The 144,179-nt window shown below is 38.5% G+C and overlaps 2 protein-coding genes across 4 annotated transcripts; both read left to right on the top strand.

Annotated features, from left to right (window-relative positions):
• The first annotated feature begins 91,719 nt into the window (after positions 1 to 91,719).
• On the top strand, positions 91,720 to 116,634 carry DAB2 (DAB adaptor protein 2). 3 transcript variants are annotated; one of them, XM_068176863.1, is made up of 14 exons: positions 91,720 to 91,888; positions 103,847 to 103,966; positions 105,172 to 105,311; positions 105,911 to 106,009; positions 106,321 to 106,452; positions 108,425 to 108,508; positions 109,044 to 109,091; positions 109,296 to 109,358; positions 110,162 to 110,791; positions 111,620 to 111,761; positions 112,376 to 112,903; positions 113,358 to 113,449; positions 114,376 to 114,443; positions 115,189 to 116,634. In XM_068176863.1, exons 2-13 carry the CDS (start codon positions 103,873 to 103,875, stop codon positions 114,436 to 114,438), a joined length of 2,115 nt encoding a protein of 704 aa, XP_068032964.1. In that variant the 5' UTR covers positions 91,720 to 91,888; positions 103,847 to 103,872; the 3' UTR covers positions 114,439 to 114,443; positions 115,189 to 116,634. The 3 variants fall into 3 exon arrangements, with proteins under 3 accessions (XP_068032964.1, XP_068032963.1, XP_068032962.1); XM_068176862.1 differs by having other exon boundaries at positions 103,840 to 103,966; XM_068176861.1 differs by lacking the exons at positions 91,720 to 91,888; positions 115,189 to 116,634 and having other exon boundaries at positions 103,840 to 103,966; positions 114,376 to 114,447.
• Positions 116,635 to 118,562: 1,928 nt separating this feature from the next.
• On the top strand, positions 118,563 to 139,105 carry C9 (complement C9). Its single transcript, XM_068175625.1, has 11 exons — positions 118,563 to 118,707; positions 123,722 to 123,839; positions 124,534 to 124,681; positions 125,967 to 126,114; positions 127,921 to 128,059; positions 129,524 to 129,742; positions 132,733 to 132,973; positions 134,318 to 134,446; positions 137,593 to 137,771; positions 137,980 to 138,208; positions 138,926 to 139,105. Exons 1-11 carry the CDS (start codon positions 118,631 to 118,633, stop codon positions 139,084 to 139,086), a joined length of 1,788 nt encoding a protein of 595 aa, XP_068031726.1. The 5' UTR covers positions 118,563 to 118,630; the 3' UTR covers positions 139,087 to 139,105.
• The last annotated feature ends 5,074 nt before the right edge of the window (positions 139,106 to 144,179 follow it).

The raw sequence follows: 144,179 nt of genomic DNA, 5'->3' as shown, positions 1-144,179 counted from the left end.
TAATTATTTGTAACACCAAAGTTCCTAATTGACAGATCTTTTAAAAATGCAATACTTTACATCAGCTAATGAGAATGATAGCTTTGGTTTATCAAGCATATCCAATTGCTCTCTGTGTCTTATAGTTTGTAAAAAACAGACTTGTGTGTGGATCTCTTTTTACCTCAAATGTTACAAACTGAAATGCAATTTCAATAGGTGAAATTGGCATTTCTTTACTTCCTTCAAGTTAATCACCACATCATAGTCTGAATACAGATGAATTGTATTTTACAATACAAGGTAATTATCCATTTGTTTTAACTTCTATTCTGCGTCATTCAGATTAATGGATGCTATGGCAGGACTGTGCAGCTGCATTTGAAACTATTGCCTCAGGAGTCTACTGCTCCTTTTAAATGAAATAAAGTTAGCAGGGAATAAAACTGAAAATGGAGGCAAAGTAAATCATGCCTTCATGATAGGAAATGCTTGCCAGAACTCTTAGTCAGTGCCTAATTGTTTTTCTTTATACACAATGCCCTAAGACTTCCACAGTCTTTAAAAATTAATTTCTGCTAATCCTCCTAGCATTAAATAATAGATCTTTTAAATCCATTTTTAAAAGACAAATAGCACAGTACACTTCAATCAGCAAGTAGTCATATCAATCATAAAAAAGAAATTTCAAGTATTATAGATTTTATGTAATCTGTTTCTTTTCCAGGAAGAAAATTGGATCTAAAAATTGACTTAACTGTCTTCCAAGAAGTACAGGAATAGCATTTTGAAGAAGAGAGAGAAAATACCTCTTCTGCACTTCACCCACTCTACTTTCCATGCTGTAGTCTAAAGGCTTGTTAACTGGATACATTCACAGGTTTTAAAATTAAAATTAACATTCAAGTCATGTGGGAGCAAATGGAAGAAAATGCAATTTTTCCTACTTCAAGTTACCTACCACTTTTTTTGATTTTTCAAACTTTACGAGAAAAATTCTACATAAAGTACGGGGGTTTTAGGGAATGTATCTTACTATCGTGCTGCAAAGCAAGTTGTAGTCATCATAGGGAAGAAATTCTCTTGGTAGCCACCTTGCTGCTATCACTTTTCATGGAAGATATTAGCATGAAATATTAGAACAGTCTACCCTGTTCTGCATGAAAGCAACACCCATTGATAGAGTGATTAATCTATGATGCAACTCCCAATATTGCATCCACTTTATGATAATCACACTGTCTTATGGTAACATACATGCTCATTGAAATATATAGCAAAGCTTTGATCACAATGGTTTGCCTACAGAATCAAGTTATCACCTCCTGGTTACCAGCCTTTTGCTTCATGTATGAGATTTTTCTAACCCTCACAAAGGTAGGCAAGGATCCTGGAGAAGCGTGAGTAACAAATATTGTAACGTAAGATTCACAATGCTGATTACAGCAGGCTCTGTGTGTGTTTGTGGTCACGTGTGGGCTAGCTGGCAGGGAAAACAGTTTTGTATTTTGGACAAGATTTTCTAGATATAGCAAGGACGTTACAGGCAACACAGTCCAGCACAGAACCCACATGAAATGTAAGAAACTATTCTCTTACAATGTTAAAGAGAATTTTGTTGGGACTTGTACAATTTTACACCATTGGAGCACTAAACACACTGTTGCTGGTAATGAAAGAGAAACTTTCTTCTTGCTGAAGAATATTTTCTTGTCCGTCTCCTACTGTTCTCATTCACTTTTCTTCACAATTACTTGGTTTAAAAAATGAAAATTTTGTGCCTGCAAAAAAGTACTAAGTTACAAAGAGGAGGAAGGCTCTGCTGAAGAGAAACATGTTAGAACAGAGCATGTGAGAGGAAAAAAGCTCAGCTGAGGGTAAAAACAACTGATTTTAAAGACTTTAAAATAAATCATTTTATGTGCCTGAATTTCAAGTTGTCACTGTAGACTGCATGAGACAGAATATGTTATGGACAAGAAAGTAGTGTTAATATTTCATAGTACAGCTCTTTTTTCTGAAAGACCTAAGTGTTGCAGTTATAATCAAATATAATGAACATATGTAATATGTAATTAACATAATGAGAAGTATAAGCATGGAAACTTCTTACTGAAAACAAAACTCAGAGTCAAACTGAGGATAAATATACTGGACTTTGCAATTAAATGTAGCGTGCTAATTTTCATAGTAATTAAGAACTCTAACAGCTTCCTGGGGAGGTAAAAGATTTCACTTCATTGGAAGTTTCAAAACAAAATAAAGGAACTTATTTTTCAGAGTTGTAAGTTATTGATCATTATCAAATCAAAACGGAAAAGAAAAAAAGACACCTGAACATCAGTGTCTCACAATATACACATCCAATTATAGGAAAAGGTATTTAATAGATTAGCATGGACAAGTAAAGTGCAAAACAATTAAGAGCAAATAAATCTTCCTGAAGAATCTTCTCAAAAACCTTTCCAAGTTCCTATCTTCACATTATCAGATCAACAGATTGACAGACCAACAGCTGCAATAAATTTATTTTTAACATTGGGATGTAAAGATAAATCTTAAAAGTGTTTATTATTGGGGATTTTCAATGTATCTGCAACTTATAGAAATATTCACGTGACTATTAGCATACAAGTGCACACATGAGGCATATCTGCATATCAAAGATATTAGTCACAAGCAGGGTCTCCCAGTGATCAGTAGTGGGATACACTGTCCAGCATCTCCATTTGTGAGCTAATTTCTTGATAGCACCAAACTGGTTGGTGAGATGAACATGTTAGAAGGGAGAGCCATCTTAAAAGTAGAGATTTGGGCAGGCTGGAAGAGTGGGTGAGATAGAACTTTACCAAGTTTAACAAAAATGTGTGCAAAATCCTGCTCCTGGGATGGCATGATCAAAGATCCCAGAGTAGCATTGGGTCTGTGTGGCTCGGCAGCACTTTGCTGAAAGGGATCTGGGCTCCTGGTGAACAGCAAGATGATAAGGTGTCAGTGCAAAGGCAAATCAAACCCTGGGCTGCATCAACGGAGGCCTCACTGTGTGGCAGAGTCTGGAGCAGGACTGGACACACTTCCAGTGGCCATGCTTGGATGAATATGAATTATGAGGAGCAATAGTTGATAAGTATAATATATCAGCACCTGCCATGTGAAACACATAACCTACTACTTCATTCTGGCTTTACTGTGCAACAGGTCTTTCACACCTCTTAAGATCAGTTCTCATTCCTAACATTCCCTGCATTTGACCATATATCTATTATGTCTGTACAATGTGTTAAAAGCAATTCCTTGCTTGAGGAACCTAAGAGATATAACCAGGAAACCATACAAAACACAATGTATGGCATCAACACTTGACCTTTTTAAAAACTTCCAAAGTGGGAAAAAATTTCCATAAGTATGCAAATTATTGGAGACCTCAGACCTAGAATGTGGTTATTTAGGTTATTTTTCAGAGAACAGCTTCTGACTGTCTTGGTGGAAAAAATGACATGGGGAGCTTGATTAATTTTTTTTTTCAATTTTATGTGAAAATACTTTTGACTTTTCACAACCATTTCCTGCCTTGACCATTAAACAAAAGTCATTTAAACTGTTCACCAGCAGATGAAACTACCAAAAAAACTTGATATCTTCCCTGATTTTGTACTGAAGGATTACATGTATGCATATGGGAAATAGCAAACTAAGTCTTGGTTATGTCTTTGATTTTGTAAATTAATCATCCTGATTTATGAAGGAAAAGCACATCACTAAGAAGCAAAAAAATAAAGAGATATATCTTTATTAAGTGTCTTGATGCTTGACATTGCATCATTCCCATACTCCTGGATCATTTACTACTAAATTTACTTCCTTTTGAAATCTGCTATATTTGCAGTTAAAATCTAGTGGATGTAAAAGTTCCTGATATTCCAAGCTAGGGGAGAATACACTCACTTTCTGGCAAATGGAAATATACATACTTTAAATCATATTCTTCCAGATGCAATACTCTAAGGAATACACAACCTACCTACACTGTTTTCCTGTAAAAAGCAGAGGAAGAGGGATGAACCCAGCACAGCATTATCAAGCCATTTGTTGATGCAGCAGTGACCCATCTGGTCATGCTATGCAACTCTTCTTTAAGCAATGGTTCTTCCTTTGAATTAGATGGTGTCAACAGGGTGTGTAGTGCTCTAGAAACCTTTTATTAAAGGGTTGAGGACAGTGTGAAAATATATTGCAACATTTAAATTACTACATTATTTCCTCTTCTTTTATTGTGGTCTTGCAGCAATATTTTCTTTAATAGATTAGTGGCTTGAGTGAAACATGCTAAAATGTTGTGGTGTCCCATTCTCAAGGGGGAGAGCCCCAAGAATCATTGGTGTTTTTGGTAGAAAGGAATGACAGAAGTCAGAGTTTCTGCAAAAGCTTGCAGAGCTTTATTAGTAAATTACACACTGGGCATGGGCATTGGTATAAATCAGTCCCTGATCTTGTCCAAGCACACAGAGGCGGGTTTTGAACAAAAGGGTGGGGTGAAAGGAAAGAGAGAGAGAGAAATGGATTAAAGAGGGGAAGAAAGACAGATGGATTAAAGAGAAGGCAGAATGGGAGAAGGAGAGAGATTGCCAATCCTGGCTCCAGAGCTGATGCAGCTGATGAGGTGTCCTGTGACCCAGATTGGTGGGGTACTTTTTTACAGAGAAGTTTTTCCCACCATGGAGATACATTTCTCTCTTCCTATCCAAATCAGTTCTCATGTGCTGTTCATTCTTTCAGACCTTTCTGGAAATGGGTCAGAGGCTTTGGAGAACTTGGGTGGTTTTGATCCCCCCTACAGTCCATACCCACTTCCTGCTGTGCTGGGTTGTGCTGCATATCTCCAGGAGCCAGGACAAGGACTTTTGTCCCAAAAAATGCTGCCCTACCTCCTGCAGAATTCTACAGAGACCTACATTGTCTCTTCTGATTCCTGTTCTTTTTCACAGTGTGTCCTTAACAACCATCCTTGGTTGGGTCCACAGCCATCAAGCTATCAGTGACATACACATTACTTCCTAATCTTCTGGGCTTCTACAGATGTTCCTCAAATATTTTTACTGCTACAAATATTTTTACTACTACTTCTTCAATAAAGAATCATTTGGTTCTGTCACTTGATAACCTTTTGCTAAATTTATCTCTTTGCTACTTTATCGGGAAAATATCAACTCTAACGCTAGAAAAGTAGAGATAAGTTGGCTAAATAAGTCTTATTAACAGGCTTTATTCTTTTTACATTTTTACAATTTCCTGTGTACCATACCATCAGTGTTTCCATTTGATAAGAATGTGGCACCTGGTGATTCTCAGCTATAGACATGTACCCTTTCAGATAATTAGCAAATACCACAGCCAAAAAAGTCTCAGTCAACATCTAAATATTGTTCTAAATAAACCTAGTAAAGATCTTAGGAGGTCAGTGTGACCTTTCCATTTACATGAAATATCAGATTTCTCTTCTGCCACACAATTATCTTCCCATTCTATGCATTTCTCACCAATTTTCCATACCTTTTAGTACTCAGACCACAGTAATAGCATTCTGGGGGGACATTTTGGGAAGCACAGATGGAATATCACTTCTTGCATTCTTACTGCTACAGAACAAAGCTAGGAGGCCAGTCTTGCATTTCTGTTTAGGAAACCCTGTACTGATGTTTGAATAAAAGAAGGAAATATTCAGACACATTCAAGAACCTGGTGAGATCAAGGCTGCATTTATGACAATAATACAATCTGCTGAAAGCAGCAAGTTCTGATGCCTGTTCTGCTGAACTGTCAGTGGGTTAACAAATAAGAAAGAGAGAAGGAAATACAGGTGAGATTTGTCAAGATTTCTATAAGGCTCTTTTGAGGTCTTATTTTTCCTGGAAGTGTAAATACTGTTAACACAGAAAACATCCCAGGAGTAAAATCCTGATTCTGTTATCAAATACATGGGTTTTGTCATTAAATTCAGTGTCTTGAGGCAGGTTATTCATTTGACAAAAAGAGAAAAGTGTGTGAGGTCATGAGGGAAGAAGTAGCAAAAGAACATCTTTAACCACTCTTCAAACACTATTTTCAAGCTCATCTATTGCTCCACTCTCTCTTTGGGCACAATTCAATAAACTACATATGGTTTATGGTTTTTCCCTAAATACCCGAAGATTCACAAGGATTTACTTTCTTTTAGCTGTTATCCCTCACCCAAGCTAATTTTCTGTGCCCCCACGTCCCTTACCTGCATTATGGCTTTCACATCAGGTGCCCTGCCCTGCCCAACAACTCCATTTCCTGTTGAAAATCCACAGGAAAGCTTTCCAGAAATGCTTTGCTCACTTTGGGCCACTAAACTGGCCTGGACGAGGTTGCAGTGTTGCAGATCTTTGGCACTGGTGGAATAAGGTAGTTTCACTGTGTATCATTTTATTCTCATTTATAATCTCCTGTAGAATTTATAGATCTTTCATCAGACATTGCACACTTGGCAGCTCTCCATGCTCCAGACCACTCTTGAGAATCTTTTCTTTCCACTAAGAAACCACTAAGTATCCTGATGAGTGGGATTTCTGTGAACATCTGTAATATTTTATCCAGTCATTACTTCTAATAGCTTAATCACACTGATTGTGAATTTATCTCCACATACAACCACGTTTAAAATCATTGATCATCAATCATCTATACAATCACTTTGATTGTATAAAAACCTGCTATAAGAATTGAAGTCAAAGAATATTTTTTCTTATACAAATTTTATTGAGGTGTATGTAAAACCATGTCCAGACAATGTATCTGTCCGTAGCAGTGCTGAGTTTTCATGGGTTTACTTCAGTCCTCTGCAAAGTTATACACAAGCACTATATAAATGGCATGAGGCATGCACACAGGACGCACAGGTAAGAATGCCAGCTCCGATCAGTAGGCAGGATACTTGCTTGTTCCAGGAACAGCCACAAAGGCTAATGTTACTATCGCTGCACTCCTAGGTGCATAGACATGACAGCAAATGCTGAGAAAAAAGAAGTTTAAAGCTTAAGAGTGAGGCACTACCAGGTACTTCCTGGAATTCTTAGTGCTGACTTTGTGTTTTGCCCATGACACCACTGACTTCACAAAAGCAGAACTGGGCCACTGAACTTTCCTGTGACTTCCAAATTAACTTATGCCCATTTAGTTGTAAAATAAACCACAGAAGCCAGGTTGACTGCTTTAGAAATCTGTTGAATAAACCCAGAAATTGGAAGGGTTGTAATGCACTGAAAAGCAGGAAATTATGGATTAGCTCAAGCTACTTTGCTGTTTCTTTTACTGCTTGTCTTATTTTATTGTCACTAATATTTTTCAGTTTATTAAATTTATTACTTCTTTCCATTTCATATGGATTTCTAAAGCAGAATGGATAGAATATGACTCCTTGAAGACAAAATTCTCAATACTAAATAGAACACTATATAGAGCAGGGGTCCCTCTACACCTGCCAGGTGTTTGACCCGAACTGACTTTTTTTCACTCCTGCACAGTTCCGTTCCTTGGAAATCTGGCATCTCTCTCTGCATCAGTTTTCTGATGTATTTTAGACAATTATGCAAATTGGCTAATAGTCTACAAAGACAAAAGAGCAATTTTCTCAAGGATAACTACAATAATTAGAATTTTATACAGCTGCAAATTTATTATGTATATCAGAATGATGTTTCAAGATGGGCTAAGTATTTAAAATTTCCCAGAGCCTGGCCATACTTGCACACTGGCAAATACCAAAAAAGGGTAATTTCAAGCACTAGAAAGAGGCCAAAGAATAATTATTAATTCCCTCAGCACTTGAACTAAATGTTATGGACCTTGCACGCCATAAAGAGAATGTGATTACTTTCATATCTTTCATCTTTGGGGGAAAAATCATTAGTCTAAATGCACTTCTTACCACTTTTGCTGAAGAGCTCTAGCTGTATGTGGTTTTTGAATTATGTGTTCCACAATTCACTGCAGTAAAAACTCATCACACTTCTCTTAATTTTTCACATTACAGAGCAGTGGAAGGGAAGTCCCAGCTTTGAAATATTTAAAATTAGAATTCTAGCTATGCATTCCAGGTTTCCAATACTTATGTATATCAAACATATTTTAAGTTATTTAATATCTTATTAAAGAGATTTAAACAATATTTTTTGTTGTTGTTGCTATTATTATTACTATTAGGCAGCAGCTTTCACTGAATATTTTTCTTTCTAAAGACATAATATCACCCTTATGGTATCTTGGTTTCTGAAATTCACTTCTTACATAATTCTACTAGAAGTAGAATTCATAAATCTTGTGGGTATGCTACAAATTCTCACTTTTAAAAGATGCAAAGGGCATAAGCAGCCAAGTCAGATGGTTTGAATGCTAAATGTGTATAGCATTCATTATTGTTAATTTAGAGTTATTATTATGTTTAAGAAGATATTTATGGTGAAGCAGCTATTTCATTTGGTGGTTTTGGACTTTTCTACATCTGTATTTTAATCTACTTGGGAAAAGTGGTAATACTTAATAAAAGAGATAATGAAGGGGAACAGGCCAGGCCAGCATATAAAATATATACTAAATGGGGAAAATAGATTTGTAGCAAACCAAATTTTTCATCATCTGTGTGATCTTTCATAGCCTGTCTAAATCCAGTTGGCTTTCTCTGTGTTGTGCACATCCCAGAACCACAGAACCACAGCTGGCACCAAATCGTAATGTTTTTGTTGGAGAAAAACAGGTCTGAACACTGAGTAATCAGAAGTGCAGCATATGTAGCAATCCTGGGAAGACTGTGCTAAGCATGTCTCTGCAAGGTTTTCCTTTCAGCTTCATATTGTCCTGCTTTTTTTTTTTTTTAAATTACCCCTATCATATCTGTCCTACTTAAGATAAGTTGTTAGAAGCAAGAGCTACTAGAAACTAGAAACTAGAACTAGAAACTAGAAACTGGCTAGAAACCAGATCCACTTCTGGTTATAGAGCACAAAGCACTCTATAAACTCTAAGGTGTACTATGAAAAGTAACTACACTGGTCACTAGTTAAATTTTCTGTTTAGTTCAAAGGGAAATAAAAAGACAGGAGACTCCCAACAGATTATCTGAAATAAATGTGTTTTGTTCTTACTCCTGGATTGCTCCATGTTAGCTTAAGGAAAATAACCACAATTCTTTTGCAAATGGGCTGGATGGAAAAACAGGGCACATATTTCTGACAGCAATCTGCATCACATGGTCTGGAAGCTGTGTGCATATAGCAAAGAAGTGAAGATTAGGGACAGGTGAGCCATTACAACACAGTTGCTAATTCTTCTGAAACAGGCATCTGCCTTGAGCTTCCCTGCTAACTGTGGAATAACTCCAGTACTATCCTACATACTCTATGAAAATGTCCTCTAACCCCCATGAAATTGCACTTTTGGGGGTTGTGGGTTAAGTGTGAAAGGAAATTATCCAACAATGCTGAAGCAGGCATGCTAAATCAAGTGCACCCTGTGGAAAATTGCGGCAGCTAAAGTGAAAGGAAGTTTAACTTTTCCTGCTTTCTTCAATGAACATATTTTAAATGCTGTACAATAGACTGTAAGATTGATGCTATAACATTACAAAATGTACAAAATAACTGAAAGATGAGCTAGAGATATTATAGAAAAATAATCAAAATAGAAATTTCCAAGTACCCATAATAATTTTTGTGTTCAAGTAAAACAATATTCTTCATGTCAAAACAAATCCCTGTTGGTATCTCAGTCTGTCTGAAAGATAACATGGGCACAGAGGTACATAAAATTAATGTTAGCTAGAGACAAAATTATGAGAAATAAATCCCAATACTAGAAAATTTCTTCAGACTTTATACTACAAGGCTCTATGACAATCTTTAGTTAATACTACACACGCTATATTTATGGCCCAACACCTTCACGCCACAGAGTTGCGTCTACATCAGAAACTAAACTAAGTACAGCTGTTCCCTTCCAAGGCATGCCAAGGCTGTTTGTACCCTAGTATCACTTGTCCTGCTCATTCTGCCAAGCTGTACTTGCTGCTGACTCTTTGTGCTCATTCTCTTCTTTCTGATGTCATCACAGGTGTATCTTCACAGTCTTGATTTTTCATTGCAACTTATTTATCTCAACAGCTACCAACAGAATCCTTTGTACTGGCAGCTGCATCTTGGAGGCAGTTATAGTCATTCAGGGGCTCAGCCTGCTGTCTTCTGTGCTGAGAAAAAATACTATTCCTGGTGCTTGAACAGTCTAAACAATAGTTAGAGAGACACTGTGCCCCAAAGGGTGGCAGAGGCAGGGAAAAGTTGAATAAAAGGGGGCTTACCTGTTAATGCCAGAGGCATTGGCTTTTAATGTGCATAGTCCACAGGTGTTTTGTTCTGACAAGGCTACAGGTGGGAAAACTTTAGCTGGGACCCACAGGGAAACATCAGCCGGTGTTAGGAGCACCTAATGATAACCAAGGTGAGGAGACAACTGGAGAGCAGTATGGTGATAAGGCTGACACTACACAACATACATTTATCAGCAAGGAAAAAGAAAAGCAGGTAGGAAAACTGATTTTCTCATCGAGAACTCAGGAAAGCTGTAAGAGAAATTACACAGCAGTTTTAAATTTTTAATGGCTGTCTTATATAGTGAAGAATTATTCTAGTAGTAGTTGTGGAAGGAACCCTTTGAAAACAAAATCCTCTGGGGATGTCCATCTCTATTTCTCCAAGTTTTTAATAGTTCTTCCACCAGAACAATTAGGTTAGTGCTAAGGATTCTTTTACTATAGTGTAAAGACCCGATCCTGGTCCTATACTTCGGGGGCAGGAAAGAACTCATATCAGCAACAAGTAGTAAGTGCACCATACTAGTTAGAAGGCAGAAGAAAGCCCAAAATTAAGTTTCAGTGATATGACTCCTACAGATTATAAGATTTTCAAAGGAGCTAGAAGAATGGCCTGTAGTCTTAGTCTGAGTCCAGGGCAAGAGTTTTAGGAAAAACAAGGTTTTTCCTGTCCATCTCTTGTCAGATACAAGGTGCTGGGTCTCTACCATGACCCACAGGAAGCAAACCAAGGCCTTGGATTGCACTCTGGAAGCAAAGACTTGCAGGAGCTGCTATCCTTCTTAGAAATCAAGTGCTAAATATCAGCTGACACATCCAAACCCCCCAATAATAAAAGTGATTATGAGTATAATAAATGCTACTCTCCAGTCTTTCTCTAACCTAAAGTTGCTTTTCCCCCTTCCCATTTGACAAAACAAATCGTCTATAGTTAAGATCTCTGGTTCACTGAAAGGAAACAGAATGAGGGTTGGATTTGGCTACCTATTAAACATAAGATAATAATATTTTGCTGTAGATTTGATTAGGACTCTAAGGAAACTGGCAATCTGAGTGGTTTAATGTGATTTCCCAGTATGGAAATGTAAGGTGCTCCTAGGATTAGGGCCAGCATTTCTGATGTATTGATTTGCTCTTTTTGCCTTTTAGGCAGATGGATAAGAAGAAAACCATAAACACTAACGCTCAGTTAAATTCCATGTCTTTTCTATCATTGAACTTAAATTAAGAAATAAGAGATAAGTATGGAAAACATTCTTAAGGGTAAAAGTTTATCCTCTCCATGGGCAAACTCTGTTGAGTCATTATCATTATGGCACAACAGAACATTACTTCAGACCCAAAACAATTAGTGCTATGAGTCAGTTCATCAATTGTTTTAGACCTTAAACCCATGTTCCAGCATTGTCATGTAATGCAGTAGGCTTAACTAGCAGAGAAATCAGGCAGAATGGTAGGACCAGGAAATAAATACAGTTGTCATGGGTATTTCTTCTGAAAAAGAACAAATACCAGAGGCATATGTTTCCCAGTTCTGTCTCATATCCAAGAATCACAGCTTAATTAAATACCTCTGTCTCCTTCATGAAACAGGGCCTAAAGCAGAAGTTAAGATCTAGAAAGAAAAGCACATAATATGTGGTGTTATATTTTAGTTAAATGGTATGCTCCGTCTCACCCCTGGAAAATGTACGGTTTATTCCAAGCCTGTGATCCCCCCGTGCAGTATCCTGTGTCTGTAATCCCATTGGCCCGATCTGTTCCGCACCCACTCTGAATCTCCCTGTTCAGTGTGCCGGGGGGACGGTTCTCTCTCTCTGTTTGCCGGCTCTCCTGGCTGTGCTCCCTCAGCCCCTCTCTCCCCCTCCCCTTTCCCCCTCACTCCCCTTTCCCCCGGCTAGGACCCCCAATAACCCCTCATCTAATGAGCACCCTCAGAAGCCGTGTGGAGTCTCCTTGCCTGCCTGCTGCCACCAGCCAACTCACAGCCTAGGGGGGACCCCGGGGACACCCCCAGGGGATCCCACCCCGAAACACACCGCGACAGTAATATACACACTCCCATTAGCTGTCTCAAATAAAACCTGAGCCAAAATTCAAAATAAGTCTTGGGAAATAGCAGCTTCTAAGGAGAAAACCAGTACACAGCAGCTTGTCACTGGCACATACCTGAGTCCAGCAAACTTTAGCAGGTACAGTATTTGAGGGTTACAACCTCATGATTGATAACAGCTAATTTTGAAGTACAGATTAGACTCTTCAAGTATTAAGCCCAAAACAAAGCCATATTTCCAAGACTGTTTCAAGGCAGGAAAAGAGCTCTTATTCTTACTGTCTTTCAAAATTAGGCCTTTTCATTTTAAAGAACACATATGGGATTTTAACCATTGTTCGGTTGTATTGAGAAAAAGTCAATACATTTGACTTTTAATATTTTTTAATATTTTGGAAAACACCATGAATTTGCCAAGAACTCTGCTTGAAGAAGGGAACAAAGAAATGAGCCTTTCCTAAAGACATCACTACTCCAGATCTGAGGCAGAAACAGCTGCAAATTAAAAAAGGCATGTGAGGAAGAGTATAACATGAACAAAAGTATTTAAAGGCTCTGAGTTCACAGACAATTCACACACAATTCTTGATAGACAAAAGTCAAGTAATCTTGTGATTAAATATTTCAATTTTTACCTTTAAACCAGTGCATTTCTTCTAGCTGGACTACACGGTTCTCTGAATTGCATCCATTTGTGATTTCCATTACAGATGGCTAAATAAGGGCAATTTTATATACAATAGTATACACTTTTAGTATATATCTCAAGCCTCTTAAGATAATATTCAGCAAAAGCAGGAGTAGCTCAGTGCTCATTCATAACTATACTTCCACTCTTACTAAACCAGTAAGATTATTTTTGCAACATATTTTCAGTCATCTGATACTTCGCTGTGATAGTAAGGTAGATTCCATTCTCCTTGGCCTCTTTTACATTCACTTTAAAACAGGATATTTCAAGTTGTTTCCTCATGAGTAAATTCCACTCCTTGCCTGCAAATCTCCACATACTGGGGTGTGTCTCCAGGTGAGGCTGAAGATTAAGACAGGAATTTGCCAGAGCCTCAAGGCAGCAGGGTTGTACAAACAAGAATACATTTCATTAGCTGAGATCAGAGCACCACTCTCTGGACAAATATTTACAGCATTTTCTTGCCACCACATGGCAGTTATTCTTCTGCAATTGTTCTTTAATGACTGCATCATTTCCAGAGTTACTGATGAGGGGATGTCATCTCTTCAGCACTGGTTACTTTTCTCCCAAATCTGCTTTCTTTGTGTAGCAATAATCTTGAGGCAGAGATCAGCAGGACTACTAGAAACCACTGACTTCAATTAGTCAAAGCTTTTACGGAAGACAATTGTACCATCTGAAAGGTCCAGCAGTTGGAGCACAAATTTGAGAAGAATGCTTTTTCCTCTCTCTCTTGGAGAATGACAAGCTGTCCTTAGTAGAATCAAAACATTTTTCTTTCTCAGCCTGATCCAAGGATGTATTAAAAGCAGATTGGTCTGCAGCCATGAGTGCTGAACGGTATACTTCTGATGTTTTCCTATACATATATACATATATTTGCTGCTAAAAGGTCTGAAAAAAATAAAGAATGACTCCTCCAATGAGAAAAAATTAGAAGATAATAATGGGGGAATAGCACAAAGTAGAGTGGAAATCAGTTCAAAGCCAGGGCTGTCTGTGGACTGATTTCTGCTGCACTGGGTACAGCCTCTCAATGACTTGCGCATGAAGGGCTGTGGTGCTGCAAACATTTCATCAGTACCACAGCAGGGTTTTGGAACACAAACTGCCCTTTCAGAAATGAAACACTTGGAAGTGAGATAATGTGTTATGGTTGTAATGCATTACAGCACCATGAAGAACACACAACATGAAGAACACACAAAGGAAGACATGAAAACAGGAAAGTCAGTGAGAACATGGTTGAGTTCATAGACAATACAGGATGGTTTAGGAGCAAAAGATAACAGACCTGTTCTTTAGTCACTGAAAAAATATACAATCACATTACAGTCAAGGGAAGTACAAGAGTTCTCATCCTCCTTTAGTGATGTCACCCAGGATGTAAACCAGATTTAGATACAAAGCCTTGAACACAAAACAAAGAGCTTAAAATTGAGGTCAGTGAACGGGTAGCCAACAAGCCTGCTGGAAGCAGGGAGGTGGCACGTGCAAGCACCAGAGGAAGCCCGTCTCTCCCTCAAGGGACAGCACCCTTACAGCTCCATTCTAGCACATTCCTTTGTTACACAAGCTGTAGAAAAACAGTGCTGCAAGTACTGTGCATCAATAGCAGCAGAGCAACTTCCATAGAGCATGGCAGGCAGCGATACTGTACAGCTGTAATTTCATTTTCTCTTGAGCACAAGGATGCTGAAAAAAACATCTTGTAAACCAAAAAGCACTAACACATGTTCAGTAGGAACTAGCTGTTTATTCCAGCTGTTTATGACTAACACCCCTAAACCCTGGTTTCACCTCATCACGCAACTACTATAAAATTTATACACTAGTTTCATGTGGAAACTTTTGAAGTCTGACTCAGAAAAAAAGCAAACATCTGCTGCCAAACCATGACTGAGCATATAGGTAAAAAATGAAGGAAAAGCAATCTCTGAAGACTATAAATGTGGATATGAACAAGGGAGTTAAAATCATAATAAATTGGAGGGGAGGGGTGTTAGAAGTTTGGTATGGGTTGTTTATTGGTTTTGTTTGTCTGTTTGTTTCAGTAAAATTAAAGCTTATTCAAATTTATTTGACAGTGTTTTATTCAACTCAAAATGAATGAAAAAAAAAATTTAAATGTGTACCAACTGGTACATTTCTTTTAAACATAACAAAAACATTTATTCAATCCTTCTGTCTCTATAATGAGTTTAGAGGTGCTTGTTGTGTATTTTTTTTTTCTTTTGTATCTACATAAGTCTATGTTTTACTGTTGTCTCAGACCTAATCTAATGTTCTGGAGCAGTATGTGAGAGGTGATGAAACCTCTTCTAATGTGAGGCTACCCTGAAGTGGCTACCCTTAGCCAGATCTTCTTCAGAAGGAGGTAAATTCATTTATTACAGGTCATATAGGTAAATAGGTATCACATCCATCTCTTTCTCTGTGTTGAATCTGAGGTACTCTCAGTGCTCAGCTCAGAACTAATGAATACTCCGCCTCTACTTCCTTGCATAACTAGCTGCATTTCAGACTTATGTGCTTCTTTATAAGCACTGACAGAACAACTAAGAAACCTTCTTGGAAACAAGATAGCTTCATCAGCAACTTAAACCTGAGGCCTGGGAGAAATATGTTCACAGATAAAGTGAATTGGGTTTCTGCACATCATCATAGTTCATGTTTTTTCCTTGCATCCAAAGTAGCCAGGAACATGCATGATAGAGAAGATGAATTTTTGATGAAAGGAGATGGGAGACTGAGTGGGATGTTGGTATGGGATATTGCCAGTGCCAACCTTCTATGTATTCAGTTTGTGAGATTTAAAATTATTCATAAGCATCCGTAGCTGGTGTGGACTCACAGAGATACTGTGGTTGCTGTAAGCAGCTCAACAACTCCCAGGTTCATTTAATTTGCTAGGTCTTGTGGCAGGTAATTTTTCCTAAAACAAAGAATTTTTAAAGCTGTTTTTAGTGAGGCAATACTCAGAATTATAATTGTTACAATTTCTCTTCTTTGGGGGGGTTATTCAGCATTATGACATTGATATGTCAGTTTACCACAGATAAGGAAAAAGGGGATGTGTGATGGATTACATGCTCGGCCATGAATATCTGTCTTTCTTACATGGGAGGGGCAGGGGTGAGGGGCAGCAACTTCCACACAAAGAAACCAAATCTAAGGAGGCTTATAGGACCACAGGACTATTCAGCTCCTATCAAGGAGAGTCATGACAGCATGGGATAAAAAGCCCAAAGAGATACACTCAGTCTTACTTGAAATACTGGCTGAAAAAAAATTATAGAAACTTACCTGGTTGACATGCATGAACTGTATTTTGAGGCAAGTGTTTGAGTGGAAGTACTTCCTTGAGTTTTTATGGTATTTTATGCCCTAATGTCTCTAGGATGACAAATGGTTGTTAGAAACATAAAGTACCTTGTACCTTTTTATGAAATATTTACTGCATGGCTGTACTTCTCCTCAAATATCTTCAAAAAAATGTAACTCTTCAGCACATGTAATAGAAACTCAGTGTAAAATTAAAAGCATAAAAAAAGACAAGACACAATAATAGCAGGTCAGATATTGAAAGTGCTTCAGCCTAATTCAATATCAGAACAACACCAAATTCAGAGATTTACTGGTCATTAAGGCATTCTGCTTACCAGTGATTAGAAAGGATGTCCTCACCAATATTTCAGGAGATATATTCCCAGGCAATAAATTGCCTCTGTTTTACAGAGTTTCTTCCACACAAAGTATAAATCTGGAATCACTCATATTTTTAACTCTGAAAAAAAGCAGGCCCTGGCAAGGTAGCCATTCATCATTTTTACAGAGTGTTAAACTGACATTAAAGATCAGTTTTAAACTGGTTGCCTTCAAAGAAAAATAAGGAACAGGAATGATGTGGTGTTATGTCTCAGGGGAAGGAAGTAGTGCTCAAGTAAAAAGTACAGTCCTGGTCTTCTAACTGGGATGAGGTACGAAATACAGACTGCCTTGTATAAGTCCCACAGAACAAAGCATTGGCTCCAACAATGGAATATTCCTTTTTGGATACTTACTTTGGATACTCCAGTATCCTTGGAGATATTAAAAACCTGTCAGGACACAGACCTGAGCAATGTCATCTAGTTGATCCTGCTTTGAGTAAGAGGAGGTTGGACAAGCCAGTCTTTCAAAGACTTCTTATATTTCAATAATGTTGTCATTCTGTTAAAATACTGTTTTAATTGGCAGTTTTCTTAAATTATACAAAACTCACTTTTTTGTCCAGTATGGTTCTCATATCCTGAATATTACAGAACAGTTTGAGAAAGAGATTAATTTTCATGAGTCAAGAACCTGAACAAAAATAGTATATTATGATGCAAGATGGCAAGGTTTTAGACTCAAGATCTCTAAAAGTCTTCTGGTTTACTACGTTAGTACCAAGCTGAATTCTTCTGTAACTAGTATAGACAAAAGTCAGACATTTTACTTGTGACTGAATAGGGGAAACAATTACATTAAAAAGTGTGTAAAATGTGTGTAGGATGCTCCAAAGCCTAAATGGGAGCAGCTGTTTTAAACAATGCCTGATTGTATGACATTTGTTGTCTCTTCCCTGAGAATATCGTCTGTCCTTGGACAATCTGTAAGCACTAGCCTTCTTTAATACTAACTTTTAGGGGAAAAAAAAAAGGATACATGTACCAATTATTATGACCCAAACAATGGGAACACTTGCTTTGGGAACTTTGGGGACGGGAATTCTACATCTGTTTGACAGCTGTCCTGCTCTGCTGTTTACTTGGAAAGCATATAGGTTTGACAATCTGTTGCCTAAGGAGGAGTATTCTAGGGAACTTCAAACTGTGTCTTTATTCTGACACAAGGCTTTGCAATACTCTACAAGCAGGATACTTCAGCTTATAAATTGTGTTGTAAAAAAGGCTTTGTGAGAAAATTTTTCAATGAGTTATAAAAAGCATCAAAATTCACCCTTTCTCCTTTCCTTCACTCTCAGCATTGAATCTGGGCTGCCCAAGGAACAGAACCCTTAGAAAATTCATCAAGACTGAAGGTAAGACTGTAGTGGGATAGATTCCATGTATTTCCAACTTCTCAAGTCATCAGCCTCCTTTTTAGCCATAAGCAATCAAATACGTGGTAGTCATTTTGCCCAAGGCAGGACATCAGCCTCCTTTTTAGCCATAAGCAATCAAATATGTGGTAGTCATTTTGCCCAAGGCGGGACAATGTCTTTTCTCCTAAAGGCCACAAATTAGATTGAGTGCAGTTGCCTCAACAATAATATTTACAAATACGTTAACAATAGCTACATTAAAAAGTTTCTCTTACTCTTTTCTCCCTAAACATTACTCCTTCCCTCAGTTTCCTTCCTAGCAGTACTTCAACTACTTAGATTCCTCTGTTTTTCATTTCCTTTCTAGAAAGCAAGATGTGTTTAAATTAAGAGGTGCACTATATTCTTCTTAGCTACTAGCATCACAGGTATGGCATGAAGCATAATTGATTAAATTATGCTCAGTACCAGAACTGTTGTATCAGGAGTCTAAAAAAGAATTATTCAGGTGTCATGAGGACCACAACTAAAAAACAGTGGTTATTGAAGTTTCTTATTACTGTGAATGAAACATTTCTCCATTCTTCCCAGAGTCCCCACTCCTGGATCCAACAGACGGCATCTGCTTATACAAGACCTCTCCCTGTGGTGTTGCTTCTCTCTATGAGAAACAGGATCTTCCAAATCAGTGTAGACCTGTGAGGAAGTGTGAATCAGTTATGCTCCAGGGACATACTTAGTACTGTATGCTTCTACCAGATTTGGGGAGAATAAACCAATCATATCTTTTTTTTTTTTTTTTTTCAGCTTTAGCAACACTGAAGCTATGTCTTTGAAAACAGAAATACCAGATGAGCCACCCAGGTAACCAGTATCCTAATGAGAGCACACTATGTAGAAGATAAAAGACACCTAGTAATCCAGATTTTTCACTTACCATCCCACTGAACATTCTGATGAATCAGATTAGTTTTAGAACTCTGATGCATTCAAATAGCTTCAGTATGTGTGAATTTTGATTAAAGTAAAAAACTTGAGATAAAATGCAGGTCTACATCACACAAGTTTGTATGAATTGGTCATAAAGTAAACAAAGTAATCATTTGAGCTGCTAATATCTACTGCTCTGATGTCATCTCATTACTTAAAACACTTAAAGCAGTTGCAAAACATTTCTTGTAACATTAATCAATTAATTGTTATATTCCTTTACAAATGACAATGCTAGAAAGTTAAATAAAACATTAAAGTTAGCTTCTTCATTCATTTCCAGAGAATGAATAATGAATAAAGGGCTTTCAAGAGTTAATATAGAAATCAGAAGGGGAGCTGTAGCTTTGCAGACTATTTCACCATTTCCCCTCCCCTCCCTTCATCTGGATTGGGTCATGTTAGTGTATGAGTCAGCTAATTATGAAAGACTTCTCTGAAATGAATTAGATGAACACAGCATCTTTAACAGAAACAGATCTTGTGACCTGGCAGAGTTCCCATCACAGTCCAAATAAAGCCCACCCAGATGTGACCACTTCCTTTACTGTAACTCAAAGAACAGAGTGAAACATCAATATGAACTTCCTCATCTAAGCATCTTCTCTGTATTCCTGATGGATAGGAATAATGACCATTTGCTATTCTGATGAATCAAATCATACGTGGCACTAGACCCAGGGATAAACTAGTTCAATATTATTGAGAATCAAGCTACAGTTTTCAATAAAATATGTCTGTTTACTATTGTCTGAAAAAAAAAAAAAAAAGATTGCGCTATGGACTAAGAAGGTATTTTAAAATGGCAGTTCTGATAAATTTAAGGGGTGCAAGTTCATCCAAAGGCACTATTATCCCAAATGTGCTTTCCAGATTGTTTTTTGGAAACTAAATGCAGTTGGTGCACTTCACCACCTGGAGAAAAGATTCTGCACTTTGGTTACTGGTCTGATACCTGATTCTTTCATGCTAGTGTCCAGTTTCAGTTCAGTGGTGGCTTCAGTAAACATCACACTGGAATTGTGCTATAGTTCACTGTCTTGAAAGAACAACTGAAAAATTATGAAGATTTAGTTGGGTTTGTATCTGTGATGACATGAGTAAGCCAAGAGATTAGCTTCACAATGAATACAAGCTATAGCTCAGACACAGATTTGCAAGCCTAAACTCCTGCAGAGAAGGAGAAAAGGCAGTATAAGTTTTAACCTGCACACTAAATGAACACTTAATTCATTTAGCAAGTCAGATGTGTCAGTAGAAGTGGCCACTTACCTGTTTAAACAAGTGATATCATTCACACCTGGTTAACATCAACTAAAAGAGCTGGGGGAAGAAAGAAAATCAGAAGTAAAGGCAGAAATAAATTCCAAGCATCAATACCCAAATCAGATCACCTTGACATTAGACACTCCAGAAGTATTAGAGCAAAACCAGATACACATCTCTATACTGCTTGCACTGACTTAGCTATATACCTTAATGTAAATCTAGTGATGGTTGGTCCACGAAAATTCAAAGCAGACAAGGCTACATTGGTCACATGAATCTCTGAAAGTCTTGCTGTGAAGTTCAATTTTTCATTTCCTCTTCTTTTTAAAGAAAATGTTTTTTTTTAATGTACCGGGTTTTTTTCAGTGGGACACGAGAGTGTGAGAATACCAAATTAATCTGACATTGCAAACTGAGTTTCAAAGACTGAATCATTAGCTTTACTTATAGTACAAAACACAATGCCAAAACCTCTTCTTTCTTACGATAGTTAAAAATCAACAAATACTATCAAGGAGTTCAACCCTATTGGTATTGTTAATCAGGATATCAGGATTTCTCTGTTTTTTAACCATGACCATTTAATTTTTATTTTTTTTTTTTTTTTTTTTTACTTTTTCCTCCACCTAGTGACTCAAACTACTCTAAACTTTCCAGCAGATTTCACACATATTTACTGATCTCTTTGGTTACATTTGACATAGTGTGTCTGTCTTTCTGTTGTTTTAAGTGATGCCCAGTGAGATCTGCTGATGTGATAAGAACCTATTTCCTTGGTCTTGAAGCTACCCAGGGGAATATTACATATTTATTTTTAGTAGCAAAGACACTGAATGATATCCATCACCGCTTCATTTAATTAACTTTTTACTACTAAGTCCAAACCAATGCTTGTTAGTGCTCTCCAACGAAAGTTAGAATCAAGCAATGCTTTCTGACTAAATGTTTAGACTTCACTATGTGCAACGAATTCCCTGCTGCACACTTTTTTAAATTTGAAATGTCCTACTTATTCTCTCTGACTGTATTAGAGCAAGTTCTTGTGAGGGAACATTCTCTAGTAAACCAAACTAGAGACAGCTGGAACTAAAACTGGTTCAAAATCTGATTATATCTCCCACTTTCACTATTAAGCATCATGAGCCTTGTAAACCATTTATTGCTTATTCATTTTCTTTCATTACTAAAATATTCTTATTAGGTCTAAAACTGTTTTCTAAAAAAAAATTATGAGAGGGAAAAAAGAGGTTTACTGGATAAAATCTATGTGAAATAAGTAGTCCCACTTCAGGATTTTTCTGTGTGAAATTTCACTTTCCAGTAGGACCCTGGAGGATATATTGGCTGTACTCAGGTCATGCCACATAGCCTAGGGGTTACAGCACTCTCTTAGCAGTGGGATATATAATTTTAAAGACTTCTCTGATTCAGAAGCTTTGAATGAGGTCACTTGGACACCAAACTGAGGACAGTGTTAGTCACAAGCATTCTAGAGTTCAAGGTTGGTTGGAGAAACCTCTTCTTTTTGCTTCTTCTTTGGCAGCAGTCATGAATCTTCTTAACAGCCAAGCACCAAGAATCTAAAGGGAAGAAAAATATTTCAGGAATGCTGAAACTTCAGGGTGGTTGTTATCATAAATTTGCTACCAAATATCAATTCAAGTACATATATACTTTTAGTGAAGTAAAACTGGATTTTTCTATAAATAAATTGGAAAAATTCTCAGAAATAAATCAGAAAAATGCTTAGAAAAATCCTGCTGATCATGAAAAACATCTGTGTCTGCACCATGTTATCCATCCAGATAAACACCATTCTTCATTTCAGTATCTTTTTTGCTTGAATTATAATGTTTTTGTACAGAAGGGATATGGTACAAGAATCAATGCATTATGCTATTTAGAAAAAGAAGGGTTTCCCTTTTCAACTAATTAATATTATAGAAATTAAGTTACTCTGTGCTAGCAATAAAAAAGCAAAGCCTTTTTAGGATTTTGACAATGGAATTTTTTTCAGTTTAATGCAGTTCCTATTTGTTTCGTGCAATATTTCTTCCTCTTACATGATATATTTTTTATGACAAATCCCTTTTCTTGTTTAAGAAGAATCTTCCCAAATCCTCTGTAATTCTGCTGCTTAAACTATATCATGAAGTGGCTAGGTCTTTTCCCAGAAAGAATTCCTCTTACACTGCCCTAGAGTTTTTAAAATTAACATTATTCCAAAGCCAACTTCTCTGGCTAAATCATATTGTCAAACAATCATGACTTCAATCTGGTAGTATTTATGTGTGCTGATTTGTCCCAGTATCCCACTACAGTTTCATTATCAGGGCACAATGAACTGAAGACTTCTTTGCACAGCAAACTGCAGTGTGCAACACAACTCTGTGTGCTTGGGTGTCTAGCCTGACCAGCTGCCCACACGCATAGCCGCTGTTCTTGCTCTCTTTGCCAGACAGCAGAACTTGCAGCATTTTTCAGCTCCCAGAAGAGAGAGCAACTGTCTTCCGCAAGGCAAGGGTAGGATAAGGATGATTGGTTCTCTAGGATTTCCCTCCAGCTGTGTCCCAGACCAGTCCGCTCTCCTGTTCCACAAAAACAGTAGGAAGACCTGCTGGAAAAAGAAGGGGGAAAATGTAGGCATCTATGAATTAATTGTCAATGCCAAATATAGGGAGAAGGTGGACCTGGGCAGTGAAGAAGCAGGAGCAAATGATTCACTGAAAAGAGAGAATACACACCCCTATTCTTCCTCTCAGGGGCCTCTGAGATCACTCAGTACATTCCAAATCTCTAATGTCTGTCTTTGTAGTCATTTTGCCCAGGCTCCTCAATCTCTTCAACAAAATACACCATGGCAAAAGCATAGGATTCACAGACACACAGGACCACAGAATCCTTAAGGCTGGAAAAGACTTCTAAGATCATCAAGCCAAATTATCAGGCTATCATGTTCACCATCAAAGTATGTTCTTATGTGCTATATCCACTATTTTTTTAACAGTTCCAGGGATGCTGACTCCATCACTTCCCTGGGCAGCCTGTTTCAACGCCTAAAAAAATTTCTGTGAAGAAATGTTTCTGATATCCAACCTAAGCATCCACTGTTACAACTTGAGACCATTTCCTTTTGTTTTGTCATGTGTTACCTGGGAGGAGGGGCCAACCTTCACCTCACTATACCCTCCATTGAGGAAGCTGTAGAGAGCAATATGGTGCCCCTGGAGCATCACTTTCTTCAGGCTAAACACCCCCAACTTCCTCAACTCCTCCTCATCAGAGTTGTGCTCCAGACCCTTCTCCAGCTCTGTTGGTCTTCTCTGGACATGCTCCAGCACCTCAATGTCATTCCTGAAGGCGGTGCTGGACAGAGCACTCGAGGAGCCACTGGTCACACACTGCAGGTGCAGCCACTGTCAATTAGTATGCCCAGGTCCTTTCCTGAGGTCCCAGAGCCACTTTCCAGCCACTCTTCCTGAAGTCTGCAGTGCTGTCTGGAGCTGTGACCCAAATGCAAAAACAAGCACTTGGATTTGCTGAACCTCACACAACAGGCCTTGGCTCATCAATCCAGGCTGTCCAGATTCCTCTCTAGAGACTTCCTGTCCTCCACTCAACAACAACCAACACTCTGTTTCGATTGATTTTACCTGCTGAGAAGTTTTGAGCCAATTTCTAGCGTGAAAAAGGAGAACATGTCTTGGTACAACTAATACTGGCCATAGCTAGTCCAGGATCTAGAGACCTCATTGGTAAAGGAAATCACCCAGTCTTCAGAAGAAGCAACAATGGCATTGGTCCCAAAGAAGATTGGCACTAAGAATCTGTTCTAAATATAAAATTATGGTAGAAGAAAAAGCTCCAGTTATTTCTATTCACTTCTATTCTACTGCTCTCCCACAAAGCATTATTTATCTGTAGAATGCTTGCAAAACTCAATCCATACTGTGAATATGAATGTGGATGTTAATAACTTTCTCAGGTGAAACAGATCAGTGCTTTTTCAGAGCTGTCTACAGACGCAGGCATGAAGTGTTTGCTCACACTTGACTTGCTTGTTCTCACAGTAAAACCATAACAACTTTAGATTTGCATTTTCTTAAATGCAAAATAGGGTTCTGATGCAATTCAGGTACAAAACTCCAAACACACAGCTAATATTTATGCATGAATCCAAAGTCAATTCTGTACTTGTTTCTGGAAAAGAGCTTCTCCTTAAGCTTACTTGATACAAAATAAAATGTTATGGCACTAACTACTTTTTGGCACGAGAACATTTAACTATGCACCTATCACCTGTTCTGTACTAGTCATTTCTTGTCCAGTTTTTCATGGATAAGACATTAAAAATCCACACCACTATCTATTGGTGTTTATAGCTTTGCTGTCATATCCACCTTCAAAACAAAAAACTGTGCCAGCCACCATCACATAGATCACAATTAAGACACTGATGTTTGCCATAATGGAACATACTGAGCAATCTGTTCATCTGTGGCCTCCAGGCTCCCTTCTCATAAACAGCAAATGCTTGTGCTGTGAAATGAAGATCAAATTTGGGCATGTGCATAAAGGCAAGTTCAACCTCATTTTTAGAACCCATGTCTAAATTTTCAATCCTTGGACTTACCATGCAGTTGACATTCAGTATGGGAAGAACCTAAATTACCTGAACATTTATTCACTTGATCCAAAAGCACCCTAATTTAAATCTAAAGGCTCAGGCAGCAGTGATGTCAAATCCTGAGATCAACAATCTACTCAGGGTGCAATAATACATTGACTTATGTTTCTTGCAAATATTGACTTGTCAGTGGAAAAATTAATAGGTATAATCTACCTTTTACTCAACAGCAGAGTAACTCCTGTAATCATCTCCATATGAAAGAAATATATTCAAATTATCCTTTCCTAAGTAGGACAATAATTTAACCTTAATTTTCCCCACAAACAGGAAAAGTGAGGCAGCTTTTTATGGTATCTAGTATTCAGATGTGGTCAGTCTCTCCCTAGTCATGTGCTTACATTTTATATTACGCTTGTAGGTATCTACAGAGGAAATTATGACTGTGCAGAATATTGATTAGTGCATAAATCTACTGTTAACTGGAAGATCTGGCAGTTATTGAAGAGATTTTATGTTGCACTGTCATCTCCAACACAGGATATAAAGAAACCGGCCCCGTAAAGGACTAAGATAGTCAAAGGCTGAAGCACAGAAAATATGAGAAGTGGAGAGAACAGTGTTTGTTCAGCCTTAATAAATGAAGGCAAAGGAGAAACAACATCACTATCTGTAAATTCCTGATTGAAACAAATGAAGACAGAACCAGATTCCTCTCAGACCTGCACAGTGGATAAAAGGATAAGAGACCACAAACCCAGGTAGGAACCCAGCTTGCCACCCCAGGGGGGCTCTGCAATCCTCAGGGACAACCCAGTCTCTGCAATACCACAACAAATTGCAAAGAATGTATTTACCAGTTAAAATAAAGACTAATATTACAAACCCTATAAAATATTTGAATCGTGTTCATAAGCAGACATAAACCCCAAGCATATTTTCTCCATGTTTTGCCTGCCAATACATACAGTCCAAAATGAAACACATGACTCAAAAATTTTGTTACTATTTTGTGCATTAAAAGATTTCAATATTACTCCATTAATTAGCTCTGGATGCTTCTTTCTCTCATTGACCATGACATTTGGGTCCTGGGCTTTTCTCCTACAGCCAGCAGCAAGTTTAACAGGATATACATTACAGACTTTGCTTCCCTAGAAATGTTTGCTCCCTTAAAATTTGTATAAAAAAAAAAAAATTTCTCCCTCTTAAGACTCATTGAGGCAGAATTTACTTGAAATTAATTTCTTCATCAGATTTCACAGAAAAAAAAAATAACCAGATTATATAAAACTGTTTAAAAAAGCTAAAACATAAAGCTAGTGAAAAGAGAGCACTGGGCTCTCTTTTTTGTTGGATTATTAATGCTTATCACACCATTTTTCATATTATTCTGGACATTTTGCCTAGTACTCTGAATTGTACCTCAAGAAAATGGTTTTGACTTTGCATTTTCACCTGATTCTTATTGTCTTAAAAATAAATTACCTCAAATAGAAAGCTTAGGCTGACATTTAGAAAATCAGAGAACTGAGTTTTTCCCATAAAATAAATAATTACTGTAAAGCCCAACTTGAAGCCAGAGCAAAGGGCAAACATCTTTGACCAGCATTCCCTGAGACAAAGCAATATGCATAATGCAATGTTCCAAAACAAAACTACCATAAATAAGCCTTATCTCCAGAGGATGGAAGAAAGAAAATACCATATATAACACTTTTCTCAGGTCAATTAAAGCACAACACGTTGGGGATTAAAAATCCAAGGAGAGTGCCTGAAAAACCACAAGAGAATGGACCCTGTGGTCCAGGGTCCATTCCACACTGAGGCTTCAGTGTGACCTTCCAATTGCTGTTTTCTGCTTTCCTCTCTGCTGAATTTCTGTTCTCACAGCAGAGAGCCAGGAATCCAAAGCCCCAGGTTCAACATGCCTTGACTAGCTCCCATTTCACACATTAAGCAAGAGGCAATTCTCACATTCTGCCACTTTTAAAGCTGGGATAAAGCCCACTAAGAGTATTTCTCAACCGTCATTTTGATTTGCGGCCCTTACTTTTTGTAAGTGCATATGTCCAGCATTGTGTTGTTAAGTAAATTAAGGATTTTTAGATGTCCAGCAATAGTATTTTCCCACATGCATGTTCAGTGAGGTTGAAAGCATGGTTCAAACCAAACCACTGTCACCTAAAACAAATTATTACTTCACTGAGTGTTATCCAGGGTGTGAACAACCAGACATGATTCCAAAAATAAATTACAGACTAGCATGATCATCTGCCATTCATATAAAATCTTCCCTCTTACTTCTAGTTAACCTCAATAATCCAATATTGGATTACAGGACCCTTTTGTAAAAGCCTTCAAATATAAATTGACTGACACAGGACCAAGGAGAAAAAACTAAATGGTTGTCCTTCCTTCACTCAAGCAAAGTAAGGGTTCAGGGCAGGAACAAGTGGAAAGCTTTCCACCAACTGTCAAAATAAAGCCAGAATAAAACAGAGACCAGACATGGAAAAAGCTTCTGTCAACATAGTTAAATTTGGGCAATGTGAAGGCACCTAAAATAAAGGCTTCCTACTGACTCTAACTGTAACTGTAATGGCTTGTATTACAAACAAACATCCACTACAAGAAACCTGACAGGAATATCTTATGATTAGGCATGTATAAGCTAATAATATTCCCTTTGCCATGATAATAAAAGAGTCAATTCTGGATGGAAAATGATGAGACTAAAGAGACTTGACCTTGAAGAGGAAAATTGACTAAATTTAAATATTTTTCCTTATTCACAATGGAAAATAATATGAAGTGGTGGGAAAAGTATTCAATTCTCAGAGTCCATTTGAAGGTCTACTGAGAAATAAATCACTGGGACTCATTAGAATGTCTCTCAAGCCATTTCTTTTGGGAAAACACAAGGAGAAATAGTATGCTAGAGCAAAGACATCTGTAAATGTCAAAGATATTCAGACAAGTCAAGCTGATTAAACATAAGGCAATACAGTGAATCACACCATCATCATTCAACTCAACCAAGGAATTGAACACAGGACATTTAGTGTCATATTAGATAAATTAGTTAATGTTAAAACAATCTAAACATCTCAGCCATCGTACTTCATGTCTGATTAAATTTGAGTGATTTAAGCTTTCATTGTTGAGCACCTAATTACACTAAGATGTCATTAGCCTCTCTGAAAAGCATATAAAGAGCTAACTGCCATAATAAAAATCACTGTAAAAGATTCCCCTGATTAGTAATTTAAGGCAATGAGCCTCTGGTGTTTCTGATTTGATAAACTTCAGCAGTCACTGTAAAAACTGCTTTAAATCAAAAAAGGAGCTATATTTATGGTCTTCATGAACACTTTTAATTTCTTCATCCATGCCTAACTGTTGATGTAAAATCTTTTCTTATCTACACTACATAAATAAAGAAATAAAATGCCATTTGTATGTAATGATAAAAGACTTTATCACAGCTTTATAACCAGATCACAAGTAGTCAAATAAATTATGTTCATCTGTATTTCTTGTTCAATTTTGAGATGAGAGGGTATTTTTAATTTTTATCTTAATTTCTATGTGGCTGAATGACAGTATTTAGCCAAATTGCTACTCTACAACTGCAGGAATCCCTAAGCACTAAAAATCACTCAGGTGGACAGAAATTAATAATTATTTAGTAAAAACAGTTTTTAAAACTAATTCTCAAAGGCTAGACAGCTAATTATCAGCAGAGGTTCATTTGCAGTTGTGAAAGGGGACCAGATAGTGGAGAATAAAGGATCCAGCTATTTCCTAGAGTGCAGAAAATGTGTCCATACTAGAGAAAAAAAATTCACAACAGCTGTATTAAGAAGCTTGAAAAGAAACCTTGGATTTGAGTTTGGTTGATTGACAGTAAAAAGTCATTCTTACACAGAGATGGGGTAGAATTTATGGTGCAGGATGAAGTTACTAAACAGTCTAGAAAGATTACTTTGCCTAAACCATTGTAATGCTGTGAGAGGTATTCCAGCTTATTTTAAATCCTTGTTTACCATCACTTGTTGATGAGCAGCACTTACTGTAGATACAATTGCTAAGCAGATAACCATGTTTCAGTGTGATGCACTGGCAGAAGAAAAGTCACTCTAAGGCTTGCTGTTTGTCTGTGCCCTGCAGAAGACTATGCAAGTCTGAAGAAATGCAATCATCAATTGCAGCACTTAAAAAAAAGTCCTGTGGATTACAAAATACATTCAGAAATTGTAAGACATAATAAAACATTATTGAAAATAAATTAATGTAAGTAAGACTTAACTGCATTTTACTAGTGTCTTTTTTGATCTACTGGCCTAAAAATGTCAGTTATCTGAAAGCTTTGTAATAGTGCAGAGAGGTCCAAATATGAGACAAGAGCAGAGTGGGGTAGGGGGAAAAGGATAAATAGAATTATTAAAATCATCACAGAGCAACCTCAGAAGCCTACAGAACATCCTGAAGGTGACTGTGATGCCACTGAATGCCACCTAATGTAGCTTTGAGCTGAGATGTGCCAGACCAAGCATCTTCCCCTTCAAACCTTCCCTTTTCAGTGACAAATGACCAGATTGGCCAAGGTGAGGAAGAGATCCCATTTTTAGCAGGGTACAAGGTGTAAGGTGAAGTCAAAAGGTGTGAGAAAAAGTTTGGCAAGAATCTCAATACGAAGTTTTGGAATCTGGTACACTTGTACCTGTGTTACATCAACTCAGTGGAGACAGAAAGGACATATTTTACATAATATTTGTTAGTATTGCTAGCTTCCAAAAGTGATTTTTGGCAGGTTAGTGGGTTGTTTTTTTAACTAGCCTTATGCATAAATAGAGGATCTCTTCAGGCACTTTGTTGTTCATTGTCAGTGTTTCAGAATTCCACTGACAGACTGACGGGTAAGTATCACAGAACTAAAACTCTTTTGACACACATACATAATCACAGGTAGTAAAGAAAGGGAGCGCAGACTATATTTGAAGGAAATGTTGACATAAACTACTGTTACTGATTTAAGGTATACTTCATCTCTGTATAAGGATGATACTTCTTCTAAAACTACCCAAATCCAGAATCAAATCTATTTGCTCATGTATCTATGCCATATCTCTTATGCAAATTAAAGTGCAAGGCACATGTTTGTTGTTTTGCTTTAGTTCTCTGGTTTTTTTAATCAAGAAAAGGACTGCTCTTATGTGTTTTCCGAATAAATCTGTATCTGCAAATTATCAATTAAATCAAATGTGCACAATCCTAGGACTTCAGAGTGCATTTATGCACCTCTATGTACTTACAGGCATTGCAAACAATGCCTTTTATACTTTTTTTCTTTTTTGGCTTGGTGATTGTGGGCTATATTTCCTTAGTAGGAAAGATAAAAATCTATGGGGTTTAATATCAGCTAGTGGCCCAAGTTCAAAATAATGGAGTACATTTGGGTCAATCTAAGCTTGGCTGTTTTTGGCTGAGTACAAGTCCTACTCAGCTTAAAATGAGAACTCCTTGCTTCATTTTGTAGCTCTGACATTCCTAACTATATCAGTACCCTCAATCTTACACACACAACTGATTCCACTGGATTTAGTTGTACAGCCTCCTCAGTTTTCCCAACAGCTCTCACTCTGTATGACTGAAAGGAAAATGCTAAAATTATGAGATGAGCGAACTGTTCTCAAATTACAGAACAAAAAATGCAGATCCCAGTCTCTGCAATGAGTGTGGCACCATCTAGTGGAATAACTATTTTTACAATGACTGCAACCTAAAGGTCAAAGGATAGAAGGAGAGTGTAATTCTCCAACCGTGCCAATGTATCCATCCAGCAAGGAAAAGTACACAGCATAAAAATATTTTGGAAACTCCACGGGATCTCTAACAGCAGTCAGGTTACAGCAGTAAATTGGTAGTACCTGAGAGAAGGATGGTTTCCATACCAAAGTGGTGTTAAGTACCGATACAGCTTCAAGGAAGGGAGGGGAGAAAAAATTATCCTCCTTGGACCCTAAAAATATTTGTTTAAAAATGCTGCTGAAAACATCAAAGAGCTGATGAATGCCAAGCAATGTATTATGAAAGGATAACTTGCTCTGCTGGCTCAGTATCAGAAGTTTTAGGACCTGTTAGTCAGTGTTTGAAACAGATAACTGAAAACTGAATTGAATACAGTTAGATGTGGAGTGCTTGTGCTTGGAAGAGGATTGTGCCAAGCTGATCTGGTAACTGGACTTCTGGGAGGGGGAAAAAACAACTATCAAAAAAAAAGCAAAATAAAACCAAACCAACCAAAAAACCTCACCAAATCCACAAAAAAAAAAAAAAACCAAAACAAAAACACAAACAAAACACACAAACCAAACAACAACAAAAACCAAATGAAACAAACAAACATATTAAATCAAAGACTGAAGTACAATTATGGCAAGTAACCAAATAGGAATAACCCACTCAAGAGCATGTTATGAGCTTTATGGGTGTCTAACCTTCCAAGGCCTGGGACTGAGGACAGCCTGTGCATAGGGTGGAATGAGAAACAAGCTAACTAGCTCTAAAGTGCTCACGTAATATATCGGCCCATGACTGATGGGGGTTGGAGATGCTGATCCAGGAAGTCTCTTCTCTTCATGTCATGTTTCCATATCTTTCATTCTGCTTCTAGATTTGCCATGAGTTGCAAAGCAACACCTTGGATGACATAATTTCAATTGCAGAACCTGTGTCTGATCCTACAGTGAACATATAAATTCCTGCTTCTGCTTATTAACTTTCAAGCAACTAGTTGTTTTTATAATGCACTTAATTTTCTTTCTGCTGAAATTGTTTTTCAATGAGGTGATGCGCTGTCTCTTCACACGTTTAATTTCCCAGTCTTGAGGGAACATCCCAGTCTGACCATCCAGGAGGCACTTTGGGGGTCGCACTCACACCACCAGAGACTTTACTGGGACTGAGGTACCTTCACTGCTGGTGACTCCAGTGACCTGACAAGTGCTCCTTTCACTCCCTCTCACAGTCAGACCAGGTTTCCTTACTGGCTAAAGGGTTCCTGTAGCAGAGAAGCAGAAGTACTTAAAATAATTTAATTATGGTACAAAAAAATAATAACTTGAGTTGGTGCCTTGAACAAAGGACTGCTTGGGCTTTCACCCCCTCACAGTCTGTGGGCTGCATCGTCTGGGCTCTTTCTTCTTACTCCTCAGTTTCTGCCATGTTTTTTGTGTGTCTGGTGTTCTGGCTCGGCCACAGTCCCAGGTATCTCTGTTGTGCAATGTTTTAGTTGTTCCATCTGAACAGCTGAACATCCTCTTGCCTCTGGCTCCTGCTATGCAGAGCTCAACCTGCAGCTCTGCTGCAGCTGCGCCCAGAGCTACCTTCACTCATTTTGCTCTCATATGGAGCTTCATGCCTCATGCTCGTGTGATACAGAAGTGAGTTGTATTCAAATGATAGGTTACCACTAATCTGTCCTAGTGATTTTCCTGTCCATGTTGGCAATAAAATTCTTCTTACAGACTGTGATCAAAACAGGGAGGCAATAATCTCAGATTACACAAGTATCATCATTATAGAATGTTCTGAAGGACAGCAACTAAATAACATCTGGAGCCCTGGCAAGATAGATTTGTACAAAGGAGGCAGAAAAAACTTCTTTTCTGATCTCCTACAAAGATTAGCTAAGCAACCTGAAAAGAAATATTTGCATTTCTCATTACATTTGGTTGACCTATAAAACAATGAAATAAAAGTGTTTTCTTTTGTATACATTAATTACTACTATGGGAACATCAGGTTCAGAGTTTCCCTGGTTTTTGCACAGCAGTGGGAGCTGTCTGCAGGAGCACATAGAGAGAAGTGAGACTTGACAGCCCCTCCTGAAGGTATAAAAGGTCAAAACGTGGCTCCCAGCTCTTCTCTGGGGAGCATTGTTTGAATCTGAGGGATACAATGAGTTCCGTCAGGCTGCAGGAACGCACTCCTTTGTAACGCGTTTCCACGTGTGCGCTGGCTGTGCCTGGTTTTGCAGTTCCGTGCCGACACCCACAGAGGGTACTCACGGATCACCCAGGGGGCAGCGGCGCCAGGTTTGCGGCGCAGCTTCTCTTCTGTCCTGGAGAAGCCGCAGGAATTTTACTGCAGTTTACAGTCCGTAAATTTGCTTTGAGAAGGATCAAATAGATTTATCAGTACTCGTCAAGGTTTTTAATTCCGGACTTACAGTAGTGTCCCCTAATCAAAAAATAATTAGATTGGAAATGTTGTTGCTGTGTCTTACTTACACACAACTAGACAGATTGAGGCTTCCTCATGCTTCTTTTACCCTCTCCAGCTCTTTGCATCACCTTCTCCAAATGAGCCAAGTGCTGAATCTTTTCAGTTCAGATGCTGAGCCACTTATAGCTCAAAATGTTAAACTGAAAAGAAACTTAATGGGCTGTTGTGCCAAGCCCAATATCTGTATTTAACCTCTGACTTTCCCCAGAATCTCCACAGCACAAACTGATTTTTGAATCTCTGAACCTGTTAGTAACCATTATAGCATAACCAGGGGGAATGTATTTCAAAGGCTCTGCCAGGTACTTTTTGAACATATATTTGTGTTTATTTATTTTAATGTGGTTCTGTGAAAAGCAACAAAACCTCCCTAGTCCCAGTCCTCTGGTTCCTGGTTGATTCAGCTAGGAACCTCTTCTCTGTGTTTTTGCACAGCCTGTAGGTTGTCCTTCTCTGTTTCAGCAAGAAAAGATTGCTAAAGCTTGCTCCAAACAGCTTCTAAAGCAATTTCTGCTACTCTGAAACAAATTAATGGAGATGATATGAAACAGTAAGTTGTTTCAGGTCAAATATTCTATCCAGAATAGATAGTCTTTTTACTACAGCTGTTCCTTATTTCTTCTAGGAATCGATGAAATCTTATGTGACAGAGTCCACATTAAAAAAAATAAATAAATATATAAAATAAATAAATAAAAGCTGACTGAATTCACTACAAGCATTATATATAGTTCATTGTTGCAGACCTGAACCTCACTGCATCTGCATCAAGAAATTTGTTCACAATGGCTACTACTGTACACAGCTTTGACAGGGTCACTGCCCTATACATTCCCGCTGAACCTGCTGAGGCTAACTTCCCACCAGACAGCTTTACACACATGGGAAAAGAGTGAATCAAACGCGCTTGCCTTTCCTCAGGCATTCCCTTTGATTGGAACAGATGGGACTTCAGCATCTGAGTGACACATCCCATACTTTCATTTGCTGCAAATGAATGAATATCAAAATGAAATAGAAAAAAGATATTTACATAAATATTCAAAATCCAACTTCTTGAATATGTAACACCCTACCTTCAGTGTAATATAATTTAGTTATTTCTCAGACACTAACAACCTTGACCACAAACCTTTCTATCCTTAAAAAAAATAATAATTTAAATTATGCTCTTGAATTTAACCACCTGGGAAAACAGCAAGATTAGTGGAGCCTTTGTGTTTTCATTATAGGACAAAAACAATCCCTATCTGCAGGAGCTGGAATCTTTAATTATTTCAGAGGTGTTACTGGGCCAGACTTGTAAAAATATTTAGGGACTGTGAGAAAACCTCCAAAATAACAGAAACTATTGTATTTACCTAAAGGTAAACTCTCAAATACCTTCAGATAACTGAGCATCCCCCTACACCATTCTCACAGGCCGTTTACGGGCTGCAAATGTGAGGGAGTAAGAAGAGAGGTAGTATATCTCAGCTTTCCCAGTAAACAGACAGAAAAGGACATTGCAGAGAATCTTTAGCCTGCAAACACTAATGTTTGGTCTGGGAAGGACTGGTAGATGCAGCACCCATGATGTTTCCCACACACTGCTTTAGACAAGGCTGGAGGAACACCAAGAGCTGGGTCAGTCTGGTGATTACTGGTTTGAAGGCATCACAGAAAGAAGTGCAGAGGTTAAGGTCGACATGGAGGCCACAGACACACCATGCAGGGCAGCTTGTCTGCCACAGAACTATGAAGCTATCAGATGTTACCAGGTTTTTTGTCTACTCTCCACCAGCACTTTTGTGGTCAGCATCTTTTCACTGCAAAGACAAGGACAGGGAGTGATGCTAAACTCTCCCCCTGAGCACCAGCATTCAGACAATTTAGGCTCACCCCTTTGTTAGCACAATGGACAAAAAACTGAAATATCCCATTTGGTGATAAGTTCCTGCTGCTGAGAAACTGGATAACACCTAAATTATTTTGAAGTGTTTACCAAATATACAGAGGAGGCAGCTGGATTTTGTGGACAGATGGGTGATGTGGGTATACATACAGGTGCTTGTCGTTAAAGGTCAGCTGCAAGCAGATAAGCTCAGCAACCACACTTTTGGTTGAAAATAAAACAGTAGAACAAAGAAAGCTATTTTTGTAAGGTCAGCACTGATTTCCAGTGGAATAGTCAAATACTTTGATTTTATAATCAGGTTACTTCACTTTTGAAGCTCTCAGGAGAGCCCACATCTTGCAGATGGCTATGTCTAGATAAATGCATTATTATCCTTTTGGTAAAGCACCTTAGTGACTCCTGAATCAACACAGGACATAATAGCCTGAGCTCAACTTGCACATATTTTGTAGTTCCTTTGCTGTTTAAGCACCTGAGTTAACAGGATAAGGGTTAGTTAATAAAGAAATGTCTGCTTTTTTTCAAGTCTAGACACCTTAAAATTAAAGGAAATACACTGTTCCTGCAAGAAGTTGAGAGCTCTTGCAAGTCAGCCACAAAGATAATATTGAGGATGGCTTTGCAATCTTAAGCAAAGACTGGAAATGCAGAGCTCAGGCAGACCAGGTCCTCAGTGATATCTCTTTTCAGGACAGAATTAGCATTTGTTAGACTCAAATCTGACCTTCAAATCTGTGCCATCTCACAGGCCCTATACATCACTGAAAATTTTGACTCCTGCCCTAACTATGTATTAGGTGAGCAGCCAACAGCAAAGTCTGACTGCAGTCATTGACTGAAAAATTTGGGAATAAGCACTTAACCAAACCTTTCCCTACCAATCTGATAAAACCAGAGAAAAACATAGTCTTGTTCTCTGCCACAATTCATGCAAAAAGCAAATGATCAAGTTGAGAAAATTCTCATGAGACCCACAAATCTAAAATGTGTACAGAAACAGAGTGGCAGGGATTTTAAATATGCTGGTGCTGCATATTTTCATATAATATTACATAAACTATTGAGGTACAGTTTGAATAAGTGGATAGTACAGTGAGTTAATAACTGGCTGCACTGCTGGGGCCAAAGGTTTTTGGGGTGATCAGTAGTACAAACTGGTGTCCAGTCAGGAGTCAAGTTCCTCAGCATTTGATGCTGTTTAGCATTTTTCTAATGAGCTGGACAGTGAGATAAAGAGCAGTCTCAGACATACTCATAGTGTGTTTGGGAGAGCTGTTTACATACTGGATGAAATTATTTCTACTCAGAGGGATCCAGACAGATAGAAGAGGACAGCTGATGAGAACCTCATTAAGTTCAACGAAGTGAAATGCAAAGTCCTGCAGCTAGGATGCAACAGCCCACACAGTGGCATGGGAGGGGATCTGACTGGATGGAAAAGAGGTTCTCAGGGAGGACAGGGTCAGTGGTGTGCCCTCACGGTGAAGAAGGCTGACTGTAGGCTGGGCTGTCTCATCAAGCACACAGTCACTTGGATGAGGAGCAGATTGTTCTCCTTATTCAGGCCACGCTGCAGTACTGACAGGCCCAAAACTGGAGGAAGCACAAGACTGAAATTGACAGCTTGGGGCCTAGAACATATGACATAAAAAGAGAGGCTGAAGAAGGTGTGTGAAGGATGTCCATCCTTGAGAAAGCTTAGACTGGCTCTTCATGCTTCCTACAGGTCCTACTGCCAAGCCACAGAGAAAGTGGGGTTTGACTGTTCTCAGGGATGGAATAAAAAGCAAAGGACACAAATTAATGGGAATTCTGTATTTATATTTTATATAAGGTACTGGCATTTTTGGTCTCATTGGGACCTTCCTAGATTGAAGAATGATATTTATTGTAACTACAGTTAGCTTATATTTTTATGAAGCATGAAATCAAGAAAGAAAAGTTTAATGCAAGCTCATAATAACATTCACATACAAAGGACAACTTAGTCCAGTTGGATTTATGAAGTTATCACAGTGTAATTAATCTCTTTTAACTATTACTCAACCAAATTAAAGGGTAAATCCAAAATAATTTTTTTTCCTAAAAATTATGGATTCCTTCTGCAAGAAAGAGGCCTTGTTAAACAATAATGGGCTTTTAATGGGTGTATAGCAATTACATCTGTATTACAAGGATGCCATTACTTTGTGAAACAAAGCAGAAAAGCCTGCTTTTAAAGCCACAGCACTTATGAGAGAACAAAGAAGTGATGACCTTTAATATATCTCTGTTCAAAAATAACCTCTAAGACCAAGAAAACACTGCTGAGCTGTCTTACTAGGGGCTCCCATTAACTCCTCCTCCATTAACAGAAGGAACCAGGAAACATATCTACAACACTTTGGGTCTCTTGACAACCCTAGATGTCTGGGGTACCCCTGGGACACAATGAAATGAGGTTTTGATCCTCAGCATTAGCTCTGATCATGGGTTTACTCTAACATCCTGTCTATATGATGCATTAGAGTTACATTTCTCTTCCTCACAGCTAATACTTGCCCCAAAGAGCTTTCTCCTGAAAATAACAGATCTTTCCATTCAGCAACATATACATAGAGTGTTGTACTTCTGTATTGTATAAATATCTTCCTAAAATGCTGTTATGTGCACAAGGTGTTTCACATCCATTTCCTTCCCCTTTTCATTTATGCAGGAGCAGCAAACAATACACCATGAATGTGGTCTGTACTGCTGACCAGAAAGACATTTTTCTTTTGCTGTTACTGGATGCTGCTGTTACAGTACTTCAGAACTGCTCTGTAAGGTGTTCCATAGAAGACAAAACATGTTGTAGTCATCCCTCCACGCACACAAACACACATTCTGCCTCCCTGGGCTTGCAGAGAGTCTGCAAAAAACCACAGGAGCATCTCTTCCTTCTGTTCACCACCAGCTTCAGAATCCCTGCTGCAGGGCAGTAAAAGTTCCATCTTTGCATGCATTTAATTTTTAAGATATACATGATTTACCATGTATCAAAACAATTTCCTTCATGAGTAGGTTTGGTTGAAGAATTTAAGTTCTGTTGCAGCAGTGCTTGTACCTGAACTCTTAACACATCTAGAAAGAGTTCTGAATTCAGTATTAGCCCCTATGAAATGAGCCTATGGAGGAAATCAAGTAGCCCAGGAGCTTTGACTGACCACTCTTACAAGTAGGAGGAGAGAAAGTCCTCTTCACCAAAGTGTGAAACCTCCTCAGTACATAGCATATCCTATATGCAATGTTCTGTGCTTAGTAAAATAATGTAAAACTCTGTAAAAGCACAGCCTTTTAATACATCAGTAAGAAATGTAAAGCATATCTAGATTTTCTGTTGAAGCAAAAGTACTAATGTTACCACTTTTAAGAAACTTGCTCACTGGTTTTGCAAAGCAAATGCAATTATTGGTGCCCTCCACCAGCTCCCTATGACAAAGTTAGTTTCTCACACTCCGGTTTATTCAAAAATAGTAATTTCTGAGTTCTCATTTGGAGCAACATTTGAAAATATCCATTTAACATCAAGAGGTTTGAAACATGACCAGACACACATTTGAACTCCATTTCACTGAAATTCAAGAGGGAAAATACGATCACTGATCACAAGTCATCATTCTGGCTATTTTAAGACATGTTTTGTCTCCTTGTTACTATAATAAAATTTTGTTTTCACAAGGAGTTTCTGTTTCATCTACTCTAGGCATAAATTGCAAGTTTTACTTACCATATATCCAGGTGGAAAGCTTCACCTTTATACCAGCTGAATACTACCTACCATGAATGAAATAATACAGAGGTCAGGCACAGGAATGTGTATCTTCCCCATCTGTTTTCAATCCTCTCCTGGACTCACTCATGCAAAAGGGTTATTTCTACTGTAGCATAAATGAGGAGAAGTATCTTTATTTCAGGGAAACTACTCCAGAAAAGGATATATACCAGGAATGCTTTTTCTAGGAAGTTAGAAAGGGTGGCTTTTGGGCTATTTCTACCTTTGTAATAAGGAATATGTAGTTTACGCAGAAGAGCTTGCAAGTACATATGAACAAACATAAAAGGACTGAAATATAAAGGACAAGAATAAGAAAAACAATCTGTTCCTAAAACCATTCTGAGAATCTAGGAAGTTCAAAATACAACTTTAGGAAAAGAAATTTAAGCTACTTGGTATTACTCAGCTGCAGTGGTATGACTCACATGACTGGATATTAAACTCTGGTTACAGACTATTTAGAAAAGACAGTGGGGATATTACATGGTTTAGAGCTGCAAAGAGTTCAGAAAAACAGAACCTTGATTGTATACTTATTCACAGACTAAAGTACAAATCACAAAATGGGAAAATGCTAAGACAATATAATAGACTATTGAAAAGCCTAAGGAAAAAAAATAGCAATCCCCTTCCTTGTTATAATAGTGGGGGAAATTATATTCAGCTACAGACTTTCAATTTAGGAGGTTTTGGTGCTCTAAAAGTACACATACAAGTAAATCAAGTAGATGTAATTACAGTGATGCCTTCCCCATATGGAAATAGAATACAGTTATGATGACTATACATACTGGGCTCTTTAAAAGATCCAGTATCTCAAAGCTGAAGATAAAAATTGAACAGAAATAGATATTTAAGTACAAATAAGAGTTAGGAATTACTTACGCTGCTGCATAGTCCTTCCAGCAACCAAGTTCTTGACTTAGCTGGGCACATTTCACACAAATGTCTGCTCCACCTACTCTACATATTACAGGGCAGTGCAGTTTCTGCCAGTCTGATTTGTATGGAAATTCTTTCTTAACTGGCCACCTGGAGGACAAAATAATTAATTTTGAGAAGACATTAAACTTCTATAGGGTCTATAATAAAAACTGCACCTTGCCATGTATAACTTGTGTAGTCGTAGCCATTTTGTATGTACTTAGATGATGGCATTCTTTGCTCTTTTTGCAGCTCACAAATGATGAAGAAAGAAAAAATGTCTCCTACATCCCAGGGTGATCAGTAGAAGTCCTGTAGAAATCCTGGGATTGATACAATTTGGTTTAATAACCAGAACAAATGCTGATCAGGAATCCTTGGGATCACAGAAGAAAAGAAGTACTTGAAATTGGCCAAACAAAAGGCTTTCCTAAATGCTCCAAACTGATAATGATTTCTGAAGGTGGCTGTAATTATAAAAAAAATCAACATCAAGAGGAATGAATTCATTTGTAATTGTTGAATATGAATGTGGTGGAATTAATATGATGGAAAACACTTGGCCACTAGAAAGGATAATATTGGCTAAAAACACTTACAAAAGTAGAAGGAAGTTAGAGAAGTCAGTGAAATTCCCTGGCCATTAAAATTAAAGGATAGAATTACTTAAACTTGCCACAGAAAAAAAGTTTTTAGCCAATAGTTATTAATGTGGTAAAACTATTGAGCAAGATGACTGCTGATAGTCAGCAACAGATTAATTTATACATCAATGTATAAATTCAGCATCTTTTGCTTTGAGCTTGGAGTGAAGTTGAGTCTGAAATAAGTCCCTATTCCAGTGAAAATTGTGTCATTTTTTGTTCAAAAAATGATCTTTTACACACTGCAAATTGCATTTCTGTGAACTTCCAAAATGTCAAGCTAACAGCAACCATAGGTAAATCAAGGAAAGTCTGTTCCATCAGAAAAGTATTGCAATGTTATAACACAATAAATGCAAAAAGATCTTTGCTTATGAGAGACTTGAGTAGCTGATGTACCAGAAAAAGTATCAGAGAAAAGGAGATGGATGTTTCTAAATGCAATTAGTCCTTATTGAGGAAAATATAAAAAATCCTAGCAATATCCAGCATTTATCAGTATAATTCATTGGAGGTGTAAATGAGATGTGAACTGATCAGTTATATAGGCTGGCTGTGTGACTTCCTAAGGTACATTTGTTTCAGCAGCATCACTTTAACACAGCTAAATTATATGCTAGATACCAAGAAACACAGCTGCCAGGCACAGTGTTAGGGTAGGAGATGGTATCCTGGAAAGCAGCAACACTGGAAAGCGCATGGGAACTTCGATGCCTGTGCAAGAAGCTAAATGCAATTCACAGATGCATTAGCAGGAAACCCGAAAGTGGGAGTAGGGAAGTAATTTAATACATAAATCGCAGAGAGTCTGACTGCAATAATTTTCCAGATCTGGTGTCAACACTTTCTTTTAGTAAGGAAGCTGACAACTTTGAAAATTTACATAGAGGTCTGCAGTAGTGATTCAGTGAATTACAATAAGAGACAGAGGAAGCTCAATTTATTTTGCTTGTTCAAAAGATGTTGCAAAATAGGCAGGGCAGAAAACTTTCCAGTAAGATCAGAGCATATGAGGGCATGGTACATCATGAAAGATACAGTCTGTCCAGGCTTATGGCACACGGAAAAATTACTTGAACTCCAGACTTGTCAAAACACGACTTTTGAACCATTTATTGCTTTCTAAATTTCTGTTGGAAATTCAAAATCCATTATGAATTTTTGGCTGGAACTAATCAGGAGGCAAATTCTTCAATTCCATGTAAGTATCAAAGGAAGATCTTTCTGACAGACAGTGACTATGCTGTTCAGGAAATAAATTTAAAAAAAAAGTATTCTTTGATGTAGAAGGAAAGAGTATTTTTTCTTTTGGCCTAGATTTTAAAATACACAAAATTCTACCAACCCTCTACCTTTTGAAAAGTTCCCTGTCACATGTCTTGAGAAATGGAAGAAAATTTTAGTGAACAGTTGGGGTATAACAAATCAATTTATACTCTGATAGAATATTATCTTTATATTAAATTCAGAACTTTAATTTCTAAATACAAAGCCCAATATTACCTGAACTAAAGAGAAGAAGTTGCAATAGCTTATCTTCTGATCCTCCAGAACATGTCATTAGTAGATGAAAAAAGCACATTTGTTTACCAAGTGAGACCTGTTACCTTTCCTGTAATGATGAAATTCTCCCACCTGACCTGTATCATTACTTCATTGAGTTTTGGTGAGCTAAATTTGCTTCCATTGCTAAAAATGTCTGAATTGTCCCTGGAGTGGAATTAAAATGCCTGTAGCAAAAGAATTGCAAAGGCATGCAGGAAGAATATGAAGTCACTCATTTTAGAACTTTTAAAGGAGCCCTAGGATCTTGGATTTGCAGTCAGGTGCCTGGAAACATAAGTAATCATAATCCACAGGGGGAAAACTGGAGCAAGTAGTCTTTTGTGGATACCACAAAGGAAAATCTTGTAAGACATACTTTCTTTCATGATTTTTCCACTCTCAGAATGTGAAAGCTAAGTCAGGAATTAATGGTTTGAATTTGCTCATGTATGTCAGTAGCTGCTCATTTAATAATCATTTCACAAGCAACAAAAGACTAGTGAGTACATATTCTCAGAACAACAAATTAGCTTAAACCAGAATTTTTGTTTATTGGAGGCCTTTGTTTTTCACTACAGAAATATTTGACTCATACAGTTGATTTTTTTTTCAATACAGGGAAGTTGCACTTTATAAAAACATGTCATGTTATTCAAGAGTACATATTATGTATGACAAATGGACTGTCTCTCTCTATACAAAACATACAAGGTTTTTTCAGACTGAATTGACATTGCACTGATTTTCTTTCTACAATAAGGCATCCTACTTTGTATGGCACAACAATTTTGAGTGATGGTGAGTCAAAATCTTTTGCCAGGTACAGCAGCCTAAATTCTGGATTGCTTTAGGGACAAGTCAGAGTAACTGACAGCATTGTTCAGTTTATTGTGCTTCTTTTTCTGAGACCTTCCTGTATCTCATGAGCCTTTGAAAACGTGCTTGAATTGTTTCCTGAAGAAAATGTTACTGTAGAAATGTAAGAGTTTATGAAGGTATATTAGCTGTGTCTTTGTGAGGGATTGCACAAACAAAATATATTCAAGGAACAACAGAACATAAATTCCTCCTGAAAATTGTATCCTGTTGGAATCAATTGTCTGATACCACAGAACCTTTTCTGTAATGACTTAAAACTGTAACTTACTTCTTTGTTGATGGAAAGTCACAAATTTTCTGTTGAACTACTTTTCATTCTATATTACAGTGAAGCTTCTTGATTAACAGCTTGTTATCATATTTATCACAGTTTATCTTTTGTCCTGTGGGGGGAAAAATACATCTGTGATCCTTTCTTGCTTCTTCTGGGTAAAGCATATGGTTTTGGGTAAGCTGAAAGGGAAGAAGACATATATTAAAAAAGAAAAAAAAATAAAAGAACATGAAAATGCTCATTAGTAATCTTTTAAAGTGAGATAACAGGATGGTTTTCCTCTGTAGGAAATACCATAAAAGAATCCGTAAAAATTATCCGCTGAGAGTGCAATCACATGATTCCCATGGGGAAGGAAAAGGCCTGGTTGTTTAAGGTCACAGTTCAAGGGACAGAGCAGTTGATTTCTGTATCCCATCAAATCTGAGAGCTTGCATTGTACTTATAAGACACTCTAAACTTATACCACAATGATAAGTTGTGGCTGCATGGTCGGATCACAAGACTAAGGAAAAATACCAAGCATTTTGTATGTCAAATTGCTTCTGGGGAAAGCAAATTATTAATAATATAGCAATTATTTTTTCCCCAAATTTCAGCTGAAATATATTATTGTAAGGAGTAATATTTGTGCAGTTGGCTGTGACAGCACTCTCAGAGACAATTATCTCCACTTTTCCAAATGAATCATGTTGAGAAAATAGCTTTAAGTGTCAGCATTACAATAACCTGAAAAACCTTTTTAAATAGTAGCAGTCTGTAAAAGAATTGGGAAAAAATGTGGACGGTATTTCACAAAATTTCCTCCAAATGGATTTTAGATTACACAGAATCTTCATATATTATAAAAATAAAACTGAGGACAATGTGGTGTTATCATCAGTTGTTTAATAGTATAGAACATCTACTTGAATAATAAAGTAAAATCATGACAGTATGTTCCCTATGAAATTTAATGAACAAAATTAATATTTCCACTGAAAATAAACCAACATGTTCAGCGTATCCATGGCTGATGGGCTGGAGTTCATTTATTTGGATGTCTCTGGCACACATTTTCATGGACCAAAGACTCATGACGCCTATTTCTGGAACTCTGCAAAGAAAAGGCAAAGGCCTGCGAGGACTTCATTATTTCAGAGCACTGAAACCTCTGAAAGATGAAGTTCAATTCATGCTTATTCTCCTAACCCAGTACAAATTTGTACCTAACACAAAATAATTTTAATTTTTTTTTTTTTTTTTTTTTTTTTTTTTTTTTTTTTTTTTTTTTTTGGTATTTAAAACTTATTTATTTGTTTACTAACAGTTGCATTCTTGGCAATGTAAAATATTTATCAAGGCCTCTAAGAGTAAACAGTGAAGCGAGATGGTCCATGCAGGAGCAGTTTGAGTCTAGCCAATAAATGCCTATCTACAGAGACTCAAATCTGCAGTGAGCAGTGTCCTTTGCCATGCACTCTCACCTTGCTCCCATTTCCTCTGAGTGGCTGTAAGGGATTAACGAAGGGAGGAAAGAAAAAACCCCACAACTACAACACTAACACCTGGAATGAAGGATGTTGAGGGGTCAGTTTGTGATAGAAAGAAAAAGGTGGAGTTCTTGCCCATGTAACTAGTGGGTCTGTCTGACAACAGGTACATTAATTTGCTTGTTTCAATTTTGTTTTGTGCATAATTTCTAAAACATTTTCTTTCAATATCTTCTGCCCATTCTCTCTCTTCCACCCTGCATAAATCCAGTGGTTAAAGTAGCATGCAGGGTGTAGAACAAATTCACAACTTCTTCGTCCAGCTTGGAGGAAAGTTTTGATATCTTATTTGTTAGGCAAGCATCCTAAATTTTCTTCCCTACTGAAGGAACAGCAAAATAGTAAGTTGAAGAAGCACAAGTGAAATTCAGAAGGGGTATGAGAGAAGAAAATGGAAATACCAGACGGAAAAGCTCAAATTCCCCCATTCTGTGGAAGACTTGACTCTTAATACTGCAAGGTGACAACTAATACCACAGTGACATTGATGCTCATGCACTTAAGCATGTTACTGATGGGCTGACCCAGTGAGCATAGGGGAAAGGCATTAATATAGGGAAAGAATGGTCTGTAGAAGATGGTCAGTGAGGACCATCTTCATTCCTTCTGTCCAGCCTCTGGATCTGGTCTTTAAGTTCTGTCTTTGCCTCTGACCTTTGAGACTCAAATCACAACTGCTTAACTGCAGGAAAAATAGAATCATTAAGAGGAAATATTTTTAACAGTGATGTAAGGAACACAACACCACCAATGAGGAAGGACTTATCTAAAAATAAAATAATCAAATATCCTAGAATAACTTCCAGATTGTTCAATTTTATAAATGAGGACTACTGGCAGAATGTCTGCATCTCAAGGCATACTGTTTACTAAATTAAATATCAATAATTGCTACCCTGACATAATATGAATAGAAAAGCCCATGCTGGAACACTTATTTGATATATTGTTCTACTTTTTTTTTTTTTTACTCTTTTTTTTATTATTATTATTTTCTGTGGGTGATATTGGCAGCTTTGCTTATTCTGAAAGGAAAATTTCCAAAAGTCACTCTTGCCCTGCCAGCACAATGTTTATATTCATGTTACAACTTGCTGGCACATAAGACCGAGTACTCGGAATGATTATGCAGTGTTGCATTTCTTCTTAATGAATGAGGCCCATTCACAGAGGATTAATACTAACCTTTAATTTGTCTCCCAAAGTTATTTTTAATTTTATTTCTGCAAAATATAGAACATTTAGTTTTCACAGCAGGATTCTGCTTACCCTACAATAGCCATCTCAAATTAGAAATTTAGTATGAGGCATTTGTATAGTTTCCCTTTATAATCAGTGATCTATCCATCTAAAAAGGTATATGAGCTGAATTTTATTCCAACAGGTCCCATACATCTCCAGTTCTGAACTGCCAAAGTTAGGTGAGACAGATCCCTGCCAATGGCTGGGTAATCTGTACCAAGAGAAAGTTGCAACTTACAAATTATATTCATTACCACAGGAGTGGATGACTGATTTTCTTTCTTGAGGGTCATCAGTCTTTGTTGGGTAAATTCCTACCAAGTGTTAGAATTTAGTGGGAAAAATTCTTTTTTGAGTTCATGGAGCAGTTCCTCCTGAATTCAGCTACTTTTTCAGCTGACTGAAGAAGCAAAGGCTGGTAGAATCACTTTTCCAGAATTACAACCGCTGAAGTATTAGCATTATATAGAGTGACATTGCCTATGGAGTCTTTTTGGCACTTCACAATAAAAACGGTGTTTCCATCACTGAGTTTAGAGAATACTAATATATTATTTTAGAAAACACATGCCTAGTATAGATTTTTGCTCCATAAATTACATGAGAGCAATGGCAAATGCTGATTGTCAGATTCATGGCAGTTCCACAAAAGAAGTGATACTACATGGGAAATTAGAATATTTGGGGAATAATTGATATCTAGATGCACAGAGGCAAAGCAAGTAGTCAGTTGTGTCCACCCTGTGCTGTCTCCCCTTCAGCTACCTGAGTTGAAGTGGGCATTTGGATGTGAAAACATAAATACGTAGAACCAATAAATAGTAGCCATCGTGTATTTTCCTGGTAGCCAGAACCCATTCCCCTGTTTCTTTACAACTCAACAGAAGCTGATGACATAAACATATCCTTTTCCTAAACACTAGGATTGTGTGTGATTTAACCTTTAATTCCCACTTGTTGTAAAAGGTTAGATGTCAAATATTTCTTGCAAGCCTTTGGCAAGGGTTTGAATATGTTTTTGTTACTCTTCCCCTAAGTAATGTAGGCTGCAGTTGCAGAAGCATCATAGGAAGGTTTCCCTTCCCCCTATCCTTCTGGCCACTTCCTCCAAGCTCAAACAGGAAAGCAGGGACAATGCAGAGGGACCAGCCACGGGCTCACATCAAATCTGCAATTGCTTGAAATGTTACTTCCTGTTTTTGAAGCCCACAGAAGAATAAATACCCTTCTGAGCTGTGCTGTGAAGCCAAGGGGCCCTGGTGTGTGGGCTGCTGGCACTGCTGGGGCTGGGGGCAGCAGGAACACAGGGACTTGCTGCTCGGCCAAACACTCCAACGCTTCCAGAGGTGACAATCTATCTTCCTCTAGGGACTTATAAATGCTATTTGACCTGTGTAAATGGGATTTTTTTCCCACTAAGGCTGCTACTTTTCCCATAGGAAAGAGCATTTTGATTTGGAAGGAGTTTTATATATATTAGAGGCCAATTTTCACTGCCAGTCTTTATGAAGTTTAATTTCTCAGAAGTCCCTGCCGCTTTGTCCCTCAGAAACATCTGTGTAACACTTTTTAGTAGATCCTGCTGAAAAATAACCCACTACACAGTTCTGCCCCTGATGTTTGGGGTGATTTTTTCCAGCTATATGCAGTATTTTGGTCAGGTTTACCAAAATGACAGCCCAAAGTGGGCTTGAACGTAGGCCGCAGAAAGGGGAAGAATGGGTTAAGTCAACAGTAGCTTAAGAGAAAGCTACTTATAGAAAGAACTCTGGTGTTAGAGTAAAGGATATTTCAACTCTGTAAGCAGTATTTAAGATGTTGAATAAGAATTTGCAGTAAGTTCTGGCATCACATGAATTCTTTCCCAATCCTATGTGTAGATCAATTTCAGTTCTTTTGTAAAGTGCAGAAGAGAGCTCTGTGAAATACCTCACCCCTCTCAAAAACACAGCAAGGTGCACTTCCGTGTCTAGCTGATCATGCTTGGACAGACTGAAATATACTTAATTCACAAAGAAATACATTTGCATGTTTAATTGTACCTTATGACTTAAGAACACCAGATCAGGCATAAAAGGGAAGCCAGCATTGCTGGTTTTGAAAGGCTGACAATGGAAAACACGTTGCCAAAGTGATCAAATGTTGTGTAAAGTTAGAAACTGTTCTGTGAAGTAAGTACTGCCTAAACTGTTTTCAGAGAAACACTACTTCAAGAAAATTGCATAAAGTTCTTCAGAACTATTTAAAAATGCTTTCTTTGTGTTTTTCCTGGAGGACCCTACTGAACCCAGAAATTTACCAGAGTTTTTAATTTCTTGCTTTTTTCTACATTTATTTTTATCACATTTTCTTTCTGCAGATGTTTACCACATCTTTCCATCAGAAAGATGTTTACCACATCTTTCTTTCTACTGCTTTTTTTTTTCTAAATAGTCAATAAAGAAGGAGAACAAGCACAAGAATCAGATAAAAAATCTCAATTATTATGTTTTGTTTAGTGTTTGGTGATGGTGTTAAAATGTGATTGTTTTTCTGATATCAAATTGCACAAGGAAGAGGGGCTGGAAAGCTGTCTGATGGAAATGGACTGTGAGAGACTGAAAAGTTAATGGTTAATGACACAAAAGACTTGCCTATTTGTGGACGTGGCAGGGTGCTTTGCTGAGGCCAGATTTGCAGCCCCTGAGGAGAATGTGAGATTTTGGGCACGTAGAGGCAAGTCTCTGGTCCACACAAGGGAGAGAGAAGGTTCCAAGCCAGAAAAGAGGCAGGCCCTGCAGAGAAGGAATAGTGTCTTTTATCATGCCAGCTGCCTTCCCTCACAAAAAATCAGGCTCAGTTGTAAGACTCCCACCCCACCCCCAGGGAAGGCCAGCCACATTCACGGAGATATTCACAATCACAGGTTGGCCTGAGAAAATTCATCCTTCTGATAGGGCATAGTTGACTTAACTACATCAACTTGAGAGGTGGCTTTCATGTCCTAGAAGGAGTTGTACGCCACCAAAACTCTCCAAAGTGCCCCCAAATTCATCCTTCAGGACTTCCACCAGAGAATAGAAAGGTCCCCTCACTAGGGGAAGTACATGGACATTCCCACCTGAACCTGAGTATATATTAACCCATTTGTGCTTCATGGGGTTCCCCCACCCCTGGATTAAGACAGTGACCATCACTTTGGCCAATGAAATTGCTACAACTGAGTCTTATCACTGGACCCACGGGTGGTGACTGTACACCTTTCTACTCTTACCCATTCTTTCCTTCTTTCTCTTCTTCAATATATTTCCTTAAGTGCTGTTTTTATGCTTTTGTATTACTATATCACTATAGATAACAACCAGAAAGGTTACATACCTGCTTTTCATTGCAACCAAATTGTTCCAAAATAAACCCTACATATATGTGTGTGTGTGTATATATGCATATGTGTATATATATTTGTAAACAGCAATCATTCAATGTCATTTCACACTAATACACCTCAAGGAATTTATTAACAAGAACCTGGGTTACTTTTGCCTTCTGGGGCAAAAGTCATCCTGAACATGAGCCAGGATGGCCAAGAAGGCCAATGGCATCCTGGCCTGGATCATCAATAGTGTGGCCAGCAGGACCAGGGCAGGGATTTTTCCCCATTGTACACTAGTTAGGTTGCACTTTCCATACTGTGTTCATTTCTGAGCCACTCAATTCAAGAAAGACATTGGGGTGCTGGAGTAAGTCCAGAGAAGGGCAATGGAGCTGATGAAGTGTCTGGGTCACATGTTTGATAAGAAGCAGCTGAGGGAGATGTTGAGCCTGGAGAAGAGAAGGTTCAGGAGAGACCTTATCACTCTCTATCACTGTCTGAAAGGAGACTGTAGTGAGGAGGGAAACAGCATCAATTTTCTCCAGGGTGGGTTTACATTGGATATTATGAACAATTTCTTCATGGAAAGGTTGTCAAGCATGGGAACAGGATGCTCAGGGAAGTGGTGGAGGTGCCATCCCTGGAAATATTTAAAAGACCTGTAGATGTGGTGCTAAGGGACATGGCTTAAGGGTGAACTTGGCAGTGCTGTGTTAACAGATGGATTTGATGATCTTTCCCCACCTAAATGACTTTATGGTTTCATAAAGCTTGCTACAAACCCAGTTTTGTTCCTGTTCCAAGGGAATCCAAATAAGAACACAAGCGATTCATTCCCTTAGAGCAAGACATTGAGAATTTCACCCAACTCCTTGCAGATCACCTGCCTGCTCCAGAAAAACCCGGCAAAAGCACTTTCCAGAGCCTCAGAGCCGCCAAATTTCCAAAGACATTCCCTGATTCTCCAGGAACAGTTTGGACAGGCTGGTGACTTTGTGCTAAGGGGTGAGTTGAGAGGATGGTGAGGCAGGCACGACCATGGCTTTGCAACAACTGTCCCATCCCACAGCAAACAAACTAAACAGGCAGGGAAGGGACCTGTTCATTTAGGAAACTGAGGCCTTCAAACACAAGCATCCTCCCATAACAATGTTTTCTCCAGCTGGATGGTTTTACAGGTGACCAAGGTAAAAAGTGAGACTTCCATGTCCTCACAACCGGATCTGTCATGTAGGACTGACACTGGCACTGGAAGTCCAGGACACTTTCTTCTTCACTGACAGTTTTGGCATTTAGGGGTTTCATCCCATGCTTAAATCAAACTTAAAAATACTAAGTCCTCCACACCACAAATGTTCTTACAGAAAACTCTAAATTATTTAGCACTGTAGAAATGCAGTTTATGCTGCTTGGAAATACACCCCACACCATGTTAGGCATTCATACTTTCATTTAATATTTTCTACCCTACTGTCATATTTTATTCCCCATTTTCAGATATACAGTTAATTCATTCTACCAGTATTCCTCTGATACTATTAAGAATAAGGCTTTTTCCCATAGAATAGATTTTCATGTCTTGAACGTATCCATGCTGAGAATTTAGAGTGAATAAATCCTTACTTAAATGCCTGGTTAGCTTGTGACCATAACCATAATAATGAGAGCAGAGGTGAATCTATCAGAAAATCCTCAATATTGTGTACTTTTGCAATTAAAACCAGTAATTTAGAAATAAAAACAGAAGTCTTGAAGATATACTAATGGTGCACCTTTTTTTTTTACATTATTTTTGTTTTTTGTTTACTTTTTTTAAATGGTATAATTTTCATGAACAACTATTCCTGCCAAATATATTGGAAAGGCTTTTTTAAAAGTCTGCATTGTTTCCTGCCAGCTTATCTGCTGGCTCTGGAGACTCTCTGTTCTTAGACAAACTTTTAAGAAAGATCATATCAACATTTTTGATATTATTAGGGAGCCAAGTTTTTGATATTATTAGGGAGCTGGAGCCATGTGCTACTGAGGGCTCTCCAGGCACACACCAAGCTGCAGAAGCCCTGTGGCAGAGTTAAACTAGGCATCCTAGGGTTTGGACACTTCCTACGCATTAGCTGACAACTTACTAAGCTCTAAGATTCATAAATTAAATTTGAACCCGCATCATCAAAATCCTTCCTCTGTGGCCTTTCAGTTTTAAGGTCACTTATTAGCCAGGACTCCAATGCAGCGGGAGATCTGAGGGACACCAATTCTTCCTGGATTCTTTTGGGAAAAAAGTTTAAAAGCCAAAAATGTTTTACATTTTTCTATAAGCTCAGGCATTCCCCCTCTGAAGAGACTATAACAATTTCAAGAAAATTATATGTTTATATTTCTAATTACAAAAACTTCCTAGGGTCAAGAAATGCTAATTGACTTCTTCATAGTTTATATGTTTTTAGACTTCAGGGAAGTCTTCAGATTTTTGGGCTTTGTTTGCTTGGTTGGTTGTGGGGTTTTTTGTGTTTATTTGGTTTGGTTCAAATTTTTTGTGAGTGTGTTTTTTTATTTGGTTTGTTTCTTTTGTTTCATTCTGTTTTGCTTCATTTTTCTGTTTCTGTTATTGAGTAAAAATTTAAAATTAGCCAAGCCTACAAAAGCAGATGCATTGATACCCTTAGATACCCAATATGAATGTGCTGAGTCCCAGTGGATTACATAATTTAATGTTGTAATCATTCATGTTGTTCCACAACAAAAACAGGTACTTGGAGAAGTTAAAAATCAGACACATAACTACAATTAACAACTGGGAAACTCAAAGGAGATATCTTTTGACTAAGCACAAATTATTTCCACTAGAAAGAGAAATGGAACTTTAAGAAATTATAATTAGCAAAAAAAGTGTAAATATTAGGTGGAAGAGCAAAGTTTTCACTCTAAATCTCACTACTTTAAATAAAAGTCTACATGTCTACAGATTACACTCATTTGCACAAGTGTCTTTGAAGAACTTTTTAGATCTTATTTCATTGATCCTATCTGGCTTTTTCAGACTCAGTAGGCCAACCTACATATATTTATAACCCGGAGTAAGTGCCGAGATTTATATTTAGCCAGCCATTCAGTTCTGGGGGTTTGGTCAAACCAGCGTTCATACTTTCAGACATTCCCTTAAGACTAGAATATGACCACCTTTCAGAACCAAAGGATTTAGGAGAATTGGTGATTTAACAGGCTTACTGCTAGTTTATAGGAATACAATTGACATCTGCAAGGAATGCTAATTTTACTGAGTACTTCCAAGCTAGGAATCTGTAATACCAAATTCACCGCAACAATCACTGTATTTTCACATTGGTTCTAACTAATGGATTTCAAACTGTTCTTTTCTAATACACTGCCCTAAATACTATCTAAATGAATAGCAAGTTTCAGTATAATCTCACAGTAATGTTCAGTTATCCTTTGATTTAGGTAAATATCGGCATTCAGGAAGTCATTGACAAAATTAACTTTATTTGTGAATACTCACCAAGACAGAGGTCTCAGCTCCTACAGTAAGCTAATCTATTAAAAGAAAAAAAAAAAAAAATCATTGAATTCAGCATTTAATTTCAGATTGGATTGATTCAGCCTGGAAAATCTGTACAAATAATCAGGTGGAAATAAAGTTCTTTGTTCCTCACATTACTAGCTACATTAGATTTTCCTATTACTATTATAATATCATGCCATAGTTTTTTAAACAATATCCCCAGTTAAAATGTATCCCTACCTTGATATTAAGGATATTTAATTTCCTTGTGTAGGCACAAAGATTAGTAATATTTTCGTTTTCAAGTGGATAGGAGGGGCTTCTCAGATTTCAATATATTCTGGGGAATATTCAAGGCCAGTCATAAACTAGAAGATTATATCAAGTCCATAAATTATTAAGGGTCATCATTGGTCAACCTTTCTTCTCATTTCCTTTTGAGAGGAATAATGACTCAGTTATGAAAAACTTTCAAAAGTATAGGAATGTGAAGAATAGGCAGCCCAAATCTGTTTAATAAAGACAAATTAAAGTCCAGCTGCACTGTAATTTATGGGACACTCTGAATAGTATTGAATAAGCATTTATATAAATAACAGTCAAGCATAGAAAATAACACAATTTCTGAAAATTTCAATTTGTTTGCCATTAGTTTATACTTGTGTTAAACATGAAGTACCTTAAAAAATATAAAGGTGATATGAAACTTCTGCCAGTCAAAGTTGGCCTTCTAGGAATACGACTTGTCTATTTTGCAATATCCATCACACAAAGAAATTAAAAAGCAAACTCTAGCCAAAATTCTCTTTAAGAAGTAACAGACCTTTTTATTTTATTTGGACTGCTAGCTAGGTGATCCAGTAGTCCTTAATTCACTTGATAACTTACTGTAGAAAAAGCAGACAGCAAAACAGGAATTATCAGCTAGGACAAATTTTTAAAAGTTCCTGGCACAACAGAGTAGGATGAAGCCCTCGTGTGATGTAACTCAACGTGGCTCAGTTGAAATTACCAGTAGAGAAACTTTATAGCTTGGCAAAGATTTAAAACAAATGTCTCATAACACATGCAGCCTTCATCAAGACTCTAATAACGTTAACTTTACATTTAAAAGCAAATATCACAGAATCACAGAAAATGCTGAGTTGAAAGGGACCAACAAGGATTATGGAGTCCAAGCCCTGCCCTGAACCAAGAGTCACACCCTGGGCCTGGGAGCACTGTCCACACAGTCCTTGAACTGTGCAGGCTTGGTGCTGTGGTCACTTCCCTGGGGAGCAGGTTCCAGTGCCCAGCCACCATCTGGGAGGAAAATCCTTTCCTGATAGCCAAACGAAATTTCTGCTAACACAATTCATGCCAGTTCCTCAGGTCCTGTCGTATGGTTCATAACTGCATAAAATAGTTCCCAGCTTTTTTCCCAGCTGCTGCACTTTTGTGGTCACTTGAAAATGCTGAAGCTTCACACAGTCTAATTATGAAATTGCTGTTATTATTTTATGCCTATATCTGTACATGAAGGCACATTGCAGGCTTTGTCATTGTATCAGTTCATTCCTGTCTTGCCAGATTTCATTTCATCAATGTAACATGTAAATTACAGTGGCTTGCAGCCTGCTCATAGTAGTGTGTGTGGAAATCTATGTGAAATTAATGGGGTTTCCTGGGCTTTGAAGGGATGAGCAGAACAGTATGGAGAGATGTCCTACTGGAAAAGGGAAAAAATATTTAAAAATACATATTCTATTTATTGTAGATTTTATTTCCTCAGTTCTGACATAGGTAATATTCTTCAGGAAACTAAGTGATGTCATTTCCTTTCTACAAGCAAGTTACATAAATGCTGGAATATAGCCACTTCAAACAGTGTTCAAACAGATGGCTGTGTGTTTAAGTGCCAGAAAAGTGAGAGCAGCCACTTGCAGTAAAAATGTTACCCCACACATGGTATAATGTTTATTTTATAACCTCTCTCATGGACTTACATGGCTCATTTTTCTATTTTTTCCAGGCACAAATCCCTTTGGAAGTAGCTGCAGAATACCAATATAAAATCAATTAAAATTATATAAATAAAATAACTTGGGCGGAACAAAGCTTAATGTCTCAATAGATACCATTTAAAACAGAGAACAGAATACAGGCAGATCTCAATATAAAACATTTCATTTGTTTAGTTACTCCAGGACCGAATTTTGAGTACTAAACCAGTAAGACTTAAGAAAATCCTATTTGGTTCAAAGTATTCATAAAGCTTGGTAATTTAAGTAGAGGTGTGACAGCCAAATCCCTTGAACATGAACCCATATTTACACTAAAAAAAAAGAAAACCTGTCCATAAGGCAGTGACATAAAGCCAGATGCTGTACTCAGCACACACAGAGAGGAGGAGCAAACAGCAATTTTGTTCTTGGAAACACAGCCATAAGAACAAAACCCAGTGCTACATGACTAACCTTCCCAGAAAAATTCTCACAGCACTGTGAGCACAGTGTTTCATGTCAAAAGAAGAGAGACAGCACAAAGGAAAAGACCATCCTCCATGACACACTGCAAGCCACCCCAGGAGACCTGCAGGCAGTGCAGCTACTGGAGGTAATTCTGCTTCTGCCTTTCTGTCATATGTCCCTCCTTGCATTTTACCAGTGTGGGACTCAGAATAAGGAAATACCAGTGGCTTAGCTGTAGCATCTTACTGTGTCAGGAAGAGAATCAAGGGGACCCTAAAAGTACAGGGCTAATGTGAACACATCAGAGAGGCCACCTCCTGGATTTATAAAATGCCACAATTCTTTATAGCACCTAAATCTTCTGACTCAATACAACCATGCACTGAAAAGAGTGGGTAAGATGTTTTTAAAGGGGTTTAAATTGTTCTGACTCTGTTAAAATCTAACACAATGGGAGAAGTCCCTGACTTCAAAAGTAATGGCAGAAGGCCAAAGTGCAGCACTTCTGAAGTTTCTATCCAGGCAGCTTTGGGGCTACTTTCTTTCACTGTTCCTCCAGTGCCATACTCCTGCCATGCGAAAATTCAGTTCTTGAATGTGGTAGACTGATTTCTCTCAGGTGGGAAAATCAGTGGCAGAGAGATCTGGAAGTATATTTGCAGTTTAACTAGATTTACTCATTCACTGCAGCCTGGAAATGGAGGCAACCAGAAACACATTACAGGCAATTTCCTTTTTCAGAGGTTTCCACACACAGCAATGTCCAGTTCCCAGGAGACTTTTCTATCTCAACAGCCTCTTCGAAATGCCAGGATAAAGTAAGACAAAGAAAAAAAAAAAAATAGTTCTCTTGTGGATGCCACAGCTTATTCCAAGGACCTTTGCATAACAAAGCAATACAGCTTATCTTCAGAGTAGATAGGGGCACTGTTATTTGAATTCCTGATAGCAATAATAACAAATTGAGTCTCATGATATTGCCTACTATCATGTTATGCTTGTTGGACAAGAGTCACTGAAGTTTCCAAGGAGCTGTGCGTGAAAACAAAGATGTTTCATTTTTCCTCCTTGCTCTCTGTTCCCCACCATTACAATGTCCCATGTCTGACACCTTCTTTCTGGAGTAATTTACTCTGTTGCAGAGGTCATTAAAAAAGCAGCATTTACAATGTTAGAATCTTTCCCAACACATCCTGCATGACTTGCTAGCACAGTGTGGCATGAAGTTATTGTCCATCACTTCTGTAAAGGTCACAAACTTGTTAACTTGCTAGGAACATAATTGTGAGATTCTGTATGGCAGCAGCACAACTGTCACAACCTGCTGTGCAGCTCAGTTCTTGATTCTAACACTGCCATAACAAAGATCACTCTATACCACAGCAGCAAAAGTCACCACTTTGCCTTACTTTTACAGGTAACAATCCATTTTTAATACTTCAGTATGGCTTTTTGTCTCCTTGCATTACAGTCACATAGAAAGAGAAATATGTATCTCTACTCCTTGAATATGGATATATCAACAAAACAAAGTCTCAGACTTTAGCTGTCCATCTTCTAATGGGACAGAAAAAGATAATCAGAGGTCCTAAATTGTCCTATAACACCCAATTGTATGAAAGAAGTTACACAAGATGAGGATGTCCCTTTAATTATTGCAGGAGAGAGCAAAGCTAGCAGCATGGTGTAAATACCCTGCACAGGCCACAGTTTCATGCTCAGAGAACTGTCAAAGCAGATGAGAGGAAGGCAGAGAGTATAGGGATTGCTCAGAGCCCTCCATCCTCTAATTCTGTCCCCAAAGAAGGACTCCAAGTAACAGTCTGCTCTAGGAATGCCATGGAACAGCAAAATCCAGTGTTATCCCTTGCTATGGCTGCCAAAGCAAAAATTTAATCTAAGTTATTTGTTCAGTTTGTCATTCTGGTCTCACTGTGCAACAGGAACAAGAAATCACTTGGAAGAAGGTACAAACAGGTGCTGGAAAATGGCAGCTCATTTGTGTTTCCCATCTGCAGCACTGTCTTTTTTCATCTCCAAGGAGACTGATTGACCCTCTCTGCCAATGCACCAGAGGCACAGAAATCTGCTGCTGTGAAACCTCGACTCAGAGCTCCTTGATACAACTTGAACTGTTAAAGAACCAAGGATCAATACACTCTGCTGAAGAAACAGAACCAAACACACCAACTATTGCTGCAATCAAACTACTATTTTTTTACTACTATTACAAGTTCTTTACTTAAGGTCTTGTGACTGTTTGGAATGTAAAATGTTCTCCATTCAGGATGTTTCTCCCCTGTATTCTGTATGTTTTTGATTGCAAAAAACAGTTTAGAGATCCTATTACCTTAAGGTAGAATTGTGTCCTCAGATGTTTTTATGCTTCTTTTGGGCTCTGCTGCCTGAACTCCACCAAATAGTCTAATAAGTTCCATATGCCCATTTTTTTGAGGAGCACATTTTCAAAGCAGCAAATGTTTTGACGGATTGGCTCACAGAGAGCCTGAATGCTGTTATACACATCGTTTAGCATTCCACAAGGCCCCCACTGTTAAATTCTGGGAATGTGGCCAGAGTGACCTACCTAATACTGCACTAACTAGCTTTAAAAAAAGAAAAGAAAAAAAAGGGGAAAAAAGAAAATAAGACATTCTTAACCATTGTGCTTTACTAAAGCATATTTGGAATTTGAATGTGTATTTGCTGCCCTGGTAATTTGTGTCTGAGGTGTGTGGGAATGAAGCTGACATATCTGGACCCACAGAAAGAATGTTTTGCATAAAAATATTTTTTAAAGTAGTTCACACATATCATCTAAAGCAGAAGCTGGGGCCCCTGTCTCGCAAGAAGTTAAACACCACCTGAGTGGCTGAGCCTCCCACACACAGTGAGTCCAGGCAAACACAGACCTGTCCCACACTATCTAGAGAAAAAAACAATTTGTTATCATGCTCAACACTTCATTCAGAGCAAAAACAAAAATATTTATGAGCATGTATCAAACACATATTTCCTGGAATTTAAACTATATATTATGAGTGCATACGGGATTGAAAAACGAACACTAACATTTATTTTGATTAAGGAAATATTCTAGTATTTTTTTAAAAGACAACACCACCAATTTTGATTTTTACATCTCCTTTTACTGTTGGAAACTTCGTCTTTCTCTCTTCATATACTACTCCCAGGTCAAAACATTCTGGAAAGCCCGTGTGGTTCTGCTAAATTTTTTACATTTTCAAGACAAGGCACTTGAGCAGACTGAGAAACAAATTACCAGTTTAATACTGCAGCCTCTTGGCTCCTGTGGTGAAGCCAAAAGGTGCTTACTTCTTCAGGCAGAAACAAATAAAGAGAGGAATTACAATGCATTTGTTTATTTGAAAGGAGAAACTTCCTGAACTAGCACATTTATTCTGTGTATATAACCCAGACAAAATTCAGTATCTAACATTAGGCCAAAGAGAGAGGAGAGAAAAGAGTGAGGAGGACAGACATATGGATTAAAGATAGTCTGTGTCTCTGCACACATGATAAAAGGCAAGGCAGGGTACATGGCTCAGGAGGGTTCATCAAGATCTAAATTTGGGAGCAGCAGTTGTTAAACATATTCAGTAGCTGGTGTGGAAATTAGATATGTAGTTATCACAGGCCCTACATGACAGAATTTCTTTTACCCAAGCCACTTGGATTGCAAATACAGTAAGAATGAAGTGCATTGGATATGTTTGTGTGCAAGTGTGAGTACATAAAAGCAAGAATTTAATGCAGGAATATATGTACCTACAGCAGTACATTTGATTTCAAAATCTAAGTCACTGTTGCACCACTATATTAGTGTCACACCTCTAGGCTTACCTGTTGAAGACAGCTTTCATTAATGTAATTCTTGCTCCAACAAGAGGTACTATAGGAAGGAAATAACAGACTGTATTGCTACAGTAGTCTGAATGGCTCACACAAAATCTGGTAATATTTTATGGGCTGATCCTAATATCTGCTCCATTTCAGATACAGGCTTCTGTTGTCACCAGCAGCTATGCTGACCTGTTACCCCAGAGTGTGGAATGCTGATAGCTCTGCCTGTCATCACGATGCAGGAAGACCGGGGATAAAAATTAGACCTTTGCAAGCTCCTAGCAGTCTATTATGACAAATAGAACTTGTCTGGGACATGGTGTCAAAAATAAGACACCAGCTCTGGACAAAGATCAGTGGGGGATGTATATCTGCTAAAGTACAAAGGTATATATGATGTTGAAACAATATATTTAAATACACACAACAGCTACAAACTGGAAGAGGGAAAATTAGCAAAACCAATTAACTGGCAGTCCAACAACTTTCTGCTTGCAAGGTCTTCTTTGCATTCTGCATACTAACTTGCAGTGCCTCCTACAATGTACTGTGTGGTTAGAAAGGACAAAGTCAAACTGTTATCTTTAAAAAAAATAAGTCTTTGTCATCACTGTCAATGTAAGATATTCATATCCTTCCCATTCATTTCTCATTCCCACTCTTTGCCACTCTCCTCAGTTGTGCTGGCACAGCTGTTTGTGCAGCAATGTCATAAGGCACTGTGAAACAGCTTGTAAACAGATTTCATTTTTAGAAACACTCCCAAAAACCTGTATTTTCTGAAGATGATGATGTCCTCAGTCTGATTCATCAGCAGCTGCACAAACTATTCTGTTGGAACATTTCAAGGGGTGATGCATTAACTGGTATAATTAAATGAGGATAATTGCCAAAGACTTCATCTTCTGAAGTCAAAAACCTACCTTCTATGTATATTTTAAGTTTTTTTCTCCTAAGAAACTTATTAGTATTTCTCCTTTGAGAACTGTCTGGAAATTACTAAGCCAAAATACAGATCATTCTATATATACGCAACAACTATTTTACTGTCATGTATTTTACTGTACTGTCACTGCTTTCTGAAAGTCCTGAAAGACAACTCCTGTTGCAGCAGAAACACAGGGTTTGGAAAGGGTACCTCCTCTGAATCACTGATCACCAAGAAATGCAATGTACAGCAAATTTTGCAGTGTCAAGAAAAATAAATATAGGGTTTATTCTAGAATTGAATTTAGGACTAAGCAATGGTACTGACCTCATTAAGCCAAATGAGGCTCTGACCTCATTAAGCCAAATGAGTAGCAAATGCTGATTTTCGGTTGGTTCTTCTGCTGCTGGTGCCATCACCCTTTCATAATTATTCTGCTTAGAAAAGTTTAAGGAATAACTTTGAAATTATTGTTGAATCTGTTCTGCATTTTGTCAGAATGCTTGTTTATAGAAGAAAAAGAAAATCTTAACAGTGTATTTGAACAATCCACTTTTCAAAAGCAAGGATTGCTACAAGAAACATTTTACTTATCCAAATGATGATGTGATCCAAAATTGTTTGTATTTATGATGTTCTAGAGTTAGGCACAGTGGAAAGAAGCTTAATCACATGTTTTTTTTCATTCAGCCATCTACTCACTCATGTACAGCAATGAGCATTTTATAGATCTCCCCTTAAAAGGCAGTTTTCTGTAGACAGAAGATCAAAACAAAGTTATTCTTATGTAATTACAGAAAGATTTAGAATGCTTTTTTTCATGCATAGAGACTGCACACACAAAGCTCTGTATTTTAGATTTCTGGCTGTGGTTTTAGATGACCTCTCACTTTAAAATACTTGTTTATTTAAAGTCCTGCATGCCACTGCTTGATGGTTTTTTCATTGTATTTTGTATTCAGCAACCAGAGGTCTCCCTAATCATTGGGAAACCTTGAAAAATATCCTGGGATTCATGGACTGCCTCAAGGTGAAATTCCCAGACTTCCCACACTGTCCCAGCTCTTACTGAGGCTTGGGATTTTCCTTGTTACCTCACCTTTGGCCAAAGCCAAAGTCTTTCCCAGCACTATGAAAGTGCAAGAAGAAACAAGATAATTCTCCACTGAATATGGACAATGTCCATATGTCACACAACATAATTTGAGGGGCAGTTTATCACAGTCTGCTGTGGAGTCCTATATCCTGTGACAAAATCTTCATCATGCAATATACTTTGGCTAAGTCCAGTTCTCATTTTTTCAGCCTGGTCATCAAGTTAATCCTCTACAACAGGCCCTCCTAAGAGGTGGAAGAGAAAGCAGGGGTGCTATTTTGCTATTCACATAAACATTTCCCTGCTGTCCATCAAGGTTCTGTCAGCTGAGACCCTCAGATCAGCTGTGCTCTAGATTGCCACTGATTTGGGGACTTCAAGCAGGTTGTGCAGCTGGTACCAGCCCTTCTATGGTCCTTGCTGTTAGTTTTGCTCAACAGAGGTGAAAATGTGGTATAAGTTTAGTAACCATGCATGAAAGAGTGCATGATTATATACTTCTTTTTTAAAAAAACTAAATTAATTCAGGATGCAAAAATATAATTAGGATACATTTGAGTATTAGTATAGGACATGTATGGAGCAATTATCTGTTTAAAGAAAAGAACTTCACAAGTTATTTAACTGCAAAATCTACAGGACTTAATTTTGCTACAACAGGGCCCAGTATTCCTTCAGCAAATGCTGTTGCTTTTCTAGGAAGCCCTCATCACCTTTGCTGTTGTCTCTTGCAGTTATTTGGAATAAGCCATAACATTATTAACAGCCAATGGGCTAATAAGAAGTAACACTTAAATCTTCACTATCTCCTCTCTCTGGTGCCAAATGTTTCCTCTTAAAATAATTTCAGACATTAATTTGAACTTGTCTGAGTGTTTAGGATGTCATTTGCATGTAGAAAGAATGGCATATTTCTAAATATCCTGTACAGCAAACAAGAAAACTGCAAGAAAAGAGCAAGGAGGCTTTGTGTCCTCTGTGACCTGGTTTATCAGGGTGTTCACTTGGTCAAAATTTAATGTAAATAATGGTGGCTTCCTCTTGCTGACAGTCTGAGTTGTTTTGCCTGATCAGCATTAATATGGAAGAGGGTAAGAGAAAGATTAAATGACCAGGCCACAAAGGAAAATTATGTGCAATATTGTAGTGCACCAAGGACCTATCAATCAGGTGTAGTATTTGCTTATTTCTTGAGTCTATTTAGCACTGATATGGTCTTGGGAACAAAAGCACATGGAATTAGATGCACTTCTCTACTGCCAGTCCATTACATTGCCAGGTAGAGAGATAATTTTGAAGTGCAGGGAATGGGAAGAGATGAGGACTACACTAACCAAGTCTTTCTGGAGGGCCTTCAATCTGTTGGCTGAAGGGGCTGAGATAGCAGGACAAGCTGATGGACCCTGGAGCAGAGATTGATGGCTTGCTGTACTTCTACCCAGAAACCCAGAATTTGAGAGGGCAACAGCAAGGAAAGCTGTGTTCCTGTGTGCACCAGGATGGAATTGTTCCTCAGAGGAGTCAGGTTAGCAAGGCTGACCCACATGCACTCATTTGCAGTCATGCAAACTTCATCCTGGGAGCTGTGCTTTTTATAAGATGCAGACACTGGTCTTAAGCCAGTTTCAAGTGCAGCATAAAATTTCATTGCCCCACTGCAGTGTAACAATCAGTCACAGTACCTAAGTTTATATAAGCCTGAAACACCCACAATTTGTCTTTATATCAGAGATGACAGTGTTTAATTTTGCTGTAGCAGCAAGACACATCCAAGGCAAGGGAGCTTTGGCATGGAGGGACAACTTGTATGTGGTGAGTTCTGATGAGAAAAATGGTCAAGAAGGGATCAATATTATTGCAGAGTCTGTCAAAACCTGAAGCCCCTTCCCCTGCCATGACATCCTTCTGCCTGCATGCTAATGCTTCTGCTTTTAAACTATGAAGTAAGCTAAGGTAATTAAAGGAAACTAGGATATGGAGGAAAATATTTTTTCCAGACATAGGAAAAATTTGTCCACACTTATCAAAAAGATCTGCTCAGATCTACATAAATAAATATGAACATGTTCTCTATCATGTGTTAAATACATATCAGAACTTTGCAAACCAAGGTAAGACATGTGCCAAGGCACCAGGGTCAAAATATAATGATCTTGTGACCAGAGATGAGAAAAGCCTATGCCCTAGAGACCTGTCCCCAGAGCCCAGGCAGCCTGAGAGCACTGACCCTACACAGGTATATCCAACTACAACATGCTTTGCACACAGGAGATCAGGACAGAGGAAAAATAGGCTGCTACCTGCTTATGTAGGGAATGTGGTGGGAAAGGATGGGCTGCGAGACTACCTTCAGAGCTTAAACTCCCTCGTAGACTCTTCTCCCAGTGCAGCCTGTAGCCCTTCCAGGCTCCTCTGTCTCCTGGGCTCCTTCCAGCTTCTGAGGACACTCCTATTGCCCAACTCCTGCCAGTTGCCCGCCACTGCCCGGCACTTATTTCTTCCAGCCACTACCCCCATAGGCCTGCCAGGCCCTCACCTTGGATGATGCAATGGAAATAGACAATTCAGACAGATTTTCTGGTACTCATCACCTCCCTCCCTTGGTGAACATGGCTATTTTTGCTGAACCCAAATGTTGAGTACTGAATGATTGGCCACCACTTTCCCATTCTTTTTTTCTTCCTTATCTTTCTCTTACTGAGGATGTCACAGCCTGCTCTGATTCCAGTCCAAAATACAAGCTGTATGTGTCAGAGAAGTCCATGGTGAGAAAAAGTACTAAATTATATATTTTTAGTATTTCATTTGCATTTCCCAGCTGGTCATCCAACAACCATATGGCCATGGTGCTAATAATTAGACTCCTGTATTCTTACAGCCCACCAGCAAATGCCATGGGACCTGAATAACAGAGCCAGTCACACAGCTCCAGCAAAACTTGGCAGGAATATTGAGCTGGCTCTCTTGCTTGTCTTTTCCTCCTCCGCTTCCCTGCCCTGACTCCTCTTTTGTTAGTTTTGGAGACACTAATTGACATACGTGAACGTGCCACAGAAATCAGTACTGAAATTCCTCAGGGTTCTGGAGGACCTGGAAAGAACTTGTAGTGGTGCTAAGATGGGCAGTGTAACCCAATCCCATCCCCCTAGGGGTAATTGCAGCAAAATATAAAGTCAGCTCCATCCAAAGGATGGGACTCGAGCCAGAGCATTAATTCTCACTCCTCACCAGTCCCACTGTCCAATCCACCCCCAACACTGAGTCACCAAACTCGCCTCTAGCCTGCTTCGCTGCTGGCAAACAGGCCAGATGTAACCAGGATGTTGCAACACTTCCAGGACTTCATACAGCAGTCATCCAATCAGTGGAAAATTAGAGGAATGAAGAGGCAATCATGTTTCCTTTTTGCTAAATAACATTCTCATTTAAAGTAACAGATACAGAAAGCAGGTACTGGTAACGCCTAGTGCTGAAACAGGTTTTGAGGTTACTACAGTGGTCTGGAACATTTTCAGTAGGAGGAAAAGTAACTGGCCAAAATAACAGAACAGAAGTGCAGGAGTAAAGTCACTGGCTCAAGCTTCCTATTACTTATGTTGACAGATAAGTTTCCACTGTTTTCTGCAATGGAAGTGCTATTACAACAGGCATGAAATGTCTACAACATCCTTAGATCTCATAAAACAAAGGAGACTTCATCATTTTTGATGAGCCAGAATAAATCCTGAGTCATGAAACACAGAGAGTAGAAAGGGTAAGGCATTTCCACTTTATACCTGCAAAGTGAAGTGTGAGAGCAGCCCAGGAGCTAACAGACCATGATGGAGACAGGATGAAGGAATGTTGTTTAGCTTTGGTAGCTTGTGGTCACCCTTGCAGTACACAGCACTCTCCCAGCACGCTGCAAGGCACACAAGGAAGCAAGTGCTTTGCTCCTCTTCCGGACTGGCAAGAGCAGGACACAGACATTACCTCAAGAGATGTCTCTCACAGCAGGGTGAGATCCCAGTTTAGCATGGTATTGAGGAAACAGAAGCAGCCAAGATGTTAAAGCCAGAATGCTAGCTGGAGGCTCTAAAATGAGGAATAAATCTATATATCTCTCCAGGGATACCATCTTTTAATCATGCTTTGGTGTTAAAAGATCCAAGATTCAAAAGTTCCCATTACTTTTTTTTTGTTCACCTGTAGTAGAGTAACTTAACAGAAGAGAAGTATAGCAACTGAAAAATTTAGGCAGATATTTTATTAAGGGAGTTACCATTAGTATTTTTTCTAATACTGAAAAAATTTACATTGATATCTGCAGTCATTTCCTCTTAAAAATGCCATTTGCACCTTGTTATTTTGCTGCTTTTTCTGTTTGCTAATTCTGCAAGGAACTTTACGCTTTATGTACAGAATCCTTAAGAATTCATAATTAATGACATTAAAAAAATCTATCAAAAAGAACTGATATTCACCTGCTATACATGTTATTTTAATTGAGTAAAAGGATTTTTATAAAATGCTTTTGCTGTCATGAAAAGGATCCTGTGACTCAGCCAAAGGCGTGCGAGACAGGGATATTTGTCTTACTTCATTTGATGTTATTCAGCCACATCATTATGCTGGCTGCTGAAAAATAACAAGGAATGTCTTAGGAGAGCTGGCACAACATGCTCTGTAGGCAGTGTTCTTCCTCCTGTCTTCTGGAAAGAATCCCTGTTTAAATATTTAGAAGAACAAATCTTGTATTATTAACAGCTGTAGTTAAGCTAGCCTCAAGAGAAAAGGAGAGAGCAAAAAGGGGAATGATATAAAGATGAATAGAAAAAAGGATAAAAATTAAAACTAAGAAAAGAGAAAAAAGAGACAAAAAGTAAAAATATCAAGATTACTTCCAATTACCCAAATAGTGTGGATTTTTTCACATTTTACAGTGCTTCTCATTAACATGATGGTGGAAAAGTCACAGTGGATACAGATATCTTTAGGGCATAATTTATTCACATCTCAGTAGATACGATTTAAAAACAGGAGAGAAATAGTTCAAGACCTGAGAAAAACAAGGCTGGTGCTTCAAACAGCAACGTGATTACAGTAATGTTCTGTGACTATGCCAGGTTTTGGGTCTATACCTGGAAGGCAGGAAATGCTCTCAGTGGTGTGCTCACCTGAGACTTTGTGTAATTTAATTGATCTTCCTCCCTTTTCCCACTTTTGAAATGGATATAATTATACTTGTCTCCTTTCAAATATCATTTTGGATTTTACAGGTGAAGACAGTGTGCCTGATTTCAACAGGATTCCTCGCTGTAGCTTGAATAAAAACACAATTTTCACAAGGGCAGAAGTTGTAGCAGATTTTATGGAAATACATGGCTGAATGAAATGGAGCTGATTCACACTGCAAGTGCGGCCCCATATGTTTCCATTAGTACTGTCACAAAATAAACCCTTTCCAGAGTTATCTGTGGTTGAACAAATATTAGTTATATCTACGGGTACAATATGTTTCATTAAAATATGGTTTATATTGACAGATTTTTGTTCCCAAACATGCAATGGTAGAGAACTGTATAAAATGCTAAATGCCTGTGTTAGCTTTTTTGTTCTGTACTTAAGAGACTGATACACAGATCACAAAAGAGATAAAGCAGAATGGACTCTAAAGGCTAATGCATATTTACGTTTCTGTGCAAGTCTCCAACCAGTTTTCTTTCATATTTACTTTCCTATAAATGCCTTAATTCCTGTTGTATTTATCCATGTCCTGCTGTTAGCCCAAACTGTGACTGCCTTTGTAGTTCCCTTCTTTCATAAACTATTTTTTTTTCATTGCACATAACTAAGGGCAACAAGGCTGATGGCTGAATATGACTGCTTGCACACATGATGCAAGAACATCAATCTTTAGCAGGCTTGGGCCCTTGTTTAGCTGGCAGTGGTGTTAGAATGGATTTCCATGCTGGTGTCTGCAGGGAGGGGGTGTTTCAAAGACTAGGGATAGCCTGAGATGCTCAGCTCACACTGTGCTCTCCATATCCATGAGTAAGAGCAAAGCTGCTGTGGTTCCAGCTAAGTCCCAGGGTCAGGGTCCAACTCTCCATTTCAAGGAGTGTCTGCCTCCAGAGTCTACAGAAACTTATGGAGGCTACACACACTTAAGTGAGGTTGGCCTTAGAAAATGCCTCTCAGACAGGCACTTGGAGCTGTAAAACCCTAGAGCACAGCAAGAATCCTCTCTACAAATCTTATCATGCTCCATCACTTGTAGAAAAATAAAGCTGTCATAAATATAATCATATTACTAATGAAGCCTTATTATAAACCTGTAGCATGCACTTGAAGAGCAATTGTAAATAAGCTCTCCAAATATTTGTTAACATCACAGAAAAACAACTCACCACATCATTTCAATGAAAATGAGATTTTAAATTTACTCTTTTCAGTAATGGTATGTTGTATGAGATACTGAACAGACATTGGTTTAACAGGAGTGAATAAACATCAAGGTTTATAGATATAAAAAGTAAATATTGGTGCAGGATGAAGGCAAAGTTAATTTTTGCCCCAAGGGACAATGAATTTCAGTGACTGACAAAATTTCCGCTTAAGCAAGACATCTAACACCTCCAGGTTAGTGGTATTAATACATTACTAGTCTGTGAAGTAAACACAGTTGTACTGGTTTGAAAAGAAACTCATGTTATTCTTAATGTATTTTCTCTTTTTCCTCAAAACAATTGCCTGCTATCATGGGTATAATTTCTGAAGACTCTTAAAGTCCTTAGTCTTATAGTAGGTATCTTTCAATAGAAAGAGAAAATATGGAAGTAGATCTACTACAGTGTGACATGATGATGGAAGAATAAATGCAATGGAATTTCTTTTTCAATTCAGAGATGGCAGCCAAAATGAAATATATTAATTTTTAGCCCAAATGAAATAAACAGCTTAGTAGTTTGAATAAACAAAACTTGCATTGAATTTTGATATGATTCTGCCTTGAGAATAATCCAAACTCATGTAAAACAATGTAGAATTGTACTTTTAAAGAGTTTTCCACCTTTTCCATCTCATGACTAGTGATAATTTTACTTGCATATAGTATAAATCTACATCTGTTATGATTACCCAGTCTGATTAGCTATGTTGCTTCAATGCCATATGGATGATTTCAACAAAATTAAATCAGCAAAACAATGAAAAAATGCCATTGCAAATGAAGCAAGCTCAACTCTTTTCTGAAGCTTCTACTTTTTCTGCCAGAAATTCTCCAGGTCATGTGATCTAAGCTCTAATTTCACAAAACAAAACAAGACAGAAAAAATCCCAACCCAAACACTCTAAATGTCCTTTCAAGACTTTCTCAGAAGCAAGGATTTCCCATCATCAACACATCAGGTTCTTGTGCAAAGGGCAGCCACGGAGGATTCTTGCAACATCAAAAACAAATCCATCCTTGAGGGATCTTTAAAGCATTTCAAAATATGTTCTCACCAAAACAAGCAGCACACACATAGTAGAACCATTTTATTGTCACTTCTCAGCCATTAGGTATTTCTGTGTGTAAATGATTTCTTACACTGTTATTGTACTACCTGAATGTTGTGGTGCTCTCTTCAGTTCCTGAAAAGATCTAAAAGAGGGTTTATTATGTCCCTTTCTTTACATGTGATACCGATAACTTGATAAAGGTTTTGCAATTGCTTTTCCAAGGACAAACAAGGAAGAAAAAACATCCAAATTCACATCACCAACGTGTATGGAGGACTTTGACACCAAACTAGTTTGCCCGATGTAACCTCAAAAGGCACAGCATAAGAATGAGAAAAACATGGTTCTGAAAGTATATGATGTTGGTGTTGGCAATGAGTATTGCTGAAGTGCTGAGAAACACAGGATGCTTGTGCTGTTTCCTTTTTGCAGAATACATTTGTTTTTGGAAGGGCTCTTTTGAGGTATTTTCTGCAAATATAAACTACATGATGTAAACGTGCTCTTTTACTAGTTTGATTAATTCTTACAAATAATTTATTTTTGTTGAATCAGGAATAATTGTGTTTGACAAGGGCACATTTAAAGTTGCAAGCAATCGTGAAAAAGTTTGTTGTTTTTTTTTAAATCACAAAAGTTGAAGTGGTTTGTTTTTGTGTATAGAAATTCAGGCAACTTGGGCACATACCAAATTAACATTTAATTAATGTTTATTTATCCTAACAGACAAAAAAGTGGAAATATTCTGAGCTGAATTCATGCTTTTACATTTGGGAGGAGTTATTTCAGTCCAAACCCACAGAATTGATCCAGAACTCATTGATTATATTTTGCTAATAACAATGATAATTGGAAGAAATTAGTACATCATACAATGTTCTAATTATCGGGTGGTTTTAGTAGTTTGAGTCTAGCAACCAGTCTTAAAATAGCCCAGCAGTGTATTTCTCCATGGAATAACTTGAATGGAAAATATAATGAAACTGTGTACTGAAGTGAACTTAAGCCTCGCCAAAGACAAGACTGTTAGTTCATGACAACTGCAAACATTTGTAGCTTTGTAGCACCTTTGTTCCAAAGTGAACTTCAAATGCCTGAATTACCTCTGCAGCTGGCAGATTGACTGACAGAATCTGCAGATGTTTTTTTGTATTTGCCTCAGGTCCGTGTCATGTAAGTCCTGGATGCACAAACACAGCTTGTGCAGATCAACCAGGCTGCAAGCAAGAGGTACAGCTGACACCTGAGTTTTCTCACACAACAATAGCCCTGCATATAAACCTGTCTTCCAGGAGGTGCCAGACCACCTCTGTACTTCCCACACAACTGGCATGAGCTTGGTGTCCCAAAACAAGGGCAGCAATAAGAGAAGTTTGGCAGGAAACAGTCACACTTGCCAACAAAACTAAAAAGTGACACTTCCCCTTCCTCTTTCTTCCTGTGGCTTTGCAAGGGTCTTCACAAAATGTTGGCCTCACTGTGCACATTCTACTGTGCCCATAAGCAACAACTAATTTGGAAACTCCCAGAGAGAGTGTGGCAGCCCTGTATAAAAAGTTTTGAGTCAGCTTCCAATGTGCCAGATGCATCCATTTGAGAAGTGAGTGAAGCCACTAGCTAATGTGCAGGAAGTGTTCTTTGCACTACCTTCTCTGCAGAGAGGATCTCCAATGCCACAACTGGTTTCCTCAAAATCCATACTTAGTTGCTGCCAAAAGAAGAACCATCTAAAATCTGTAGTTAATCTAGTTTCTCGCACTGAAGCACTGCAGGCAATTAGAGTTCTGCTTTTCAACATGTCTAAAAACACTTATCTCAACCACTCTGAGTAATTCAGCACTCTACCTTCCCCATGAGCATACATTTCTTTCATGCACACACACTAAGTTAGTAATCTCTGAACACAGCAGAAAATTAGAGTCTGCATAAAACATGGTCAGAAAGAGATGGGACAGAGGTTCATTTTCAGCCAAAGGATCCAAGGTAGAGTAATCTGGCAGGAGCCTGTCACCAGATTCCTCCTCTAGACCTGGGAAATCAAAATATTAAACCCATATTTTCTACAGCAGACATAAACCCTTTCTGCCAACCCAGAGATTCAAGTGCCCCCACTTCTCCCAGGAATTTTATGTTTCCACAGTGAGTGGAAGAATTTCATTAGAAGGCATTAATCTTGATCTCTCCCTTTTTCTCCACTGAACAGTCACTTGTCCTCTACAGAAAACCTATTCCTGCAACAAGAGAGATGACTGATGCATGAAAACCAGAGGATCTTGTACCTGCATGTCTAGCACCTGGGTGAAAGCCCTGCCTAATTTCAGGGAGAATGGCTGATGTTATCTCCTCTCCAGGGCCATTTTTTTAAGAAATAACGAAAGCTACATAACCCACCAATCAAAAAGAAAGCAGAAGACCTGTGTATCTTTTCTGAAGAAAGTCTGCAGGCACCTAATTTGTGGGATGGGAATCCCAAGGCAATTCCTCATGAAGGGAGGATCTTTGTTGCAATCTACCACAAATTAACTAACCATGGCCTAAAGAAAAGTGCCATTTAGTTCTTGAAGATTTTAGCCCCAAGTCATTTACAGAAAAATCACTTTACATGTTTTAACCTTATTAGATGTATTAAGACCACTTCCAGGGGAAAAAGCGAGTTAACACAAAAGAGCACTGAGGAGACAAATTCATGAGGAGCCCTGAAGGAGCCCAGAAGCAGAGGGCTTTCAGACCTGTTCACCTTGTCTAAATGTCACTCTGGGAACACTATTCTGTCACTGTTTAAGGATAGCTGTCTCTCAGAAGCCTCTGCACTGTCCCTAATTCAGATAGTGTATCTTTGGCAAAACATGAATTGCAACCCCAAAAATTACTTTTGTCTACCTACTACATCTGCCAATGGAATCATGACACTAATTCTAATTTGTCTTTTACTTTACTCAATATGGCACAATGGGACCTATAAATAAACAGTTATATTAAGTGAACTTTTTTGCTTTTCTAATTTATATTCTCTTCTGTAAGCATACTCTTTAATTGTAGCTGGATACTGGAATTCAAAGCAAGGGCATAGGTTTTCAGGGAAATAGGAACTTGGGTCTACAGTTACCACACACAAGCTGGTCATTTGCAATGCAAACAGACAATTAACTAGCAGGATGGCACAAACTGCTGGAGAGATACTTGTATCTTTTTTAATCTTAACTAGAGTGGAGCTTTTCTGGTATCTCAAAAAACCTCAGGTGGGATGGTCATTATCCACCACCATAAGGAGACTATGACTTAAGGCAGATGTAGGAAGGTGATGTTATATGAAAATAATCATATAATGTGTCTATGACCTGTCTCATAACAAAAAAGGGCATGTGATGAAGACCTGAAACACCCCTTCCTGTCTTATCATCCTTACATCATAAATATTTGTACTTATCATTACATTAATCTTTGTAAAAGGATAGAAAGGCCTTCAGTGTACATCACCATTTAATGGTGAATCCATGCTAGTTGAAAGACTAAAATCTTTACTGTCTTGGAATTTCTGGTGCTTTATCTGATAGTGTGTTTAGTGGCTTTTATGCATGTGGAATACTGGCCAATCATTTTGTGTTGCATGACTAGCTATAATGTAAAGATCTCAGCTTCAAGGCAAAGATGAGGTTTTGATAGATGTTTGAAAGGTTTTGTTTCTGCAGTAAAATAAAGCTTAGAGGTTTTAGAAAATATCTATGGGAGACCTAGGAAAGAAAAAGTCTACAAGGGATTGACACACAGAAATTGGTAAGTTTCACAGCTCAGCTGTAGAGGGAGACTTAGGAGGAGAAAGAGGCTGTCTAATGTTTTCTATTTCTCAGTCCCTCCTCTATCTGCATTTTGCAACCTGCTGTCCCTGGTGGCGTTGTTTCTGGTCTATCAGACCCCTGTGCATAACATGGTTTAATCAGTAGTCTGAGTTACTCTTTTACTGTAGCAATGAAAGAAAAGCAAACAGTTAACAAGTGACTAGGAGTCTTTATAATTGCTGACCTTCAATAGTCTATATAATGTGACTTTAGGCCACTGAGTAATAAATAGACTAGTGTAATATTTACAGACATGTCTGGAATGCAGTAAGTTCCTCTCTTCTCTTTCACCAAGTCATTAATGGCTCTGTGTGGAATCAGACTACTGCTGTTCATGTTCCCCCAAAAACACACTTTATCTCTTGACAGTTTATGCTGACCTTTCTACTTTGTTTTGATTTGTTGTTCACGGATCCATTTCCCAAGTCCTGGAGTTTACAAACCTTTGGAAGGGGTTAAACATTTTCAGGAAATCACTCTGTGAGCTCAGTTCTAAACCATGGATTCCCCAGCCCAATGATCAGAAGACTACTTGTAGACAGTGTTTCTCAATCAGTTAGGTCCTTTCAGGTGGAAAGGACCACGTTGTTTGTACGAATAGAATTTTTCCTTATGAAAGTACACAACTCTCCCTCTTTTCCCAGCCAGCATCCAGTTTCCATTGCTTTGAAATTCTGAGCACTGAGGTAAACCTAGAAAAATAGGAAATGTGTATGGAGAGAAGAAATGAAAAGATATTGGAGAACTGTTTCTTGCTTCCCTTCTTTTCTTGCCTCTAAGACAAAGACTGAACATAATGGTGTCTTCTGACAAATCCAGTCTTGCAGAAAGAAACTCTGGTCTCTGAAAAAACTGGGTACACAGGATTTACTTATAAGAAGAGGGAAGGGATTATTTCCAAATAATAAAAATCTTTAGTGCTTTTGAAGAAGTAGAGCAAAATCATAACATTGTAGAGTTCCATTAAAAAGTATAGTAATTGTTTGCAGCTGCCCATTAAATCTATGTCCTTTAAATCCCATGGCACTGAAGGCAAAAAAAAGTATTTATGCCAATTTTTATGCATGCTAGTGTTGAATATAAACCCCTCCACAGTGGTCCCCAAACCATTTTTGGTTTGTTTCTGTTTTATTCCAAATACAGACGATACACACAGTCACTTCATGTTCCAAACCAAAAATAAAATAATGAGGATGTAAAGGAATGTACAGAAAATATACTCAGGTCTTTACAAAAGAAAAGAGAAGTAGTTGGAAGTCCTGAGTATTGGACAATTAAATGCTCAATCTGTATCTACATTAGGTCATGCCTACATCACAAAGATAGAACTAGGCTTGGGTAGACTCCTTGACATGAAATACCACAGTCTGAGTCAAATCTGGTGTTTAGTGTTCACAGAGATTTGCATTCCAGCTTGTAATTTGCTTTGATTTTAAACATGCATTTTGTTGCACTACAACTCGGCAATTAATTTGTCCCATGGGTGTATTAAAGAAGTGTTGCCCTCAGCTAAACTCATTTACCTTGTAATATTTACACTGTAGAGCTAAGTTTGGCTTTCAGTGTAATGCTTTTACCTTTCACACAACTATTCCATGGCTTAATTATGCATCTGAACCTTACTTTCTTGGAAAATAGCAGCATAAGTAAAAGCCTAAGGCATTTTTAACACCACTCAGAGATGATGTACCCAAACAATCTCTATTTTCCAAGCACTATGTGGAATGAAGAGTGAATGGAAACTTTTTTTAAGGAATTTCTCTGTGAGGTCAGTACAAAAGCAATTATCAACATTTGGTTATTTTTGCACAATAGCAAATAAGGAAATATGAGAAATCTGTCTCATGTTATCATCTTCCTCTGATACTGGAAAAGCTATTCTTGGATTTGTTCAGCAATTTCTTTCCCTTCCATTCCCACCCCCTCAATTTGTGCACACATGCAAAAATCATCTGTGTTAAAGCAATGACACATTTCTCACTTTGGACTCATTCCTTTCCCCTTTTAAGGAGAGCTGCTAGAGTCCTCTCTAGACAGTTCAAGTGGCAGCATGTTAGTATTTATTTTCACTTGCTATAGAAAATACAATGTTTCAGCACTAAAACATCACTGTTTGGACAAGAGTATGCGATGCAGAGAGGACTCAGACTACAGCAAAGGTCATTTGCATTCTGCCTATCACTTTGCCAAATATTTTTGTCTGACAGAACCACTACAGATGATTCACGTAAGGAAGAAAAGAGCAAGTAGATATATCTGATGCAAAGATATCTTCAGCAAAGGAAGGGAACGAGCTGGAGTCTTCTCAAAAGTACTGTGCTATTTTTGGAGCTTGTCAATGAACTTTGAGTAGATTTCACTGATGCAGTGATTGGGGTGACACCAACAGTAGAGACTCATTTAAATAAATTTTTCACAAAAAGAATGTATCATTGTGTCCCACACAGTCTGTGTAATCTTGTTTCATAACTGCTTCTGTCATGCCCAGAAAGAAGCAGTCTTTTCATTTCAGGTTATCCTACAGTGGTCTAATTTCCCTGTTACATTTTATTGCAATATCCCAATTAAAAAAATACCAACACAGGCATTTGTAAATGAGAAGCACATACAATCCAGCTTCTGTCTCCCACAGACAAAGAGGTTACTTTTGCTACACAGCTTAGTGTTTCCCCATAAAATATTTTTACTTCCTTTACTCCAAATAGTACTATAAAAATAAAAAAAAAATCTCTTTTCTAATATACCAGCAAGGAAATGAGTAGTTCACAATGTAAGTTCTTGCACAATCCAAAGAGACATAGTGCATGAGACAGAAAAGCCATGTAAATAATAAAAGTAGAGATGCAAGAGAATAATTATGGGAAACTGAAAAAAGGAGAAGCAAAATGTAAGCCAAGGCTTTCATGGCTCCCAGTGTATTTCTGCTTTGCAACGTGTATTTGCTTTTCTCTTTAACTATTTCATTTCCCTCTAGGCTTTCCTTTGCTACTCTCTTCCTCTGTAGCAGGAAAGACAAAGACCTCTTCTGCAGCCTGTGTCTTTTCCTTTTGGCACGTATCTGCTCATTGGCTGAAAACATTGTTGTCATGTGTACAGATAGATGGATTTGCACCTCCATTTCCCTGTCATAATCCTACAACTAGCTGATTTTTCTGCTGCAACCCTTAAGGCTTTTATTCACTTGCTCTGTTTTTGCATATTCTTCTTTTACTTGCATCATTTGCAGCAGTGCAAGGGCTTCCTTCTGGAGCTGAGCCACCAGGACATTATTCTGTTCACCTTCAAATCTGACAGTTGCTTTTGCATGGTGACATGGTTTTGAATATTTTTATTGATTCATCCCAGCTGTCTTGTATTCTTTCTCTTCAAACCACAGAAAATTAACACTTAATGCACCAGTACACCCAAAATCAAGAGATGACTGCCCTTAATCCAGTCCAGAACTTTCATATGCTGTCAGTTGACAGGATATAAAATGGAAAATTGGGATCATTTGAGATCAATTTAAGAAATCTGGGTTGCAAATTTGTACTATTTCACTGTTCAGAGTGATGGTTCAAAACTATCTCTGTTTTTTAGTTTACTTTCCATACTTCTCGCCTTTTTTTAAATACTTGTAATCAGAAGTTGTCTTCAGTTGGTTCTCCCAAATGTTTTGCCAATTCTATCTTTTTGAAAAGGATATTTGAACACTCTCACAAAATGCCTTCCTCTTTCACTTGTTTGACTTAGGAAAAACTGAAGCTGCACCAGTCTGATCTGCAGTCTGCTAGACTGAGACACTTCTTGAGATACTACTGTGTTTTTCATATGCAAGAATCAAATAGCTTTCACAACAAAACAAACACTCTAAATTTTCAGATCATCTTCATAAATCATGCAAAGATGCATTCTTCAACTGTCTCCTCAGAAAAAAGGAAAGAAAAAAGGAAAGGAATGTAGGAAAGGCAATAGAAGACAAGGAGAAAGGAAATGAGTAAGTCAATTATTTATCAGGCTCCCAGGATTATTTTTACCACTATATTGCCCTCTCCATAAACCATTTATCCCAGCCTTATCACAAGAAGAACCACAGTTCTGAATGAGCCTGAAGGACTTGCTAGTCTGTTTCCAACAGTAGAAGTAGATAGCTGAGAAAGTGCATAAAAGAACAAGTATACAGTGTTGTCCTATATGATATCTGACCTTCCTATGTTTTTGCCTCAGGATCTTCTAAGCTGCATGTAGTTTCCACATACTTGGTTATGCTTACTTCATCCTTCCACCCTGAATTTTCAGTCATCCCTTGAGCCCAGGTTAGCTCCTACCTACCATAGCATGCTTTGGTCAGGTGCTCTGTGTTGTAAAGAGCCACTTTTTTTCTGAGCCATGACTTTTGCCCTTTTGTAGACCACTTGTATATTGCCCCTAGGCATGTCTTTTCCACACAAAAGAATACTGGATTGCTAATAAATTCCTATACTTTTTGACAAGAGATGCATAGTTTTTAGTATTGAGTAGCCTACATGTCTGGGAATGGTGTTTGTCCATGTAAATGCTCTGCAGCTACTTGTGGAAGTTCACCACTTTTGCCCTCTGACTCCAGAGTGTTTATATTCAATCTCCTTCATCCAGTGTACATACTTAGAATTGGTCTATAAGTATCTGTGCTTGCTCCTAATGCCTTACTGAATAACAAATACACCTACAGTTTTCTAGCAGGCAAATAAAAACCCCCTCAGTTCTGTGGTTTTGGTATAAATTAAATTAATTTACAATTAAGAATTTAATACTTGAAAATAAACAATCTCACCAACAATTTCCAGGATAACAGAGAACAGTGTATTTCATGAGACACATTAACTTACAATCAGCAGTTCCTCATATGCACAGGCAGATTGATTTAACACTCTATAGAAAGCAAATATCCCCAAAATTACATCATTACAGCCTCACATAATAACATTCTGGCTGAGGACGAAACTTCTGCTTTGTTCAAATGGATCTTCTGGTTGAAGGAGAGCTACATCCAAATGTAGAAGGGCTGAATTAGGTACTCCTTGCCTGAGGCAGCAAACTGGACTCCACACTAGTCCTGCAGCTGTGGTTGCCATCACCTCCCCTGGCAAAAAGTTTTTAGCATCAGGAAGTACTGAGTCGCAACATTTTTTCTTACCATATTTTCTTTTAGTAAGCTCAGTAATTTCATGTAATAGTCTAATTAACCCAGATTCTTGGCAAGCAGAGAATTATCTGTTCCATTTATACAATATACTCTACATGACACATTTTTGTCTAGCTACAGAAACAGCTGAAACTTTGGAATCATTCCAAGGATTATCTGATTCACCCAATTGTGTTCATTAGGATTCATTTCTTCACTTATCTCACAAAGGCTATCTTTCATCTATTTTTGAAAACTACTCAGATGATGGCTGGCACTGCCACCATCCAGGCTGCATGGCACTTGCAGATAAATCTTTGTTAGTGCCTAAGAGACACCTCAAAGAGAATGCCATGTGTTCCATATGATACCTGCCTCTTTACACAGTAAAATGATGATTGTCTTGAAAATAGTCATTACTATCTTTTTCAACATAGCCCTGACATCAAGAGAGCCGTGTAGGTTGGGGTGCAGCTGCAGGTACCCACCATGCTGCTATTACAGGACACATATTCCTGCTTGCCATTGATCACAGAGGGTTGTTGCATGGGCTGTGACACTTATAACTGCAAACCATCCAGACAGCTGGGAGATTCAGCCTTAGCTTTGCAAACTGTGGACCATGAAATACAATATCTCTACAGCTCTGCAACTCAAGACAGAAGCCTGCTGCAAAAGCAGGTGAATTTGCAGCAATATCTAGTCTAAGGAGCTGGATTTATCATCCTATACTGAGAGAAAAATTTTCAAAAGATCCCCAACATACCAAAAAGCCTGAATATTTGCAGCCCTTCTGTCATGGTGTTACAAATCCCAGCTATCTGTGAAGAAGGTTCCAGGAGCTTCCACAGCCATGCAAAGCCCAGAACAAGCCACAGGTAAGCAGGTGTCATGCTACTACTGCTTCACTGTGGTCGTGATGGATAAATGGGTCCAGCCCTGCTTTTGGAAGACCAGCTCAGTTAGAGACACCTTCCAGCTGAGGCAGACCCTCCACAGAATGCAATATGTTCCCCTATTCTTCCCAGGCTACAGATGGCTTTATGGCTTTACCCTTCCTTTAGCAAGAATGTGCCAAGTTGTGTTTGGTCTTTAATCACAAAGATTTTGTAGGGAGACACTAAAACTGTTAAACCCCGACTCTGAAAAAAAAAAAAAAAAAAAAAAAGAAGCCATAGAGATGGCAGTCTCTAAGTCAAACTTGTGCTTAAGCATTGAGAATCATCACTGTGTTGGCAGACAAGTGCAGAAGACATAAATGGATGACCACATCTGTCCAAACCCCATTAACTTTTGATCAGTAGTGTTTTCTTCCTCTGTCATAGCACCAATTAATTTTTATGGGGTCTATTTATGCAACTTCTGCATTATTTTCTAGTTACATCAAATTTATCAGGATTTCCTTGAAAATCCTGCCAATTACTCCTATGCTTGTATGATTACCTGAATGCAGATTAGATCTTCATTGTCATAAAATGAAAGATCATTCTAACAGACAATGTTCAGGATTAATTAGAATTAAATTTCAAATTAAAAGTCATAGCTGTGGCTACTGATGCAATTAAATAAAAAATACTAATTAGAATGTAACTTGGTTGTTACAAAATTTCACCTCATTAACTTTTGAATTTCAGTCAGTAATTAAATGCATTAGAAAAAATGCTTTCCTATTATGCAGGTAGAAGTATCCAATTTAGAACATTGTTTCTTATTAAAATATACTATCAAATATATCTTCCTTGTATATCTATAGTAACTTGTCTTTTTTATCTCTGTAGAGGCACCATAGTTCTCTACATACACATGAATCCATGTACACTTAATCAAATCACTTTTAGTAGTATGAGCTTACAAACATATAGTTACTTTCTTTGGGCCCTTTTTTCCTGTTAAGAATACACTTTTAACACAAACAGAAAAGCAGCAGAAATGGGATTTGCAACAAACTGGAAATAGCCACTCTAAAATCAATATAGTCTATTTGCCTTGAAAGAAAAGGAGAATTTAACATATAATTGAGTGAATTAGATAATTCACAAATTCAAAACACTCAGTTCCCCATATTGCCACAGCTGTAATGTCAACATTAGCTGTTAATGAACAAATATCCTTGCGTCATCATTATCTTGCTCAGTTTTCACTTCTCCATGAGCCAACTTTAGTCTCCGTCCTGGAAGTGGTGCATGAGTCACTCTGCACTTTCCAGGGCTAGTTGCATTCATAAAACAGCAAATTTAAGTGTGGGATCTAAGTAGCCTGAACCAAAATCTGAGGTCTGTCCTCACTGGTGCAGGGAAAAACTCAAGGAGGACTTTGAATGCAGCTCCTGCACTGTAGCAATGTGTCAGCAAAAGTCTAACAGAAGGTAACCCATGTCCATTATCTTGTCTGATAGATTCTGGTGGTCCTCCAGCTCCACAACAGAGAGATTCTGCCATGCACATACCATCCACGAAGCCCAGGAAAAGGGACAGACAAAGGAGGAAGGTGTGCTGAGAAGGTCTGTATGGGGACCCCATAAACCAGAGAAAGAGACAGTGGAATTCTACAGAGCAAATTCTTGTCCCTCAGCAAAATCAGATGGCTTGAGGACAGGGAAATGATGTGCAACAAGTGAAATAACAGAAAAAATCCTCCTTTCCCCTACCCACCACCTCCCCTCACCCCAATTATAGCCAGTTTAATGATTTCACAATACTCTGTGGTATTGCAATATTTTCTTGGTGTTGCTTTTGAAAAGAATTCAAGTATATCACTCATCACAACTATGTACTGATTTAGCAGAAAATCAACACAAGGTCTCACTGCTACTTCCCCATAACAGACAAGCCATAGGACCCCAGAATTTGTACCCTTTGTGGAATTAATTATTAAAGAATTTTATAAAAAGTTAAAGTTTAAAAGTTAAGACTTTTCAAGAGTTGAACAGCAGTAGAGAACTGTAAATGTTTCTCTCAAAACTGTAAACTGGAAAGAAATAAGTAGAGGTAGCAAATGGAAGAACACACTACACCTCATTCCTTTTTTCTCTTTAATTCTGACACTGACAAGGAGAGCTGCAAAATTGCCATGTAATGAGGGACCTTGGTCTTCTAACCTGACACCTGACATCCAGGTAGGAAGCAGGCAGAGGGGAAGAGATGGGTGGCTCCTGAGTCAGTTCCACTGTGTGAATTTAAAATCTAGTTGGATAACACACCCTATCTAGTTGGATAACCCTCTCTTACCCTTTTTTACACTTCTGGACCTTTTTTGTATATATGGAGTCCTGTCAACTTCTCTTTCAAGGTCTCCATTTCAGATACATACTCCTGTTTTCAGAGACTAGTGATTGGGTTCCAGGATATTTTTGCTGCTCTGAACTTGCATGTGCTTTTTTCACCTCATGCAAGAAGGCAGCGAATAAACATAAATCTTTCAATACTCTTTGAAAAATGTTTCTGTGTTATGTTGCATATTCATGCTGTAAGTGTCAACCAAAACCTGCATTATTTACAGAGCAAATACATTGAGATCCTTTAGCATAAACTGCAGGTGTACATCACCCATCACCAGGAAGAGTGATGCTGTCATCATGGTCCTCCTGTGGTGCCACTGTCTGAGGAACTGAGCTGACTAGTGCTAATTATGATAGAAATTAGGGGTGTACCTCTTAGGAATTAGACTGAGACCAGTCACCGTGTTTGCCATACAGACTACACAGCTGACAGCAGCAATGACAGGCAGCTTTCAAGAAGGATCTTTTGCCAGTCTGAGTCTGTGCTGGCCCAGCACATCTGCAATGTATCTCCAGCGAACACCAAAAGCAGGTGTCTGATCCTGAACACGGTTCCCAGGCTGAGAGCTGCCCTAGACCAGACATCTATCAGCTGTTTTCACAGCAGCTCAATCCAAGTTTACGCAGCTGTGCTCTATCAAAGCTGACCTTGAAGGAATCTTCCTAGAATGAAAAAAATAATTATTTTTCTATAAAGGCTACATTCATTTTCCCAGATAATAGGAAAAAGGTTCTCAAACAACAGAAGAAAAAAAAACCCAAAACACTGGTGTTGTAAAAAATAGTTTCAAAACCTCTTTCTCCTGGTGATCCTTGTTAAGAATAATACAGATAGACTGTGACACGTGAGCAGCATGGAAACTGACATGGAAAATATTTTCAAAGCTCCAAACAGACACTCTGAACAGTATAGCCTCTCAGGATTTAAGAAGCAAATAACTGGATAACTTATAAGAGCTGTCTTGTATTAAGATTGTTTAAATGTATAGTGAAACTTCAGGGCATAGAGAGGGTTGGAAAGAGGAGGTAAAAACATGGGACAGACAAAGGCAGGATATTATGGCACAGAGATGACACCTCTTTTGGAGCAGTACACAGTGAGGTGTGCATGGGCACTGAGGGAAGATGCAGCACAGGATTAACAGGTTCAAAATGGGGGCTAATAAGATCAGCTTAAAACCAAGTTTGTATCAGCAAAGTATCAGAGGCATTCCTACAGTGGCCCTTCTTACAACCACTGTGAATATTAGTGTGCACTATCACTCATTGTCAGCTCACATACTTAAAAGATGTTCCTTATGCGAGCTTTATCAGTAGACTCTAAGCTACCTTGCTATGAATTTTCAAGTTCTGCTTATCAGGTTTCTCCAAATTATGGAGAAATTCCATCCTTGCAGAAGATGAACATGCTTAAAAACATTTGTCCTGTCACTAAAACATGTGTTCTGTGTAGGATACTTTTGCAGCAAACTCTTTTTGTCCTTCATAGTTTCCTGTGCTGTGATTCACATGCCTGTTGGCTTTGTGAGATCTTGAGAACAGAGACTTTCGGTATTGATACTTGTCTCAGATGGCCTGATGTAAGATGATGGTTCAATGTAAATCAGTGGAAGTCAAGTTCTTATTTACAATTTTTTGATATTTATTTAAATGTGGAATTTGAATTTTTAAGTATGAGTTTATCCCATTTGAAAAGAGTCTTAAAAAATTATTTAAAATCTCAATTTTCACATTTTCTAGCCCATAACCAAAATTTAACAGTTTGTACTTTCCAGATTTGGGGAGTCTCAAAGCTGAAGTGGCACAGCCCTCCATTAAGTCTTGTGAAAGAGCAGTGCAACACAAAAAAAATTAATAGCTGCTCTATTTACAAGGGTCCACACTTAGCAACCTCAGCAGGGGAACATATTTCATCCTTAAGATCAACTCTGTCATGAAAGAAAGCAGTTTCCAGAAACACAGTGCTGGAGAGGACCATAAGTCCAGGTTCATACAATCACAGACAACAATGTAAAAGAGTTCTTTCATCCAGAAGGGCCCCCACAAACCACAAAATACTTCCCAACACCCTGTAACAAGCCTACAACCTATGGTGCAAAACACCAAAAGCCACAGAGACTCCAGTATGGCACAGGAAGAGGGAAGGAAAGCTCCAGCTCAGCACCACCACTTTTGGCCTTGACAAAAGCAAAGCCCAGGGGAGAGGAATATTTTTTTAATTTCTCTTTGATAAGTGCCCATTTGATCTGACAATTGTTAGTCAAAAAAATTTCCAATTGTGCTGTAAAATAGTATATTTAATTCAGGAGAGACAACCATGTACTGATGTTCAAATAGCCTGAAACTATTTGCCTTCTCACTCAGTTTTGTTAACTACTGCTCTGTTTCTTCCTGGAGATGCTGTGTGTTAGTGAACATTAAATACCCTATAGTTTATACTGGAGAGTCCTTCTCTGTAAGCAGAAAGTGAAATCAGTATTCCTCAGCCTTCATTGCCAACTGCATTTGTGAAAAACAATCAGAAAAATGTATTCAAGACACAAACCTGTGATTTTCCTTTTTCTATTTTAAAACTCTCAAATTTGGAGTGAAGCCCAAATTTGGATTTTGCCCTCTCAAAATATCCTGTGAGCATCTAGCTGGGTTGGTGGTTGGGCTGTTTCTGTGCTTTCTACATGATAAGTTATATTCATGGTTACATGTAACCTAGCACATATTTTTTTCTGTATTTTCAAAAGAAAGGCCACAACAACAGCAACAAAAGTTTCATTCCAGAGAGTTGCAGAGCCAGCTTGGACTTGGCAGGCAAATGTTACTTTAAACATGGCTTGACAGACCTCCCAAAACATAATGAATATGGCATCAGAATATGCTGAAATGGGAATTTTGGTTTGTTGCAAAATTAGAGTGTATTATTTTCCCTTCATTGCAGTTTTGCTGTCTAGTATATAGACTATTTTCTTCAAAAACTCAGAATCCTGCTGTTCTCAGTAGGAGTTGCATATTATAGCAGTGCTGTTGGAAGTCTTACTTAGAATGACTGAAATATTTTTGTAGGGTGTCAACTTCCAAGTCATCATTAATGTTTACAGTCTCAATAGAATTTGCATTGCTATAGTAACTCTTAAAGGAACATTCCTAAAAGAAAACTAAGAGAAAAGGAAGCTACATTTTTACCAAACACTTGCAACATAGGCATTGTTTCTGAAATATTTCAGTAATTTATATTTTAAACAAATGAGACCTAAAGAGAAAGAAGGCCTCTGGTATAAGCAAATCATTTTTATAAACTGCCAAGTGATGAGATGAGACAGAACTTGGATAGATGCCCTCTCTTAAAAAATATAACCTCTGTCAGCTCTGATTGAAGTAAGTATGGGAAAGAGGTTAAGGAAAATGAAACTTCTTGTCAGCATTTTTTTTGTATGTGGAATTCTGTGGCTATTATGACAAAAAACTTAGTCTACCATGATTTTTCTATTTACCTCCATGCCAATTTATAGAAAACAAAGCTGTATTTTGAGTAATCAGTGTCACGCACTGTAGAGAGATCACTGATATAGTAGCTTATGCCCTATGATGCCAATTCCTCAGCATGAGCTAGAGTATTTGCAGCAATCATTTTCCCAAGAAGAAGCAAATTGTGTTTAACTCCATACATTTTTACAATTGTATTTATGTAAATTAATTTGTTCTACATTTCTTTAATATTTTACACTACCAAAATCCAAATTTCTTTCATAGAGCAGTAACCTAGTAATCTGCATTTATTAGGAAAATCCTAAATACATTTTGCAAACCATCTGTCTTTAGTTATGACAGTGTTCTTATCTTCCAGACTGCTTGGAATGCTACAGCTGGGGAGAGGCAATAAGATTTGAATGTTCTCAGGTGTTTCAAATCATAATCATCTTATGGCATTGCAAATGTTTCTCAATATTTTTTGTATCAGATATGACAAAAGGAAACACAAAGTGTAATTTGATGTGCAAAAATATGAAACTCTGAAAAACAGCAAGAGAAAACTTTTTAGAAGAAAAATTTTGCAAACAGGAAGTTTACAGGAATGAGCAAAGTCCAAGAAGAGTCATATCCTAACGCTGATCTTACAAGCACCCTACAAACTTTATTTAGTTTGAAATTACTAAATGGCTTTGCCCTAGCTTTCCTGCTAGTCTGCGTAAAGCAAAGACAAATTGATGTGGTCAGGGGCCCCAAACTAAGCATCAAAACTCTAAGACCTCATTTGTCCATGATAAAAACATTTCAGATTAAACAGGAATCATAGCCTGTTAAAGTTCACTACCCCGAAGATAAGTCATAAAAGACCAGTTCAGGCTTTCAACTGATAAAATCACTGTTTTTCTTTCAGAGGCAAAATACCAAAACTGAGCTTCCGTTTTCTAGTATAGATTAGGAACATATTATAGGAGTTTGCATAATGATCCTCTGTGTCCTTTTCTGTTAACTAAAACCAAAAATATTAACCCTGGGTGAAACACAAACAATTTTACATGGTAGTAAGGATGAGTCAACCTGAACAAAATATTATTAGCCAAACTTTGTAAATTTAGGATAAATTAAATGAGCCATAGAATGGAAGGGATGGGTCAGTTTAGAGGGTCCCCAAATCTGTCCCTCTCTTTGAATTGGAGATATGTCAGCTCACAAACACTGGTAAAAAGCTTACATTTGAAGAGCTGATGCCAGAGACTGACAAACTAAAAAAGAACAAAAAAGGAAGAGGCAGCAGTTTTGCTGTATTCCTTATGATGTGCTATTTACAAGGTGGAAAAGGAAGATCCTGAAATAGGAGTTGACAATAGACAGTAAGGCTACTAAGAAGAAGCTATTCTAGAAAATCAGGATCAAGAACAACTGGACAATCCTAGCTGAAGGTGTAGTTCCAGAGATTTAGAGAAAAAAGAACCGAGCAACAAGCAAAGGTAATATGTACTGCCTTATGTGAAAAGTGCAGGGATAGCTCTAAGGAATGCTGAGAAACAAATAAAGTGAAAAGAAAACTTTAATGAAAAATAAAGTGCACAAAGAGGATTGATTCTTCTCCATAGAAAACATATTATATGACCAACATCTAAATACCATAAATATCCTGTTAATTTTATAGAAGGTATCACCTCTTGTACCTTGAGGATATTAAAAGTATAGAACAAAATTTAGCCTGGACACTGTTAGCAAATAAGTGAAAGCCTTTGCTCAAGCAGGTTAATTTCAGTACTTTTATAGGAGATCTTGAGCTCTAATTCAATTTTGAATGTGAAATTACTCTGTAGCATAAAGTACCCCTCTGAACTCCACTCTTTTTAACCTCAGTTAATGAAAGCAATTTACTTGCAAAGTGCTTTGTGACTACATAATAGAAATGTTATGTTCTATGTTGAGAGGTTCACTAAAAATATATTTCCCTATGTTACATTTTTCTGACTTAGAGGAACAAGGTACATGGACCAAGAGAAAGAAGATGAGCAGGTAAAACACTGTGTAAATCATATCTGTCCAAAGGTCTGCACTGCATATTTTCATCCAAAAATGTTTCTGAAAGTATTTATGCTACCTTTTGAGTATTCTTACAGAAATATACCAGGGCTGGCCTCAGAGTAGTGTGTTACTCAGGAATGCACTGACTGAATCAGGTGAAATAACCTACATAGTAAACACCATTTGAGGAAGATTTCTGAAAGTACATGAGCACAAAAAGGTTGGAACCAAAGTAGCTTCTGTGTAAACAATAGAAGAAAGAACTGTGTGTGTTTCTTCTTTTGGTTGACTGATCCCAGCAGTGTTGTTTCCTGGTCTTGACTATTTATGAGCTAAACACAAAAATAATGTTACAATCTCATATAGATTAAGCTGACACCTTTCGAGCACTAGTTTGTACTTGTTTGGGCTCCTCAGTTACTTACTCGTTTACTTGGATAAATTCAAAGATGAGGTTTAGTTCCTGGAGTTTCAGATAAATTTATTTAATCTCAGACTCAATTCTGCTCACTCTATGTACTTCATAACTACAGAGACAATCTTCGAAAATGCAACAGAACTCATATTGGCAAGGATGTCTACACCCAATTATGTTACATGAAATAAGATCCTGTGGATTTTAATACATTTTTCTAGATTTTCTAAGATCTAAATTGTGTATAATGTCTAATTTATGCAACTTTGCTTTACAAATCACAAGGGCTGAGGACAAGCTTTCACACTGACACATATAGACAGGGAATCATGCAGCACATCAAAGACAGGTTTCAATTAACTGAAAGGAGTAAGACGTGTTTTGTAGGAATGGTTTGTAAAACTATCTAGATGATTTAAAATCAAGACATTTTAACCAGAATTTGCAAACACAGCTAAGAAACTCAACTGTCAGACTCCATTTAACAGGTTAGGAATAGTGAGCTAGACCCCAGAAGAGGCTCATATGTTTGGATGCTAAATATTATGAAGCCCTAAAGCCAAGCACCAGCTGTGGACTCAAAAAACAGAGCCAGAATATGTAATACACAAAAACAGAAGGAGCTGCAGCCAGCCTACAGGAAATATTGCCAAGGAGAATGGTCTGAAATTCTCCCTCTCTTCTGGACATAACACCTCTTCAGAGAAGAAGCACACCATATCCAAGATCCCTTCCTGAAAGCAGTAATGTACATGCACATGTACTGTAAATCAGGCCACAGATTCTGGCCATGTTTTGTCAAGAAAGAAGTCACCTCCCACTATTTAAAGAGCAGCCTCACAGTCACAGAACATGGCTTAGGTATTGGCTCTTCTTGATCTTGATGGCTGCCAAACAAAATACTCTGTTTATTTATCTAACCTGGGTTGGGGTAATGCACTCTTTCAAATGAGATAATATTGCCTACCAATGTATTTTCTGCTTGGATAAATTCATGAGGGAAACATGGCTGCAGATGAGAGGATATGAAAAAAAAAAAAAAAAAACAACGCTGAACAACTCAATAAGTCTCTTGTTTTGGAAGAGCTGGAGGGCTGCAGCAGTGGCAAGGCATATGCTTCTAGTCCTAAAATCCACCATCTCCTCCTCAAGTACTCCTACCTGAAGCAAGTCAGACAGTAAACTAGTGCTGGAAATTATCCACTGTCAGCCACACATTAGTTGTCAGCAGCTGAGAGAACTGTTAGCTGTACCTGTTAGCAAATACCACTGAATGCAATCGAAAATAATTGGGTTTACTTCAGTGGCTAAGGCACAGACTGAGAGTAGTTTTACCTCATTTGAGTCTCAACAGCTCTTACACTTCTCCAACTTAATCACTTCTGAATTGCTGACCATATTACCAATTTAAATGCCTATGGCAGTCTGTCTGAAACACCCAGATTTGGGTCTCAAGCCTCCAATTAAATAATTATTCAAGTCTATCCTTGATTCCAGAATAAAATATTTTCAAGACAAATTTGAGGTCTTTTGATGAAACACCACTTGGGTATTGAGGTTATCAATGTGCATTTCCTGGAGATATGCCTACAGCAGTACTAAAATGAACTATAGATTGTAATTTCAGATTTTAAAACAGCAAGGAAGCTTTTTGCTTCAGATACTCTGTAGACTTTATCTTTAACTGAATTTATAAAAAGAAGTGGTCAGCAAGTCCAAGTCACATGAGAAACTTGGCTGAGAAGTCCAAAGGCTGAAGTACAAATTCTTCCTTCGTGTTTCCTTTGTCATACTTCACCTTTTCCAGTTGTCAGCAGTGAAGCTTTACTGAAAATGTAATTTCTAGGACAGTTTTCCATTATTTTTTCCCCACATATTCCAAAGTGAGAATGCTCTAGGTATAACATGAGCATCTGAACAACTACTTCATTCCTGTCAGAGTTTTTTAACAGTACGACAGAAGTTTGCAAGTTCTCTTACATTCAGTCATTTATTGTTTGTCTGCAATGTCTGTAGCAGTGCAGGAAAGTGTATGGGAGCAGACAGTTTACCTTATGGCAAATTCCAAGGAAGTATTTAAAGTTCAAATGAAATTCCAGCATTCTAAGTGGGAGGTTTAAGGAAAAAAAAGTCCCAGGTCTGTCAGTGAAAAGTTTAATTATGGACAAGGTGACACACACATAGTAAAGCACACAAAGGCAAAAACATCTCTGTAGAAGCACATTCCAAAAAAATCTTAAAAGATTACTTTAATAATAAACTATGCATTCCTGAGCAAGCCATCGCAAGATTAGCTACCAGATTGTTTTGCTGCAAGCAGATTTTTTCACAAACTGTTATTGATACCACTTGCAAGGCATTTGTGAAAGCTGATGTCTTCCAAAGGTCTCTGCACTTCAATGAGGCTTTTCGTACTGCTACCACAGTTTCCACCCAGACTGGAATCCTGGTGATCCTAATGACAGGCTGTGGTTTGGGTAGAGTTAACATCCGGAAAGTTATAGAAAAACTCACTGAGGTGAAGGGTTCCAGCTGCAACTTCAAGATAATTTTAGACCTGCTGAAAAATGGCTTGTGTTTGGGAAGTGCTGAGGCTGATACTGCTCTGTACAAAAAGCAGTTAACTTACACAAAAAAATCATTATGTGGGGGCTGAGCCTATGCCAGTAATAGTAAAATTGGACACCAAAAAATATAAGAAAAAAATCATAATCTTGGGAAACAGCACTGCCTCTCTACTATAGCCTTTAAATGGTCACTCCTAAAGTCATAACAGCCATTGTGCATTTGATTTTGGTTTTGCTGTAGAGAAATATAAATAATTTTGCTTTTCATAAAGCATAAAACATGTCCTCATGTAGTGCAGTATAGATGAAATAACTAACTTCCTGTGGGGATTTCTGCCTGGATTCCTCCCACATTCAGATGGCAAGGCAATCCTATTACATATGTTTAATGAAACAGTTCTGAATTTTAGCATTTAGCACAACAATGTGGGACATGAAGGGAGATATTCTTAGCCAATTTACAAAAAAATATTTCTGCATTCCTTCATTTTTTTATTTTCCAAGAAAACCATAATTTTTCAAGTTAGCTATTAACTACTTTGCAGTTTTAAAAAAAAGTTTTCCTGTGAGGCTGTTAGTGATGTTCCAAGTGCTGGTGCATATTGAAGGACCTCTTGCCATTTCTGTACTAAATGTAATTTCACTGCACCTCAAAAAGGCTCTTAAACTGCTCACTTCTGGCAAATGAAAAGCATTTTCCTTTATTCTAAATTCAATAACAAATAGTATAAATCATATCTGCAATCATTAGTGTGACTAGTTAAGGTATTTTGGTGAAATGTGCCTGGAGTTTGTTTGAGCAAAACACAGATGATAATCCTGCTTATGGCAGCTCCAGGCTCTGGCCTGTTTCATAGAAGTTGCTTTGTTACTGCACCATGTTTAAAGTAGGCACAATGTCAACCTTCATGTCAGGCAGCCTGTGTGAACCTCATACACAGTCTCAAACACTGAGCTAAGTGCTATTCTTTAAAATACATACTGCCCCAGGACCAAGAAGCTGGTGTGTGTTTAGCACAAGTTGTTCAAAACAATGTACAGGGCAGTGCCAGCCGTACAAAACCAACATTGTTAAACGTGAATATAACTGTATCCCAAGGAATTCAGGTCTAATCCTGCAAATACCGACGTGTGTGTAGCCAGCAACCTGCTAATTGTAGCAAAAGCCTCCCTACTTCTGCGGCATGCGCGTCCTTCTCTGAACACTAGGCTAGAGTATAAAAAAGACGTTTCTCGTGCCCTTTTTGGTTAAAATTAGTACTTCTCAGATGACAGGCAAGCGAGACACAACTACCAGCTCGTAGTCACCTCAGGCACAGGGAGAAATAGCACGCTATAGCTATTCATGAAAAATAAGAGTACCACGCCGTATCTAGACAAGATACATTGTATAATTTAGTAGCTTTGGATGAGGATGTTTGCCAAATGCATCCACCAGTTTTGAGCCTCGAACTTCCCGTCAGTAAAATAAGTTTGTGTTAAATATTTCCATCTTTTGGACACTTCGAAATATCTATCAAATGTATTTAACCAGTAGGGGGAAAGAAAAAAAAGTATTGCTCTCTCTCTCTTTTTTTTTTTTTTTTTTTTTTTTTTTTTTTTTTTTTTTTTTTTTTAATTTGGGTATTAGTGCAGACAAAAATGCACAATTTTGAACAGAAATTTAAAAAAAATAAATTTAAGCTAGGTTAACAGCCTTGGGGAAAAAAAAAAAAAAAAGAAGAAGAAAAAAGAAAACAACATTCTGCTACAAGGACAAAAGTATCATTTTTTTTATCAGAGGTTCTTTCATACAGCTGTACTACTCGGGGGGGGGGGGGTTGGAGGGGAAACCTTTTAGCTGTTTGAATAAAGATGAGTGGGAAGCACAAAGGTCACGTCTCGATGTGACCCAAAAACTGAATTGCACTGACCCAATGTTTCAGTTCGGCTCGTCACAGATTTGGGGAGATGAAGGATAGAGAGGGCGGTACAATCTGTGGGTGCCACTCGATTCCGTGCCCCCGCAGGGCCCACCTGCCTCCCCCCACCCACGTCCCTCCCCGCGTGTCCCCCGTGGGGCTCCGTCCCCCCCGTGAGAGGCTCTCCGGGCCTCAGCTCCCGCCCGCCCCCGCAGCGGCGGCTCGAAGGGGTTAAGCTTGTGAGCACCGACACGATAAGGGGGAGTAGCCAAGACCAAGCAGCAAAAACATCACAGCGCATTCCTGGGTAGTCGTCAGCTGCCAGCATCTGATTAAAACCATATCGCTCGCTGTGAGTGGCTAACTAATCTGAAGGCGAGCGTGCAACAGAATATTTAACCGGGGCCCCGGTCCCAGTCAGGCTACCGGCTGCGGTCATCGGATCATGCACGGAGAGGCACAGATCTAGCCTGTAAGGAGCTTTGCGAGCTGGGCTCGGCTCTCGCACGGCCGGGGAGGCGGTGGTGCGGGGCGAAGGAGCTGTCACCAGGGGAAGGAGCTTTTTTTTTTTTTTTTTTTTTTTTTTTTTTTTTTGCTACGCGACAGTGGGTGACTGCGGCGGGGCGCGGGGTACCCCTGTGGGGCGGGCGCTGGCACGGATGGGGCGCCGGAGGGGTCGTGTGTGCCGGCCGGGGCGCGGCTCGGCTCCGCGCCGCTCGCCGCTCCCGCATCCGCGGGCGAGAGGAGCCGCGGGGGCCGCGCGGAGCCGGGAGGCGGCGAAGCTGGCGTGGCCCCGTCCCGCGGGGCTCTCCCCGCCTGCGGGGAGCGTGTCCCGGCTGAGGTGGGGTAGAAGCCGCCCGCATCCTGCTCCTGGCTCCGGCGGGGCGGGCGGCCGGGGGAAGCGTGAGAGTAAAGCAATATAAACGGGCGTATTCGGTTTTGTGCGCGGAGACGACGGAGTTGAAATCATCAAATACATTAACTGCATAAATTCTAAATTTCCTATTTCCTGTAATCTATTAGTCATAATAAATAACTAATATGAAAGCATCTCTCTAATAGCAGAGATAATGAGAACACAGGTTAGGATGCTGTGAAACCGAAGTAGGGTGTTGTTCTGTTTTTGGATGGAGTGTACTTGTTGTTTTTGATGGAGCACTCGTCCGTCTGCAAGTGAATTTCTGCATGCTACTTCAGTCTAGGGTGATCCGGGATAGCTGTAGCTATTGATAATTTTCTGGAATTAGTCTTCTGGTGTGGCAGAGAAACTGACTTCTCAGGTGATGATATATAAAGTCTAATGTCCATTATGTGGTGACACTTAGTGTTGGGATGGCGCCAGTGCAGTCAGCCATAGGACAAATGCAGGTGTTGCCAACATAGACAAATCTCCTCAGGTGGACCTCTCTGTAGAGAGGTTTTACTCCTCAAAAATGTTGAGACTGGTTCCTCAAGTGCTTTCTACAAATTCACTGATAAGGCTGATGATTTTATTATTTTAAGAGTTGGGAATTTTTAAATTGTCTCTTAATTAAGCTGGTTTGCCTTAAAAGGGAACATTTTTTTTCCTTCAGAAGGCTTTTGTAACTTTCATAAACTAGGCTGCCCAAAAGTAACAAAATCTGAGAGCATGAATGCACACTGTATGCCAAAGAATGGCCATAGGTATGCTCTAGGAAGGCAACATCTCTGTAAATAGACAAAATTAAGATCCAGATACAATTAAATAAAATTAATTATGAAGATATCTGTTCTAGTTTGCTGTGAAGACTTGACCTCTGAGGCAATTATAATGATAGCAGGTCTTTGTCTCATCTTCCATTAGGACCTTCCTGGAGGTAGGTGAGGGTGGAGACATGAACTGTAATCCAAACAAAATCTTTCCAGCTGAGCACTCTGTAAGGGGGTCACCCACCACATCTGTTCAAAGAATCACTGCAGTTGCATCCAGCACAATGTTTCTTGAGGCACCACCAGCTTTTCAAAATTCCCTGGATAGTGTGAGGATGTGGTCACATCTGAAGCAGAAATTTTTATTAATAGTAGGTTTGTTTTGGAAGAAGGACAACAAAGTGGTAGCAAAGGTAAGGACGATGAGAGTGCTAAATCAATGTCAGATGAGTCATCAGAACAGAGGCTTAACTAGCAAACACCATGATTTGGTGCATAGGAAAGCTCAGTATTAAATAGTGTGAATTTTTGTGAAGGTAAAGGTGATTGTCTAACCTGCTATATGTCTTCTACAATGCTGCTAAGTATCTCTACATAATCTATTTTCTGATTGAGAAGAGCATTACTGGTTAAACTACCTGCAGACTAGTAGCTGCTTTAGATGTACTTCTTGCTCAAGGCCTCTATTTCTCAAGCAGATAGGAGAAGAAACACTCTAAGGAGGTGATTATAATGTATGGAAAAGGTAGATCTTTGTCTCTGTGGGAAAGCAAATAAATGCACTTAATGTCAAGGAAGGATGAATCCAGTGTGGATGCTCAAAAATCAAAATAAAAAAGCCATAGCTTGAGATATGATGTAAAAGTGAACCAATATACTATAGTTGTTGGGTATTGTTGCCAAACCTGCTGATTTTTCTCTTGTATTGATGCTCTCCTTTCCTAGTAAACCTCACACTTTAAGGAAATTTGTGTGACCAACTGGGTTAACCCTGGGAATGCTTGTGGAATTTATTTGGCAGGGATAGCAATATATGACCACTACAGAAGCATGAATTTGTACGAAGCAATAAATTCCACATCTAGAGAAAGTCAGCTTGATCTGGAAACAGGGCTGATGCAAATTCTGCTTGCTGGTTAGACTCTCTCAAAAGAAATGTTGAAGAAGCATGAAGGTAACTTGTAACCTGCAAGGATTTTGGAGGAAAACTTCAGATCTTGCATGCAGACAAATGTATTGTTAGTAGAATCAAGATGATAACACTGGGATCAGGGATTGCCAAGAGGTCTTAATGAGCTTCTGCTATGAAACACAAAGAGGGATAAGCCACTACTCACTACCTCAGCATGGACTCTGCAGAAGTACAACTTGGGGTTGTGTTAAAGAGATCAAATCAAATAAGGTGTCTGAGGACTGTAACTAAGAAAAACTGGCATTAGAAACCTGATTCTGAGGCTGTGCTTGGGTTCAAAGGTCTCAGGGTTATAAAGAAGCTGGATGAAGCACAGAGTCAGGCCTAGTCAATAAACAAGAGGTACCAGTTTCAACAGGATTATCTTGTTTATTATACAAGCTGGGCAGTTGAGTGCTGAAAAAAGCATCTTCTTCCATCCAGGTCTTCTCATCCCTGGCTGATGGAGACCTAGACCATTCTAGCCTCCCCTCATCTTAAAGACTATTCCTTGCATGTGCTCTGTAGTGCTTGAGGTTGAAGTGTCTCAGCTGAAATGCCCTGTAGATATTTGCCCCTAATTATCTGTGTGATTTTAAAATTAATTATAACAGTTTTTAATATAGCTTCATAGCAGGTGCATGTCCCCTTAAATCTAAAAGCTCAGACATTACAGGGCCAGTTAAGGTCAGATTATTGGCCTTGGAGCTGGATTTCCTGCTGTTCTGTCAGTTCATGTTGCATCCTTAAGCAATAAGTTGAGGATTATCTCTTCAGCAGAAAAAGTAGGTCTAAGAGACAGGATAATGGACCTTCACCTTGACAATCAGGAGGCTTCATGACAATGTCAGCTAGGAAGTTATGCCTCTAGCAAAGTCTGTTAAAATCCTAATGCTGATGTGCCACACACCTAATAATTTTAGCCCCATGGCTAAAATGCCTATGGATGAAACTTTCCTCTTAGGAGGGGACAAAAAAAGTTGGGAGCACTAAGGATGTCATTTTAATATTGCAACTTGTTTTTCTACCTTACAGATCTCTTCTGTACCCTGGTCAGAATATGGTCATTTGTGCTTTGAGGCAAGGGACAAAGGTCACTGTATGAGTAAGGACTAGTTTTCTAGTAGCTTGAATCACAGATCTGTCTGCAAACAACAGCTTCCCTGGTTGATGGAAGGTAAACTCTCGATCTGACACTTCTCCTTGTATGCTTCTGAGGGATGGGGGCATCCCTATAATATGCTGTCACAGAGATGGAAAATTAGAAAGACCCTGATCAAGATTGCTTTATAGTCTGGATTCACAAATAGTAGTGTAAACATCCTCTAATATGTGCAATTATAATTACTGTTAGGGAAACTTACTGTAGAACAGTCATCTATGAAATTCTATTAGCTGTCCAGTAGAACATCTCCTGTAAGAACTGTAGCGGAACTCTAAAATCCCTGGTTAATCCTTTCTTACTTCTGGTACAGATCTTTCTGTTTCACTATTTTAGACTTGAGTCTTGTATTCATTGCCTTTCTTGCTGCATATACAAGAGAGGGCTGGGGGCCTTGGTAATAACCAATCTTGAAGGCAAGGGCAACCCTTATATTATGCAATATGCTTCATAATATTTAACAAGACTGGAACTGCTGTAGAAGAACCTACAACAAGTAGGCTCTGCAAGCAGAATTTTCATCAGTCTTCTCAGAATACATAATGAACATAATTTACATCTCTTACAAGAAGCAGTATGGAATGACTCCTGTGGCAGTAACTGTTACAAAAATTTGTGTATCGATAGGCACAGTATGTGGGGGGTAGGTGGAGTGCTCTTCAATTACTGCTGAGATGAATGTTTAATGATAGGCTTTTGGCTGCTCATGGGATAATCAGGCTGGGTAAGCAAACTGCAGTACTCAACAGCATGGCCAGGATTACATGGGTTTAGGCTGTGTGAATGCAAGAATAGTACAGGAAAATCCTGTTTCTCATAGAGATAAATTTGTGAACCAGTAGAGGACACACTTAAGAGTAAGATGTGCAAAACATATGCATTTTCTCTCAGTACAGCTCGCATATACCCAAACTGCAAAGAAGGATAACTGTGCCAGCAGCAGACAGTTAACTGTATGCTGCTGACATAACCTATGATAACAGCTTCAATATGTGTCAAGTTCCTGCTCTGAGAAGGAGGGGTGAAAAGCATGATTATTGGCAAGATTCCTTCACTATACTAACAAGCAAGAAGATCAGAAACAGGCCTTCTAGGCAGGAGGGCTTTAGGAGTACAGTTGGAAATGAAGTGTTTGATTTGTTGTTCAGTTCAAACTCAGTTGCATCTGAGTAAACACTAGCTGCCTTGAATAACAGCTGCTTTGCTTCCATGTTGTTTGGTATATTTAGTGAGTCTCAACAAGGAATATTGGTAAAAGATTGAGCTGTAGGTACTGCAGCCATATTGCTTGAGATTCCTCATCCCGTGGGCAGGTGATGCTTTCCTTAGCAATAAATACAGCAGACAGCTGAGCTCTGGCTCAGGTGCCACTAATTTGTGAGGCTTCAGAACTGGAAACTGGAGAGGTATAGAGGGGTGCTCCCTTGGCAAGTTGCAAAATATGCTGTCTTTCTTGAAGGCTGATAGGAAGAAAATTCTTGTGGATCATTTAAATATATAATCTAATTAGTCAGTTTCCAAAGTAATAGCTCTCTGTTAAGAAAGGTATCCCAGTATGCCCTTTCAGTTTCTGTCTAAGGGAAGAGTTTGGAGTTCAGATGTTGGTATTTAATTTAATTCACTTATTATATAAGTGAAGGATTTCTTAATTCAATTAATTAATGATTAGGTCACCATAGCTAATGAACAGAGATGGGAAAGGCTGCTATCAAGCCTTGTTGCAGCATGCTGTCTTATTCCTAGAACAACTAATAATTTAAAGTGGACTAGCTAGACATCTGGGCACTACTTTTGGATACTGAAGTTCCTGGCTGAAAAATAGCTCTATCAAAGTCTATGAAAGTGCTAGTTTCCTTCATCTTGTGATCAAGTCTTCAGACAACCAGATAGCACAAGATCATTAAATGCTTGTCACTCATAAATTGGTACTGTTCCATGTGTTCATCAGGTACAGCTCATTTAAAGTGGTCATTATTTCTCTTGAGCCCCCTGCTTTAATCTTACTGCAAAACATATATTTATTTCCATGACAAGCAGAAGAAAAATCCAAAATCGAGCCATTGCTGTAGCTGGGTTGACAAGTAACTAATTATCTTATTAGAAATCATATGCTTGAAAGCGTAGTAGAATGATTAAAAAGTACCAATCCAATTACACCACTTGAAGAGTGTGACCTGTTCAGTCTCAGCTGCTAACTTAGTGATATTCTCTTGGCCGTGATTCAAGTGTGTATGAAACACTTTCAGGAACTTGAATTTCTATGTTCTTGCTAAAAACCAAGAGGTTCAGAGGAGACTGATGTGATGAGAACAGACTGTTCTGTTCAGCTGATGAAATAGCAGCTGGCAAGTTGGCTGAACGGTGAGCTCTCTGTGTGGTTTCACAGGCGTGATCCTGCACCAGCAATGGTACATGCCAACATCTGTAGCTGACATGGCTAATTAGTGCACTAAGATCTTTATCTACTTTGTAGCTGGTACTAGGGAAGGAACTAGCATGAGGGAGGTATTCCCTGATGTGTCTAATGCTGCATTTCTATCCTACTAAGCAGATAAAGGTCACCCATCCCTGTTTTTCATTACTGGTTGTATACAGTGAAGACAGCTGGACTATGTCCCACATCCTGCATTATGTTAAGTGCTGTTGCAGCTTATTCCAAACTGAAATTGGTGTTGATAGAGGAAGTCCTTGGCATAAGTCTGCCTTTAATACCTCAACAAAGTACCAATCCACCTCTTGAGTAAGAAGACAAAATATCAAACAGGGCTTGAAAAGCAAGTTGAGCATTAGAAGTTCCCTGAAGTAAAATCCTGTTGTTCTAGAAATACTTAGTCCAAAAGGTAAGCACGTGGTTTAACTAAAATCACAATATCAAGCACGTGATCTCTTGAACACAAATCACATTTCTACCAATCTACAGCCTAAGCAGGATAGTTCAACAGGATTTTTGAACTGGGTGATGAGTGCATTGCTAATCTAGGCCTTACTGAATTGTGGGAATGACAATTAGCTGCACTTGCCAGGCAGTGTAGTTTAATATCCTTTTCATCTGTCTCTCTTACAAGACAAACCGTGGGACCTTTGGTTATACTCTGCAGTATAAAAGTAGGTATTCAGTCATCTTTCTGACAAGTAATACTGGTCTTGCATTCCAGACATGGCTAAAACTGGAGGTGAATAGTTCCCAAGCTGTCTATGAACTTTCTTCTACCACTTGTCTTCAAGCAGGTATTAGTCATAAGTGTAAGTGTGAACACATCAGATATAACCTACCTGTAGGTAAGACAATTACTTCTCATGGATATCAGTTGCTGGATATGCCAGTTCATAACAGACTGGTTGGTTGTTTTAATAGAGAAAACAGAGTAATGTGAATGCTTGCAACAGAACAAGTATCTCCAGTGTTCCATCTAAATCATTGTAATCTCCTGTGTCATGTTACAGAAGGTTTATTCAATTCAAACTCTTTAGACACTGTCAGATACCAGAGCAATGGGTGTTCTAGCAATGAAAGAAAACATTTAAGATTATATTTTATTTGACTCCTCAGCATGAGTGATCCTGTTTAAAAAGTAAAAGTCTGATTAGTACTTTTATGTTTTTGATTTATTAATGTATGCCTAGGGCTTCTCAAAGCTACTACCATTGAAGCAGGAACTAAGCAGAAAATGTGATAATCAGATGGGGAGTTGTTAGATGTAAATATCAGTCAGCTCTACAGGGGCTCACACAAATGCACTGCTATACTCCTGGCATAAACAGAAGGCTGCCAGTCAAGATAACAGACTTACTGATAACAGACTATCTGGCTTTAGAACTTTGACTCTTGCTAATCACTGTGTGAATTGCTTTTTTAGCCTTTAGTCTATTTTCTTAGCTTGAGAACTAAAATCTTGAGTTCACTAGCAAAGCCTTCTAACCAGAAGAACCTGACTAACTCTTCAAGAATGGTGGGGGAGGAAACAACCTGCCCCAGAAGCATGTTCAGCAGTTGAACTATTGCTGTTCTTCCTGTTACAAGTTCATCCTAACTATATTTCACTCAGCAGTAAAAGCTTCTCTTGTCCTCTCCCAGCCTTACAGATTCTAATTCAAGGTTAATATTTACATGCAAGAACTCTTTAAGCTGAATCATGTACTTGTAGGGACAAAGAAGGAGCACAGGCTATGAAGAGGACAAAGGATTGAGCTGCTGATCAGCTCAAAGATCAAAAAGGGACAAAGAAGAGCACAGGCTATGAAGAGGACAAAGGATTGAGCTGCTGATCAGATGTTTGGCTTATATGCCTCTGACTTTTTGGCTGTCTCTAACCTCTTCTCAGATAACCTCTCAACTTTGAGACATTTATCTTTGCCTTCTGAGAGGGGAAAAGCCTGTCTGTTGGTGAGGATTCTGTTCAGTCCTTAATTCTATGACAAACTTCAGCCATAATGAAGATTCTCAATTCACTTGTGCACAGGACAAAAACATTATCATCATAGGTACCTACCATGTCGCCACCCCTTTTTCAAATAAAAGATATCTGTAAAAGCATCTCTAAGGGAAACTAAATGTTGCTCAACAAAATTGTTCAGCATGCTCTTCCAAGTCTTGCTAAAAAACAGGTATTTCAGGGATGACTTGTCATTACTGACAGCCCTCCCTGCAGAGAGTTCAGGGAAGACACCAACAGTGCTGTATACCAGAAATTATACGGCTGACTTTCCTAAGGTAACTGTGTAGAAATGAACTACAACTCCTGAATGGAGGGTAGTCTGACTTGAGACAGTAGGTAGCAGGTCATACATCAAGGACTGTGTGTTGAGGGCCTAACATAGTATTTCTCTGAGAAGTCCTCAATATCTATCTGCTCTTCAAAGGATAGTACCTGAAGGAAAGGAGGAAGATACTGCTAGTGGTCTCTTTACAAGCCCTGTCTGGAGTAAATTGAAAAGTGGGTGAGAAAAATGTGTATGATATGAATATGGTGATACAGGCAGAGTTTGGTGCCCTTCTAAGGTGGCAGCATCTGTAAATCTGTACTCTTTGGATTTTTGAAATAGTGCACTTAGCACAGCAATGAAGATGGGCCATAAAACTGATTAGTGAGAAATTAAGGTGCGATGATACCAATGGACTCATCTACATGGACAAGATTCAAACTGCTTTAAACTAAGTGCTGACATAGTTGTTGGGGTAATGAGCTTGTTCTTTCCTATGCCAGCATATCTGAAGGCTCAGCTGTCCTTTCACTCGCTTAAAAGCACATGCATCTCTAACCTTGCCATGCCTGCTGGCTGACTCTTTTGAGATGACCTCAAAATTAAAGTGTAAGAAAACAATTCTAGTCTTGTTGCCTTCCCCCTGCAGCTGGAGTAAGGAAATTCTAAGGGGCTGAGTACTGTGAAAGGAAGCCCCCAAGAAACAAATGGAAGAATTTAACTTTAGTTAAGTTACTTGCATGTTAAGCACACCAGCACTTTCCACTAACGTAACAAAAATTTAAGTGTGATGAAGACCTTGCCAAGCTTTAGCGTAAAGTCCAGAAACCATATTTACTTGTGTTTGAAGCACGTTTATAGTGAGCAGAATAGATTACTGCTAGCTCAAACTACATGTTTCCCCCCAGTAAAATTTTAAGGTGAAGACAGAGATGATTTAGTGCTTAACATGAGGCTTAACTCAGGTATCAAGATGTAGTTATTTAAAATATGAACACATATTAAGGTTGCCTTTGTCTATCATTGCGTTCTTAGTTTCACTAATTCTGTAGTTTCTGAGGTGATTTTCAGGCACCAAGTTCTCCAAAGGTATGATAAATGACCATCATGTACTGCAAAATCCCACCAGGGAATGTGAGTTTTGTCAGATCTCAGATATGATAATGAGTCATGTAAAGTAGCCAGACAGCCCTCTCTAACCTAAAATTGCATTGCTAACACTAAAAATTAGCTTTTCCATAGTAGGACATGGTATTTGCAAAGGATCAGCCACACTTGTGTGCATCCCTGCCTGTCTTCCTCCACTGTGGGTTTTTTTGCTGTCTGGTTCTATAAAAATTAGTTGTCTGACTTCCATACAATGGAGGCAGATGGCAATGATGACCAGAGATGCCTTGAATGCAAAGATGGAAGCTGAACATAGACCATTTTACAGTTGTCAAAGTGAGGTCTTGCTTGTCCATATTTGCTCCTTCCTAAGTTATTTCTTTTTTTAATGTCTCTTAATTTTACTTCAACATTTACCTGTGTGATACAAGTTGTATAACACAGCTAGGTGTAGCTCTACTAATTAGAGGAAGAAGGATCACTGACAGGCAGGATTCAGTGCCTTGAGATTCATATTTCTTCTTTCCAGAATGGAGCTAGGCAGAATGTCCTAAAGCTATAACTCAGCTTCTTGAGAGCATGTCTTATTTCTCTCTTCCAGGCCTTTTCCTTCTATTCTCTCAACAGCAATCTTCCATATAGGAGTGGGTGTTTAACTAATGATCCAACCTTAACTCTCTTTCCTTCATTATTTCTGAAGGACTTGATAAATCTAGGAAGGGCTTCCTTATGTCTAAAAGCTATCTCCATCCAAAACTATACTATTAGGCAAACTAGCTTAACTACTCTGAAAGAAGAATTCAGTTGACTTCATTTTATCTGATTAAAATGTGGATTTCAATAGGCAGAATCTATTTTAGTGCCGTTGCAATTACTCTGCAAAATCCCTGTGGGCTTAATAGTTGTCCCCTTGACCCTTTGTCAGAATGGACACACAAGCCACTCTTTCAGTGATAACATTTCTTAAATAACCATAGCTTGCTAAACAAACTCTTCCTCCGACATCTATTTCTACTCAGAGCCACTTGAATCCTTCACAGCAACACCTTTGTTCCCTAGCATCAAATGTTCCCTAACTGTGGCCAGATAAGTTGCTTACAGAGAAGAGCAGGTAGAGCTGACAGTTCTTTCCCATTTGAGCACCCTTATCTTTGTTGATTTACTTGACCAATGCTAAATGCAGTTCACAAACCATCTGGTAAGAAGCTAGGTCTAATTTTGCTTGGATTAGCTAGTCTCCTAAACATCTTCTTCCTGGTTAAATGGAAATGGAAGATTTCAGGGTGAAATTCTCTAAGATCTAGGAATCTGTGTTCTTCCTGGGTTAAGAGTCAGTTGAGTTTATATCCATTACTCAGTTAGTGCAGGCTGGTTGAGTTAGTCTTCTTAGCAGTAAATTGGGGGAGGAAGGGAAGGCAGCAGTGAGAGCAAAACCCTGAAAATACATTTCAAGTAATGGGTAAAGCATCAGCTATTACTAAGGCAAATGACAAATCGACTATTGAGAATAACAAACTTCTAATGCAATGCTTCAGTACTTGGATCTACATACAAATTATGTCTCAAATGCTAGATAAAAGGGATGGCTTGGTCTGTAGCAGCTTGCCTGGATGTAGGGTGAATTAGAAAGAAGCCCAATTATTTAATCACTTAAAAAATTTCTTGACTTCATTTGTTATCCTGAAATTTGAGGGACTAACTGCAGCCATTGCAATATCCCAGACAGAAGATTGATAGAATAGTAGCAGATGTGATATCCAGTTCTCTCTGGCTTGGTTTAGATCTTCATAACTCCACAAAGCTGCTCTGAGTACCTGTGTTTGGTAAGAGTGAGTGCTTCAGCCGTGTTGGAATGAAACATGGTGACTGTAAATTATTTTTTTCATTTGTGTCTCAGGCAAAAGGGTCACATGGCATAGAGGTAAGTACTAAAAGTCTATAGTTTCTTGTCAGTTTGCAAGGTTTTTGAAAATATAAAGCTTAATTGATTATTGTTAAGACAAGCAATGGGAGTTTTGGCTTGAGGTTCTGTTGTGTTTTTACTGGAGTCTGCCTGCAGCCTGAGGAAATTATTTTGTTTTACCTGTTGGGTGGTATAATCTCTGACTTTTGCTGGTTATAAAAGCATGAACAATGTCTACTGGCATCTTTTGGGTGTTTTTGTGTCATCCTCATAGGTGCTTGGAACAGATGCTAGTAAATGTTTCTTGCGTTGTCTCCTACACTACTTTAGAGATGGAGCTGGGCAGTGCTGAACAAGAATAGACCAAAATACCTGAGGTTCTATAAATAGCCTTAAAAGGTAAAAAAAAAGCTAAAGATTGACAGATTAAAACATGTTGGTGCAAGTACAGCCCATTGATGTAGATCAGTGTGCCCTACTGCTTAGGTATTACTGAGGTGAGGGTTCATCACCTCCTGGCCGTGACTTCATGCTCTGTGCACTCTGACTCTGAGTCAGACTTCCCATATGATCACTCCTTACACTTCCAGGCTTTGTCAGGCATCAATTTTCAGCAGAACTCAGGTGGACTAACAGCTCTAACAAGAGTATTTCTTCTTCAAGGTAAAATAATATTTCTGTCTTCTAACTGTTATTTGGGTTTTTAAGCCTACAGTGAACATAACCAGCCAGAGTCCCATCATGTCTAGTGAAGCTGAAACTACTGCTACCAACAGCCAGCCTGAACAACAGGCTCCACCAAAGGCACAAACTTCAAAGAAGGAAAAAAAGAAAGGTAAGGAATGCTTACTACATGAACACCTCCTCTATTCTGTGTCCTTAATCTTTTGCATTTGCCTACACTAATACCAACCTCCTAGTATTGCTGAAATAACTGAGTTTACCACCTGACCAGAAGAGTAAATATGCCAGAATAAAAAACTTAACCAGAAGGCAGGCTTTTAGTTTTAAAAGCTTTTTTCTAGCCTTAAGTTCTAAAGCTCTCTGTTCCACTGTTAAGTCAGTTGTTGCTGAGCCTGACAAGTAAGCAAGAGCCCAGAGAAGAGAGATCCTCCTGAGAAGGTGACCAGACCCTGGACCATCATGGTAGCTGTTAGTCTGAACTTTAATCTGACTCCACCCCACCCTCTAGAAAGGAGGTTTGTGCTGAATACAAATTCTAGTCCAGGGAAGATAGAAAATTCATTCCATGAGAATTACTGTATATCAGGTAATAGATTTTTTTGAGAGATTAGATCATGTAAATATAATTACCTCATGTAAAAATACATACCTAGGTACATACTTGAGCAATGTTGAGCATGCAGAGAAGAAAGCAAGCAGTTTCTAGTAGGAGGAACAGGAGAAATAACAAATTAGCTAAAATCCCAAATGCTTAGAAGAATGGAATTAGAATCATTGTAGAAATTATGGTGCTGATATCAGGATCTAATATGGGAACTGGGAGATTATTTTTCCACAGCAAGAAGAGATCTGCCTACATCAGAACACAGGGATAACACCTAAAGGCTTTACTGAACACCCTGTATGGCCATGGGAAGTACCATTTCTGAATGGTGTTTTTTCTTAGCCGCTATATCTACTTGACTGTTGCTTATCCACATTTTAGTCTTTTATGTGGTGAACAATTGTTCTGAAGCCCCCAGACATCAAGGATTGGGCTCCATTCTTTGAACTGAGGCCACATTATGCAAGAGTACTGGGACCTTAAAGGAGTACCTGTCTTGCAGTGCACATGGATTGCAAGTCAGCTGTACTCAAGAGACAGTTTAACACGTACTTGGTGTATGCTTATATGGTGTATATTTTTTTAAAGATCACAAATCTCAACATAGCTGTTTCTGTCATAAAAAAACAAACAAAACCAAAACAACAACAACAAAAAAAACCCACTAAAAAAAAAAAACCAAACAACACACCCAAATGTAAAAATAACCTCAAAAATCAAACAGACCCACTAAACATTTTCTCTGTCTCCAGGGCCAGAAAAAACAGATGAATCTCTCTTGGCTAGATTCAAAGGTGATGGTGTAAAATACAAAGCTAAACTGATTGGCATAGATGATGTTCCTGAGGCAAGAGGAGACAAAATGAGTCAGGATTCAATGATGAAGCTGAAGGTAAGGGCTTGATCTGTCACGTAAGGAACAATCTCGGGTTAGCCTTCAAAAAGCAGATCAGTCACTTGGCAAAACTTCAAATACAGCTGGTAATGTAGTTACTAATAGCACCATCTAGATGGATGTTGCTTCCTGTACTATAACCTCTGGCTCAAAAGACATTTCTCTGAAAGTCTGGGAACATTCCTTTCGACCTGTAGGCATCCAGTATGAATGATGGCAGTATGAATTTCATCACAAATGATGAACTTGGGTTTTGGAGGGGAAGGGGGGATTGCTGTGAAACTTAACACTGACCTCAAAGCACAAGTTGGCATCCTGTGTCAATGGTGTCACTGAGAGATACATACAAATTAAAAAATAAATTAGTCCCTACAGCAACAAAGACCATTACTTCTATAGTTCAGAAAACTCACATACCTTCAATCAGATTGGAAAAGCAGGTAAATATGCAGCAATTTTGTGGACTAAAATGTACAGAGGAAACCATCTAGATTTGTAATATCACTTTAAACCTAATCAGTCATATGTTACAAAGAACAAGTTAAAGCTCAATCCAGCAGAAGTCGCATCAATACTTTGGCATTCATTCTCTTTAGGGAATGGCAGCGGCAGCGCGTTCCCAGGGTCAACACAAACAGAAGATCTGGGTAAACATCTCCCTCTCTGGTATCAAGATAATAGATGAAAAAACTGGGGTAAGATAAAACTTATTTTCTTAATGTAATTCTTAAAGCTAGTGAGACACCTGGAATTTAGACTAATATGAACTAGATTCTTATTTGGGCACTATATTTCACTTCTACATATAAAAATTGGTGAAATGTTTGTAATGCTGAAAAGTCCTGTCAGAAAGACAGCTGCATCCTATTGTGATTAATCAAAGGTTGATAAATCTGAGATTTGGACTGAAGATTTTTAACAGTCTTAGTCATTCTAACTACAGAGAATAGCAGCTATTATATTTCCAGAAGGTTAAACCAATAGGGTATTTTTTCCCCAATTCCAGGTCATAGAGCATGAGCATCCAGTAAACAAAATCTCCTTTATTGCTCGGGATGTAACAGACAATCGTGCCTTTGGCTATGTATGTGGAGGAGAAGGCCAGCACCAATTTTTTGCCATAAAAACAGCCCAACAGGTATGAATCAGACACTTTCTTTCACATGCCATGGATAGTGCTGTTGTGTAAACATTTAACATGTGATAAGGGTCTAATGTTTTGCTGGTAATCCTACAAAATTCCTTTGGGGAATACCAGCATGAATGGATAGATTTTATTGAAAGAAAGACAATAGGAATTGACTGTCACCACTGGCTTCTGTCTTGTACAGTTTCTTTGTAGTCCAGAATAAAATCACTCAAGTAGTCTTGGTTACTATGATTAACAATGCTTGACTTGTCTATGAAAGTCATTAGTGAGATGAACAGAGCCATTAGCCCAGGCTTCCCACTGTGAAAGTACTAATTCTTAAGTAAAATAGCCAGAGCTTCATTCTGAATTAATAGAAATATAGAACAACATTAGTCTAGTTCACATGATGCTTTGCCTTGTGCAGCAGGGAAATCACTTACTTAATTGCAACAATGATTCTGGGGCCTGTAAATGACAGGTCTGGTCCTCCTAGGACCTCCTAACCCTAACTTGTTGGGAGGGATTCTGATCCTTCTGTGATAAGTTCCTCACATGCAGAAATCCTGTGTGCAAGGTTAGTCTCTCTGAGGGGAATCTCAACACTGGATTGTGGAAAAAGCTACTTAAAAACACCGCAAAGAATTATGCAGCTTCATAAACAACCTGAAGTTAGGTATTTTTTATTTATCAGCTTGTCTTTGTAATGATTTTATAAAAGTCACTATAATGACTTGATGAACCTAGACTTCAAAGCTAGAAATTTTTTATTCATTCCTGCCTGCCCTCCTGGAGAACCTGTTGGCAGCTTTGGACCCACTACAGGTCCTGCACTCAGGAGCTCCTTGTTGGAGCATGTTACTACTTCAGTAACAGCTAGAGGGCCTACTTTTAAATATTTTTTATTAGTTTGTCAGCATTCTGACCAATAATTGTATCGATTTCAGTGGAATTGTAAGTTAAGCACAAAAGTTTTTTGTATGTACTCTGGAGTCTACTCCTTCATTTCACCACAGGGTGCTGCTTGCCAGCCTCTAAGCTCAGCCAGGCCTTAAACAACTCTTGACTTGCTGCTGGGTGCTTTTGTCATAAATTTGTCTAGCTCAGAAGTAAGGACTTCTGCAGCTGTACTCCTTGTTAAAGCTGATGATTCTTGCAGTGGCTCTTCCCACCGCTGCATGTCTAAACCCCTTGATTAGGAGAGGATGGTGCTCAGGTGTAAGCAGCGAGAGCTGTACAAAGGATTCTCTGCTTGTGCCAATGGCAGTGCCTGAAGATGGGGAGGTATCTTACTCTAGACACAGGCAAGCTGCTATATGCCTGACACAAGTGTTCCAAAGCAGTGTAGCTGAGCTCACCACCATCTCAACAACAACATTCTTGTTAATGGCTCTGCAGGGCATGCCATGCCTTTTTAATTCACATTAAACTGTCATCCTGTTACAGATCCCATTTAAAGCTGGTCTTTGCTTTACACATTTGAGGTGATGATAATCTTACCTTATGCTTGCCTTGCTCATTTACTGTTTGTATACTGTTTAAAATAAAGGTAGTATTATATATAGAATCTTTCTCCACAATCAGTGCTACAGTTGGTAGCAAATAGACAAATGCAAAATGTTATTCCTCTCAGGAGAATACCAGAAGGCTTGGATAAATTTTGCACTTCTAGGACTTACCATGCACTTAAGAAGTATTGCTACCAGCTTTTTAGCAAAAACATAGCAGGTTAGCACAAATTCATGTACAGCCACTTTTGTAGAGTTAACAACAGTTCTAAACTGGTTGTGTTCCATTCCCCTTGGATTCTGCATAAGCAAAATCTTGTATGAAGACTAAACAACTCTTTAAACTCTTGCTTTTCCTGTTATCTCAACCTAAGTCTTGCACAATTTAGGGAAGTTTGGCTTGTTGCACAGATTGCAGCAGTAGAAGTCCAGGTAAAAGTAGTAAATGGCCTAAAATCTACATTCTTTTCCAGGCTGAGCCTCTGGTTTCTGATCTTAAGGACCTCTTCCAACTAATTTATAATATGAAGAAGAAGGAAGAAGAAGAAAAGAAAAAGGTGAGTAAAAATATATAAACTACATGACTCTGCATAAAGCTTGTTTCAATTTTGGCTGACTTTTGGGCTCTTTTAAGACTTGATACTAAGCTCTGCCTAAATCCAGAAACACTGGATGCTGTTGGCTGGCAGTTGTGCCAGCTGTCTGACTGCTTAGGTCTGGTAAGCTCCTCAAAAGTGAGAGAATTTTGATATTCTACATGATGTTTAGGTATTAAAAGTCTTCTTTTTTCTTTAGAGTGAAGAAGTAATTAAGACTGAGGTAGGTCACTTCCACTCAGCCTCTCTTGATTAGGTATGCTGTTGCACCACATCTAACTTTAGCTTTGTTTATGCTGCCAGCATTATGAAGGCAATGTCAGATGCCCAATTACATCTAAATGGAAGTGAAAGGGGCCTGTGGAACTAATACTGAGTAGTAATCTCTCTCATGCTTCCCTTCCCCATCACTTGCTTTTTAAAGCCCACAAGTTCCTTGCTTAAGGCAAATTTTGAAATTCCAATTATTTCTGACACTGTTATCCATCTATTACAGAATGATGGTGAAGAACTGCCTGCTGATCAAGCTGACAAAATGAAACCGGTAGGTTTAAATTACAGAACTTTTTATTGATGCCATTAAAGAGTTCATAACTGACTGTCCCCATATTGTGTAGGAAGTGCAGTATTTATAGATAGGGCTTATAGTGTTTATTGCAGATTTTACAGTAAATTTCCATGATTCTTGATTCTTTTTCTTGTGAGAGCTGTAACGGATACCAATTCTTTCAATATTTCTGGTTTCAAGGGAGATGACCAGATGGACTTGTTTGGGGATATGTCAACACCCCCTGATATGAACAGTCCCACAGTAAGTAAAGTCTAGCTTACTTGCCTTGGCTTTTTATTTGAAAGCAAATTTAGTCATAGTAATAAATACTGGTTTTACTGAGACATCTGTCTAGCAATCATCGCTGTACTAGTAGGGTAGGATCATAAAAGTATCCACTTAACCACTAGATGTCATTCTAGTACTTAATTCTACTATCATTCCAGTAGCTCTAGCTACTTGGCCTAATTGCACAAAAGAGTGCATAAGCTTTATCATAGCTCAGTGACCCCAAAAATTCTATCACTTTAAATCTGGCACTATAAGCCACCATCAGGTCGATGCAGTTGGTGCTGTCAACCCAGCCAGTGACCAAGCCTTACCCTTCTCCTGCATGTTTGGTGGAGAATTAGAATGCTACCTTCCACTAGCAAATACCTCTTCAGTGTTATTCTGAAGCTGAGACTGCTACTTGAAGTCATACTAAGGCAGTGTGATTTCACAACTTGTCAAAACTAAGGACTAAAACTCACAGGGGTCTTTGACTCAAGTGAAAGCCTAGGTGTAATTAGTTCCTACTCACTCTACAGTCACTAGGTTGAAGAACAAGCATCTCATACTTACCTAAGGGGTCTGAAAACAGATGTTTCAGTATTGGATTTCAGAGACCAAATAGCTCTAATTTGACTATAGACAACAGTGCTTGCCTGTGTGGTTTTGAATATTTACTGGTATAATGTTTTGGATATTAGGATCTCTTCTTTTGCAGCTATTTTACTTGATCTTTTTCACTGTGCAGCAAAATCTATGTATGACTAACTTCATTTTTCTCTCTGAAAAAATAGGAAGCTAAAGAGATTCTGTTAGTGGATTTTAATTCTGAAATTGAGACCAAACAAACCTATGAAAAAGAGGAACTCTTCTTGAATGGCATCACAGCTTCTCTTCCACAACCAAACACACAGACACCCTTTTTGCCTGAGAGTTCTTTCTCTACCAATCTCAGCTTCTTTCCTACACCTAATCCAGACCCTTTCAGTGATGATCCTTTCACACAGCCAGGCCAATCTGCACCATCTTCATTTGATTCTCTAAAATCTGATGAGAAGAAAAGTCCAAGTACCTTGACATCAGGGAGTAATGATGATCCAAACGGTGTTATTTATTACTTTGATAAAAAGTTTGACCAGATTTCTAATAAAACTGGCAAACAAGAAGTGCTAACATGCCAGTGGCCACTTGACTGTAAGTCACCTGCAACAAAAATTTCCAATGTGATACCAGAGAGAGAAAGGAATGGCTTTTCTGAAGCCCCAACAAACCTGTTTCTGGAAGCTGCTTCAAAAGGAACATCTCTGCAGAATGGAGTAAAACTGGATTCTGAAAACAATATCCAACTCATGCCACAAGAGCCTATAACAATTAGCCCACCACCTCAGAGTACCAAGCCAGGAAGAGGAAGGAGATCTGTCAAGGTGAACAGTGTTCAAGTAATTTACGGTGATATGCATGATTTTATTTGGAGAAGCTGGGTAAAGGAAGCTTTTCTTTCTTATTACTGTATCACAGGCTACCTAGCTTCACAACATGTCTGCTTCTGCCTGCCCTGCTCACATTAACCCCTTTGCAGCCATAATACCATCTAATATCTATGAATTAATGCTTCATAGTAGCTATGGTCACTAAATTCTATACTCTCTTCTTTAATGCTGCCATACTCCTGTAAAGGTCTGGTAAGTATGCTGCTATGCATATTAACACTTGATATAATGCCAGAATCTGTTACGATAGCAGTATAACCTTTTATGATAGCAGTGTGCCCATCAGCCTAGGGTCTCATAACAATAAGATACTAGTACTAGCTTACCAAAACCCATGTGGTTTCTCAGTGTTTGCCTATTAGGCACAGTGTGGCCCTGGATCAGCTTCACTTGTCTTGTACTCAAATTATGCAAAACTCCTGGCCTTGCCATAACCACAGGGGCTTCTGCAGACTAAGCAATAGTGTTTAAAGGGCTAGGGTGTAGAGGGAAGCTCACTTATAACAAACAATCCAGCCATTTTAAGTCCTGCTCTTCTGTTGTTGACTTGTGACTACTAAATATGTTACTTATTTAATACCATGTATGTCCATTTATATGCCACAAACAAAAGGGTGATGTTTGAAACTCCTATACTCCAAATGATATATCAAAACTCCCTCCTCTGCTTTAAATGAATAAAAGTCTTCTAGCTCTGGACTAGGGAATGTGTTAGCATGTGTTCTGCCATGGCATCTCACTCTTTTTTTTTTTTCTTTCTAGACTGCATTGGATGACTTGTTCAGCTCACACTTCTTTGTGCCATCTATTGAGAGCCTTAGCTTGAGCTCAGGGGCACAAGCAGGAGCTTTGCCAACTAATCCACTGGACCTCTTCACAACAGCATCTCCATTGGCTGCTCTAGGTTAGTTTACAAAAGTAAATATCTTGTTCCATTCCAAGATACCTGCTAACACGAAAACATGGATTCTACTTTTCCTTTACTTCTTGTGCAGTGCTATACCCTTTAATCCATGTGCTGTTTGCCCTAAACTATTAAGTTCTGTGAATGCTAAACTCTGCATCCTCACCTGAAATCAGGATTAAAGCAGTTAACTGCTTTAACTTTGTCAGCAGATTCCTGCTTCAGGTACACAAGGCTCAAGTGAACCAAGCAGAACTTGTGAGGTCAGGTAACATTGCTGCACAGTGTCTCAATAATCATTTTAACAGAAGCAACTATATGTCAAATCTACCTGTCACTTCTGTGCTAGAACTAAGAATGTTCCCCCTTCCCTTCCTCCTTCCCTAAAACAACCTCAGTTTTGTCCTTGCAGCACTGAAATGCAGCAAAGTAAAAAAAATTAAACCTTTTCTCCCACTTCCTTTCCCCCAGATTATTTGATTTGTAATTACAAATCAAGAGATTTTTGCAAACAGTACATGAAAGTATTTTGCTGGTACCCTTTACGAAATTGATGCACTCCTGCTTGTGGTCTTCAGATGACTGAAGTGCTGTGTAACAACTATCTCCCCCAGGTGGCTTGCCAGCAACTTCATCACCATGGACCCTACAGACGGCTTCCTTCACTCAGGCTGCATCAGTCTTACATGGGTCTATGATGCCTGCTCAGTCTCCAGGATTTACTCAACCACTTGGCTTTGGTAGTCAAGCAGCGCCAGGCTGGAAACAGTCTTCATCTTTTGGTGCCACACCCACTCAGTCTTCTGGTCTCTGGCCACAGCCAGCACAAGTTACATCCAGTTCTTGGACACAGCCAACCAGTGCTGTGAATCCCTTCCAGAGCAGCATGTTCACATCTCCAACACTACCAGCTCAGACAGCCTCAGCGCTGCCTACCATGTCAACAACAGCTAGCCCACCTCAGCCGCCACCCAGAACCACACTGCAGAAGGAGCTGTCCAAGAAAGAGAGTGATGCATTCATTGCTCTGGATCCACTTGGAGATAAAGAAATTAAGGATGTCAAGGAAATGTTCAAAGACTTCCAGCTGACAAAGCCACCTGCAGTACCAGCCAGGAGAGGAGAACAGCAAAGCCTTTCAGGTGCTTTTGCAGTTCTCAGCAGTTACTGTAGTAGTAAAGTAGGCATTTCTAAAGATAGTACGGATCATAATGAAACAGCAGCTAGCAAGCTGTCTGCCAAAATGACTGGTTACATTTTGGAGTTAATGGTTACTGAAATATAGGGTTGAAGGGCTGTCTCAACTAGAAAATCGATGACATAGCAGCCGCAGTGGCTCAACACTGACACCTAGTGCCTAAATTATTTGACTAGGACGAGGTAAACCTAAGTCTGTACGATGTTAGAATTTCCATCTGATTTAAGCTTAGTGAGGAACAAGCAGGAGTTAATATTGTGACTCAAATTCACTCTAAGCAAATTCCATGTAATTTTTTTGTGTTTCTAATTAGATGAGTTGTGGTGCTGCTATACAAGCAGACCTGAGTGCTTGCTAAATCTGTCAAGTAATTATAGCAGCATGTCTCTCTTTTTTAGAACCACCAAAGCCTGTTCCTCGACAAAGTGCATTGCCAGCTGAAGGCCTGTTTGAAAGTCAAGATAAAAGAGACCCTTTCTGTGCCTCATCTGTAAGTAGTAAAAAACCCATCAAAACAAATAAAACAACAAAACAAACTACAAACAAACACCCTAATACTAAAATGCCCAAATGATGTGACACCACAAAAAAAAAAAAAGACATCAAAAACCTTTTTTTCTCCCTAATAACTGTGGGGCCTATGTTTGAGCACTAGTTTAGTTATGACTTTAGAGGCCATACAACAAAAACCTTTTGCATCTTTGAGGCTAATATGTAATCTAGCAGAGGCTATCTCTTGCAAGAAAGTTAACAAAGCATTATTCCACTCGGCTTGGCACCACAACCGGTTTCCCATGGTGCAAAGTTCTGTAGTATTGGGACACTCTACAAAAGAGTGTCACATAATATAGCTGCAGAGATGCTCCACTTTGGTTATATATAACCCTCTTTAGAGCAGACTGAGCAATGTGGATTGTGAAGCTCTCTAGAAGTACAAATGAGAGGTTCCATGTTCAGGCCTCTGTAAGGGAGAAAGTGGCTTCACCAGATCACTCCATTTGGGAAAGAGTACTTGAAGCTTTCAGTGAAAATTTTGGACCAATTCCAGAGTGCAGACTTAAGACTGGCAAACTTCTAGCATTTGACTAAAAGATATCTCATCTTGACTCCACTGGCTCCAAAGGAGTGTTCAGTAGCAAATGGTTTTCTGAAAAATACCTTGCCTTGGACAGGCATAAAAGCTAACATAGCTTAGAGGCCCCTTCTTTTGTTGAAGCAGTACAGTAAACGTGTGTTTAGCAGGAGCTCTGAAGTATTCTTTTCAGGTGTTTGAACAGGAAATAGCTCATAGAGTGATGCAGTGTAAATCTGGTGAAAACTGGAAATCCTCTAACAGCTTATCTCTCTTAATGAGATAAGCAGTGTAAATCTGGTGAAAACTGGAAATCCTCTAACAGCTTATCTCTCTTTCCTTAGAATGAATCTCAGAATCCACCTTCTGGGCCTTTTGATGATCAATTTGGCAACCCATTTGAATAGTTCAGGTAAGTCTTCCACTAATAAACCAACACACTTCATCCTCTGAAATTTATTAAGGAAATGATTGGTAAAGAGATATCTAAAAACTGCAGCAGAATCACACTAATGCTCCCTGAAATATGGCAAACAGTGCTTGGCAGAACTCCTGCTAGAGTACCTCTATCAGACTTGTACATAGCTGCACTCTAAGCCTAGCCAGCTTCACTTTCTTAGAAATAAAGACTTTATTCTTCCACAGATTTAAATCCCAAGCCCACAATAGGTCTAGATTTCCTTTCCTTGAGGAAAATTAATGTCTATATATGTGCTGCAGAACTCAGAGGGGCTGACTTTAATATTTTCAGATATCTGTGGGGGAATGTTAGCATAGAGTACCCTTTATACAGCACACAATTTTCTGAAGTTTAATCATCTCAACAATGGCAGTTTTGGACTCTGGGGAAATTGGTATAAAACTAGAATAAGGCTTTTAGGCTCTTACTCTGATTTTTAATCAAAAGCTGCTACAAGTGCTTTTGTTGCTATAAACTAATATAATTTGAAATTTCATACCATTGACTGAAGAGCATGATCTACTGATCCAGCAAATCTTCTGCCATACCTTTCAGTCTTCCCCTGAAATACTGTCTAGCATCTGACAGAAGACAAATGTTGGTATTTATGCTTTAGTTTTGTACTCAGTGGCTCTGTTTAAGCAATAAAGCCTAAACTCATAACCATTCTAATGCTAATTCCTTTCCATCATACTAGGCATAACCAGAAATGAACAAATGGAATAACTGGACCTCTTCTCAACGTGATTTTTCTACATGTTTCACTTTGCTGTCTGCTATTCTTGCTGATGTTTCGTTATGTCTGCAGTCTAAAATATATCCAGGCGGATTGAAGCATGGACCCTCAAAGAACATGCTGTGAAGATAATTCAGGGCAAAGCAAATGGGGATATTGACTCGCGCTGAAAACCCAAATTCAAATTGGTGGATGTTACCTTTACTTTAGCTCTTTGCACTCACTGACAGAGAGGTTGGAAGCACTGAGTAATGTGTCTTGTACCATTTCCCTTTATATAGCACTTACTGTCCCAAAATAGAAGAACTTAATGTACCTAGGGGAGAGATGTTGCTTTTACACAAGGGTGTAGAATTAGTAGCTATAACTCCACACCTTAAACAACTAGGTCTGTTGCCCATTATGACAGCAGCAGCCAGTTGTAAAGTTAAGTGGCTGCTACTGAGTTCCAATTGGTGACTGGACAGATGACTTGGTCTCTTAGCCACAAAAATTCAACTATGTGTAGAGGAAAATAATCTAATATTGGTCTATTTCACTAAAAGTAAAAGTATCATTCCACCATAAATGTGTCATTAAGGGACTGCGGAGTCTGTAACGGCACTGCTGAAGCCCTGAGTATTAGAGGCCTACACTGTAAGCTGAGAAACTTCTTGCAGAACATTTAGGTAGCAGTGGACACTAACTATTGTCTTGGTGCTAATATGGCAGTTTTCAGGGAGGGAAAACTACTAGGATTACTTTCCTATTAAGGTGGCTTGGCAAACAAATGAAACAAGAAAGTAGGGTTCTTGCTTATATCTCTGTGAGTCCCTGATTTGCTCAGTTTGATTTTTCACTTTGTGTACTGGGGGATGTTTCCAGCATGCTAGAAAACAAAAACACCAAAATGGCTTCACTCCATGCCTAGGCTCCCTGTGAGCAGATGCACCTCCTCTGTGCCATTAATGTGAGGTAGTACTCTATCTCTTGGAAAACTTGCCTTTTCTCGAGAGCCTCTTTACTAACAGGTTTTGTAACTAGTTACAACTGCCTGTGACAGCTACATTCTTGGCCAGTGGTGATGACTGATATGTTAGAAGTTTTTTCTGTTAATGTTAAGTATAAACTTGAAATGTTATTGTTAAATCAAATGCCTAAGCCATTGCTAAACTGAAGAGCTAAGAAAGTCAACTTGAATACTGCCTTAGTACCCAATTCAGCCAGTCATGCAATTAGTCTTGTATACAAACTTTTCTTGCACTTTCTGTAATGCAAATTAAAAAAAAATTAAAAAAAAATTAATGAATTTAAGTATTTGTCTCAAACTGGAAATGTAGAAACTTATTGATGTTACACTGTTATATAAAACTGTAGTATCTGTTACTTAATGGCATTAAAAAGAAGCAACTCTTCATACCAAATGAACGTGTGTGGCTGTTAATTCTGTCCTCTGTCAGTGTTGTGGTCTAGTTAACATTAGAAGTTCAAAGCCTGCTGAGAATCATTCTTCACAGGTTCTGTAGCTGTCTGATGGCAAAGTGTCTTTCTGTAGCTCCTTGCATAGGACCTGTTCAACAAATGCTCTGCCATATTAAAAAAATAAAAATCTCAAACTGATTTAGTAAAAACTGTCACTAGAACTTTGTCCCTTTGGCTGCTCAGACTGAGCTTGTTGCTGCTAAAGATGCTTTCTTGCTTCTTTCTGCAGGACTATGGGAACTAAGTACTTAAATTGCATTGCACCAAGCAGTTTCAATAATTCAGCTTGGCTACTCCAGCTTTGCAGGAAATCTAAATTGATACTGGGAAATCTCAGACCATCTTTTCATGCTCAGAAGAAAATATATAACTCCTTTAACAGAGATAGATTAAAAAATAATAAATCTGTTATTAAGCTGCTGGTTTAGACCATTCTGCTTATTTCTAATATTGTTTAGGGGTTAAAAACAACTAGTTGCAAGAAATTTCTTATCCAGCTTGAAATATAGATCTTAAGGGGGTTTACAGCATCACAGTGGGGCTTTTTGTTGTTTTTTTTTTTTTTGTTTTTTTGTTTTTTTTTTTTTTTTTTTTTGTTTGGTTTTTTTTGAGGAGTTGGTTGGTTTTTTTGGTGTCTTTGGTTTGGGGTGTGTTTTTCTTTTGTTTGTTTGTTTGGGGTTTCTTCTGGCTTTTGCTTTTTCTTTTTTTTTTTTTTTTTTTTTTTAATCTTCTTGACTGTATGGCAACATATAATTTAGTATTAAAACTAAAAGGACAATTGACTGCCTTAATGCCAATATGAAAGAATATGTTTACCAGCATTTGAGTTAAGGATTTAAATCACTGCTGTTCAGATTTTGAAATGGCCATCAGGATGTTCATTTAGACCAGGATCTCTTACAAAAGGGCCAAAGATGCTTGCTGGTCTGCTAGCTAACTTTGAACAGCCGTTTAGTCTGAGTCTCTGTCTTAAAGAACCATGAACTGTGATAGCACTTTTGATGAAACAATACAATACTACAAGTGTCTGTGTCTTGCATTCTTGCCTAACAAATGAGTTTATTGTAACTGGACTCATCAAGCTGGACTGAGGCTGCAGCAGATAAAGATTTCTTTAAATAAAATAATCCAAATCAAGGCTCGAGCAGGGGGTATATGTGCCTGCCTTACTTTACACACTTCCCTCACCATGCCACAAAATCAGGGAATAGAAAAAAATAAGCCTACTTTTATTGTTTTTTTCAATTACCATGGTAATTTGGAAAATCTTTACCTCAGATCATTATTTTAAGATTGTATCCAAATATGTAATTCTTAACAGCTAAACAGAAGGTTATTTATGAGTGACTTGTGTCCAACACATAATGCCTTAAATCTGGATTACAGCAAACCACTGAAAAGGAATGCTGTTCTAAAGAGCTGGCTTGTGGTTTGGATTTTTATGACAGAGTGAAAACTAAAAGACTTTTAGCTTCATTCAAATCCACAAAAAATAATGTGTTGTTCTTTTATATTGGCTGGGGGAGAAGGATTCCAAAGCTGTTATGCACTGAACTTGCTCTTGTAAACAGCTCTGCTTTAGGAACTATTTGTTTTATACATGAGTCACTGTTACAACAACTTTTTCACTAGGCAGTTAATGGTTTTCTTAATTCAATATATCATGTCTTTCCTATATTCAAAAAGTACTGCTAAACAAAATCGGTTTATTTTTAACCTTGCAAGTGCGTCACAGTATTTCCCCATTCAGGGAGAAAGTGGAATTTTCTGAAAGTGGACTTTAGAGCACTTACAGTAAGGTAGTTTTGGCCAGTTACTGGCATTCTTCAGTACACACTGCTTTTTGTTTGTTCTTTTGGTAATAAATAACCAAAGGAACAAATAAATAAATTACAAATTCAGTCACAATAATTCTAGTCTGGTTACCTACAAAATTAGAACCATGCATGTTATTCTGCAGCTTATAGCCATACTATGCAATGTAGAGACAGTTGCCTCAGTCTGGGGGGAAAGCAGAAGGTAAGTGTTCTTTTTCTTCTGCAGCTGTCTCCACTGTTTCATTTCTCTAAACAGAGCATAAATATCCTGTGTAGACATTTCTAATTGCACCTTGCTCAGATATCCTATGGAAAAAAAAGCCTACTTCTTGCTGTATTTTGAGGAGTCAGAGAGCAATGATTTATTTGTTTATTTTGGATATATGTGACACAATAAAGGTGTCTGTTGAAGCAGTTGAAGGTATATTTTTGTAGGCAGGTAAAGCTCAGGTACCTTTTTCTGTTGTATGCTGTGTGAAAATACCTAATCTCAATCTATTTCTTCCTGAAGCTGAACAATTTTATGCTGACAGTGCTTCTCTTCATATTTAAAGTCTCCTAGACTGCCTATTTCTAATCTTTGGAAATACAGCCTTTGTGTTTTCACTGCAAGTATCAATAAGAGGAAAACAAAGGCCTAGTCCCTACCAAAAAGTCATGTGAAAAAAAATGAAGAGCTGCTCTACTAGAAATTTGTCATTCACAAGAATGGTCAAAACTAAGTGATGAAAAAATGTGAGCTTTATAATAGATATATGTTTAAGCAAGTCCAGAGGAAGGCACAATGTTAATTAGAAGACTGAAGCACCTCCCCTACAACAACTGAGGAAGCTGGGGCTGTTCATCCTGGAGAAGAGAAGGTTGTGTGGAGACCTTATAGTCCCCAGACCTTCCAGTGTCTGAAGGTGACTGGAGATGTATACTTCATCAAGAACTATAGTGATAGGAGGAGGAGTAATGCATGCACTCTGAATGAGGGGTAATTATGGTTAGATATTAGGAAGGAGTTCTTCACTGTGAGCATGGTGACACACTGGAACAGGTTGCCTGGGGAGGCTATGGATTACCAACACTGGGAGTGTTCAAAGTCAGGTTAGGTGAAATTTTGAGCAATTTGGTCTAGCTGGAGATGTCCTTGCACATGGCAGGAAGGTAGGGACAAGATGATCTTGAAGGTCCCCTCTGCTCTGGATGAAGCCCGGGACATGTTTGGCTCTCTGTGCTGTGAGTCCCAGCTGTGCACAGGGACACCTTTCATGACACAGGATTGCTCAGAGCTCCATCCAGTCTGGCTTTAAATGCTTCCCTGGATGCGGCATGCACAACTCCTCTGGGCAAGCTGTGCCAATGCCTCACTACCCTCACAACAGAAAACTTCCTACTAATAGCTAATCTAAACCTATTCTCTTCTAACCTGTTCCCCCTTATCCAGTCACTCCATGCTCCTGTAAAAAGTCCTTTCTTGTAGGCTCCCTTCAGATAAGGGATGGCTGCTAGTGAGGTCACTCCTATGCTGCCTCTTGTCCAGGTTGAACAATCCCAATTCTTTCACCCTTTCCTCACAGGAGAGGTGCTCCATGCCTCTGATCATTTCAGTGGTTTCCTCTGGACTCTCTGGCAGGTCCACATCTTTCCTGTTCAGAGGACCCCAGATCTGGATGCAGTGCTCCAGGTGGGTCTCAGCAGAGCAGAGCAGAGGGGCAGAATCCCCTCCCTGCCCTGCTGCCCATGGGGCTCTGGATGCAGCCCAGGACACGTTTGGCTCTCTGGGCTGTGAGTGCCATGGCCGGGCCATGTGCAGCCTCTCACCCACAGCACCCCCAAGCCCTTCTGGGCAGGGCTGCTCTGGGTCTGTTCATGCCCAGCCTGTGCTGGTACCAGGGCTTGTCCCAGCCCAGGTGCAGAACCAGCACCTGGCCTTGTTAAACCTCTTCAGATTCCCAAGGGCCATTTCTAGAGCTTGTCCAGGTTCCTCTGGATTGTATCCCATCCTTCAAAAGTGTAAACAGCACTACTCAGCTTGGTGTCATCTGCTAATCTGCTGAGGGTGCACTCAATTCCTTTGTCTATGTCACTAATGAAGTTATCAAATAACACTGGTCACCATACGGACTCCCGAGGGACACCACTTGTCACCGGTGTCCCTGGGACTTCGAGCCATTGACCATTAACCTCTGGATGTGACCATACAACCACTTTCTTATCCATCTATCAGTATGGAATTGGATCCATCTCTCTCCAATTTGGAGAGAAGAATGTTGGGAGGGATCATGTCAAAGGCTGTACAGAAGTCCAGATAAATGACATATGCAGCCCTTCTCTTGTCTACTGATGGAGGCATTCCACCACAGAATGCCACTAGATTGGGACAGCACTTGCTCCTTATGTTTTGATGGTTATTATTATTTTAACATTCAGATCCAATTAAAACACAGGTTTAGCATGCTTAGTTAGAAATGGTCCAGACAGAAGATTTGATTATTAGAAAGAATCCATAGCAGGCAACATTCACCAACAGCTTGGCTCCCCAGCATACCCAAGGCTGTGCAGGTTGAAGATGGTGCTAGCAGCTACTGTTGGCAAAGTTATGCTCTCATGTGATGCTATCACGTCTTTAAATTCAAGAGAGACATGCCTTATTTCTTGGTGAGTGATAATTATCAAGTCAGGACTCTTTTTTGAGTCATCTATTTTGTAACTGATGAAGTCAACAGCTCTCTATTCTGAAGAATGACTCAACAACAAATCACCAGAGCAGTGTGGCCTGCGGGTGTATAGAGCGTAGTGCGCAATCCAAGACAAGGTGCAAACTGTTCTGTGTACTGATTGTGAAATGGCTTTTGCTTTCCAAAGAGTACTCCTCTGTTCCTCAAACCTCTCAGCAGAGAATACCAGAGAAGGTATTTTGATTTCTTTGTCCACCTCTGAAGTTTGTGCTCACAGCTGTCACCTTCAGGGATGTTCTTCAGTAGCTGAGATGTTTTTACATCCTCTCCTATTTAAATTGTGTGACTTAGCATCTGTTTCAATGTGGTTTTCCAGTAACACTTTTTCTTCAAATTTAATGTGGAGGGGACAAGTTTACAAATTTTGGTAGTATCTTGATTCTTTTAAGCAATGTTGTTGAATATATGCCCCTTTGATATCCCAGATTATCTTAATAGTGGATGTATTAGTGGTGTTTCAGAGTTTATGAATAATTTGAAATTAGATTTTTCTTTTTTTTTTTTTTTATTTTTGTTTCTCTAACCTCAAGTAAATTTAAAACCCTAAAGCTAAATCTGCACCAAACTGCCGTGGGAGGCGAGGGAAGACAAGCACACAATCAATATGATTGATAAGCAAGCTCTGATTTATTCAAAGATCCTGTCAGTTTATACAGTCTTTTACAAGCAATGTCAGCAACAAGCTCTCATTGGTTAATTCATAAAGGTTCATTGTTATATGTTCTCTTACGTGCGGTTTCAGCTGCAGCTAAGTTTTTCATCTTCTAGCTTGATATATTTTACTTTGCTAGGTACATCTTGTTTTACATCTTGTTCTTGTACAACTCCTATCTCAAGGATATTCTGCCTTTTGTTATCTGTACATGCACAGGGTACTGTTCCCAGGCCTAGGCACAGTGCTTTTTCTCAGGCCAGTTTCCCAGGCCAGAGCTCCTCCCGGGCACAGAGCTTGGGCCTGGGGTCTCAAAGAGAGGATTGCTGGAACAGTTGTTCCATCAATCCATGACCCTATTCCTGCAGCCATTCCCCAACACCAAACCATGTGAACCTCATACACTATGCTGGAGAAGGCCCATTGGTGTGTGTACATCATTCAATTAATATTCTTGCAAAATTTGCTAAATTGTGATTATCATAAAATGATAGAATCACTTAGGTTGGAAAATATCTTTCATTATGTGAAAAATATTGTTACCTGAAAGTCAGTCAGAGACTACCATCAGTCTAGTTTGCAGACAGTTTCTGGTAAGGCTTCCATTTGCCTTGGAGACTTCAACTCAGTCCTTTCTGCCTGTGATTTTTACTTTAGACTCTAAATAATGCCTTACAACAACCTCTGGGAAAACCTTTAGGACGTGAAGTATCTTGAGTTTGATTGCTTTTTTAGACATATGGCTGTTTCACATGATTAAACCCTTACTGCCTGTAAGGGTTTTTGGCTTTATTTTTACAGCAAAAATGTAACAGTTCAGAAATATATTTCAATGTAAATTTGTCTAACATCAGAATACTTGGTAATTGCTGGGAATAATATAACTATCTGCTTCCAGATATCCCATCAGATACCACAATCTATCTTACAGGTCTAGCATCTAAAGTTTCTCACTCCTACTGTCTTTAAAGACAACCTGTCAGTCTTCAACCCAAGATGCCAGAATATATATTGTTACTCAGAGGTTTGTAGTCCTAATAGCCTTGGCTTTTAAACTTGATAAGTCATTCTATAATGCATCAGTTTTTAATATCTACCAGTGGATGCTTTACCAAAACTTGATTTTCATTAAGTAATGGCCTTACACGTACTGAGAACTGGAATTCTGATGACATTTAAAACTGAGCACCAAAATGACAAGTAACTTTTAAAAAAAGTAGGCCTAACTGCAAAAGTATTCAACTTGGCAAGCCAAAGAATAGTAAGATAGCTAAACATGTCTGTTTATTCTAGCAATGATACCAAGTAATCCTGTTACCAAGTAATACCTTTAATTATGAGTCTTTTTCCAGCTCTGGAAGGCATTTATGCTTTTATCCAGGGTTAAGAGCAACACCATCAAAGTCAATTAGCTAAAATCACAAAGATGTATTGAAGTGATACATCCATTTGAGATGTGCTGCTGTGTGTTAGTCTTTAGCTTTACATACTGGGGAGCACAACCACTGTCTGAATAGGAGAGTGCAGATGTTTTCTGTGTATTATTGTTTCATTCTCTTCAATAACATTATCCACCAGAAAAGCATTTGTATGCACAAAGATCTAAAAAAGGGGAAAGGACCTGGTTTATTAAGTCTTCAAAGTTGTTTTTAATGTAATTTTAAACCAACAAAGAATTTAATATTAGGCAGCTGTTGATACATCTAAGTACTTTCATGAAAGTGAAACAGAAATCAACTTGAAGATGCTTCCAAAATATTGATCTATGGTTTAAATATAAACTCACATGTGATTTTAGTATACTGGCTAGGACTGTACTGGAATGTTTTGTTTCACAGCTCTTCAGAAAAAGCTTTCCACAGGGGAGCAAGGGAATTGAATGCTCCATCTCCAATAGACTGCACACTGAGCAGCTGGAGCACATGGGGGACCTGCGACCCATGCACCAATCAAAGGGTAAGCTGTCCTTGGAAGTATTTGTTCCAAAGTCACAACCAAAGGGATATCTGTCTGCCTGTTGGTTATGAAAAAGTGCCAGATTGCAGCTCTTAATACTGTATGTTCATGATTTGATGAAACCCATAGTAATGTCAGATTTGAAGCTATAGAGTAAGAGAATACTACATCCAGTACTGCTCAAGTGTTCTCATTCAAGAAGTTTTTTTCATAGAAAGTATCTATTTTGGCTGTGTGTGTGTGTTTCTGTTTAAAACTTTATTTTTCAATACATTTTTCCCTTAAAAATAAAACAAAAAAAAAAAAACCCAAAAAAACCACAACCCACACAATTTCTTTTCCAAAGCAAATTTTTACTTTCTTAGGGGAGTTCTTTTAAAGCTTTAAAAAAATCAAAAACTTGAAAACATACAAAATATAAATGATTCATTTCCACACTGGAGAGAGATAAACAAAACAGTAAAGTAAACTAAATAGTGAAAATTAGCATCTTTACATACAAGCTAAGTATTATTAATCATAATTATTATTTCAAAGTTATTTTAGTCATTAATTTTGCCCGTGGATTTTCAACAAAAATTTCACCAAAGATGTTTAGTTTTGAAAATCTCTAAGTTTAGCTGGAAACCCTGAAGTTCTGGTAGAGTTCTCTTTTCTCTCTGAACAATATTAATAGTGTTATTTTTCTTTCAAGTTTCGCTCCAGACATATTGAAAGATTTGGGCAGTTTGGTGGAAAAGCATGCCTAGAGGCCCTAGGAGACACACAAACCTGTAAAACCAGCAAAGCCTGTCCGGAAGAACCAGAACCAGACTGTGGTGCTGATTTTCAGTGCAGTTCAGGTAGGTTTTGTCTTCGTGCCATAGCAAGTAAAGCAGTAACTCAGAAACCACATTTTAATTCTGTGAACAAGTTGCATCAGCCTCATGCTAGCACTTAAAAACAGTCCATGGACAGGTGGGTTCAAAACCACAATGCCAAAATCCAAAGCAGCAAAACCATTTAAGATGGGGTACATTCCTCCCATCTTCCATTTTAATTTGCACCTAGTTTAAATTCTTCTGAAACTTTTACTGCATGGTTAGAAGTGACCATATCCTTTCTTCTAGCTTAACTGCCCCACTTGCTACTGGATCACTAGGTTTTACAAAAAATCACCAGGAAAAAAGTTAGGACTAAAGGAATCTTAACAGAATGGATATGGAAGTTTACCAATCTAACTGGCATGACAGATCCTAGTTGGAAACCAGCATGCATCTAGATCCAAAATAAGATATAAATTTATAAAGTGATACACATGCTCACGATTCATCTGAAATCAAAATAAAGTAGGAAAAGTTAATAGTAGTAAAACTAGTCAAAACAAAAACAGAAAGATGGTAAATGAATTTGAAGTTCTAAGCCATTTTTTTATTGCTTTTAATTCAAACACTGAAAATTGCAAATAAAGCAATTTAAAATTAGAAAACTTTTAAACCTCTAACTACTAGTTCACAGAGATTGTGCGGCATTTACAGGTAAGGTTGATGATATCAAAGTGTCAATTTATTATGCTACAGCTAATTTACTAAAGTCTTTAAATCCTATAGGAAAAAACAAACAAACAAACATAAAAAACCCAGTCTTTGTAAAACTTGTGATATGTGAATTCAGGAAAGTTACTACTTCCCTGCTGCTTTACAGCACAAATCACTATAGTTTTGGACACTACATGTCCATATTATCCAAATTATTTAGCCCAAACAGCAACAATTTAAATGATTTAGAAAGAATTTTTTGATGATGTTGAATTGATAATTCCCTGTATCCTCTTAACACAAATAAGAAAACCCCAACCAACCAAACATCTGAATTTTACTATAGAACAGTCTAGGATGCAACAATTTTCTTCAGATGACAACAGTTCTCCTGCAACTTACTTTACTCAGTCATCCTACTAACTTACATATAACAGTAGTATGCAGGGTTTTTTTTCATTTGAAAGTCGCAGAACATAGGATTTTAATCCCTCAAGACAACAGTAGAAATATACATAGAGGAAGATCTTCATAAAGACTAGCTGAGGGTGCCATTTAAAGTCCATCTAAGATAAAAATGCATTCAGGCAATGTTTTATTCCTTGATCAGGTCGATGTATAAAGAGAAGACTTGTGTGCAATGTAGATAATGACTGTGGAGACTATTCTGATGAAGATGACTGTGAATCTGAACCACGGTCACCATGTCGAAAGCATGATATTGATGTGTCTGAAGTTGGCAGGACTGCAGGACATGGGTATGTAATAAAAAGTAGTATTGGGCCTAGTGAAGAGTTTGGGATTGTCTCCAAAGCCAGCTGAAAAAACTGGGGCACAGTGACATTCCCAAAAGTGAAATATGAATCATGGTAGCATTTGTATTTAGAAATGCTAAGTAGCCTTTGCAAGAACACTTAACTACCATTTCATTTCGTATACTTGTGAGGATAAAACATGCAGTGTAATATGCACTGCAGACAGTGTAAATCAATCACAATATTAGTAAACAGAATCATATATACATGCCACATGACTAAACTTACATTTTATTTAAATGTAAATTTTATAGGTATATAGATTTGTTTCTAATGATATTTCACAATCAGTAATTGCCAATTACTTTGCTAAAATGCATGTCTAAAAGGGAGAAAATATATCTTGACTATTTATATAATGGGATGCTTTACTGCAACAACACTTTATGTGCAGCTTTCTTCCAGTATTGCATTGTCCACTTCCCAGATCTATGTTGTTTACAGGAGCATTCATCATTAAGTTGAAAATTAATCTTTTTGTTCTCAGACCCTGCTGAATTTCTTTCATCTCTAACAAAAAGAAAACATGACATATTGTTTACCTACAAATTAGAGCTAGAAGGCAGCAATCCAAACTGAACAGAAGATAAAAGTATACCACAGCACTATATATAGTATGTAATATATATACTATATAGTATATATACTCTATATAGAATATATACTATATATACAACATATGCACTCTATATACTATACAGAGTATATACACTATATAGTCCATATAGTATGTAATAGTATACTATTATATACTATATAATAGCATACTACAGCACCAAAATTATACATCCTTTTCATTTAACTTCTTACTGTGCAGGAGCAAAAATGCTGGTTTTTAGCATGAGGAAGTAAACCAAATACAAAGGCAATTTTAGAAGCTTCTATTACAATCTTTTACTAAAATCTTGCTGAGAAAATGTTGTATAGAGATGCAATAATGACACTTCTGACTCTGATGGCTTGCTTACCACTTTCTATACGCAGAAGGGTACACATACATTTGCCAGATGTAAATATTGGAAATACTGAAAAGATTGAAATGTATGAAACAGGCACAAAAGGGCAAACAAATTATACAGAATCCTCCAAGGAGCTGTTTTTGGAAGTATTTCTTGTACTTCAGTATACAGATGCATAGAGCTACACAGCTGATTCACCTGCCTGCTTGGTTTTGTAATGGTTTAGATTTCCTCTCTTATGCTCCAGGAAATGCTGCCATTCCACTAGGTCACACCCTGCAAGAAGAGACAATGCTAGGAGTAGCTGCATATCCCTTCTAAAGATTTGATGAATGTTGTACATGCTTAATAACCAAGTGCCTACCAGAAAACAAATATAAGTTATTAAAAAATACATATAGCTGTTGACTTGTACATTTTAAATCTACAAGGAATGCTTTCTCACAGATGTACTTGCAAAAACAACTGTTCTTTCTCACAAATATATTTGTCAACAAAAATGGTTTTTATCTCCTTTTATGCCTGAGGTTTTCACCGTGTTTGAGGTTTAATGTCGTTTATTTGTTCATTTCTCATATATGATCCTTCAAGAACTTTACAAAATATGTAACTATCTCCAGTACACAGATGAGAAACCACAAGAGATGAGACAAGCTGCTTGGATGGAGCAAGATCCAATTTCACAGCTATAGTCTCTGTCTCTGACACAATACAGCTTTTCCAGTCGACAGGTCATGTGTGCTGACACATCTTCTCTTGAAATATAACTTATCTTGTATTTCTCTTGTAGAATCAATGTTTTAGGGATGCAACCAATGGCCAGCCCATTTGACAATGACTTTTTCAATGGTCTTTGTGAGCGGGTGCGTGATGGGAACACACGGACATACTACCGCAAGCCATGGAATGTGGCTGTTCTCACTTACGATGTAAGTGTAAGTCCTTTGCAAGATAGGACGTGTTTAATTGAATGCCACCTCCTGAAATATTCCTGGAAGACTCAGCATATCTCTTGAGCCAGACAGCACATTTTTAGGCTCAGGGTGGTGCTAAAGTCCAGAGGGAAAGAGGTTATGTTCTCATTCACTTTGGCAGTTAAGCTCAGTTATGCCAGACAAATTCCCACATCTTCGTGATGAACCTTTGCACAATAAATGAAACTGTCTTTCTGGAATGTTTAAAATATGAGCAGAAGAAATGAACAGAAGATGTACAGAAAGGATTACAATTCCCAACTTTTACTAGGTAGATGAGAAAATAATCTACATTTTCAAGGACATGTAAAAGCCACTGATGAAAATGCAGACATAATACTGGTCCTACTTGTTTTTTCTAACTAGTGATTATTTTCTCTGTTGCATTGGGAAAAAAAAATTGTTAGGCTTTTAAGTTTCAGACTATGAATTTTAGTGAGGTTTGAACACCGAAAATGTTGATGATTGTTGAAAAAAAAGACACTTTTCAGAAATCAAAGCAAAATTTTGCCTTCTAAATTACTGTAAATAGGAACTTGATAAAACAAATACTATTTAAACCAGGTCCTTCTCAAAATGAGAAAATCTGACCCAGAGGTCTCTGGTTATGTTTGGTATTGATGTATAACAATTTTCAGTTGCTAAAATGTGATGTTCTGCTAAAGTATACTAAAATAGCTGGACTAGTTATTGCTTGCTGTAAGAAAATAAGGCAGAATCATAATTCTGACTTATTTCAGAAGTCAGGAGCTTTTAGCAAATCTTAACTGTGTTTCAGGAAAGAGAGACTATTATTCCTCACATAGAGACAGAATCTCCTGAGCTGGAAAGGACCCACAAAGATCATTGAGTAACCCCTGGCTTTGCACAGGACACCACAAGGGTCACACCTGAGAGCATTTTTGAAACGCTTCTTTGAGCTCTGTCAGGCTGGTGCTGCAACCACTTCCCTGGGGAGCTGTCCTGCCCAACCAACCTCCGGGTGAAGAAACTTTTTTAATATCTGAACTAAACTTCCCATGACACAACTTCAGGCCTTTCTCTTGGGTCCTGTCACTGGTCACCAGGAAGTAGAGATCAGTGTCTGCCTCTCCTCTTCTCTCACAAGAAGCTGAAGACAGTGTAAAGGGATGGTTGACACACATAAATTACTTTTACAGTGTTACATGCTGAGATTTAATATTCACTAAATTATTGTAATTGCAGTCAGTTCAGTAATTTTTTAACCACTGAACTGATCCTGATGAGGTAGTTTGTGGTGGGAGTGCTATTTCCTTTTGTTTTGGTTTAAAAGGAAAAAAGAGCTGTAAGAAAATGCACTGATATGCTCTGTAAAAAGTACAGCTTTAAATTGCTACATAGATTTTTCAACTACTGCCTGTTGTTTTCTCATGCAACCTTTTTTCTATCTTTTCTCAGACAAAAGCAGACAAAACTTTTTCTTCTGTGTACTACCATGACCGTGTGAAAATGTTACGAGAGGTTTACATACAAAAACAGAAATATTTTAATGCTGACGCCTCTCTGAAATACACACCTACTGATGGGAGTAACAAAAATGCTTCAGAAGGACATTTCAAATATGACTACAGAAAGAATTATACATTTGGCTCCATCCTGCAAAGCTACACAGAAAGGGTGAGATTAATTCTTCTAACAGTTTTAATGTAAATATTTTACAAATGGTACAGTTTATGCAGTGTTAGAATTAGGCAATAATAATGTAAGTATTCTAGACAGCTGCTGCTTTTTTGATTTTTTTTTCTTTTTAATGAAGTACTGGTGAAAATAGGGTTGAGATTTCACACATGGCCAAATGCCAACTCAAAGTATCTTCTTTTTCTCACTGTTTATCTTTGACTAGCAAGCACCCTCATCTTCACCAGGGGCTTGGTGTTAGAAAGAATCAAGACCTCTGGTCTCATCCTGACTAGAGAGCAGCTCTGATTTAGTGCAATGTGGACAAATTAGATCAAGTCTTATGATGAAAAATTGCCACTGAGTAGGCCTACACTACATAAACACAAAATAAATTTTAGGAATAATGACCAAAAGGTCAAATCTCAGACATGTGGGTACACCTGTACTAATAAACTAGCCAGGGCTATAAGGCACGGGCACTGGTACAAGATAATCCACAGTTTTACTAGCTTGCTTGCACAGCTTAAGTCAGTACTAGTTCTCATAAGCAATGCCTTATCCTGCACTTTCCCACAGCATGTTTGAAGGGAATGATCTTGTAGACAGTCTGAGAAAAGCAAGCCCAGTTTGGGATTGTGCACAAGCAATACCTGCCCTTTGAAAGAGTGGAAAGACCCTACCCCATTTTATTTGATAGTAAAGAAGTAGCCTTTGCATTTACTGTGGTCAAAATGAGATAGACCACAAAAAAAGTGATGCTAGACATGTTGTTGTTGAATCCCAGGCAGCTGCTTCACTCCCCCACCAGCAGGCTTGGGGAGAGAATGGGAAGAGAAAACAAAAGAACTTGTGGGTTGAGATAAAGTTTAACGGAAAAAAAAAAACCAGGCACACAAACAAAGTGAAACAAGGAATTCTGTTGCTGCTTCCCACGGGCAGGCAGGTGTTCAGGCATCTCCAGAAAAACAAGGCTCTATCACATGTAATAGGACTTGGGAAAACAAATGCCATCACTCCAAACATCCCCCCCCTTTCCTCTTTCTTCAACACACTTTATATCCAGAGCCCAATATCATAAGGTATGGAAAATCCTTTGGATCAAATTTGAATCACCTGTCCCAGCTGTGTATTCCCCAACCTTCCAAGCACCCCCAACTTCCTTGTCAGCACAGCAATACAAAAAGCAGAAAAGGTATTGGCTCTGTGTAAGCAATGTCCAGCAATAACAAAAACATCTCTGTATTATCAAACGTGTGCTCAGCACTAAACCAAACATAGTCCCATGCTAGCCACTGTGAAGAAGATTAACTTTTCCCTCAGCCAAAATGAGCAGAACACAACATTATGGCCCAATCCAGCAGCTGTGTGCTAATGGAATTAACTGATCAGGTCATATACCATTTTCCACACTTTATGCCAAGGTCTCTGATTACAGATGCCATCATATATGTACAAGGAATACTAGATTTTCCCTCAACTATTTAATATTTTCAAGTTTGTCAGTCTTGTTGTCTAGGACCCATTCAGAGCTCTGGAGGTCAAATAGATATAAGGAAAAGCTAAAGCTAAACTAAGTTTTATCACTGATTAATTGAAATAATGCTGAAGACAAAGATATGCACTATAAAGATAAGCTGAACCCAACATTGCCTTTGTACTGGTATGAGTTTTTGTGGGATGGAAACAAACCATTTAAACCTCAAACCATGAATCTTCAGAGACATAAAAGATCAAGCTCTATAGCTCAGGGGGTTTTAATGTCTGCTTATAGTTTAGTGGCTTGTGATAGGAGCTTTGGACTCAAATCTGTGCTGAGAGATCAGTTCAGAGAATGAGTCACAATCTGTCACAAGAAGAGTTCTATCACTGCAAAGTCATGGGGCTGCAGGTTAGTGGAGTGACAGTCCCTACATGAGAGCCCTCCAGGACCCACATGAGAGTTAAAGTCATAATCTTGGAGGTGCCTGGAGGCACCTGGAGAGAAAACATCTGTATATGCTGGTTGGCAGGAATATTGCACCTACAAAAATTTCCTCACAGTGATTTAGGTACCTGAAGATTTCTGCCAGTCTTAAGCAGAATCTGAGTCAGCAGTTTAAGATCCTTTAAATGGTGCTGGATACCATAATGGTCAGATGCCAGGTCCTTTTTACACACCTCCTATTGGGACCTACTTTTAAGGGAGTCACATAAATACTGCAAATAATAATGGGGTTTGGAAGGCATGTCTTCCCTTAGAGTTTTAAGTGCAACTATTTCACAAGATTTTATTTCACAGGTTACAGGCAGTAGCTAGGTCCTGATTTAGAATATGATATAAAATCACCTGGGATGTAATTTACAATAATATCAGTTATTATACCTAGACTTACAATGTATGTATGGCTCAGATACATAATATAAAGATTTTTTCCCTTATTAATTTTGATTTTATGATGTTGGTTTGTGTTTTTTTTGTTTTTAGTTGGAACTATGCCCTTCTTTCTAATAGTCAGGAGGGTGTAGTTTTTAATTGGAGCTGTGCCACTTCTTTTGACAATCTGAGAATAAAAGGGAAGTGATCCAAAGAGAGATCTGCTGTGACTATAAGCAAAGAGGAAACTCCATCTGACCAGAGTGTGCAGCTTCTGCTATTTAGCAAGCCATGTAGAACTACTTTTCAATGTTACAAAAGTCAGAAAGTCACTTTTTGGTAGGCATTATGCTTCAAGAGACCTATTGTCAAATAGATCACAAAGTCCTTGCTAAAATAATCGAAAAGTTCTACAAAATTGGAAAAACTAAAGTAACTCTCTTACTGCTTCCTGAGTTTAGATTGGAGAGCTTTCTAATTTTTATAAAACAAATTTGTCCCATTTCCATAATGCTAGATTGAATGCCACATTGAAAAGTGCTGAAACTTCATTACAAGTAAAACAGAATAGATTTTCATGCTGTGCTGCATACCAGAATGGCACACTCTTCTCTTTTCTTCTCCCTTCATTCAGAACCAAACCTTTCTGCATGTAAAAGGACAGATTCAGCTGGGAAGGTTCCAAATTCGGAGTCGTGATATTCGTCTCACAGATAGTTTCCTTGATGATTTAAAATTTCTGCCTGCTGAATATGACAAGGGAGAGTATTTCAAATTCCTAGAAGATTATGGAACTCACTATGCAGTCTCTGGAACTGTAGGAGGAAAATACGAACTTGTTTACGTGCTGGATAATCATGCTATGTCTCGACTAGGTATGCTTTCCATTGGCCTTATCTATGACAAAGGTCCCACACTTTCAAAGAGATATGGGATGGTATAGTTGTGTATGTGGAAAAATACTGAGAAAGCACAGCTCTGTGCATGCTGCTTGTGTCACACCAGTGACATTACAGAATTACATGAGAAAACAGAGAAAATATTCAACCTTTATAACTTACAGAACTATTTGAAATCTGTTTTAAGTCTGTGACTGAGAGGGCTAAAGGAACCTTAAACAAATCTTGTGAACACACTAGCAATAATTGCATGATTCACAAGAGATCTTGTCCAAAGACAAGAAAACCAGAATAAGCCCTAAATCCTATTTGGTACCTTTTTGTGGTATAATCACTCTAAGAGTATGGTGGTGACAAAAAAACAAGGAATAAATTGAAGGGCTTTCTAGAAACCACACGGAGCATGTGAGTGTGTTGAAATTGATTTCATAGCTTTCAACATTCACAATGGAATATTCCATGCCCTGATTAAAATAGAAATTTAATCTTCATTCATGTGCAGTTTAGATATATATGGGTTTGTTCTGGATTAAAGTGATCACACAGGAATAAAGTGAGAAAAGACAACTCACATGTTGATTTTGGAGATCAGAAAATGAGCATCTGCTGCTTGCAGCACCAATAACAATATTACTATCAAATATTCAGGCTATGAAAAGGGACATAGGACAAATATGTCACTTCCATTTCCCACTATTAGTCTGTCCATCACCTCGAGATTGTAGTTCTGGATTTTTTAAGTCTCAATTTTAAGCAAAATTATTTCTGCACACAATGCCAAAGTGGCAGATGTTATTGGGTTTGGGTTCAATAAGCAGAAAGAAGATGTTGGAAAAGTAAAGGGTAGAGGTGGATTAGAATAAATGGAAAAAGCATACTTTTAAGAGATCAGTGGCCTTGATTAATTTTATGGGTAAAAGGAGTGGAGAAACATAATTGAGGCTAGAAGAGAGACTGAGAGAATTCAGTAATTTAGTATATAAAAAGAGTAAATATAGAACAACTGCAAAAAAAACAAAATTTCAATATAATAAAATGAAAAAAAAGGTTTCTAAAGGAAGACCTGCTTTCATCTAGGTAAGGAAAAACAGAAATCCATTTTTAGTATTTTCCTAGTCACCATAGATCTCACCTGCATCTGTTCAGGCACTCAAATTACAATCCTCATATTCATTACATAGACAAGGAAAAAGTAAAAGAGAAATAGTAAAAAGAAAGCCACAAACATTTCCAATAGGCCTGAAATTTATTCTGTAAGAATAATAATGTCTTGTTATTTATGCTTATTCAATCTATCTATTTGTCTATTTCTAATTATAGGAATCACTGTAGAAGATGTGAAAAAATGCCTTGGCTATCACTTAGATGCCAATATTGTGTATAAAAACATACAAGCCAATTTTAATGTTGATAGTGGTAAATGTGAAAATATTCATAGCTGGGAAAAATGTAAGTATATCCTTGATTTATGTTATAGCTTTTACTTAAGGAAAGATAATACCAGCTGCTTCCCCTGAATAATCAATATAGTTATTGCTTTTAGGGGAAAGACAAATCCAGTAGAGCAATACAGGTGAGATTCACATTCTTCCATGCTACTAAGTCAAGACAGCCTGAGAATATATTCCCAGCATGCACACACATGAACCTACCAGCCAGTATGCATACATACATACATACACATCACTGGCCACAAATAAATACAGAAAAAAATACAGACAGCCCTCAGGCAAACACAAATGGCACAAATGGTTTCATTCTTTTCTCCTCTCCATCTAGTCCAGGAGAAAGCCTTTCAGTGGGCAATATCACAGAATCACGGGACAGTTGAGGGTTGGGAGGGTCCTCTGGAGCCCACCTTGCCCAAAGCAACACAAGCCTAAGATATTTCAGTCCCAACAAATATTTATATATAATCAGTACAGATAACTCCAGAAGCTGACCTTAAATACCCAGCTGAACAAGCAACTGTATTGTTAGGCTCTCCTGTTAGTGACAGAGATATACTACACCAGGCCCACAGCTCCACTCCCATTGCTGGTGCAGACTCTCTGATGCATACCAAGACACACACACTGTGGATGTCTCTAGGGACTGGCCTTAGGTGCTCAGTCAATCCAGCAACTGGCCCTTAGATTCTCTTACCTCCAGCTGCCTTAGACAGAAATGTACTAATATGAGAACAGATCTCAGTCAAACCCAGAACTGTGAGGTCTCTCCAGTATTTGGCCTAGAAACCCAGTACCCAGCTCCTCCACTTGTCTCACTTTGGAGCCACAAAATCACAGAATGGTTTGGGTTGGAAAGGTCCTTAGAGATCATCTAGTTCCAACATTTTGGAAAGGGATTCAACATATTAAATCAGGCTGTCCAGAGCCCCATCCAACCTGGCCTTGAACACTTACAGGGATGAGGCACAGTTTCTCTGGGTAATCTGTTCCATTGCTGCACTGCACTCTGAGTAAAGAAATTCCTTTTATCATCTAATCTAAATCTCCTCTCTTTTAGTTTAAATCACTCCTCCTTGTTCTGTCAGTATCTAATCAAGTAAAAATATTGCCCTCCTCTCTCTTTATAAGTCCCCTTCAAGTACTGGAAGACTGCAATGAGGTCTCCCCATAGCCTTCTCTTTTCCAGGCTGAACAACCCCATCTCTCTCAGCCTGTCCCTCATAGGAAAGGTCTTCCAGTACTCTGTCCATTTCTGTGGCTTCTTCTGGACTTGCTCCACAGGGTCCCATCTTCATCATTTTAGAAATCCCTGAGCTGAATGCAAGTGGGATCTCATGAAAGCAGAGTAGAGGGGCAAAATCCCCTCCCTCCCCTGCTGCCCACGGGGCTCTGGATGCAGCCCAGGACACATTTGGTTCACTGGGCTGTGAGTGCCATGGCCAGGGCATGTGCAGCCTCTCCTGCAGGGCACCCCCAAGTCCTTCTGGGCAGGGCCACTCTCCACAGGTTCTTCTCCCAGTCCGTGCACAGACCTGCTATTGCTTGACCCAGGTGTATCACCTTGTATTTGGACCTGCTGAACTTCGTGAGGTTTTTGTGGGCTCACCTCTCAAGTTTGTCTGGGTGTTTCAGGATGGAATCCAATCCTTCTGTCGTGTTAAAGGCTCCGTTTTGTGTCATCTGGAAACCTTCTGAGGGTACACCTGACCCCACTCTATCATTGATGAAGATACTGATGAGAATCGGTCCCAAAGAGAGCCCTGAGGGACATCACGCATCACCAGCCTCCACCCTGACATAGAGCCATTGACCACAACCCTCTGGCTGTACCCATCTAGCCAGTTTCTTGCCCACCAATAAGTTCACACTTCAGGTCCATATGTCTCCAATTGGGAGATAAGGAAGTCATGTGGAACTGTATCAAAGATCTTACAGAAGGCCAGGTAGATGACATTTGTTGGTGGTTCCTTTCTGACTATCCCTTGCTGTCACTGCATCACAGAAAGCCACCATATCTAGGCCACAGCAACAGCTGCTCTGGTACTTGGATCCCAAGCCATTTACCCTATATTCACCTGCTAGTCTGCCTTGATACCTGCTAGTCACCACACTCTGGCATATGTATTGTCACTTGCTCCAGTGGTTGCCACCACAAACATCAGGTGCCTATCAGCCCTTGTCCAGCTCTAGCTGCTGGCACACAGACATCTATACACAAGCATGCACACAGAATAGAGTCCCTTCACTGTAGGAAAGGGTTAGAATGGAATTTAATGGTAAGCCAGAACAGACTGCAAAGATGAAGGACAGTACACATCAGAGTAGCTCACAGATCAGTCATTTGTCTGTAAGCAATCAGTCCCCTTTTTTTTGCCGTTATCCCTTTATTTTCTCAAGTCTGCTCCTCCCAAAGCCACCATGAAACCCCCTTTACCTTTTCAATGACACTCCTGTAAATATATCCTAAGTATTTAAGTTCATGCAACCCCAAAATGCCATTCTTTGCATCCAGAGAGCTCTTCCATTGATTCATCTTGCAGCTCATTAGTCTTCAGCCCCATACTGCTGGGCTAATGGCTCTGCTGGAACAGGCCTGGGAGGAGTTGAAGCAGGGACTCCCTTTCTCTGATTACCCTGCTTGCATTCCCCTGCCTATCATTGTTGCCTTCTGCTCCTTTCTGTGTCTGGAGATGGGCTTTGTTTCACATGTAATAAAAATTGCAAAAGGGAAGAATATTTACTACTAAGTGCCTAAGAGGCAATAATTTTCAGTGCACTGCTCTTGTATTTTAATTATGAAGCAAAAGCTCCTACTATTCTAATTCCTGCCCTATTTTGATTTAGCTCAGTAGAATTACTCATTATCTTTTGCCTGTCATCAAAGGACTGTGATCTCCATAATGTGTCTCAGTTTGTCCTATCCTTTCTTTTCCTTTCAGATCTAGGATTTTCTAATTTAATTGCAAAATAAAAGATTTCCTCCCACATAAGAGGTATAAGCAGAGATATATTGAATTCTGCCACAACCAAGAGTTCTCTCTATAATCATTTTACAAAGAGGGACTGGCTGCACTAGGAGGACAGCTGTTCTTCTGGATGCATGGACATTAAACATCATTCTTCACCCTTTTTTTTTTTCTGCAGCAGAAGCAAAGGATAATGCTGTCATTGATGATGTCCTTTCCTTAGTTGAGGGAGGGAAGATTGACTTTTCAGTTAAAATCAAAGAAATGTTACTACGAGGAGCCAAAGCAGTTGATGTAGAGGATTACATAGAGTGGGCTAAATCTTTGGTTGATGCCCCAGTAGTAATACAGCAAAGGGTAAGTACAGCTTCTTCAAAGCTGTGGCTTTTTACAGTTTGAAAACTTTTGTTCTATGATGGAGGTGACACTCCTAGTTAATAATGAACTTTCACAGATTGTCTTTATCTTAACTGTTTCTTCAGATATTTATTCTGGTGATGGTTGTATTAAAAGGATTCAGAACTTTGGAAGAGTGTGCTATGTAAGGGCTTTTTTTGTTCTACAGCCTTCTCCAATACATACACTTGTTCCAGTTAAGATAAGAGATGCGTATTTAAAGAAACAAAATTTGGAAAGAGCAATTGAAGACTACATTACCGAATACAGTGTGTGCAAATGTGAACCCTGTAAAAATGGAGGCACCCCTGTGCTGGTAGATGGAGTCTGTACATGTCTGTGCTCAAGTTATTTTAAGGGAATTGCTTGTCAAATTCCCAAATCTACATTAGTGAAAGGTGAGTAAATACTCCAGATGAACTAAAATGAGCATATCTGTTGTAACAATAGACTGACAAAATGAGCATTCATAAAAGAGAACCATATCTCCTTTTTACCTACTGCTGTCAAATCTCAAGGGCAAGGTGTGGAAAGTAAGGTAAGTTACTGGGTTCTTTCCATAAAGAGGGTACTCTAATTTGGCGTTCATTGTTTCACATACATTACTGTGTCTTGGAATGACACGAAGTTCATTTAAGTACACAGGAGCATTATCAAAGCTTGGTGCAGTACTGGTAAACCGATTTCAGGCAAAAGCAATCTCACCATGTCTTAAATTATTTTGTCTTCAGTTTTCTGCAAAAGGTCAGTGTCTGCTAGCACATGATCATGTTTCACAATTACTGTGCTAGTTTAATATTAGGTTAGGGAAAAGGGAAAAGAACGCAGTTCCACAACTGACAACGTAAAAAATTTACTGTGCACTAAATTCATTCTCTGTGGCAAGGTTTTTAATGCACAGGTGCCCAAAATGGACCTTAGAACTTGACAAAAATGTTGAAAGCCCAGGGTTCTTGAGCACTGTCACTGACAAACACATTTTTAAAAGCCAAATCTTTGTGATGGGTTGTGTTCAGGAAGCTGCAATGATCTGCAGAATCACCATAACTGAGTTGAATCATGACCTACCTTGAAAGAGGTAGGTGGCCTAATCCTGTATGATGTCTTCATAACAGTTGTGACTGATGGAGGCTGGAGCTGTTGGAGTGCCTGGTCCACCTGTATCAATGGGGAGAGCACTCGAACTCGCCAGTGTAATAATCCTGCACCAGGACCTGATGGCAGGCCATGCCAGGGAGAAAGCATTGAAAAACGGCCTTGTGAAGAAGGGAAATAGTTATGCTCCTCAAAACCAGGTAAGCAGCCTCTTTAAATATGTTACTGAAGTTTAGAATAAATGCTCAGCCAATATTTGGGGCATATCAGAAATGCAGTTGATGAAGTGATAGGTAAGTTCACTTACGTATTTCATTTAAATCTTTGATTTGATACCACCTTTGATCAACCACTGTGTATTGAATTTATGAATGTTTAGATTTGTATTTGAATGTTTTGACAAGTAATGTTATATTATAGAACTTGATATTGGAATAGAATTCTGGATAAGAATAGATTAAAAATACAGTTCTCAAAAAAAATCAGATTTCATCTCCAGTCAGACTACCCATCAAAAAAAAGCTTATGTCTTAAGGATAAGAATAGATTAAAAATACAGTTCTCAAAAAAAATCAGATTTCATCTCCAGTCAGACTACCCATCAAAAAAAAGCTTATGTCTTAAGGAGAGGGAAGAGACTTATTTTACAGGGAAAATATATTTAGACAATTTAGGAGACTGAAGTCTCTTACTTGATAAACAGAATGCTGAAATCCAACAAAGCTAGTATTACAGCAGATTTGAAACTTTCGTTGAGAGAATATGATACAGATCTGGAAGATCAAGAGAAATATCACAAGGACAGGTATAAGTAGTACAAATTAAATAAACACCAACAAGTGGTAGATTTTAAACAGACTGAAGACCCATTCTTCACACAATGTCCATACCAAAAGTAAATATGCATTTTAAAACCTCAACACAAAAAAAGTAGAATGTTATTAAAGGTAGATAATCAGGCTCACTCAGGAAGTCTCTGAAGAATCAATTTTTGCAGTATTGGAAACTATTGTGGCTGGGCTGTGCCCAGGCAGAAATGGACCTGGGGGCACTGGTCAACAGCCAACTAAACATGGGCCAGCAGTCAGTGTGCCCTGGTGGCCAAGAAGGCCAATGGCATCCTGGCTTATATCATGAACAGTGTGGCCAGCAGGAGCAGGGAGGTCATTCTTCCCCTGTACTCAGCACTGGTGAAGCCACACCTTGAGGGCTGTGTCTGGTTCCGGCCCCTCAGTTTGGGAAGGACATTGAGATGCTTGAGCACATCCAGAGGGTGCTCAATAAGGGTGGTGAAGGGCTTGGAACACAAGCCCTGTGAGGTATGGCTTAGGGAGCTGGGGTTGTTTAGCCTGGAGAAAAGGAGACTCAGAGGTGACCTTATCACTCTCTACAACTCCCTGAAAGATGGTTGTAGTCAGGTGGGGTTGGTCTATTTCTCCAGGCAGCCACTGACAGAACCAGAGGACACAGTCTCAAGCTGCACCAAGGGAAATGTAGGTTGGATATTAGGAAAAACTTTTTCACTGAAAGAGTGATAAAGTACTGGAATGGTCTGGGGAGGTGGTGGAGTCACCATCCCTGGATGTGTTTAAAAAAAGGCTGGGTATGGCACTCGGTGCCATGGTTTAGTTGAGGTGTTGGGGTATGGGTTGGACTTGATGATCTTGATGATACAGAACCTTGTGATTCTGTATTCTGGGAACGTATTGCTGTGTGTTTCCCTACTCCTAGACATTACCTAGGTCAGTATTATTGCCCTCTTGTCCGATTTGGGGTATGAAGTTAGCTTCTGCTTGATTCAATGAAGCTGGTGTTATTAAAATAAAAACAAACCTCATAAGCAGCTTGATTTTATTCCTTAGAAAAAAATATTAACCTAATTTTGGCTTCTATGGTTTCAGACATGTGGAGTCCTCACTGTTGAAGCAGAAGTCTGATATTTAAGTCTTCTGGAAATCACACTATGAGTTTTGATTCATCCTTCGCAGAATCACACCGAGTCTCAGAATGGGTCAGGTTGGAAGGCACCACACTGGGTCACCTGGTCCAATATCCCTGCTCAAGCAGGGTCATCCCAGAGCACATAGCACATGATTGTGTCCAGATGGTTCTTCAATACAATTTTTTCACATTACAGTCATAGTTGGGACACAATAAAATCATTACCTTAGTGAGCTATGAGAGTAAAACTTCTTTTAAATGTTGACCAAATATATATGTTGTAGCTACTATCTCCTATCACTTCTTCACTATTTTTCATCTTTTTTTAGAAAACATTAATGGATTTCAAACCAGTTCCACAAATCACAGTTTCTGCTGGCTAGCTAGCTACACCAGGACAGTGTAATGGCATGATTTTAAAGTACCTACAGCTTAAATGATCTGTAATCAAAATAAAGTAATAAACTATAAACATGTTAACAGAGTTGTGCTGATACAGTAGCTGTGGTCAACCTTTTATTTGTCTGTGGCTATCATTAGAACATGAATACTCCATCTTTGTTAGTCAATGGGGTGTCCCTTTATCAATGTTTTTTCGTAATTATTTCCATCAGGTTTTCAAACTGATTTTCAAGAACTCAAATCCAGCACAATTATAAGAATGATGTATACAGCATCATTTGATTGATGGTATATTGTTAGAGAAGAACTTTGAAGAGTCATTATCTTCATCAAAATGCCCTTGCAAATTTATTTCAGCCACATGTTTTACATCTAATTCATGGCGCAGACCAGCAGGATGTTTATGAAGACATGCAGCTTCACTAGAGCTACTATGCTTGCTCTGCGCAATATTTGCAGATTTATGAGAAATCAGAGGCACATTACAAAGGGATAGAAGAATTGTCCTATTACCATCCATATTTTTAGCAGAACTTCCAAAACAGGGAAACAAGACTGATGCAATTTTGTTGTCACTGAACCGACCTGTCCATCTTCCTCAGTGACTTTTGAACCCAGCAGACAATTACTGGAAAATTTGTTTGGAACACGAAAGAAGGATAGTTCTCAAAGAGGTATCATTTAAAAAGAAATCAGTGTACCCTTTGAGGAAAAGGTAACCATGTTAACTTGGCTATACTACTAGATATTGGAAGATCCCCTTGGAAGCAAGATATAAGGAAACAGTTAATAACAAAGATATATGAGGGCTGAGTGGTTTGGAAATACAAAAATAGTAGATGACATCAGATCAATGAGATTAGTCCCTTGCATAGTGGCAGTCCAGATCTGGAAGAGTCCCTTGGAACATTCTTTACCTTGCTCCTGCCCACCATGAGTGACTAAAGACTCCGAGTACCCAATATTAAACATCACAAAAGAACGCAGGAGAGAAAACAGTGAACCACAAAAACTCTACTGTGCTACAAAAATTAGATGAAAAAAAAGCCTTTCACTGGTCCTGCCACCATGAATAGTCCCTTCAGACTACAGGAGTGGCAACAGGTTTCTGCTAATTTATGTTCACACGTGCAACTAGCATTCCTGCAGTCTTTCTGGGACATTTCAGAAAGCCTCAAAACTGTCAGGCTTTTTACTGTACTGTGCACCTGTAATAAAGCACCTCTTGGTGAAGATCTGGTGTTACTGTCTCACAGTGGGAGCAGGAGAACTCTCCACCAAGAGTAGAGCTATCAAATATCAGGAAACTTTTAATACAGCAAATCCTAAAGAGCCAGAAGTGAAAACATTCCTGCTTTTAAAAAAGTACAAAGAGGATAGGCCTAGGGTTACCTACCATAATCTAAGATTCAACATACGGTGTGACATGGTGACCAAGCATCTTTCCAGTACAGTTAGTAATCTGTCTCTGTTAAGCAAATTTTTTTCCTAACAGCGGAATTCTCCCAGTCCTGATATTAAATGTCTTTCTTAAATTACTCATGTAGCACAGGCAAGCCTTACTGATCTCCTTCCTCCTCTATGCTCTTTGGAAGATAATTTCTGAACATGAATTAATATAAATGAATATAAATTATAATATAATTTCCACTTTGAATGTAGTCACAATTTATTTAGACACACTTGATTTCAATCCCATATTTTTTGGTATAAATACTCCCTCTTCCCTGATACTTACAGACCTGGTCATAACCTTTCACCTCCACTTGCTTAAGTTACCCAAGGTAAGCTCTTTCAGTGCCTTTTCAGAAGCCAGGAAGTCCTACTCATACTGTAAGTCTCCACTTGGTCACTCAGTATAGTTGACCAGAGCTGCACACAAGACTCTAAACAAGCCCTCATCAGTCCTGCACAAATTCTTTCCCTACCTCTCCCAAAAATAATTTGCCTAATCTGCACTCAAATTACACATACTTTCCACATGCGCATGTCACGTTAGTGAGTCATTGTGTACCTGGCACAAATCAAAAAATCTTCTTTCTAGCCTTAAGTATATCACTTTGTAATTCAAATTTGGTTGAGTTCTATCACTCCAATACATAAACTCTTCTCCTCCTTCCTGTATAACCACTTGATTCCCCTCAGGATGAGAACCACTTCGTTTAGAACACCTTCAGATAACATCAGTATAGGCACAGCTCTTGAAACAGATTCCTGGTTCAAGAACCCTCTCTTGAACCAGATCCAAGTAATGGATCAGACAGGATCAGTCCTATGACTGATGCCTGCAGAACACTGCAAGTAATCCAATTAAACTCAGTAATTCCCTTTCTGCTTAAGTGATGTAGCTTTAACCATCTCCTAGTCTACCTTACACTCTTTCTGATAAATTGCATCTTCTCCCAGTTCCTGCCACTTAAAATTCAACAAAGGATATCACCTGAAATACTCTGCTGAAATCTAGACAAATAAAGTAAATTGTATTACCTTTGCCTGAAATGCCAGCTAAACTTTGCAAAACAGGTATTAATTTATTCAGACATAATCCTTCTTTAGTGAAATCTACATTAGATGTAGCTATATATATCTGATGTTTTCTCATTCAAATAGTTTTTTCAAAATTGTTATTGTGCTTGAAAATAAGCATGTAGCTGCCCTGGTGATTTCCTGGTTTTAGGAAAATAGGTAGTGTGTTTCCTAATTGCCCTTAAAATTATCTGTAGTTGTATTTGCTATTATCTATATAATAGATTGTATTGATAAATTCCATTGAAAGTTTACTAGAAAGCAAATGGTTCGGGACTTACAGCAATACAGTAATCTTTTCAGTGCTGTAGCACTGAGATTTTAAGGAAATCCTGATTTCCCTACAGAATGCAGTTTAAACCTTGCTTCTGACACAGATACAGTACTTTCTGTTATTTTACTATC

This window comes from Anomalospiza imberbis, chromosome Z (genome assembly GCF_031753505.1).
Source record: "Anomalospiza imberbis isolate Cuckoo-Finch-1a 21T00152 chromosome Z, ASM3175350v1, whole genome shotgun sequence".
Classification (NCBI taxonomy): Eukaryota; Metazoa; Chordata; class Aves; order Passeriformes; family Viduidae; genus Anomalospiza; species Anomalospiza imberbis.
Note: the sequence above shows the minus strand (reverse complement) of the source record. Positions and strands in the feature narration are given on the sequence as shown.

Excerpts from the sequence above, each read along its gene's own strand:
- DAB2 (XM_068176863.1), top strand. The coding sequence starts at position 103,873 with ATGTCTAGTGAAGCTGAAACTACTGCTACCAACAGCCAGCCTGAACAA. Across the intron at positions 111,762-112,375 it reads ATCTCCATTGGCTGCTCTAG|GTGGCTTGCCAGCAACTTCA; the intron begins GTTAGTTTACAA and ends TATCTCCCCCAG. Across the intron at positions 112,904-113,357 it reads AGAACAGCAAAGCCTTTCAG|AACCACCAAAGCCTGTTCCT; the intron begins GTGCTTTTGCAG and ends TCTCTTTTTTAG.
- C9 (XM_068175625.1), top strand. The coding sequence starts at position 118,631 with ATGCATGTTATTCTGCAGCTTATAGCCATACTATGCAATGTAGAGACA. Across the intron at positions 126,115-127,920 it reads GGCAGGACTGCAGGACATGG|AATCAATGTTTTAGGGATGC; the intron begins GTATGTAATAAA and ends TTTCTCTTGTAG. Across the intron at positions 128,060-129,523 it reads TGGCTGTTCTCACTTACGAT|ACAAAAGCAGACAAAACTTT; the intron begins GTAAGTGTAAGT and ends ATCTTTTCTCAG.